The sequence below is a fragment of the Enoplosus armatus genome, chromosome 23 (genome assembly GCF_043641665.1).
Source record: "Enoplosus armatus isolate fEnoArm2 chromosome 23, fEnoArm2.hap1, whole genome shotgun sequence".
NCBI lineage: Eukaryota > Metazoa > Chordata > Actinopteri > Centrarchiformes > Enoplosidae > Enoplosus > Enoplosus armatus.
Window position 1 is genome coordinate 2,014,769 of NC_092202.1, and position 121,523 is coordinate 2,136,291.

Below are 121,523 nucleotides of genomic sequence, written 5' to 3' on the forward strand. Positions count from 1 at the left end.
TGTACCATGGCCACAGAGAATGCTAGATTGTGATTGGTTAGAGAGTGTGCATTATTTCTGGATAACTGCACCGTTATCAGGCTGCTACATTTGGCAAAGACGGCGTATAAACAACGTTTTCATTTAAAAACATATTGCTCAAAATATGAATAATAAGGCAGCTCTCTGAGGCTGTAATTAGGCGCAGTTCTGCTTTATGCTAAATGCTAACATCAGCATGCTAACATGCGTCTGAGGTTAGTGTGCTAGCATGTGAACATTTGCAAATATGCAATAAACACAAACTACATTATGTCATTAGTTTGGCAGATATTTGGACCAACTAAGATATTACAATTCATCCTGAGGGGAACATAAATGTATTTAATGTATTTATATACTGTAGCTGGCAGGTGATGTGAAAAATATTGCACAGATTTAAGTAGTTCAGTTATTTATTTAGTTTATGACCAAATATCTGCAAAGCTAATGACTTTGTGTTTGGTAGCATGCTAACACGCTGAGTTCAAATGGTGAACAAGGTAAACATTATACCTGCTAAACATCAGTGTGTTAGCATTGTCATCATGAGTGTGTGTGTGTGTGTCATGTTAGCATTTAGCTCAAAGTACAGCCTCATAGCGTTGTTGAAAAATGTATCATGACGTCTCAATAACTAATGACTGCGCTTCAAGTATTTTTGTGTGTGTGTTTGTGTCGTAGTGTTGATTTCGACAATATTCGCTCCATTAAAAAGATCTTCCCTCATATTAAGACTTTAATCAATATTTTCAAACACATGTGGATGATGTGCCTCCTTGTTTTCCAGCAGACTGTAGTTGTTGTTGTTGTTGTTTTTTTACAAATCATCTCCAAAGTTTCAAATCAGAAATAAACCTTGAGACAGAAACAGGACAGACATTTTATGCCATAAAAAATGTTCTTGGGCAATATCCAGTCTGGTAATAAAGACCGAGCTCATTCCCGTTCCCACTTCTTACTGTCCCCATCTCTCTCTCCCTACGTCCCCCTCTGTCCTCCACCTCTCCTTCCCTCTCTGCCCTTCATCCCCCCTTCTCTTTATCACTCCGCTCATAAAACCTGCTCATCCAGAAAGAACAGACTTTAGAGGAGGATGGGAGAGAGAGAGAGAGAGAGAGAGAGAGAGAGAGAGAGAGGGGGAGGAAGAGAGAAATGAATGAGGGATAAAGACAAGGAGAGAAGAGGCAAGATGGAGGGATGGAGAGAGGAGAGAATTAAAGGCACAGCAGTCTTTGTGACGGTGAAATTTCAGGCTTATATTAATTAATTTCAATGGAACGATTAGTGGATTCGCTCACAGAAGCAGAGTAAATTTGCTTTGAGTTTGGTGAAGAAATTCAACTTTGATGAACTTTGACGCGCAAATTAGCGATTTGCTCGTGCTGACCCATGAAGGAACTGAGAGCCAGAGAGTCCTAATTTGAGGAAGCTATCATTACATAGAGATATTACATTTGCTGGAGTATAAACTGATGGTACAATACATCTACATAGTACAAATACATCTCTTCATTAAAAGATTTAACCTTTTGGGAAATACCCTTATTCACTTTCTTTCCCAAATTGAGTTGAGAAGGTCGATATTAGCTGTTTGTTAGCCTATCTTAGCATAAAGACAGGAAGTTTGAAAACGTGCCTACCAACACCTCTTAAAGTTTATTCACAAGTCTTGTTTGTTTAACCGGCAAATAAATGGCAAAGTAAAAATGGCAATTTGTGGTTTTAATTTGTGGAATCATGTCTTCGCTAACAGCAGATTGCTTTGATTGTTCGCAGCTTTCCAGGGTCACAGTGAGGTTTCAGGTTTGGTTTGCAGAGACTAAACGGAAACATGTGCTCAGTGACGACATCGAGCAACTCGCACTGTAGCTTGAGACATGAGACTGTTCCTGTTCAAGTTAAGCAAGCAGGATACATGGTGTAAATAAGTTAGCTTTAAAGGTGTTGCCTATTTTTGGAACGTTAGCCCTGCTAGCTGTCCTCCCCTGTTTTGAGTCTTTATGCTAACAGAGGCTAAACATGTCAATCTTTTCATCTGACTCTTGAATAGAAAGCCAATTTGTGTATTTCTCAAAATGTAATGCTAGTTAAGTTAGCAAGCTAGTAAGCTTGGTGGGCTAGTGTGGCAGGCTAGCACTAGCACGTTATTGGTTAGTTAGCATGTTATCAGTTAGCTCAACAGTTATAGGTTGCCAGCTAGCCGTTCAAGTAGCCGCTATTTAAACCACAAATTTCACGACTTTGCACGAATGAATTTAGCTGTGCCACTTTCTGGTCTTTCTGGGAACTAAGAGAAAGAAAAGGGAGAGAAAAGGAGGGAGAGAGGGAGGCAGACATAAAAAGAGAGATTAAGTGAGAGAGAGAGCAGGTCTCAAGGTGACGAGTCGTTGTCCTAATTCCTCTTTTAAAGCAGCTAAAGAGGCCAAAAACACAACTCTCTCTCCCTGTTTCTCTCATTCTCTTCTTGTGTCTCTCGCTCATTATTTCTCTCCATCTTCACTAAAAGAGGCTGAAAACATCACCCCCCCCCCCCCTTTTTTTTTTTTATATTTAACTCGTTCTCTTTTAGCATTTACACCCCTTCATCCTGATGCTACCCTCTCCCTCTCTGTTCCTGTCGTCTTTGCCAGCAGCGATGTCTTCAAACTCTGATTGATGATGGTTGCCGTCGGTTACCGTTGTGTCCTGCTTTCTGTTTTTACCAAAATACTCTCTTTCTTTCTCCCTTCTCTCTCTTTTCCCACCCTCTGTCCCTCTCCTCCCAAAACTTTTTCAACTTTTTGTTTTTTAAACTGCTGATGTGAAAGTCAACCCCCCCCCCCCCCCCCCCCCCCCGGGTTGTGTGTGTGTGTGTGTTCAAAGAAGGCAAGGACGTTTCCGTTATCCATAAATAAATATACTTAAAATGACAATGAACACTGGTCGCGTGTACAGGTGTATTATATATTTCAATTTTTATCATTATGATTTCCATGGATACTAATAATTTTAATAACCAATAATACTGATAAATTGCTTTTTCATTGTTTCTAATCTGAATTTCATGTAAACACTAATATAAATACTCTAAGTAACTCTTTAATTTTTGAATCATATTATCAACTCTTGTGCCTTAATTATAATCTAAACCAAAAATACATAAATAATTATATGAATATAATCTAAATAATTTCTTAAATACATATTCCCATTAGCTTTTAAATATTTGAATACAATTACAAAACATCTCAAATCACACAAGCAGCATTACTCAGTTCTCGTGTATCCAGCTGTACAGTATAATAGTCGGCCAATGAACGAGCAGGAGGCGAGTTTTGTTTTTTGTTTTTCCTCAACGGACGCCTGAAACCTGGATAACGCAGCACAAACATTTACATTATTTTCTTTCTTTACTATTTTTTTACTATTTTTACTAAATTGTGTTTAAACAGTAGATTAATATTAATGTGTTTTGAAAATGAATGTCATGGCGTTTTTTCTACCTCCTATCTCTCTCTCTTTATCTTCCCATGTTTATATCTTTCCCTCCCTCCGTTCTTCCCAGATAGATAGATAGATAGATAGATAGATAGATAGATAGATAGTGTGGTTGGTTCATTAATGAGGAGCTTTATTAAATGTGTTTTTTTAATGTTTATTTCATTATTAACATATAATCAGTGCCATCAATCACTGTGACAGCCACCTATTGTCAGCCTGGCTGTCACACCACACCGCTGTGTGTGTGTGTGTGTGTGTCGCAATGAGAGAGAGAGATAAATAAAGACAGAGAGAGAGAGACGGTGAGTGTGTATTTGACGCAATTTCAACAAGGTGTGTAAAATCAATAGTCCTCGTCTTAAGGCGAAGGACAGAGGAGACGAGGGAAGGCGAGGTGAAAGGAAGGAAGGGAGAAAGGAAGGATTAAAAGAGGTGAAGAAGAGCAGACCTGGAGTAAAAAAAGAAAAGAAAGAAGACATAATGGAAGGCAAACTTAGAGAAGAATAAATCAATTTAATTAAAATTTTGCTTCACCACTTTGTGGTGCAAATGGAGAATTATTATTGTAAAGGTTAAAGGTCACAACTGGGGTTTAGCTTCCACGCTAACAGATAAGCAGAGAGCTGCAACAATTGCAATGAGGTGCATTTCTTTCAACATATTAACATTATTATATCACATACAGTTTCCCGCTACACCACCATGACGCTGCAGCTGCATTTGTTCAGCAAGTTTTACGGCGGTGTGTGAACAAAATGGAGAATAAAGACTCACCTTCTTTTGCCGTACTGCATTTGTTTTCTATACAGATATGGAACAAACAAGATATAACGCATCAATTGCTTATTTTAAAAGGATTTATTGTACTTCTGGACAGAAGCATGTTAGCTATTTTACCCTACTTCCAGTCTGTATGCTAAATGAAGCTAACCTTAAGCTAACCACCTGCTGGCCATATTTAGCTAAAAGACATGAGAGTGGTATTGAGCGTATTTTCCAAAATCCTAAACTATGCTAACATTAGCATCCAGGTAGCATGACTAGCATTTACCTTCCATATTAACAACTCATAACGGTCAAGTGCAGTTTTAGATGATGGGAGGGGTTAGCTGGTTGCCCCAAATTATATTTAAGTCATCAAAAATATGCTTTAGTGTTTATATGTTTAGTGCTAATTAGGGAATGTTAGCATGCTAGCACACTCAACTAAGATGGTGAACATGGTAAACATCATACCTGCTAAATATCAGTATTTTAGCATTATCATTGTGGAGAGTTAGCAGAGGATGTTAGCTTTTAGCTCAAAGCACCACTGTAAGTACAGCCTCATACTTTTCAACTGCTAGCATGGTCGTAGCCTCAGTCTTGTTGCATCAACATGATTCAATTCTTAATTAAGTTTCCTGAAAAATGTACTACATCATGATGAATATCACTAATGTGGTATAAAATACAAGAAGTGCGTTTTAGATGCAGTTTTCAACGGGCACTAGAAAATACTATAGGTCTCAATGTTATTATATTCAATTCTTTTTGTGTTTGTCTTAGTGTTGATTTTGACAATATTTGGCTGTGGACTCTTGTCTTGTTCCATCCCTGTAATAACTACAGAGTCAACTCAGGAGTGTACTTCATCTGTGACTCAGGTAAAAATTAACCTGGTCTGAGCTCACGGCTGCAGTGTTGCTGGTTCAAATTCCAGCTGGAAACCACTTCTAAAATGTCAAAAGCTGAGTATTTGATGGGAAAACTGTTTGAAGAAAACTACTATTGAAATGCTGTTGAGCAAAAGCGGCCGACCCGTTCGCTGCTGTAAAAGAGTGTGTTGGGAAAAGAGTCAATCAGGAAGTGGTTAAGAAGTGAACATTAAACAAAATAAATCAGAGTGAAAAATACCTTCAATCGAATGAATCAAAACCAAAGCCGGTTGTTGTTGGGGGGGGTGGGGGGGTTGCTCGGGGTCCCCAGGTGGTGCTGCAGTTTTCATTTCCTACAAAATAAATAAATAAAAAAATAAAAAATCAACAGGGACAGGGAAATGGCACAGGAAGAATGAAAGCATTTGGACGAGGGCTCAGTTTTTAAATTTGACTCGGAAAACTTTATTGATCCGAGTGCCAAACGGAATTACGGAAACGAACCCGGAGCTTTGAAGAGAAGTTTCACTGTCGTTATCGTAAGCCGCTATAATCCATCATATCTGGGAATCAAATTAACATATATTTACACGAACACACACACACACACACACTTAAATGCAAGCACTCACATAATTTCTCTGTCTCTTTCACACACACACACACACACACACACACACACACACAGAGGCCAAATCATTAGTTGTAGGTTAATTAGTGTTATAATTAATAACCCAGCAGACATGTGTATGTGTGTATGTGTGTGTGTGTGCGCGTGGGGTGGGTGTATATGTGTAACGAGGGGTCGGGAGTTAAATCATATTAATTTCAACATTGATTAAGCAATAAAAAAGACTTTTAACCAGCGGGGGTGTATATCACTTCACCACACAGGCATCGCAATTTAAATCTATGTATTAATTAAAATGCATGTGTGTGTGTGTGTGTGTGTGTGTGCTGCCGAGGTTTCTAGAGCGAGGAAGGGATCAACACTCTTTAACAGAGATAAAGAGAGAGAGAGGGAGAGATTTGAAGGGGGAGTGATAGCAAAACATGGATCTAATTCAGAGAAAAGGAGCAGAAACAGAGAAGAAGAAGAAGAAGAAGAGGGAAGTGGGATCGAGGGAACGTGTGAGAGGTATAGATAAAATGAAAAAAGGAAGAGAGGGAGGGAGGAGGAGGAGGAGGAGGGGAGGGAGAGAGACTGACTGCTGTGTGATTGGATAAGCGCCAGTGACTCTTTGAAATTGCGATCGCCTCAGATATGCATTTCAACGTATAGCTTAACTTTTCTCATATAGATAACAGCTTCGTTAGCCGAAAAAACTTTGCCTGGTTGCCAACTTGAAAGCCGTCGCGCGAGGCGTTTCCGCTTCAATTTCCCAGTCAAGCTTTCAGTGACTGATCTGCTTTGAAGCGGGGGGGGTTGTTTAAGCCGTTGAATGTAAAAGAGGCGAGAAGAAGTGGCGTTTTTTTTTTTTTTTATGGCTACGAAACTTGGACGGGTTCACGTGGCAACGACTCTGAGGCGCGCAGGTTTCTCAGAGTGCGGGTTGGGACGCAACAAAGGTGGAAAATAATTGAGTCCTAACTGCATTGTTGAAGTGCTGGAGTGAGTTACTGGCTGTGTTAGGCTGCCAAGGCTTTCCCCAAGACCCTGCAAGGCCTCACTGAAGGTAAGCTCAATAAAACACTGCAGGCTGGAAGGTTAATCCTGCAGCAGGTGAGATTTTTAAGGTAAAAATATGCCCCATCTTGTCAGCGGGAATCGCAAAGAAAGTCTGCAGCAGAAAAGAGAAGATGTCTCAGATTCTTTTAGCGAGATTTTAAATGGACTTCTGCTCATTTATTAAGCTATAAATGTCTCATTGAGATGCAAAATGACCTCTTCCAGGGAGTTCTGGTCAAGATGGCAGCAAAACAACAGAAACAAAGACGGACGGATGAAACGCCTGAAGGTGTGTAGGTCAGAAAAAAGGAAAAGAGAGAATCTATCCTTTTAAATACAGAGAGGCTCGGTCCACACAGGCAGTCAACAATGTAAGAAGTGGCGCTTCACCTTTACGTGAAAATGATTTCGGTCGGAGGCCTGAACGACGTCAACCACGTCAAACCACTTTGCAGTCTTTTGGTTTTTTTCCACTGCACCCGTTGTGATCCTTTATTTTTGTAAAATAAGTCACTCTTTTCCTACAACGAACATGAAATGAAATAAATAAAATAAAGTCACATACATAGACGCTGGGCTGCAAGTGTAAAACACCTGGAGGAGGGTTTTTTAATACAAGGGTAATGGTGACTTATATGATGCTAATGCTAACTGCAGTAAAATAAAACACACACACACCAAAAATAGACATGAAGTCGAGATTACACACACACACACACTCTCTCTCTCTCTCACACACACACACACACACACACACACAAACAGTCACCGCAGGGTGTTGGAGGGAGAAATGATGAGAAGATCAATCATCAGCTGTCAACAGTGGCTAATAGAGTATGAGAACAACATATTAACTATACTGGTTAGATTAACACTCACTCACACACACACACACACACACACACACACACACTAATACAATGTTAACTATTGATCAGTTTCACCATTGATTAGTTTAACAGTCAAAACTTTTTACTGCATAAACACACATAAAATCACTAAGATTGGAGGCAACATGCAAACTAACACACACACAAAACACGATGCAAATAAAACCTGCACATCAGATCTGATTCTCTCTCTCTCTCCGTTGTCCTGGCTGAGTGTCTTTGGTGGTAAACAGATTGATCTCCACGCAGAGGAACTGGCACAGCGGCTGTGTTTCCTCCTTAAAGCTGCCAGAAAGAAGAAGAAGAAGAAGAATCATTTGATTTTCGAGGGGGGTTCTCTCTCTCTTGTACGTTGCGGGTTGAAAGCTGGAACTTCACCTGGGCGTTAACGGAAGAATGTGAACTCTTATAACAAAGCTGAAACTGAACCAAAGGCAACAGAGGAGGAGGAGGATAAAGGAGTCGTCCTCCAAACAAATAAAACGTTTTTTGGAGGGTTATTTCAGCAAACAACCAACGCTGTTTCTGGGGTGGACGGTGTCCACAAGCTAAGCTAGGGGCACACATTAGACACATATTAGAATAAGTGGTGATAGCCATCAATAATGCAACAAAAAAAAACAACTATTTATTTTGTGTTTTGAATGTAAAGTTGACACGATTTAAAGGAGTCTGTGGCTCTCAGCTCATTACTTAATGTTTAACAACAGCTCACAAATGTATAGATTCATTCTTTTAAAAAGGTTCAGTCCAGCTGCTCACTGTAGTCGTTAGCAAACATCACTCAAACAGGAGGAAATAGAGCATTTGTTGGGGACTATTTTCCGCTGCGGATGAATCCACATCTGGTGCTTTAGTGAGTATTTGGGGCAGTATTTGGTCTTTCCATTGGGATTTGTTGACTATAAGGAAGATATAGAAGATACAGAATATCACCAGACTCACACAGTGGATCTGAGTGGAGATCAGATATTTTTGGGAGCAGCATCTAGTGGCCGTTAGTGGTACTGCATCCTCAGGCTCCTCCACTGAGGCTTCAGCTCGTTGTCGTACCTGCAGATATTTACTAAAACCAAGACTATAGTTGAAGTAATGTTGTTAATTATTTTGTTTTTATTCTGGCGTTTGTTTTCAGAACATTTACTGTATTTATAGCGCACGCACACACACACACACACACACACACACACACACACACACACACACACACACATCTTTCAGCATTAATGGAAAAATCACATTAAAAAGAGAAAAAATACTATTGACTCACTAACAGGAAACTACAGCAGCACTCCTTTCTTTGACCTCCTTAATGATCCATTACAGCAATGTGTGTGTGTGCGTGTGTGTGTGTGTGCGTGTGTGTGCGTGTGCGTGTGTGTGTGTGTGTGCTGACCTTTCCCAAGTGTTAGCCGGTCTGAGCCATCACAGGAGGTATTAATGGACTAATCACATTAAACAGAGAATCATTAATCATCTCCCCTCAGCGCTGTCACTGCCACGCAACGCCTAATCAACTCTATTGTTTACACACACACACACACACACACACACACAGGCTGGCATGAGTCTGGCACAAACACTGATGCACACACACATATACAGGAAATACAAAAAAACACACACACACACACACACGGCATGAAATGTGCAATTTTGCAGCAAAAACACATAAAAATGACTCAAAAACAAACATTTCACATCTATTTTTTTATTTTTCTCACATCTTTATTCTCTCCTTTTCCCTCCCTCTGCTCTTCTTTTCTTTCCTCCATGTTTTCCTTATTTATGTCCTCCTTTTCCTCTTCATATCTTCTGTTCATCTTTCCTCTCTCTCTCTCTCTCTCTGACTCTCCATCTTTCATCCTCTTCACTTTGTACACTGTTGTGCTGATTCAGCAGCGGCGTCATTAAGATGCCCGGTAAAAGGCAAGAGACACACACACACACACACACACACACTTTGCATTCTTAATAATCACACACACACAAAGCTGAAAGTGACACGATGCTGAACGAAGCTAAAAAGCTAAATACCTAAAAATTCATCTAAAATTCTTATTTTAATCAAATTTCCAACATTGCTGCTGATTGGCTGTCGTATCACTGCACGTTTCCCTGCTTTTGTCAATAAATGACCAAAGATGTTTTATGAAGACACTCAAATCTAATTATGTCTGAGCGGTCTAACCTGCTGTTTTTCTCTTGAATATTTATTATAGTAAATCCACCTTTTCTTTACGTTGTTCTGGTCACAAAGTAAGAAACAGGATTTCTGACTGGACAGCAAATATGATATATATATAATGTTTAATTTAAATGTTACTTAAATTGACCAGATTGTTGTGATGCTCTCCTCCTCTGGCCCCTCACTGTTGTTGTTGTTGTTGTTGTTAGCAAGGGAGCTAATTTTGCTGTTGTTTTTATCTTCACCTGTTTTCTTGAAGCGAGTTGTGAGCTTTGTCGTCTCCTTGATGCATTGTTTTGTATTCGCTCACTGTTGGTTTCTTTCAGCAATCAGTTCTGTGAGACTAAAAACTGATGCAAGATTTGTCAGATTTTATGATATAGTTTCATGATAAAATGCGCAAATAACAACAAAGTCATTATAACTTCATAGGTCTCACAGACGCCTCCTGCTGGTGAGGCTGCTGACTGTCATGTTTTGTTCTTTGTTTGTCAGTCAGTGTGTTTTTGAAGGAGCTGCAGAGTGAGCGCTCCACCAAACCCTGTTCAAAAATCTGGCAGTTTAATAAAGTTGATAGTCTATATGACAAAAAAAAAGGAATTAATAGTTGAATATTCGTATTGAACAGCCAGATCTGGTTGGACTGAGAAAATTCAGGTCGGGTACAGCCCTATTCACAACACAGATGCCACTGAAGACTCCTGCTGTTCACCTTAATTAACGTTACGTCGATGATTTATTCTCCGAGCAGTTTGAAAACGTGAAGCCGGGTGCAGAGGTTGAAGGATGACCCCCGATGTGACGGATGATGAATGTAAAACAGACAAACAGACACATTTAAAGCTGCTTTTTGTCCTGAAAGAAAGAGGAATGTTTTTCTTTAAAGAGCTGCCAGTTAACACGGCTCACATATTCCACCTCCTCACACTCCTGTTTTTTTCCTTCGCTCATCCGATCTAACTATCAAAGTCCTGGAAAGTGTGTGTGAGTGTGTGAATGATTAGACATGGATAGAGGGAGGAAAGGAAGGAAAGATCAGGGAGGAATTCCTTCACTGGAAATGCCAGTTGGTTGCACCTACTGACGCAAATAAAATCACATAAGAAAGGAGAGAAGTGAAATATATAGAAATAAGGAGGAAGTGAGGAAAGATGGAAGGGGAGAAATGACAGGAAGGAGATAAAGATGAAAAGAGCAAGAAAGCAAGTTTCAGATCTTTTGTGAGAAATAAAATGGCACCGAGATGTGAGCTTAGCATCAAATATGGAAGTTAATTCTTGAGTTAAACATATTTAAATACTTCGGAGGTCCATGTAATAAATGTTCAGAGAGAGAAAGAGAAAAGAAGAGAGAAGATATGTGGATATATATATATATATACTGTAAATATAATAATAAGAAAATGATTGAGGATTTGTTTTGATGAGTGTGAAGAAAAAGAAAGAAAGACATGATGGACAGACAGGAACAGAAAAAGGAAAATAAAGAGAATCTTTCAGAAAAAGAAAGAAAGAAATGGAAGAAAGAAAGAGCGGCAAAAAAAAAGGAAAGGAAGAAGAAGAAGAAGAAGAAGAAGAAGAAGAAGAAGAGAGGAAGAACAGCCGAGTGCATTAAGAGCCGCTGTGTCTTTTAGCGAACGTCTAATTTGTAAGATGAGAGCGACGGAGAGCTAACCGAGTGGAAAACACCATCTAGAAACTATGATTAAACCCTTCCACTGTAATAATGAGATCTCCTCCAATCCTTTTAACAGCAGCCTTCACACACACACACACACACACACACACACACACACACACACACACACACACACACACACACACACTTCTTTTAATCCAGGATTTCTTAATATCATTTTAAGGTCAGACATGTAATTTGTGTTTCTGTGTTTTAATCACTTTAAGGACTCTGTAATCCCTCCGTCTTTGTCTTTCTCACTTTGTCTCCTCCTTTTCTTTCTTTCATCATTCTCTTCATTTATTAATTGTTCTTCTATTATTTCATTTTAAGTCGAGCAAATACAGAAATTCAGTGAAATCAACTAATATTCGATCACTTAGTTAATGTACATATATGTTTTAATGATTTAAACTTATAATTTCAGGTGAACTGGACAAAACAAATGTGCGAAAAGTAACAGTACAAACAAAGTTCTGTCCACTCAGCATTTCCAGAACGTTTTCGAAAAGTTTGCAAAAGCCAAAATGGTAAAAGACGTGTAATCTGTCACATGTCGTCTTCCTTCGACCTCTCCTCACTCCGCTCTGAACCGTGTGGGCACAGAAACATTCACTTTAAACACGTTTCGCTGATAATTCTTATGTACTTCTGCTTCTTCCTGCGCAGGATAATTACACACTGAGATTACATTACAACACTTCACCCACTCTTGGAGGGTTTTCTGGGGAGGCCCTGCTGACAGCGGTGGAGACTCACCGCCGTTAAAATCTGCACCTTTTAATCTGTAATCGTCAAAGCGAAACCCTTCGACAGACGCTTCACACCGACTTCCATTTCCTCGGTGTGAAATGGGCTCTTCAGTCGTCTTAACTGGCTTACAGCCGTCCTCTTCTGTTTCAAAGACAAATCCTATTTTCAGCTCTCATCAGTCAAGAACAGACGCGAGGATGTCTCTGTTTCAATATCTCATTTAGCCACACACACACACACACACACACACACACACACACACACACACACACACACACAGCCTGTTGCCACAGCTGCATTTGGAGACAAATCCCTTTTTCTGCTTTGCCCTCTCAGACAAAAACCACTCGTCTCATTTCCAAACGCTGCCTGTTGCACAAGATAAAAGACGACTTTGTGTGTGTGTGTGTGTGTGTGTGTGTGTGTGTGTGTGATCAAGTGCCTTCATTTATGTTCTCTCTTGTCTTTTTCTTTTCACCTCCTTTCTGCAATCCTCTTATCCTTCTCTCTGCAGATGATGCTCTCTGTGTTCGGACAGGAACATGAAACTGAACGCAGAGATCCTGTAAACGCCTGTGAATTACTGTGAATCTCCGTCTTATATAAAGGATATAAATAAAACATTTACTGGGTATTTGTACCCGGACAATTTGTACCCGTAATTACAGGAGAAAAGAGTGACACCGTGCCTACTTAAACCTGCAATAACTGATTTTATGGCCTCTTGGGGGCAGTAGAAACAAGCTGTAAACACAACAGTGACATATTAAGACCTTATAAAGCTGATATTACTTAAATAAGTCGGATGTAAGTCCAATATTCACGCTCCAGCAGGCTTCAGGGGGTTTAGAGTGGATACTGGTTGTAACTTTGACACTGAGGACCAGGGTTTCTGTGTGTTTAGGTTTAAGCAACAAAAGCACTTTGGTTAAAGTTCGAGAAAGATCTTCATTATCAAGAAAGTGATTATGTTGTGTGATGCGCCAACACTGACCAGAGAACATGTCACAGAACATGTTAGCATGCACGTAGGCACTGCATTGCTTTGAGCTAAACATGCTCACAATGATGCGAACATGCCGATGCTAAGGTATAATGTTTAGCGTGTTAGCATGCTAACATTGGCTGGAATCCCATTAGTTTTGCAGGTATTTAGACATAAAGTGTTAGTTTGTTAGGAAGTATTGGACAAATTGAAACTCAGACCTGCTGGTGGCGCTACAGGAGAAGTCAGTAGGATTCATCCAGTGGGGAAGGAGGACTGACAGACTGACGTTGCCATCACTAGAACTGTTAGCACGGCTAACATATGAGCAGCATTACGTTTCTCACAACATGTAAACGTGTAAATAAAAGTCATTTATAGGAGACAGACGTGAAATGAAATAATCACATGACGATTCGGGAGCACATCGATGGACACCGATGGAAAGATCGGACGAGGCAAAGGTTTGTACTCGTCCGAGGAGTTATTGCTCAGCTGTGATTGGAGCATTGAGCAAAGGGGGGCGTGGCTAGATTGACTGCATGTTAAACTATATCAAGTTAATTTTATTGATAAAGGCCGACATCACAAATCAAAGTGTCACACAGCAGGTGGACATGAAGAGGAGTGTGTGTGTGTGAGTGTGTGTGTGTGAGTGTGTGTGTGTGTGTGTGAGTGTGTGAGTGTGTGTGTGTGTGTGTGTGTGTGTGTGGCTGACGGCGAGGTGTGAACCAGAGTCGCGCTGTAAGTGGATGTAATTGAAGCAGGTGATTAACCATCGAGGCTCCGCTGCCTCCTTCAGTACTGCAGAGACGGAGGGATGAAGAGGACGAGGAGGGAAGAGGAAGACAAGGCAAAGGGAGGACAGACGGAGGGAGAGGAGGGAGAGAGGCTGACAGAGGAAGAGGAGAAGGAAAGGACGATGATACCGCCGATCGAGAATGAAGAAGAAAAGAAAGAGAAGAAAAGGAGAAAAGCAACAGAGAAAGAGGAGGAGAAAAAGAGAAAGAAATGAAAAGTACGAGGGGAGAGAGTTCAGACAAGGACGGAAAGATCAGGAGGAGGGAGGAGAAAGAGAGGAAGAGGAGGTGGAATTAAAGTAATAGAGAAAGAGAAGGAGAAGAAGAAGAAGAAGAGAGAGAAAGGAGATAAAATTAAATAGTCAAATTAAAGACCAGACAAAATGAAAGTAAAGGTGCGAGAGGAGAGAGCAAAGAGGAGGGGGGAGGAAGATGAAGTGAGAACAGTGAAGAAAGAGAATGAAAGAAGAAGAAATAGAAATAGAAAGAAAGAGGAAGAAGAGCAGATGACATCACAATGAAATAAAACTATGAGAGAAACAAAAACAATGTAGAAAGAAGAAGAAAAGTGAGAAAGGAGCAAAAAATAAAGAAGGAGAAGAAGATAAATGACAGCAGAATAAAGACGACAAACACTGGAAAGAAAGGAAGAAAAATAGAAACTGAAAGAAAAAAGTAAAAAGTACAAGAGGAGAATGGATGAGGAGAAGGAAGAGAGGAAGACAAAGATGAAAGTGAGAGAAAGGAAAAGAACAGAAGTGACAAAAACAAGAAAACCAGAAAGAAAGTAAGAGAGAGCTCGGCGGGCTGCTTTCCCCCAGCAGATATGATCTCCGTCATCAGTTTTCCCACATCACATCTTTCCTGCTGCACATTACAATCAGACCTCCATTATCTCCCATTAACCAGCCAGGAAACACTGCGCTGCCTCCTGATTCATTTCTTTTTTTTTTTTTTACCTTTTCCAGGCCTTAAATGTTCAGTCTGACTGCTGCTGCGTGCCCGTGACACAATCAGAGATGTATTTTAAAAACGACTCTGGCTCGTTCGCTCCCGTTCAACAGCACAGGAAGCGGCTCAGACAGAAGGCCATCCATCACTGCGACGGGAAAAGATGTAATCGCCGTTTAAACTTCTTCATAAACGTTTTGAAAGAAGTTCATTGTTTCTGTTGCTGTGGTGGCAGGACAGCAGTCACACACTGTGCACTCACTGACGCTCTGATGGCGCCAAATAAGGGATGTTCTCATGGATTCATCTTCATATTCTCCATTAATCAATTCATCTTTTACTCTAAGATGTCAGAAATCACTCAGAAATGTCCGCCGCAACGTCCAACAGCCCAAATGAAAATAAAAAGATGTTAAAACACAGCGAATACTCCCACATTTGAGAGGATGTAAGAGAATTGGAACCGGTCGTGGTGTTTGTTTTGAGCTGCAGGGTGGAGCAGGTGGGTGGAGTTTATGTAAATAAGTGTCAGGTTATAAGGTGGGGGTGACTTTAAATGGTTTGTTGTGGTTGTCACCCTCTCTCTCTCCTACACACACACACACACACACAGTCATTTTTCCATCACATTACATTGACTTATATTACTCGAACCTTAAACCAGTCTTCACCCAAAAAAGTAATGATTTAAGTTCTGGGGATTTGCATTTAGTCCCCAAAGGGAAGATGAGTCCCCACAATGTAACTGTGTAAAAAGATTTACGTCCCCACAACATGAGTAATACACACACACACACACACACACACACACACACACACACACACACACACACACACACACACCGCCCTGCTATTTGACTTTCCATACAGTGGTTAATGGTTTGCACCTGTCCTGCTCTGATCTGTTCAGCTTTTTCCAGCATATCCTTCATCAGTACACACTCGCTGTGTTGTGTGTGTGTGTGTGTGTGTGTGTGTGTGTGTGTGTGTGTGTGTGTGTGTGTGTGTGTGTGTGTGTGTGAGATCAGACCTCTTTTCTTTTTCCACATCACGTCCACTTTCTCGTCACACTGCATCTCTCCTTTGCTTCATTTTGTACACATGCCAGCATTACACACTCTTACATATTGGATTTTCCCTCCGAGGCGGACAGATGTCAACATCAGGACTTCATCCAGAGTTCTCCACGTCTGGCGGGTCTGAGGCGGGCGATGTTTAGGATGCACCATGTCACATGCTGACTTTTAAACTTTGATATGTTTGAACTTCAGACGTTTGTGTACATTTGTGGTTTAATGTGTTCAGAACATGAAAAGTCTGCAGATGTGTAATTTGAAGTCGTAGCAGTACTATGTGGAAACTTACTGACATCTATAAAAACCTCGTCTGTCACTTGTCCGGGGCCGGGTCCTGGTGGCAGCAGGTAGTCCAGACGTCCCTCTCCAGCAACATCCTCCAGCTCCCGAGGTGTCCCCAGGCCAGATGAGACGTACCATCCCTCCAGCGTCCCACCGGTCCCGGCAGGAAACTCATTTTGGCCGCTTGGATCTTGGATCTCGCTCCTTTCGCTCATGACGACAGGTGAGGGTTGGAACGTAGATCGAGAGCTTCGTCTTCAAGACCAACGGGAGAATTTGGATGTTTTCTGCACTGGATGAAACAACAAAGAACACAAACTGATTTTTATTAATTTGTTAACATGAGCTGGACATTTTAAAATGCTTCTTATTGGCCCGGCATGATGCAGGTGTATCACTCACATTGAAACGCGGGACGACACACTGCTGCAGTGGAAAAATTATATGAGAGTGTGTCTGTGTGTGTGTGTGTGTGTGTGTGTGTGTGTGAGTGTGAGAGTGTGTGAGTGTGTGTGTCTCAAGAGGGAGGCAGCAGCATAAAGACGCCAGATGCTACTGTGTCAGGCAGGTTAGGTGTGTGTGAGAGAGACAGAAAGTGAGACGGGTGAGGAGAGAGACAGAAGGAGGGGTGGAAAAATAAAAAGTGTGTGTTTCTGTGTGTGTGTGTGTGTGTGTGTGTGTGTGTGTGGCAGATGGTGAGTAGAGACGGAGAGAGGCAGGTTCATATTACAGTATCAAAATATCTACTCGTGTTTACTGGACAAGTGTGTGTGTGTGTGTGTGTGTGTGTGTGTGTGTGTGTGGGTGTGTGTGTGTGTGTGTGTGGCTGAACCTCCTCCATCAGCTGCTCTGGATTCAGCTCAGGTCTTTATCTCCATCTAGTGGTCTGACTGCGACAAAAAGACACACATCTGATCAGAGACCAGCTCATTCACAATCCTCTCCATATTCGTAACAACGCAAAAGAACTAAAAGCTCAACCCGGGAACATCGACTGCGTAGGATCCAGAACTTGGTCCAGAGTGCGGAGGTGGAAAATATGAAAAGGGCACCAGCTGCAGGAAGCCGTGATGCATTTATGTTGAATTAGTTCCAAACCCCGGTTAAGATTCAAATTGTTTTATCGTGTGACTCAGAAGTATGACTACGACACCACAGGGAACTATTTAACCAGTTTAAGGCACATGTAGGCCAACTGGTTTTCTAGCATGTGGGCGATCCAAGAGGGCGTTTTTCTTTCAAATATGACTAAAGATCAACATGTGAAGAATAATAAATGATATTCAACTGAAATTATATACTAAAATAAGTTCAGATAACGATGGTAGCTTTTAGAGAAATGGAACAGGCTCCATTTTTTGCAGAACGACGGATGAAAGAAGCCAATAGAAGCCAGAGGAACGGAGGCGAGGAGGTCGTCTATTCTCATTGGCCATCCAGACTGTCAATCACAAGACACACTGCATTAGTTTTTATCAGTCGACAAGCAAAACATATCTTCTATCATTCAGTCTTTATTTAACTGGACTCTGGATGAAGTTTGGTCTCCAGCAGCGTTTTATTGTTGTCATGTTAGTGTAAGTGTGTGTGTGTGTGTGTGTGTGAGAGAGAGTGTTTGTGGATGTGTGTCAGTCATAGAAAGAGACAAAGGAAACAGAAAATGTGAGACAGTGTCTTGACCAACATTTTATATGTGTGTCATCCCATGTATGTGTGTCTGTCACACACACACACACACACACACACACACACACACACACACACACACACACACTAAGTGCTCAGTCCATGCTGGAGGCGAGTGGAGGCATTGCACTACTAGCCTACTTTAGGACAGGTCACTTCCCTAAAAGCGTCCAGCCACCGTGAAATTCATATTATTCCCATGGAGGACACACACACACACACACACACACACACACACACACACACACACACACACACACACGCATCACATATTGTGTGTATACAATTATCTCTGTGCTGCTAACATGCCTGTTCATAGAAAATACATGTGAAGAAAGAAAACAACAAATCACATCTCACCAGACTTAGTGCAAAAATCACCAAATTTAAAGTCCCCCTCCACTTAAAATCTTATTATTAGTCCACTTACACGTTTAACCTTCACAGTTTGACACTAAAGACTGTTTTCACATTTATCTGCTGAAGAAGAAACGTTTCTTTGTGCTCACAAGCAAATTCACTTCAAGGTATAACACGCAACTTTTCTGCATTAAAATGTCTAAAAACTATATGTTATATCTTTTGTTGAGTCGTGTACTAACATTATCCCAAATGTTTCCGAGAAATGTTCCGTTTCATTTGGTCGACTGTCAATGATCCACGCTACACAAACCTACAAATACCTGGATATCACAGCAGTAGTTTACAGATTAAAGACTCTTATTGTGTGAAGTGTATTTACTGTTAGACTTGTTGGACAAGATCACTGTAACTTCAGCAGTAAGTTTAATATATTATCATAATATTAACGCAATAAAGTTTGTTTTAGATAATGAGTACTTTTACTTTTGATATATGAAGTACATCTTTCTGTACTCTGACTGGAGTAGAACTGGAAGTACTTCCTGCAGTAGTACATGCTCGACGTATAGCGGAGACAACGTCAGCGTGCCATCACGCATCTGGAGAGCGCGCGCTCCAGCGGCAGCCACGGAGCCCCGGAGGAGCGGAGAGGAAGAGGATGATGATGATGGTGATGATGGTGATGAGGAGGAGGAGCGCGTGAAGCCGTCGTGCTCTCTACTCGTGGATTTCCTCCGGCTGCGGTGGATGTTATGGATGACCGCTGTTCTTCCTCCTGAGAGACCCGGAGAGACCCGGAGAGACCGAGAGATGGGGGACCGTCACCGGCGGACCCGGAGACTCGGGAGCCTCACGGCCAAGTCCCGGGTCTCCAAGGAGACGAAGCTCCGGCTGCGCGTGATCTTCCTGGATGACAGCGAGCGCACGTTCGAGGTGGAGGTGAGTTTGTCAACATAGTTTTAAACAGCCTTTCACTGCTCGCGTGCGTCTCCTCGTGCTGCAGAGTCATCTCGTGAAGCCACAGAGACCAGAGGCAGCTTCCTCCTCACTGTGCGCGAGAGTATTCAGCTCTGACTGGTATTTATATGAGAACACCACAGCTCACCTGTAACACCCTGCGGTACAGCACCGGCATGCAAGTACTGTTTTGAGGTACTTGTACTCCTCTACGTTTATTTGACTTTAGTTACTTTGCAGGTTCAGATTAATGATGGTGATGTTATGATGAACTCAGACATGATTATAATCCAGTAATACAGCACACATCCTCCACATCCTCCATCCATCAGTACTTTTACTTCTGTTACTTTAAGTATATTTTAGTGCTACTACTAAGATTTTGAAGGCAGTATTTTTACAGTAAAAGTAGAGTACAAGTAAAAGATCTGAGTACTTCTTCCACCACATGAATGAATGCAATAACCTGCAGTTGAACCTCCAGGCTGCTGCTCCATCAGGTGACGTAGTTCAGGGCTCATGGCAGTAAGATGGACCCGGGCCTTCCTGCTGCTGTTACCCTAAAAGAAGTTCTCACGGTGTCTTTACTGGCCAATCAGAGACGAGAGAGACTGGACACGGAGACCAGAGGCCAAAACGTTCCTCGTCCTCGATGATTTAACACTAAATATATTTGGGGTTTAGCTACTTTGTCAAACTGTGATATATATTTGACATTTAAAACACACTCTATAGACCAATAATTCATCAGGTAATCAAGAAAATAATCTGCAGATTAATTGATAATCAAAATACATGAACCCATGGACGGAGGGAAGACTGAATGTCGTCCAATAACAAAATCACTAGAAGACACGTAAACTTTTACGAATGATGAGCAGTTTTTCAACCTGCAAAGCTGTTGACATTAATAATTTATCTTCCAGTTTTATCTCCCCAACAAAACAAGAAACGCCACCTAAGAACAGGAGATTGATCAGTTTTTCGTTCATTCATTAATTCACATCAAACGCATTCCAACATGAGAAGAGGCTCAGAAGTGAGTCAGTTCCTCGTTACAGGCTTTATAGTATATATATATATATATATATATATATATATATATATATAGTGTATCATTATAATATTAGTTGAAGGCCATTGTACACCAACAGAGGAGCGAACAGGAAATGAAACTTTTTAAACTAAATATCTTAGAATAGATGGAATGAACCAGACAAACATTAAGAGCATCTTGTTGTAAATGCAGCTGCAGGAGTTCGGTCGGCTGTCGAACAGCTGTGCGACGTGCAAACAGCTGGATGCCAAACGTAAACACTCTGCTGTCTATGAACCGTCATGTGCTGCGACATCCAGCTCCAGAGAAGAAGAGCGACGGGCCGCGTTTTCAACATGCTGACGTCGCCTGCGAGGCAGCAACGCCATCTAAAAAGAGACTGTGTGTGTGTGTGTGTGTGTGTGTGTGTGTGTGTGTGTGTGTGTGTGCAATATTGTGTCCCATGCTTTCTCTGTTGGCTTCCCAGCGGCCTCCGGACATTAGTAGCATCTTTACAAGAGGAGGAGGAGGAGGAGGAGGAGAGACGAAGCGATAAAAGAAAGAAATGGGATGAATGGATGTAAAAATAAACTCTCCACCCACCCTGTGATAAATATAGTGTATCTGATAAACTGGGGAGGTAATAAGTGTGTGTGACGGAACAAACAGTAAAATCATAAAAATAGGTTTCGAGTGTGTGTGTGTGTGTGTGTGTGTGTGTGTGTGTGTGTGTGATCTTGTAGCCTTCAGGGCAAAACCCCAATTAATGATCGGACGAGATGGAGGAAAAGATGGATGGATACGGAGAAGATGAAGGGACGCAAGTAAAATGTCCTCTCGTGTTTATATTATTCAAATATGGCTAATATTTGTTATTGTTTCAGGAATAATAAACGGAAGTTGTGTCGAACTGAAACCACTTTAAGATGTAGAATAAGAAAGTTCTGACTTTGGCGCCACCCGCTGGTAAAGAAGACGCATTGCAGGCCGCTACTCACGATGGACAGTTTTTAATGTACATCGATGCGACAGGAGACGCGTCACGGATCAGTTTAGGGACGCAGGTAACAGGTATTATATACACTGCAGGGCTGAAGGAAAGTGGAGCAGGTGGATGAGGGAGTCCCCAGGTGGAGAGGTCTGAGGGCATCTGGTGGACAGGTAGAGAACTGCAGGGTTGTGGAAGTGGGACTGTGGCTGGAGAGAGTATTTTTTTGCTAGCTGTAGCCTTGAGCTGCTAACCTGCAGCAGAGATGAGGAGCTGCAGCTACAGACGTCTGATGAGCTTCACGTCTTTCTAACTCCGCACCAACAGAGTTTTTCCACGTTCAAACTCGTAGTTTCATTTCACAACTCGGTTTCCTGTGAGTGGACATTTCAAACCAACTGCATATGAATTTACAGCCAGCAGACTGGACAGTAAAGCTGCATTCCAGTTTGACTCTATTCTGCTCTGCTGAGACTAACTGTTGTTCTGGGGGCGGCCATTTGTTTCCAGTAATCATCGGTTAGGCCTGTGTTCTCTTTATAATCGGTTACAGCTGCTCAGTCCCTCCTCTTCCTCTCTCTTCCTCTCTCTCATGACAAGTTAATGAGGGACATCCAGTGACCCCCCCGCCGGGACGCTAAACACCGGCTAGCAGACAGCAAACACTAAAAAAACAAACTTGTGTTGCTGCAGAGAAGGCACGATGCACAAACACCATGTCAGTGATTAGAGAGATGGGAGAGGAAAGGAGGGAAGGATAGAAAGAGGAGGAGAGAGGAGGCAAGAAGAGGAGAGAGGAGAGGAGGCAAGAAGACGAGAGAGGAGAGGAGAGAGGAGGCAAGAAGAGGAGAGAGGAGGCAAGAAGAGGAGAGAGGAGAGGAGAGAGGAGGCAAGAAGAGGAGAGAGGAGAGGAGAGAGGAGGCAAGAAGAGGCGAGAGGAGAGAGGAGAGGAGAGAGGAGAGAGGAGAGGAGAGAGGAGGCAAGAAGAGGAGAGAGGAGGCAAGAAGAGGAGAGAGGAGGCAAGAAGAGGAGAGGGGAGGCAAGAAGAAGAGAGAGGAGGCAAGAAGAGGAGAGAGGAGGCAAGAAGAGGAGAGAGGAGAGGAGAGAGGAGGAAGAAGAGGAGAGAGGAGGCAAGAAGAGGAGAGAGGAGAGGAGTGAGGAGGAAGAAGAGGAGAGAGGAGGCAAGAAGAGGAGAGAGGAGAGGAGGCAAGAAGAGGAGAGAGGAGAGGAGAGAGGAGGCAAGAAGAGGAAAGAAGAGGAGAGAGGAGAGGAGAGAGGAGGAAGAAGAGGAGAGAGGAGGCAAGAAGAGGAGAGAGGAGAGGAGTGAGGAGGAAGAAGAGGAGAGAGGAGGCAAGAAGAGGAGAGAGGAGAGGAGGCAAGAAGAGGAGAGAGGAGAGGAGAGAGGAGGCAAGAAGAGGAGAGAGGAGAGGAGAGAGGAGGCAAGAAGAGGAGAGAAGAGGAGAGAGGAGGAAGAAGAGGAGAGAGGAGGCAAGAAGAGGAGAGAGGAGAGGAGTGAGGAGGAAGAAGAGGAGAGAGGAGGCAAGAAGAGGAGAGAGGAGAGGAGGCAAGAAGAGGAGAGAGGAGAGGAGAGAGGAGGCAAGAAGAGGAGAGAGGAGAGGAGAGAGGAGGCAAGAAGAGGAGAGAAGAGGAGAGAGGAGGAAGAAGAGGAGAGAGGAGGCAAGAAGAGGAGAGAGGAGAGGAGAGAGGAGGCAAGAAGGAGGAAGGTTACCGTCTCCTACGTTTTATTGTCTTCACAGACGGAGGACGAGGTTTCTACAGCCGATGACATCGTGCTAAACTGATTAGAGAAACATAAAACACGAGATATCAAAACATGAATAGTTCTCATTCTCACAACATTCTGTAATATTTATGAGGACTGTGGATTAATCATAGACTGTATGACAGAAGTCGACATACTCTATTATTATGACGACATTGTACAAGATTTAGTAAAGATCATCAGTGGTGGAAGAAGTATTCAGAGCCTAGACTAAGTACTAATACCACACTGAAAATACTCTCAAAAACTTACTTAAGTAAAAGTATTATTAAAAAAGTATTACAACATTTACTTAAAAGAAGTAAAAGTTAAAAAAAAATATTTGTTAATATAACAATGCCTTATAAATCACTCAGACTGATTCCAGATCAGCATTAACTTTTAAGCTATTTTTGTTTTATACCCGTTTGTCTTCTGTTCAAGTGCTTTTTCACAAATAAATCTAAATCTCGTATTTGTGGGCCGGCGTGTGTGTAATAAAGCATCGCTACTGTTTTGTGTGCAGGAGTTCAGTTCTCATTGAAAACAATGATTCCTGTAACAGTGAACACAGCGTGACACAAACTCTCATTATGCAAAGAAATTGAGCCGTGGTCTCCTGAGAGGCCCTGGACTCAATTCTCAATTAAAAAATCCAATTATCCCTCTTCTCTCTCTTTTTCTCAGCAAAAGGTTTTAGGAGGCGACTTCTTCAACAAAGTGTGTGGTCATCTGAAGCTGCTGGAGAAAGAGTACTTTGGACTGGAGTTCAGACACCACAGCGGCAACTACGTAAGAACATCAGACACACGCGAAGACTCGCAGCATGCATGCATTTCTTTGCCGTGTAACGTGTTTCTGTTGCAGGTGTGGTTAGAGCTGCTGAAGCCGCTGGCCAAACAGATTAAATGTAAGTCAGAGGAAGTTTCTCTTCACCGTTGTATGTGTTTGTACATCATACTCACGTTATAGCAGAACATGCAATAATATGACGATGGAGCAGCCGAATCCACCAGAATCTAGAGGAAACAAACTGATAATGAATAAAAAATCAAATCAAATCAAGTAAAAGTAGCAACACCACAGAAATAATAAGCAAAAGTCAATTCTACTTAAAAGTACAGAAAAATGTAGTTAAAGTATCAAAAGTAAACATACTCACTGTGCAAAATGGCTGCCTTCAGAGAATTAAATTATGGAGCCTTCATGTTTTTATTTTAATCACACAAGTTAGTTTTGTTGTGGGACAATGTACAACTTGTGTGTATAATAAAAAGTACAACAGTATATAAGTACGATATTTCCCTCTGAAATGTAGCTGGCGTTGAAGTATAAAGCAGCATAAATTGGATATGTGTACAAGTACCTCAGAATTGTTCAGTACTTCACTCCATCTTTTTTTCTCTCCTTTCTCTCTGCGTCTGTAGCTGCAATATTTACTTTCTTCTTCTTCTTCTTCTTCTTTTCTCTCTGTCAGACACCAACGATCTGTTCTTCAGGTTTATAGTAAAGTTCTTCCCACCGGACCCTGGACAGCTCAAGAGAGGCCTCACCAGGTAACGATGCTCCTTATATACACACACACATACATATATATATATATATATATATATATATATATATATATATGTATATGCCATAGATGTTCTTATTGTGTGTGTGTGTGTGTGTGTGTGTGTGTGTGTGTGTGTGTGTGTAGGTATCTCTTTGCCTTACAGATAAAGCAGGACTTGTCTAACGGCAGTCTGACCTGTCATGACAACAGCGCCGCCCTGCTGGTCTCTCACATACTGCAGTGTAAGCATTAAAATACAGCAAAAATCTACACGTCATTTCTAAAATACGAACACAGTTATTGTAAAAAGGTAAATACAAGTCAGCAGGCAAAATTCAATTCAAGTACTATACTTGAAGTACAAATTTGAGGTACTTTATGCAACTTTCTACTTCTACCCCACCACACCTCAGAGGCAAATATAGTACTTCATATAAGTATGAAGATAATTAATTATAGAAAAGGAAGACTTCTTACAGATGTACCCTGGGACTGTACAGCTGGTTTATGTACATGCAAACATTGTTTTACAAGGCATGTCTTTATGAGTGTGTGTTTGTGTTGCAGCAGAGCTCGGGGACTACGATGAGGAGCTGGACTGTCACCATTTAGAGATGAAGCATTACGTCCCCAACCAGGAGTATCTAGACCACAAGATCATCAAGTTTCACAAGAAACACAGGTACGTAAGAACACCTGAGGTTTAACTAAAGGTTCAAATGTGTTTGGTTAATACAGCCTGCGCTGTTCGTTCAGTCCTCCTCTCTCTCTTTCTGCAGAGGTGCGTCTCCAGCGGACTCCGATATCCACCTGCTGGAGGTGGCGAGGAAGCTGGACATGTACGGTATCAGGCCTCATCCGGCCCACGATGGGGAGGGGATGAGGATCAACCTGGCTGTCACACACTCTGGAGTACTGGTCTTTCAGGTTCATGTGCTTGATGGTCTCAAAAGAAACACTTTCACATACAAGAGGGTTAACCTTTCAGAAAGCGGTCATGCCTCTCCTCTGCCAGCAGGAGGTGCTGCCACATTAGCACCTCGGCTCGAGGGCTGGTTAGTTTGATGGTCCAGAGTGAAATATCTCAACAAATATTGGATGTATTGGCATGAAATTTGGCACAGACATCCATTGCATCCAGAGGATGCAGCTGAAAGACTTAGGTGACCCCTTGACTTTTTGTCTAGCGCCACCAACAGGTCATCTAAAACTGACAAAATTCAGTGTTACACGCTAAACATCAACATGTTTATAGCCAGTTGTCTTACACTGAAGGACATATTAACGAATCTTTTTCTTCTGTGCTTTCTAGGGAAACACCAAAATCAACACGTTCAGCTGGGCGAAGATCCGTAAGCTGAGCTTCAAGCGCAAACATTTCCTCATCAAACTACACGACAAAGTTGGGGTGAGGACCTGATCTGGCTTAGTCCTCAGTGTTTGTTTTAAGTTATGGGACTGCATTTGTTCACTAATGACATGTGCACATACGTATACGTGTTGTGTCCGTCCAGCCGTCGTGTAAGGACACACTAGAGTTCTCCATGACCAGTCGAGATGTGTGCAAGTCCTTCTGGAAGACATGTGTAGAGTACCATGCCTTCTTCAGACTGGCAGAGGAACCGAAGACAATACACAAAACACTGCTGTCCAGTAAGGGCTCCAGCTTCAGATACAGGTAAAGCACGCACACAAAAACACACTACTTTCCCACTAAGTTACTCTTCAGATAGGTCATCTGTGCAGGTCGCAGCATCTGCATCAGACTGCGTTTGGTAAAATGCTTCATGCAAACATTTATAACCTTTTTCAATTAAAGTTTTAATCCCGATTGTCATTGACAGTAGACTCTCTTATAGTTAACGCTATAATGTAAGCTTAAACCGGATGATGATGATGATGATGATGACTACTAACTATTTGATATGTTATTTCTTTGTGTGGCAGCGGACGGACACAGAAGCAGCTGTTGGAGTGTATGGGATCAGGGGAAAAGAAGCCTTCGCACTTTGAGAGGTACGAATACCTTTCACAAGCCAGACGTATCAGAACGCTCGGTCCAGGAAAACACTGATGCTTTAAATTTACCTCCAAAATACCAATAATAAGAGTGTTTACAGTCGGGAACCACCAGAGGAAGTTTAGGACTCCTTGGCATTGATTTTCAAATGTTTTAACTGTGGAGGGACGCCAAGCCCCAACAGGATGCTAAATATCCAATTTGATCAAGGTCCAAACCAGCGTTAAGCTAAAAAAAGGACTTATCTCCTTTTCTTTTTGTCTTCTCACTTGTCATCCAGGACTTACTGTCAGTCAGACTACGATGCCAGACAGTGTCGCTCTTCTCCTGATCTCCTCACGGACGTCTCCAAAGAAGTAATAAAGACCATTCTTACAAATTAGTTAGAGAAATGAGGTGAGTCCAGGCAGGTCTGATATGTGTTTATTGTGTCTTACCTCTTCAGTTGTACGAGCACTCCCATCCCTTCACTCGGTCGAGTCATGCCTTGGCGGTGCGCAGTCAGGATGAGATGGACCCGCATCACAGAGGCGTCGACAACGTCGAAATCTATGGAGGAAGGGCTAAACGCAGCCAATCATCCGTCGAGGTCACCCAGAGGACCCGCCCTCTCTCCCAAGTCACTCCCCTCTCTCCATCTCTACACCAATCAACCCCCTCGCCCAAAATAAGATCTGCCTCCACATCTGTGATGGAGGACGTGGGGGGGGGGCGGATCGGGACACAGCGCCAAGCCCAAAGGCTAGCCGGTGTCTATGGCAACCGGTCGCGTCGTCGGCCCAATCCCCAGCCACACCCGGATGCCGCTCAGCAGTTGGTTCTTCTCTACCCAAATAGTCCCGCCTACCAGTATCACCCCATACTCCCAACATTCCCATTAACTGGTTCCTCGCCTCTCAGCCGACACCCCTACTTGTCGGACTATGTTGCTGTTTCCTCCCTGGAGCGTTTCCCGCAGGCAAGGAGGCGGGATTATGTAACGATGGATGGCCTGTCGCGGCCATCTTTCTATCCGCTGAGTCATGATTCGCCGTCCCACTCGCCAATCAGGAGGAACCTCCGCCCCTCTGGCTATGGCGGGCTGGGATTGGCTAGGGTTTACCAGCCGGGAAGCAACGGGGCGAGGCTCTTGGGCGTTGGACATACGGAGGCGGGGCATTACAGCGATGACTCCAACTTCCTCCCGGGGCTGCCTCGCCGCGTGGCTAGCCAACCAGATGTCAAGTTTCACCTCTCGAGGAGTTCTAACCCCGCCTTTAACCCCGCCTCTGAGTTCCGTCCCCTTGGTTACTACCCTCACCTGACACGCCCCTCCAGACCCACCTACCTCCCACTAAACTCCTCCCCTCTGCCTGACCGACCCGCCTCGCTATGCATGATCGGGGGCGCCACGGGAAGCTACAGCGATTCAGACCCGGAGGTCTTCTATCCGTATTACTGCCCACCACCTCCGCTAGGGAAAGTGGTACGGTGTGCTGGACAGGCCAGGATGAGGTTTTCCTCTGGGAGCCTCCAACTGGATGAGGAGGAGGAGGGGGAGGAGGAAGAGGAGGAGGATGGAGCAGCAAGGGAGAGAGCAAAAAGGGAGTTGAAGAGTGAAGTCGAAAAGAAAGAAAAGACAGAAGGAGGAAAGGAGACTAAAGGTCCTGCGAAGGTTACTGAAGTCACGCTGTAGATAAAGACGAAATCATTTTACAAATGGAAACACTGCAAAGGTTCATGATATGATCACACTCAAAACTGCCAGGATGGTTTAAAAACCCCAAAACACATCCACCACAGACTGTACATAACACAAGACAATAAATGTGATGGCTTCACACTGTACGGATGAGAAGTGCATTGTTTTTGAGGTGTAGTGGCAGACGAAATGTACTGTTTTTGCCTTGTTTTAGCAAAAACCTCAACTTCTGAAAACTAACACTGGCTGCTGTTCAGTAGCCACATTATGGGTACAAGCTAGCAAATCTTGAGGTTTACCAATACCTGTAAAAATGTATGTATGTACCTCACCTACATACCTACTAGCCTCGGCTGTTGCTAAGCCAAGGATATGGCATTTTTAAGACACTAGCAGTCTGTATGTTGGAATCAGGTGTTAACATGTCTTCATTTTCTTCTTCTGGCTAAAGACGCCTGCTTTGTGAAGCAACAGCCAGGCGTCACGCAGTCTTCTGTAAGCCGAGTTAAAGAAAAAGTAGTTTATTACAACTTTGGTCTCATTTTGGTATCTGGCCATTGGTTCGATCGGTTGTCAGACGGGGAAAGAAAGAACGATTTTTGAACATTAATATGGAGTCTTGAGTGTTCTGTCCGTGTGATGTGTATGTAGGTTTGGGAAACATATTGGATAACTTTCTGGGGGATGTAGCTGGGTATGTATTTGTTATTTTATATGACTGGTTTTTGTGAACTGTAGAAAAATGTGAACGGTTTGTATAACGCAACTGCATTTGCCAATAAAGGATTATACAAGGAAGATAACTGTGGTCAAATGAATACAATGCAATGAGACTTACAGATTAAATGAATCCGGTATCATTATAATTGTACAGCATTATTTGGTCATTTCACCCAAGAAATCCAATTTCTGATTATATCCAATTATTTAAGACACATTGTGATAACAGAAATCAAAATAAAAGAAACTAGTCAAACATTTGACACTTCATAAATAAGATTAAAGTAAAGAAACGGTTGAAACATATGTTTCTCAATCAAACTTAAATATTTATTCATAAAACTCTAAGTCCCGCTACAAAAAAAAGGAGTACATTTCTGTAAAATCTTACATCTTTCATTGTACATTTCCCCCCTCAACAAGCATCGTATCCCTTATGATATATAAAAAGACAAAAATATACAATGACCAAGTTTTATAGTGTCTTTGGTACAAACTATCAGTAATACCTTTGATTACAGCTCCCTTCATGCTCTTGGAAAAGGACCTGTGCTTCTGTCCAATGGTAGATATAAAAAAACGAAGTCCTTCCACGTCGAGCATTAAGAATCAGCTTTCAGACACAAGTGGATGTTTCTCAACAACGTTTTTCCCCCAAACTTGATGCATATTGAAAAAGGACACGGTTTTCTCAGGAGTGACTGAAACACCTTTGTGCAGTTGTGCCTTGCTAGCAGACAATAATTTCCCCTCACTGAAATCACTAATTAACTGCACACATCCCAGAATGAAACCTTAACACTCAAGTTACTTCAAGACAAAAGGCAACGTGAAGATTTACCCATTTCCACCGTGAACTTAGACCGCTACTTTTGATGCTAAAGGTTGTGCAATGCCACAGGTTGCATTACCAAAACACAAGTAACAACACTGATCTTATTCAGATGGCAGCCATTTTGAACATTTAAGTTGTAACTTCATTAGCAACAGTTTAATAAACTTGAGGACTTACATCGTTAAATTCAACTAGTTACTTTGGAAACAGCAACAACAACAGTTAGCTGGCTAGCTAGCTTACTTGTTAGCAAGCTACTGGCTGCCTAGCTGGGCTGGAGTGTGCTAGCTGCCAAAAATGAGTCAAAAATGGGTCTGGATTGTTAAAATTGATCAGATTCCTCAAGTGTGTTCAAGTTTAGAGTAAAATAATGACAATATAAATCTGTCAGTAAAGCTGGGGCTTTTGATTTCCAGTGGGGGAGGACATATTTGATAGCATCTATAATATCTATTGTAAAATTAGAGCTAAAATTACAGCTGAATATTTTATGTGTTTGACTTTGAAGGGTAGACCTGACCTCCCGGGATCAGGGAACTGTAATTTAAAGCCTTACTGAAGACAACAAGAAATATGTAATATTGGCATATAATCCGTCTCAAGTGCTACTGAACAAACATATAGACATCTACAAAGTCAAGACGAGTCATGACACAAAACAAACCACTGCTGGTGGACGAGAACCCTCTTCTACATATTCGTCTGTGTGCGGTTTCAACAAACACGTCTCCATTAAAAAAAAGCGACGTCTACTTTTAGAAAAATGACTGATAGCATAAATAATTAAGGCACATGATGGTAATTTAGAAAGTTTAAATATAACTCAAGTAGACTCACTTGGAGAGGTTCATGTTTGAATTACGTCTGACCAAATGGTCTGCTTATTATTCATAGAAAATGAAGCTCAAGAAGCAAAAAAAAAAAAGAGGAGAAGTTCACGACCCTAAATTGGGGAAACGAAAACCACAAATCTAACGGACAACTCAGATTGCATTTTCAAAACTTCGGACTAGTTGATCAAAAATGCAGCTGTCTTTTGAATCCAACGTGGGGAGAAAAAAGGCCTTCAACCAGCAGCAGTGAACACGTATTTATATATATAATATATAGTGTATATATTACATTAGTAGTGTGTGTGTGTGTGTGTGTGATGTGATGTGTGTGTGTGATGTGTGTGTGTGTGTGTGTGTACAGCGAGGAGACATCGCACAGCAAATCTCCTCCGTTTCCAATCATCCAGCAGCGTCACCGTACAGAGAAAGTCTCTCTTCACACAACGTCCTTCCTTTTTCTTTTTCCATCCATCCGTCCTTCAGTTGGTTGTAAATCTGAGGGACGGAAATCAAGAAGGAGGGAGAGAAGAAGACATGTGGTAAACAAACGATCTGACGAAGGAAGACGGGGATGTCTTGTTTTGAGCAGCAGACGAAAGACGACGCAAAAATTAAAAGAAACGGCACGAGATGCTGCCAGAAATACAAGAAAGCAAACGAAGGGGAAAGAAAGAGGAGACACAATCAGACAGACGTACTTCTGGTACCTGGCAATGATGTGTGTGACCATCCTGTCTGTGATGCCTGGACAGACCTCTTCAGCCAATCGGATGTTGCGTTCCAGCTCCTCGATGGCCAATCGCTGCTCAGAGTGCTCCTTGTGCTGCTGCTTCAACTACCGAAGATATTGTGAGCTTTTCAAAGACATCTAAACATCTTCAAAGACAATCATGTATGGTGATAAAAAAATATATATTTTAATAGTTCAATTAATATAAAAAGTAAGTGATATGTCGCTTTTTTTTTTGCGGATTAAACAAACAAGCTGTAACATGTTAATTAGCGAGCTTTAGAGGTGCTGGTAGGCTAGCTGTTTCCCCTCGTTTCCATTCTTTATGCTAAGCTAAGCTAAGCTAAGCAGCTGAACAGACATGAGAGAGGTATCGACCTTCTCATCCACTCTGCCAAATGTAAATGATTGAGCTCCGGATGACGACCGCTAACTTTGTGTCATTTTCTATTTTCCATTTACTGTAATTTTAATATATTTCTACTTCATGGTGTCAGTTGGCCTTATTTCCTTTGTGATGTTCTGCTCTTGAAACTATGAGTTTCATGTGTTTTCTGTATTATTTTATTAAAAATTGTGTCACAAATGAGAAGAACTGAGTCTCACTTCACAATAAAAGTCTATTCATAACGGCAGGAAGACGACTCCAAAGTCAAAGATCGCAAACAATATTGAGCTGCCACAACTTTCATGCATCCAACTGAAATATATGTTTCATGATGACACACATGCACATATTTACAGGCATGAGCTGTTGTTGTTTCTGTCTTTTATTTGATCTTTGATAGTTTTTATGTACACGAACCTCAGTGAAGACAGGAGAGATGACCGTGGTCAGACTGGCAGATTTACTCAGCTGATCCTGACCCTGCAGAGGTGATGATGAGGAGGAGGAGGAGGAGGAGGAAGAGGGGGGTGTTGAACAGGAGAAAAAACAAGTTGAGCATTTAATTGTAGTAGTTCTACAAAGTTAAAGAGCAGAAAATAGGTCCAAAAATGTAAATGTAAAATAAAATCGACCATTTAGAAACTGACATGTTTGACAAGAACAAGTATTCTTAAGATCTTTGTTCATAAAACAGCTTTTTAATATCTGACTAATGTTTGGGAATCTGTGCTAAAGGTTTAAAGTCTTGTCCCTCTCACTTTATTTCAAATTATTATTAAATCAACTTATTAGTTCCTCGCGCAGACTACAAGACATGACTGCAAAGTTGTTGTTTTTTCTGTTAAACTTCTGTTCAAAGAAATCATCGAATGAGATGAGGAAGGCTGTTACTTCAACACACACACACACACACACACACACACACACACACATATATATATTTATATATAGGCTACTGACCGTTCCATTGAGGACCTTCCTGCCATCCGTCTTCTTCTTACGGACGGTGGTGAAGGACCACTCAGGAGACTCGCTGTTCTCCTTATTACTGGACTCGCTGTTACACACACATGAAAACACACACCTGTGTTACTCACTAAGCCCTGCACGTGTACATACAGACATAACACCCATACCGAGCTTCTCTGCTGCGTTTTCCGGTTTAAATTAAGAGTGAAAGGACGTCAGATGAAAATCACCTGTCGGATTCGTCCGAGCTGCTGCCGCTGTGCCCCTCCTCCTTCCACCTCCTGAACCTGTCGATCAGCTCGCTGAGGTAGGACGTCTTCTTACAGTGTTTGACGATGAACTTGTGTTTGAGGAGCTCCTTGGCTGTCGGACGCTGCGTGACGACAGAGAACGTTTCTTCACTCAGGGTTGTTATAGCGAGGGCTTCAGAGACAGAGGTGGTGAATTTAAAAAGGCAGAGGAGCTGTTTGCCCACCAGGGGGCAGCAAGATGCAACTACACTCCCACACATGTGGAGGGAAACTGGCTGAAGATGAATGACATGAAAACACTCAACTTATTTGACTCAAACCTCCTGACCTTAAAAACTATATACAAAGTTTACAAAGTACTTAACAGTGTCAAACTTTGACAAAAACAAAGTAAAAACTATTCAAACAAGCTTAAAAAATACTCAAAACAAGTAAATTATGTACAAAATCACCTTAGAGTTTCTAATTCTTCCTGTATGACTGCATTTATTTATTTATTTGTTTATCTTTTTACCTCAATGGCACTCATAAAAACTGTAACCCCCAAGACCACCCTGAGTAAATAATTGTGTTTAGTATAAAACCAGTGGTGGAAGAAGTATGTAGGTCCTTCACCTACATAAATGTACCAATACTACAATGAAAATACTCCATTACAAGTAAAAGTCCTGCATTCAAAATCTTCCTTACATAAAAGTACAAAAGTATTATCAGCAAAATGTACTTAAAAGTAAAATTAAAAAGTTGTTGGGCAATAAAACGTCTCCTGTGTCTGATATAAGTTATTTTAAAGGACTAAAAGCATCTAAACACCATAAAAGTCCTTGGTACAGGCCTCCCGTCCTGAAAAAGTGAGCAACAACGGTTGATTAGAGTGAATCTGGGCTGCATGCGTGTCAGTGTCTTGTCTTACAAAGGCTGGGTCCTTGTTGAGGCAGGCCTCCGTGAACTCTTTGAAGCTCTTGGAGAAATCCCCGCTCAGCGTCGGAGGAGGAGACTTGGGGATGTGGAACAGCACTCGCATCGGATGCATGTCCGAGTTCGGAGGTTCACCCTTGGCGAGCTCGATGGCCGTGATGCCCAGCGACCAAATGTCAGCCTGAAAATGAAGTCAGCGAGCTGCTTAGTGCCTGCGTTTACACCCGGCCAGCTTTTGACATGTTGTGTGCATCTTTATAGGTTGACAGTGATTAATGTAAAGGGTCTAAATGCTCCTGTGGGGAGTTTCCCACAGACGACCAGAACGTATCCAAACTGATCAAAGCTGCCGTTTGTGAAGAAGCAAACCAAAGTGTAGACTTCAGTGTAAACCTTTAAAACACTCAGCACAGCGTCCTCCGTCACCGTGGCTCTGTTGTGAGAGGAAAGTTTGAACACTTCTTGTACAAAATATCAAATTTCAAATGCAATTTTCAACCAGCAGCAGAGTTTCAGAGGCAAAACCATCAGAGCGACTTTAAACACAGTTAGAAAATGATTCTGTCCATTAGCAATTCATTCGGCTGCTGCTTTCAGTCTATAAAATGCATTGAGACATCTTCAAATTACTTGTTTTTGTTCCATCAACAGTCCAAAACCCGAAAGATATTCAGTTTACAACAATATAAAAACAGCAAATCCTCGTAAATAACTTAAAACGATGAATCAATTATCAAGATTGTTGATTACTTTTCTGTAAAACACACAGTCAGGAGGTTCGGATGAGAGTCGTGAGGCTGACGTTTTGTTTGCATGACCCACTAACCATATGTCAGCCTGGGCGCACACACACACACACACACACACACACACACACACACACACACACACACACACACACACACACACACACACACTAATGTAAACACACACACTCAGAAGTTACGCATGCACACAGGTTGAATGTCACACCGTTTCAACTTGCTGCAGCCACCATGTGGCAACCCAGGTAAGGATCAGACGTTCGCTGTCACACACACACACACACACACACACACACACACACACACACACAGTACAGTCGTAGCAGAGCTGCTCGGGGTCACATTACAACAGGATGCTCGGTCACCGTTTGACTGTTAACTCTGCCAGCTCCATTACTGTTACACACTGAACATATGGCAGCCTGTAGCAGGAGACAACACACACACACACACAGACACACAGACACACAGACACACACACACACAGACACACACAGACACACACACACACAGAGACACACACACACACACACGGCTTGTATGCATCCTAAAACACAAGTCGCAGTAACTACAAATGACGCATCAAGGTGAGAATGAGTTGTTTTAGTTGCGGTTGTCACGGTTACGGTCAAGGTGCGGTTTATTGACGACTGCGGTGCGTTTAAAACTGATTTCCTTTGGCCACTTGGGGGCAACAGAAACAAACGGTAACACAACAAGCTAACAAACAGGTGCTTATTTACAGATCGAGCTGCCTTGTAGCCACATTAGCAAACAGCTGCTGCATCTGGACACAACGCCGACGAGAGCGCCGACAGTGAACCAAAACAACGAGCTAACTGAAGCTAACTGAAGCTAAAAAGCTCCGTGGAGCCGGGTGATAATTCTCATTTGATCTATTATTAGAATAAAAATATTGATTATAGCAGCTTTAAAGTCCACATGGTCCCCATCTGAATGGCATCCAGATCAGGCATCACACACACACACACACACGCACACACACACACACACACACGCACGCACGCACGCGCACACACACACACACACACACACACAGTCATTTAAGCACAATGGCTGTCTTTTCTTGTAAGCTTGTTCCGACTGCTCAGGTTACGCCGGTTGTTTACGTAACTGTTAGCGGCGTCTGCTAACTGTCTGCGGTGTTTCAACAAGTCACACTTTGTCTTCCTTCCCTTTAAAGAAGAACTAAACTTAAAACACAAGATCAACCACCTGCCAACAACACGCTGCCTTTATTATTGTGAGTCAACTTAAACTACTACAAAATAAGAGTCTGCTGACAGTAAGACTTTCTGTTTCCAGAGAAGTTCTCTGTCTGTTGACTAATAAATCACAATGAGCTGCCGTTTCAGTGGAAATATTCACACACACGCATTTACCTGGAAGTCTTTGCTTCCGATTGAGGAGGAAAGTCTCATTTTTGACGTAATAATAACTCATATGTATGTAGACGCATGTCCTCTAAACACGCTGACAAATCTGTGCACACACACACACACACACACACACACACCGACATAAATCAAACCACATCAAGAGACCCAGAACACACGCCCTAATGGATTTAGCTTATTTCCAAAACACGCCAAACCACAAACACACACACACACACACACACACACTTCTCTCACAAGCAGGTCAGGAGACGTCACCTCATTATGTAACTTCATAAAAAGACGTTTGTTTACTTTGTTATTGGGTTTCCCGTCCAACTACTTAAAGCAGCCTTTTACGTTTTGTGTGCGTTTGATGGCAGCAGGTGCAGCGGTGAATACACAGACAGTTTATTATTGAAGTCAATCGTTGCGGCTTATTTGCATTTCTTTTGAGACGGTTGCTTGATGTCAAAGACGAGGGAATCCCCTGCAAAACAACTGGACACTGGACGCGTCACTATGAGGACAGGTGAGGCAGCTGAGATTTGAATTAGGAGAACTTAAACAACTAGATTTATATACAGTATGTACACATGTCAGTCACACTCAAGTCCAGACAACAAGGACGCGCGTGTGTGTGTGTGTGTGTGTGTTTCTATTACATGCAAATAAAGCCAAGAAGACGGTGGAAATAATGCAAACGACCTCAAAGCCAGACGCAACAACGAAAACCACGTGGGCTGGGGTTGCCACGGCAATACGCAAAACACGGGCGCGCAGAGGAATCCTGCAGCCATAAACTGTGAATTTAAGCCAGATGAGCTTTTAAACAACCACAACAGAGCGGCTTCACCACACTCAGCCCGACCGAATCACTTTAACAACCCCACGAATGAACTTCTGTCTGTCTGTCTGTCGGAAGTATGTGTTCATTTAAAAAGTTCAAGAAGTTGTTTGACACTACACGTCCACCCAAAAGCTGGAACTAGGGCTGGGTACCAATTATCAGCTCCATTTTGGATCAAGCCGTAACGCTAACGAGTCTCTTTTTTTGCTAGCAAAGAGAAATCTACAAACCATTCAGGTAATGTCAGCAGACGCCTGACGTTCCTCTTCCACCAGCAGCAGATTAGATCAGCCGTCAGCTGATCACTTCTGGCTGTTATCTGATTAATGCGTCTGCAGCAAACCAGTAAACTGTTTCTGTGATGGCCGAGCTGATCGCGTCACGTCAGTTACACTTTTACATCCTATCAATATGTGAAAAGGTGACTGCAGATATGAAATGAATCTTTGAATTTTAGTTATTATTTATAACTTGAATCACTTGTGAATGCTGAAAGTGGATTTGAGTGGATGAGGGTTTGATAAAATGTTCAAATCAAATTGTAAAAGTAAAATATACTTATTATATCTTAGTAATATATAGTTACATATGTACAATATATATATATATAAGTTACGTTCATATGTGTTTAATATTTTTAGAGAAAGGGATTTGAGGATGAGGACAAACTGATGAGTTTAACAAAGTTATCTCAAGTAAACTTTACCTAATCCAAAAATCAGTACGTCCGCCAACACAACTAAAAACCTGTTAAGTTGAGTTTCCTGCAGCTTTAAGTGGACGCAGGTCTGACAGGTTGCAGTGATATAAAGGAGTGTTACCTTGGAGTCGTAGGCGGACTGCTGGATGACCTCAGGAGCCATCCAGAACGGCGTTCCCACGAAGGTTTCCCTCTTGATCTGCGTGTCCGTCAGCTGACCGGCCACCCCGAAGTCCGCCAGCTTCACCTGGCCGTGCTCGGACAGCAGGACGTTGGCAGCTGCAGAGAATTTACATCATTATTATTATTATTATGAGCAAGTTTCTTGTTGGCACGTTTTACATTTAACAGCTGCTTTTGCACCAACACTGCATCAAATAAAGCAGATAAAATTGAACTTGAGAACGACTTTAAAGCCCCTACGTGTGGAATTCTTTTTAACGATTTTAACGACGATTAAAGCGTCTTTCAAATTATTCTGATTGCCAAAATGTCAGAAAGTGTTTGTTTGTAGTAAACAGATACAATCCCGGTGAAAACTGATGAAGTCTTTATTACTGTGTCGAGGGTCAGAGCTTCCACAGTACTTCTTCTCGTACCTCCAGGGGGCGCCAAAGTCAGACATTTTGCACAGTGGCTTTAAATGAGTCCACCAAGTCACAGGAAGTACAACGCAGCATGTTGCATAGCGTCTTCTGGAGCTCAAGTCTGAGTCTTGGAGGATGACAGATGCTTTATGGGAAGTGTAGTGTTTTTGGAGCTTGACCCACACTAGATACTAAAACTTGCGATCTTGCGTCTCTTGCAAGCCCCCCAAGTTTTAATTAAAGCACAATACTAAAATCACTGGAGCGCTATTTAAAAGGAGAAGATCCAGGCTCCCGTCTGTACCTTTGATGTCCCGGTGGATCTTCTTCTCGGAGTGCAGGTAGTCGAGACCCTTCAGGATCTCCTTCAGCATGGTGGCGATCTGAGACTCATCAAACGGACCCGCCCGGAGCTGCACACACACACACACACACACACACACACACACACACACACACACACACACACACACACACACACACACACATGTCAAGTGATGACACAGATATAAAACACTCTCTGACATGCTGGAGGCTGAACGTAGGAACTCAAACACACCCTGTTCAGTTTCATTCAAGACAAGACTCGACACAGAACATTATGCAACCAGAAGTACTGCAGTTTATTTTATATATAGCAGCTTCAGACACCACATGCAGCAGAATATCACAGTCGCATCCTAAAACTACTCTTATTTTCATGTTATTTTACTGAATTAGATCAATAAATATACTTTAACTTTACTCACCAAGTCGAGCGCTGAGCCTCCACCAAGATACTCCATGATGATCCATAGTTTACTGCCCTGAAACAGAAGTCAAAGATCATTCATTAATCGCTTTATCCTTTAGATTAAGTAATATTAACTTTAAATTAAAGGCCGCGAACAAATGAGAGGAGACAAACGAGACTTTTATTTCTCCAAATGACAGACTACATTTCCCATCAGCCCCATACTTTTATACCTTCCTCTGTCAGCAGAAATTGGAGGTTTTTAATCACACTTTTCCCCAAATGAACAATGTCCTCTTCCTGTTTTGTGCCATAAAGCGATCGGTTGATCAGTTTGACAGAAACATGAAGTCGGTGTTACCTTCAGATACGAGCCGAAGTACTTGGTGATGTACGGACTGTCGCACTGACTGAGGACCGTGATCTCCTGCTGGATGTCCTCGATCTCATCCTCGGCCTCCTCCAGGTCAATGGTCTTAATGGCAACAACGCTCTGAGTGCGATTATCGATGCCTTTAAACACCTGCAGGAGGAGGAAGAGGAGGAGGAGGAGGAGGAGGAAGAACGCGTTAGTGAAGAATGAAATGGAAGATCGGAAAAGAGAAACAAGAAAATGAGACGGCGAAGGAGGAAGAAGAGGAAGGCAGAAGGAGATGGTGAAAGAGGACAGATATTCAAGAAAAGATGAAGGACAAAAAGAAGAACTTCAGTAACAACACAAACTATCAACGAGGTTTCATAATAACATGAAATGTGAAGAACGACACGAACCTCTCCAAAAGATCCTTTTCCAATACGATCCAATTTAGTGAACAACTCCTCCGGATCGATCTGAGAGCTCTGAGAGGAGGAAGAGGAGAGGAGACAAGGGGGGGGGGGGGGGGGGGGGGGGAGAGAGGAGACAAGGAGGGGAGAGGAGAGGAGAGGAGAGAGGAGACAAGGAGGGGAGAGGAGAGGAGAGAGGAGACAAGGACGGGAGAGGAGAGAGGAGACAAGGAGGGGAGAGGAGAGGAGAGAGGAGACAAGGACGGGAGAGGAGAGAGGAGACAAGGAGGGGAGAGGAAAGGAGAGGAGAGAGGAGACAAGGAGGGGAGAGAGGAGACAAGGAGGGGAGAGAGGAGACGAGAGGAGAGGAGAAGAGAGGAGACAAGGAGAGGAGAGGAGAGAGGAGACAAGGAGGGGAGAGGAGAGGAGAGGAGAGAGGAGACAAGGAGGGGAGAGGAGAGGAGAGAGGAGACAAGGAGAGGAGAGGAGAGGAGAGGAGACAAGGGGGGGAGAGAGGAGACAAGGAGGGGAGAGGAAAGGAGAGGAGACAAGGGGGGGAGAGAGGAGACAAGGAGGGGAGAGGAAAGGAGAGGAGAGAGGAGACAAGGAGGGGAGAGAGGAGACAAGGAGGGGAGAGGAAAGGAGAGGAGAGAGGAGACGAGAGGAGAGGAGAGGAGAGAGGAGACAAGGAGGGGAGAGAGGAGACGAGAGGAGAGGAGAGGAGAGAGGAGACAAGGAGGGGAGAGGAGAGGAGAGGAGAGGAGAGGAGAGAGGAGACAAGGAGAGGAGAGGAGAGGAGAGGAGAGGAGAGGAGAGAGGAGACAAGGAGGGGAGAGGAGAGGAGAGAGGAGACAAGGAGGGGAGGAGACAGACAAACTGATTGATAGTTTATATTCACAGACTCATTAAACAAACGCAGTGACGATAACATTAATTAACAACAACGAACAGAGTTTCCATCACATTCCCAGAGACTCGGACTCTTATTTCCTCACTCACGAGGCTTTGCAACACGACGGCCATGTTGTCACCACAGAGCTACACACACACACACACACACACACACACACACACACACACACACACACACACACACACACACACGATGTGAACGACATAAAAAAGAACACAGAAGGAAGCCAGCATGACAGTTAAAGATAACAGGAACTGAACACACACAGCTGCCAGACCACACACACACACACACACACACACACACACACACACACACACACACACACACACACACACACACACACACACACACACACACACACACACACACACACACACACTTATCTCTGAGGACTTTCCACTGACTTCCTAAACACTCTTTGTTACTGCTGCGGTTGTAAAACTCAACAGGCAGCGAGTTTACAGGAAGAATTGTCACAGTTACCATTACACTGACATCTCAGATGTATTGGGGGGGGTCGGGGGGGGGGGTTCACATTTGATATTTTCTGATGTAGCTTCGTCCTGAAGGTGGCGCCAGAGGAAACGAGTCCTTCCTCTCAGGAGCATGAACGTACAGGTGGACACTTCGGTCTCAGGACTGAGTTACCCAGATATTCATCTTCTGGTGATCTTGAATATTCACAACAAGTTTCATGGAGATCTGAAGCATGTTGACGTGGACGCCTGCTGACGGAGCAGATCCACAAAGGCTTATATTTAACACGTTTAATAAGGCTTCATTCGACATGAACCAGCCAACGTGGTTAACAATCCTGTCTCAAGTTGTTCATATCAGCTGCAGCTCACTAACAAACTCTAAGTTGGTCAGAGTCTAAATTAAATTTGGCCGATTTGTTTCACTTCAGCCGTTCAGTCCGACATCGTGTTCGTATTGATTTCTGTTTCGTGGATTATTTTGTTTTGCCCGAACGAGAGAAGTGAAACTTTAGCTGGACAGCTGTGTGATGAAGGTGGAAATGCAGCGTAACAGTAGAGAAGACAAATCCACTAATTAAAAAAACATTATTTTTAAGAAGAATGTCATCTCTTCCTCTAAAAGTTCACTTTCCTGTCGTGAGTAATATTTTTTTAAAACATATTAAGCAATGCACATAATACTGCTAATGTAATATCTGACTGAATGTGAGGCGTCTTCTCTTCTATAAATAAAACGAGCTGGCTCTGAGGTGAACTCCTCTCAGGCTGGTTTGAAGAAGAGAAACCTGGCAGGAAGGGTGTCACCTTCAGCAACCAGCACGCGTTTCATTTCACCACCGTCTCTTTGTGCAGACGCACGTTTGTGATCGGGCTTCGTATGGATTGGTTATATACCGATTGACAGAAAAATAATCTACTATTTTGACAACATTTCCAGCTTCTTTTCTTTGTCTTACATGATAGAAAAACTGAATATATTTGGGGGTTTGGACATAAAGAGACATTTGAAGACATCGGGGAAACTGCAATGAACATTGCAGAATTGGCAGAATTGCAAATAATCTGTATATTGGTCAGAAAAAAACTTCTTTAGCCCAAATGTTAATATAGATATCAATGCCTCCTATATAAAACACTCACATGTCTAGTCTATAACTGCAGGAGACACAGATTGTCCACTCCCCGTCTCTGTATGAACTGTGGAGAGACGTTCAGTGGCTGTTGCCATCATGGCCTCAACAAGCACTTGTTATGCAAGTCAGAGCAACACACACACACACACACACACACACACACACAGACTATGACACACACACACACAGACTATGACACACTCACATTTTCTTCTTAAACTCGTCTTTAAAGAACATTTAATGAAAACACACCCACAGAAGTGTATGATATTCATATGATGCTGGTTGAGTTTCCTTTCTGAACTAAAAAAAGGAACACACACACACACACACACACACACACACACACACACACACACACACACACACACACACAGTGCCCACAATGTTGCCACACCCTGTCAGCAAATACAGTGGTTACTGTCTAATGATACTTTTAGCTCGGTGCAGAGAGACGGAGAGAAAAACAGATCCGAAGAAGCAAAGATCGCCATCTTAACTCGACAACACGATCATACGCTGGCGTCGCTGCACGCGCAATTTATTAAAAACAGCCACCTAGGATACGTCACGATATGCAACTGAGGACAAAAACATGAGGAAATTATGTATTTTTAATGCAAAGAGTGACATTAACACATTTTAACAGTTTGAATTAAACTCAAAATAGAAAATAACCACAAATATACCCACCTGTAACTTCTATTATCTATAACGTGTGAGGGCGACTGGTTCAGGTCCAAACCACACAACCACAACGTCCCCTGTGCGACCTTTGTTGCAGGTCGTACACGTTTCCTGTTTATCTCTCCACTAATAAAAAGGGGACAAATATATATATATATAATGAGTATGTTGAAGAATGTCTCCCAGTCAGGGCCGAGAGCTGTTAGCTGTTACAGTAGTAGTTTATTGTTAAGTTCCCAGCCCACATGGTCTCATAAAGAGGCACCAAAAAAATACAGCTGCAGTGAAACTTTTCTCAGCAAGGAACTTTCATATAACTGCAAACAAAAAGTCTCGTCTCCCATGAATAAAACACACACACAAAAAAAAACAAAGGTCGCAGACTAAGGTTTTTTTTATAATCATCCAAGCAGAGGACGTCATCAGAGGACGGATATTTTACTAAAAAGTATACAATGAGCAATAAAACAAAACTCAAGCCTTAAAACCTACATGTTTCAAGAGCGCCTGAACGCACAAATCAGTCTTTCTGGTTAAAGTCTCCTTCACATACGGTTCTGCTCTACACTTATTTTTAGCGTCTGTAGGGACGGCAACGGTCTGTCCACCCAGCACTTTGGTCCCACTGCTGCACAAATGTTGGGTGGACTGCCATGACATTTAATACAGACGTTCTTAAATAGATGATAAATCCTATGGAGTTTGGTGATCCCCTCACTTCTCCCCTAGCGCCACCAGTTTCTCATTTGTGGTTTTTCTTTTGTTTGTTTGTTTGTTTGTTTGTCTCAACAACTGTTGGATGGGTTGCCATTAAAGTTGCTACAAGCAGTTTATCACCTCAGGATTAACTGTAATATCCTTTGTAACCTGTACATTTTTCTAGCGCCACCATCAGGTCAAAATCTACATTAGTCCGACACTTTGCTCCATCGCCTGCAAACCTAACAGTCAGGCTCAGCTGTACTTTGTGTTTAGCGCCAATTACCAAATGTTAGCACGCTAACATGCTCGACTAAGATGCTGAACATCCTGCTTAGCAACAGCATGTTAGCATGTAAGCATGTTAGCACAGCCAAACACCAACAGACCATCTTTCCTTACAGTTAATAGCAACACCGGCAGCGATATGATATGATATATAAGTATAAACACATTCCACTAAAAACTTTTCTCCATCACAAAACATTCCAAACTTCCCAAATGCAGCTTTCCTCACTTTCCACCCGGGTGTTTCCACCTGTTCGGGCTTATCACACATCCTCCCAGAAGTGTGTCTTTGATTGGCATCTCCCGTCATCTCCTCATCCTTCTTTTACAACCGTTAATTACCGGACAACATACTTCTTTATCATTCCTGTAAGTTTAGTGACGGGTGATTCCCAGCAGAGTTCCTCCACCTTAAACCTGAGCCGAGGTTTAGTCAACTACCTCTGTTGGTATCATAATTAGTGCTGAGACGATTATTTGATTCATCATTTAGTCATTTATGAAACAGAAACGAGAATATTCTCTGGTTCCAGCCTCTTAAATGTTTTTGGGTTTTTGCTGCTTTTCTGTTTTAGATCTTTGTTTTTTCTGACCGACAAATGAAGATTAGGGCTGCAGCTAACAATTATCATCATTAGTGATTATTTTCACTATAAATGTATTCATCTTTTCGTCAATAAAACATCAGGAAACTATCATAACATCCCAAATCCCAAGCTGGAAACAGAAAATGTTAAAATGCCTTAAAAAGAAAAATAACATACGATCGATTATCAAAATAGTTGCTGAATAATTTTCTGTCGATCGCCGAATGATTGATTAATCACTTAATTGTTTCAGCTCTAGTGAAGATGGAACATGTCAATATTTTATGAACTTATTGATGAAAAAATAAACAACGACAGTCTGATCGATGAGGAAAGAATCGTTAGCTGCAGCTGTAATCAGGACTTTTAAGAGAAAAGGAGGAAAAAAAACAACAGTAAAAATGTTAAAAATAATCCAGATAATGAAAATAAAAACTGTAAAAATTATGAAAACTATGATTAAAGTAAAGCAGCGTGTTGCCACAGAACAAATCATTGTGAGCCACCGTTTGGACAGTTGAAATATGGGACAACATTTGTGTTTTCATAAAGTACAAACAACATTACAATGCGTCCTAAATACTCGGTCCTGCCCTGAAGAAGCACAACCAACTGCAAAAAATGTACCGAAAATATCCTTTAATGTGTTCATCGTGTTTGTGTGTAACCGCACGCTACACGATTCACCTCCAGCCAATAAGGAAGTGCAGAAACTGGCTGTTAAGAGATCAATTAAGATGCAATAATATGATAACCATCAGTGATAATATGATGACCAAGAGTGAGGCTTCCCCCGGAGGGCCTGAGTGAGAGATTACGGACTCTCTGCCCAGTAAATACTGAAAGACATGAACACAAAATAAGTGACAGACTGATTATATGGACCTGAGAGGTTAAACTCTGACCTTTCTGTCTCAGCGTGGTGAAAAAACAACAGTTGGACGAGAGAAGGAAGTTAAATATTCAACGCTGGCTCAATCATTACAGACCGTTTTGTTACTGTAGATCAAATTCTACTGAGAGACACAGAAACTGTAAAACTGCCATCTTCCACAGTCAAAAACCAGGTCCAGTTAATGTTTCACCGCGGGTCAAATAATCTTGAAACCACACGCAGTCTGGGAATTTTAATTTTAGCTTATCAGTTATGCAAACAAAACCTACTTTCCAGATTTAAAAAAAAAAAAATGTGTTTCACGTTAATGTTCAACTAAAGCCACAATGTCAAGAGAGGGTTTAGATTATGTTGCTCATTCAGATGAATCCTTTGCTTTTAAATGTCCCAGCTTTAATTCAAGGAAGTACACGGGAAAATGATTAAATAACGACCAATCAGGCGAGGAGCAGGAAGCTTGTGAGCCGACTGTTTGATAGCTAACCAGTCAGAGCAAAAAGAGCAAAAACACTCTCAGGAAGCAAAACAAACTGCTTTCTGAGAGCGAATAATTAAGTATAGAATTATACGGCATGAATCTGTACATGCTATGCAAGTAGCGCTGCAGCTAACGATTAATCCGCCGATTATTTTTTCTATTAATTCATTATCTAGTCTTGAAAAAGTGTTAACTAAATGTCTAAACCCAAAGTCATTCAACGTACAATGACATAAAATAGAGAAAAGGAGCAAATCCTCACATTTGAGAAGCTGGAACCAACAAATGTTTGACTTTTTTTGCTTTGTAAATGTTAGCTTTTAGCTCATAAGTACTCTTAAAGTACAGCCTCACAGGGCTGTTAGCATGGCTGTTAGCATGGCTGTGAACTCTTAGTCATGTCACATATATACCCTCATTTCCATTTATTCTAAATATAAAGAATTATGTTTCTTGTTCAGCATTTTAATTCATGTAAATGGTCCAATTTTCCTGATTTCTCTCAAAACGTCTTCTTTACTTCTCACAGGGTGGGTCAGCTTTTCCATTCACTAAGTTTTCCCAACTATTCCGAGCCATTGCCGTTTCCTTGGAGGATCAACTTTACACAAATTGAATGTTATTTAAAGTTTTTGCTCCGGCTAAAAGCTAAGTCTTAGTAATCAAGCATCTGTCTCTTCTTTATAAAGTCTCTTACAGAGACATTACGGAGACAGAGGATTTAAATATTACAGGAGAGCAGACTCTGTGTGGACACACCTGAGTTTTACAGCTGCAGGTTAAATGGCGACGTGGGAATTTCTGGTGATAAGAGGTCACAGCTACATGGATAGAAAGAGAGAGCGAGGCAGAGTTTTAGAGGTCAGTGAGGTCCAACATGCAAACATTCAGCTGCAGGAAAACTTGGACGAGTCGATGGAAACTCTGCGTGCGAGTGAGTAAGTGAGAGAGCGCGAGGGATCCGTGTTTTTACTAACAAGTGGTGTCCAAATATCCAAACAAGAAAGCTCCATGTGTGTGTGCCTTGCTTTTGCCTTGTGTGTGTGTGTGTGTGTTACAGGTCAAAGGTCACAGCTGCTGGAGGAGGAAGTACAAACACAGCATTCTCAAAAATGACCTTTGCAGATCTGCATCATGTGAAAATCTCGCCACTCTTTAACGTTTCCTGTTTCGTTTAAGCTCAACTCAAAACCGTGACGTGATGTGTTGAATCATCCGACATGAGAACTTTATCCAAACCTCATTACAGTCAAACCGGATGCTTTTCTTTTTTAACAGCAAGTCTGACGTTTGTTAAAACAGAGCAGCAATCTGGCCCAGGGCTGGCTGTCCGATACCAAAACCTTCTTTTATGTTTACTGTAATAAAAGAAGCCTCAAATGTTGAAGGAATAGTTTGGGAGATACGCTTATTTGCTGTCTTGCTGAGAGTTAGACGTGAAGATATGAAGCTACAAGCAGCAGCCGGTTAGCTTAGCTTAGCATAAAGACTGGAAACAGGGCTCCTTTGTAGTTAAACTGCGTATCTAGTACTGTAGTGGTCAGTAAAATGGGGCCGCAACTCGTGATTCTTTTCATTATCAATTAGTCTGCCAATTCTTTTATATAATTAATCGTCCGCTCAATAAGATAGTAAACAATACTCAGGTTAATGTCTTAAAATAGCTTGTTTTGTCTGATCAACAGTCCAAAACCTCCAAATTATTGATTTACAATCACAAAGGCAAAGAAAACAGCGAATTATCACAATAAAGAAGCTGGAACTAGAGAGCGTTTGGTGGCTATTAACTACTAATTAATGATGACTGAAACTGGGGACAACTCCATCTGAATACAGGAGCTAGTTGTGAGGCCATGTGACTTCTCTTTTTTTAGGAAATTGTGAATGTAAACAAACCAAATGGAAGAACACGGGAGAGTAAAAAACGTTCTACTATGATTCAGACCACAGAGAAACTGACTCACCCTCCGCAGCCAAAACTTACAAGCAGCTGGCTGCTGCCGATTTCTCACCCAGAAACCCGGTGGAGTCTGTGATTATGTCATGACGGGATGGCCTGACCGTGACAGCTCTGAAAAGGTGCAGCCGTACAAATTACAAAGAAGAAGAGGACACTCCCTGGCGTTTCATCAAGGCCAATCTCGGTCGACACGCCTGCAGATGGCTTCCCTGAAATGTCTGCCATGTCGGAAACAGCCTGCGCCTACTGTACCTGACTGATTTACGACCAGAGCGCGGGAAAGTTTAGCTGGAGCTAAAGAATTGATCCCCTGCAGGAGTTACAGTTTAGCAGGGAAGCAGGAAGTCTCATCTTTGCTGTTTTTATTCATCAAGAGGGGTCAGAGGTCGGCTAGACTTCATCTCTGAAGCCTGTAGGGATTCAGCAAGGTGAAGAAGTTAGTTTGAACTTTTGCCTCGATCTGCCTTTAGCCAACATCTAACATCTTATCTTTGACGGTCCTCTACGGATATCCGAGCAATTTCCAAATTCCCGTATTGGTTCAAATAAAGCCGAACCTTTTGTTTACTATGTTTTGGCTCTGAAACACTGCCGTACTGTTCTGGGTCCCAGAACTCCAGCAGAGTGAGACGTCTTCTCTCTAACAGATCACGTAGGAGTCACAAATTTTCATTCATATCAGATCAACAAGTTAAGCTTATCATCTTAATGGTTTTGAACCAGAACCTCCAGTATAGAGGTCCTTGGTTCGGACAGATACTCGATATCAGAAGGACTCGTATCGGGACTGGGGCCAAAACACTTGATCTGGACTTCCCTACTCTTTTCATTTCATAACCAGTCACAAAGGTGACTCCAAAGGTGTTTGCTTAATCGTCTTTCTGATAGAGAGGAGATAGCGAACCTGAAATAGCCTCAAACTATCACAGGACACTAAAACTCTCCACTGATACCCAAAATAGTAAAACCAAAAGCCAACAATAAGACGATAAGCGTCAATAAAAATGTCGCATTCTGTGTGCACGACCATGTGGAATCATTGTAAGAGTTTCCCACATATGACGAGCACATAGTCGGTCAATTAAGCAATAAAAGTTCAATCCCGCTACATCAGCTGTAGATGAGTCATCAAACAACTCCCAACATGGAGTCACACCATCCATCAGTAAAGTAAGTCACACTGGTTTCTATTTCTAAACCTTTCCTAAACCTACTCAAACCTTTTTTTGTATTCTATGGCGTCGTTGTAAACCGGAGAGGCATAAAATTGTAAAAACTGAAATATTCAGAGTGTCCTTGCAGTGACTTTTTATATGAAATAAAGGATTTGACAGGACAGAAGTCAGAAAAAAGACTAAGCATGCCCTACAGGCTCTGTGACGTTGTACATTCTCCCAATGACAAAAGCTAGTATGCTAATGTTTAGCAGGTGTAATGTTTACCACATTCACAACTTTTGAGTGTTAGCATGCTAATATTTGCTATTTAAACACAAAGCACATCCGAGGCTGCTGGAACTGTAAGTAGTTTTGCAGCTAGTTGGTCATAAACCATCGGATAAATTAAAAAATGATTTTACATGTACACCTGATGATGGCACTAGATGAAAAGTGGATAGCCAATAGATATTTCAGAGAGAGATACTTCACTCAAAACCACAAATGTGAAGCTCACGGTGAAGCTGGAGGAAAAGTCAGAGTGATTCGTCATCTGGGGACGATGAATGTTTGTACAACATTTCGTAGCAATACGTTTAATAGTTGTTGAGATGTTTAAGTCTGGACTAAAGTGGCGACCGACTGACAGACCGAGATTGCCATCCATTGAGCCATGACGCTAGCATGGCTAAAAATGTCCCAGAACAACTTCCCAGAGTTCGAGCTGATGTCTCGAAATGTGCTTGTTTTGTTTGAAATCCAAAATGCTCATATTTGAGAAGCTGGAAGACAAGGTTTCCTCTGGGAAAGTCTCTGTTATCGCCCGAGCTGAACAGTCTCAACAGCTGCAGCACATGTTGAATCTGTGATGTAGCACCTCTGCTGTTCTTCTCTCGGGGTTCATGACAGTGTATAACAGGCGGACCACCTCGCTGTGAGAAAGCCTGACAGAGTGGATACAAAGACGTGTGCCCGAGGCAGCGAGTGTTACAGTTCAACAATGAACATATTATTCGTGACAGACTGTAAAAGCATTGTAAATAACAGAGTCAGCTGGGCAGCTTGTGCGATAATGGCACGTTGTCAAAGTTACATCAAGCGTATCTTTCTGCATCATGTAAAACAGGAGGCGAAAACCAGTTTACAGCACGTGTGACGGGCCAAGAACCCACAAGAGCGTCAGCTGTCTGATATCAGACTTTATGAAACACTCTCTGAAGTGTTGGGATTTCACAACAGCACAATGTGTCATCCATTGATTAGAAAAGGGAAAAATTAAAAAATGGAGGCGTCCTGGTGGTTCAGGTCCAAAGAACATGTGTAACTGTGACGTCCCCCTTTGAGTCCACACAGGGACCTTTGAACGTCTCTCTGAACTTTTCTGTCTCTTTACTTCATCAAGTTATGGAGCCAAATGCCCAAAACAAACAAAGCCACAGAGATGAAGTAAGTGGACTGTAACACTAAAGGCTACGACATTAACGGCTGCCAGTCGGGATTATTTTCATTATTACAATCTAACATGTGTTTTGGATGAATGATTAATTACAGAATGTAAAAAACGCCTTTAATGCCTTTAAAGTTGACGTGGTGGACGTGTTGGCGTTCAGTTGCTTAATATTGAGACATCTAGCAGACAAGCAGCAATGCATTTGGAGTTTCTGTGCATCTAAAGAATGTTAAGTCCAATATTCGCTTTCCTTTCAGCTCTGTTTTGGTCTTCTGAGGAAAAATATCAGGCTCTTAAGCAGCTAAATGCTCCGCTATGTCCACCAGCTAGCTGCTAACTTTGTCCGTCTGAACACGATGCTGATGAGAGCAGCTAGATCAGGCTATTAGAACTACATATATCTGATATTCTTCTTCCTCGCAGGTACGACAGACATTCCTGTTAGCCTGCAGCTGCTGCCGGGTGTCAGGTGTGTTGATTTAAACAGACTGTGACGTCCCCCCCCCCCCCCCCGCCCCGCCCACCTGGGACGACCAGAGCAGGCAGAGCGAGTGTGCGCTGACAGCCAGGCAGCCAGTCCCACAGGTAGACACACCTGAGAGCCGGCCAAACAGGAGGCCGAGCGGCGGGTTTATAACTCACCACCTACACACCTTGTTAAGAGGCAGAGGCACAACCTGTCTGCTGATTCACCTTCAACAAACCACAACAGGTGTCACACTAGAATTCATTTCAGAAGTTAAACTGTGTAGGTGGCACAAAATATCCTACAGTGACCATTATTATTAGTCCATTAGTCCATTATTATTATCACAGGGGGACACAGGCACGCCCAGTACCTTGTGAGCCAAGCCCTATTATAACCCATATAAAAACAGATAAAGATGCTGAGCTCCAGAAAAGGCTAAAATTAGCTCTCAGACACAGTGAGTCACTGTGGGAATATGACATGAACATTACAATGATGCAATCACACAACAATATCCTTTTGATAAATGTAAAATATGGACCATTAAGTGCTAAAAGGACGCTAGAATGTAAATATGGGAATATATCAAGAGACATAAACTCCACCATCGCTGTCAAAAGTAACTGAAACGTCTCAACAGAAGTCACTATGGAAACATTATAGAGACATTTAAACACCATAATGTCATTATAAACTCAGTTTGGAGCAGCCGAGTCACATTATAAGTCTTTATGGAAGATATATAGAGTTATTTTGAGAGATTTAAACACCATACGATCACTATAAACTCAAAATAAGTAACTATAGCAATATTACTTGTGCATCTTAAGAGATGGAGTATCAAAGTCACACATTATGAGTCACTACAGGAATATTATAGGAATATCTTAACTTAAATAAACACCTACGGTTACTTTAAAGTCAGTGTAGAGTACAAACGTCTCAACAGAAGTCACTACACAAACATTATAGAGATTTAACTATAAACTCGGTCTGGAGTACTAAAGTCCAACTATGAGCCATTATATAAGATATATAGAGTTATCTTAAACTCCATAAGATCAATCCAGAGGATCAAAGTCACACTGTAAGTCATCATAAAAGACATGTAGAGTTATTCTAAAGAGCTTTAAACACCATAATGTCACTATAAACCCAGTTTTGGAGAATTAAAGTCACATTATAAGTCACTATAAGAACATTATAGGAATATCTGAGGGGATATCAACCTCATACGCTCACTACAAATTCAACAGGCAGTATGAAAGTCACTGTAAGAACATCATCAAGTGATGAAGAGCACCACAGAAACTGTTCCAAGCCACATGACGAGCTCCTGTGTGATCATGAAGAGTCCGCACATAAACTCCAGGTAAGTCCTCTAATAAATATAAAGGAAACGGCCTGTAGTTGCACAACGCGCCCTCCGCTGCTGATAAACTGCTTCAGTTTGCCCGAAACGACGTTTCAACACCCAGCAAACCTTCAAATCCGCCACCGCGTCCACCTTTCCACTTACCTGCATACCAGGAACTTCCATGGTTACTTCGAAGTATGAACGCCCTTTTCCTCCTCCAGGTTTGTGTGTTTTCTTCCTCTTCTTCTTTGAGTCTTGCTTTTCTCTTTTACCTCCTCTTCGAGGTTTCCCCACGCACTTAACAAAACACTCCCCCCCCCCAAAAAAGAGAAAAACACCAGCAGGTTTAACTTCGAAGCAGAAGTGGAGGAGTATATCCGAGAGAAGAGGCGGTTTGAGAGCAGAAGGACGAGAAATGAACAAACTACAAACACACACACACACACATACACACAAACACACACACGTCCTGTGAGAGTCAACAAAAAGTGTCGAGCTGACGAGGAGGATGACGAGCTGGTCACTGCCTCCTTCAAGGGAGGAGCGACAGAGTGCGTAAATGTCAGTTTCACACATGTCTACTGCCACCTTGTGTTTTTATGCTGCCAGTGTTTCCATCTGTCTATCTATTGTTCCCCCGATCAACTAACTGTAAGAACAATTTCTTAATAAAGTTTATTTAAATATATATATATCTATCCCCTAGAAATAATTGGCAAAATACAGTAAAAGGCAAATAATATAAAATAACAACTATGAGAGAATAAAATGGCAATTTTGAATAAGTACAAACAAAGTAAAATACAACATAATAAAACTTATTTCCAGAAGAAATCCAATGGCTACTATTTTGAGCTTTTCTTAAAATATTTGAGCAATTAACTATACTTATAAAGAAAAAACCCAAACAAAAATACTGATTAAATCCAACACCTGTCACAAAACAAAAGTTAAATTAAATAAAACATACAGCATGTAAGACTAACAAGTTCTGGACTTTCAGTAATATTGACATTTTCAAAACGTGTTTATATTCTTGTGTTGAGTCGCAACTTAACAGGTTAAAAATCTTATTTATAGCAGATGGAAGAGATAAAGATATCTGGACAATTAGAGGAGTCTTTGACTATTCTGGGAATGCAATTAAAACAGAGGTTAAGTGTTATTAAACGACCTTCTTGCTAGGGATGATAATACATGAGAGGCACACACTGAGGATAGATGATTGCAGAGTTAGATATTGGTGTTGAAAATGTAATTTTACAACGCAAAACTGCCGTTTTTATTTAGGTGAACTGGACCTTTAAAAACAGTTAGTATTTCCTACGCTCCTGAAGGTAGCATCAGGTTTCAGCGTGATGTCACCCGGAAGCGGGGGACAGGGGGGCGGAGCCCGGCAGAAGATGGCGTCCCTGCGCTGTAGGCGAGACCCCTGCGGCGTTATCTGTCTGATTTTAACTTATTTCAGCGTGTTTTACGCGGACTACGTGGTCATACAGTATGTCCTCCTCCCCGCCTACTCGGACAGGTCGGTACTTTATGTTTTTATGTCTTTTAAACCGTTAAAACACCGACATGGCGCCTGCTTCTCTGTGCGGTCTCCATTCATTTGACAGCAGGCAGGACTGACAGCATCCTCGCGCTTTTTCTTTTCTGCCGAATCGATGCAAAACTTGTTTTTTTCTGACAGTAACGCGTGTTTAGATGTGTTCCGGTGGGGGTTTGTCACGGGTTTGTATCGGGGTGACACCGGATAACACGCGGCGTACCGTTTGTTTACTAGCTCCGACACACTCAGCTGTTCGGTTGCTGTAACGTTACAGGAGCTTCCTGTTTGTGTCCGTACTCTGTTAGTTATGTTTCACTGCAGGTTTATTCATTATTATTATTATTATTATTATTATTATTAATTCAACTTTTGTTTGTTACACTGTTTGTTCAGCCTGTTTCTTTGGTTGACACAGTCCCAGTGGTGGAAAGTAACTAAGTAGATTTACTCAAGTACTGTATTTCCTTTGTGAGGTACTTGTACTTTACTTAAGTATATCCTATTCATGCTACTTAATACTTCCACTCCACTACATTTCAGAGGGAGATACCGTATTTTTTTACTGCACTGCATTCATTTAACTTACTAGTTATTTTTATTTTACATAAAAAAGGCATCTCATTAGATATGATGCATTGTTTTGGATTAAAGGCTCCACAGACTCTCACAGGTGCTCATAACTGTGGTATTGTTACTTTTACTCAAGTAAAGGATCGAAGTACTTCTTCCAAACTGTGTTTTTGTGCTACTCGACTTTTTCTGACACTCAAAATATCTTATTAGCTTAAAACATGGATGTATTTCACACAAGATAAGCAGATAACCATCTCGTTCTGTTGTACCAAGTGGACAAGGACTGCGTTAATAACTAGAGCTGAAACAATTAGTCAATTCATTGATGAGTTAGTTGTTAGACAGAAAAATAATTGGCTAGCTATTTTGATAATTGATTCATCGTTTTAACCTTTTTCTTAAGCAGAAATGACAGAAATAGACAAAACAACATATCAGAAGACGTCGTCAGTTGCATGTTGCAGCATTAGACATAACAGATGTATGAAATGATGTATTTCTAGGTAATAAACAAGCGGTTTTGCGTATTAAGTCTCCTTTTCTGACTCTTGACAGTGTGTGGTGTACTCTACATGGATCAGTGTTCAACCTGATCCTGCTGCTGCTGCTGGCCTGCCACTCCAAAGCTGTCTTCTCAGACCCTGGTCAGTCACAGAGAGTGTGTATTACTCTGAATTAAACCGGAGGAATGTTTGAGGAAAGAACCAAAACAATGATGCTCAATGTAATGTTTGTATTTAAGGTGTGTTTGTGTTGTTGTTGTTGTTGTTGTTGTTGTTGTCCAGGTATGGTGCCTCTTCCCGACACAGCCATAGACTTCTCAGACCTCCGCTCGCAGTCGTCTCGGATGAGCGAGCGGGTGAGTCACAAAGTTAAAAATCTCTTTTTCTGACTAATTACACAAAGTTTCATTTAGATTAAAAATACCTTTATAATAAGTAAATTTAAAATAACTTTAAAGTCTTGTTATGTTTGATGTTTGAAAGTTGATTTTTCCACCTTTTTGAAGTATTTTTGACATGACGTAGCTCTGAAGCTAAAGGCTAACAGGGAGCAGCTTCTCTCTGGTTATAACTGTATTATTAACAGCTCTGTATTTATCCCCTGGTCACTCTGTATTTACATCTCAGCAGCTGCACTTACGTCTGCCTTTGGGCTTGTCATCGTGTACTTATGAGCTTAATGACAGATGTCTGTAAAGTGTTGGGAATGACGTACGAGTCTGCTCGGAAGCTAAAAACGGGAGACTTTTTGTTTTGTTGGCTGTCCAGAAAAGCCAGTTTAGATCCTGGTCCCGTCTGTGGGTCTGAATAGTGTCGTAATGGTGAACATACTGCAGTGCCCTGATTGTTCCAACTGGGCCCAAAACGTCCTCTGAGCTGATAATGTTGGTCAGATGGTTGTCCTGCTGTTTCCAGGGCTGTGAGGGCTGGACGGTGTGCAGTCGCTGTGAAACCTACAGACCTCCCAGAGCGCATCACTGCCGCGTCTGTCAGAGGTGTATACGCCGCATGGACCATCACTGTCCCTGGTGAGAAAACACCATCCATCTTCTCCCCGTCTCCCCCTTTTTTTTCCCCTCCTACTTCTTCTCATCCACTTCTCTGATCTGTGAGTTCTAGGATCAACAACTGTGTCGGAGAGCTAAACCAGAAGTACTTCATCCAGTTTCTCTTCTACACCGGTGAGTACAAACAGCATACTGCATCATGTTTGCATCCGTAGTGCAGGAAAAAGCAGATCAGGCACTGGATTATTTCTGGATGGGGAACTAGTACAAGTACCTCAGACTCTACTTGTATTAGCTCCAACGGTATTCCAGCTCTGATTGTAAGCTACATGCTGTTTGGACAGTTTGAACGCAGCCAAAAGCTCCGTTCAGGATGTTTTGTCACTTTCCAACACTGATAATCTGAAGGTCACGCCTGCTTTACGCCCTGATCCTGCAGCCTTTATCTTTGCCACTACTGCTGCAGCCGATTGTGTGTTTGTGTGCGCAGGCGTGGCCAGCCTGTACTCCATGGTGTTGGTGGTGTCGGCCTGGGTGTGGCGGATAAGGAACGAGAGAGAAGGCGATGGAGAGAAAGACGGAGACGGGACGCCCAGCAAGCACCTGATAGTGTGAGTCCTCTGCGCAGGGCTTTCTTTAGGTGTTTCAGGGTCTGTAAATATTCAACTAGCTGGTTTGGTTTTTGTCAGTGATTCCGTCAGTCAGCTCGTTGTTTCTGTTATTGTCTCTCTCTTAGCGCTCACTACATCATCCTCCTGGTGGAGTCGGTGCTGTTTGGCGTGTTTGTCATGGTCATCTTCTACGATCAGGTACACCGAGGCTTACCTTAATCTAAAATGTGACTTAGTAAGTAGTCACATCTACAGGAAGGTGTGTGTGTGTGTGTGTGTGTGTGTGTTTTACTACATTTACTTACTAATTAATGGAGAAAATAATCAGCAGATTAATCCATAATGAAAATAATGATTAGTAGCTGTCTGATACAAACAAACTGAGCTCCACCAACTGCAACAGTAAACTCCTGCTCAAGTACTTTTACTGTTAATACTTTAAGTACATTTTCCTGATTATACTTACATACTTTTACTTAACATTTCCGATGCAGGACTTTTACATATAACAGTATTTTTACAGTGTGGTATTAGTACTTTTACTTAAGGTGCGAATGCTTCCTCCACCACTGCACACACAACACTCAACACTTAGAAACTACAACATTAAAATTCATCATTTAGTTTAGTTTTATCACCTCCAGATATTTGTAGCTCCTACAGTGAAGTCCAGAGCCGCCATTTTGATTCAACACTCAGTCATCGCACAGAAATCAACTTTAACGGCCACAAAAACATAATGGAGCTCATGTTTAGCATCAAGCCGCCGTTACTCTGACAACAGTCAGTGTGATAACAAGTTGGGGTTTGCCAAAAGGCCTTCTGGGAAATGTAGGAACTCAAACTGAGGTAGAAGTAGACGAGGCTGAGGAAGAGCAGCTGATCCATGAAAGTAAAAATACAATTTAAAAAAAAAAAGATTCTTAAATATAGATTTATGAACAACCTCCTTTCTTCTCCCTCCAGCTGGTCTCCATAATCACAGACGAGACTCCCATAGAGCAGATGAGGAACAGGCTGATGATCAAGGACAGAGGCTCTTCATCGTCGTCCTCTTCCTCCACCACCTCCTCCTCCTCTCAGCTGCCTCACCACCCCCCACACACCCGCAAGCCAAAGCTGGCTCTGCTGCGGGAGGTTTTCGGAAGAGGTGGGCTTGTGTTCCTCATCCACGAGTAGAAACGGACCACCGATGTCCTTAAAGCGGCGACTCTGTTTTAAGCTCTTATTTTCCTCCCCAGGCTCGGTCTTTTGCTGGCTTCTTCCTCTCCACTCCAGCCCTCCGTCAGTCGGCGGCGTCAGCTACTCCGCCCTGCCGGACTACGACGTCTGACCTTTGACCCGCGAGAGGGCGAGGAAAGGTTCCCGTTTGCGTGATTGTGTGAATTTTCTGCCTAACTACGGTGTCTTATCTTTGGACCTGAGAGGTGAAGATGAAGGTGAGGATGGCGGGCCGAGGCGGGGACGAATGAAGAGTGTGTTAGATGAATGAATGAATGTGTGTTCAGCCTCAGACGCATGAATATCAGTTTGTCTCCTGTCCGTTTTGTCCTGGTCGGTACTTTAATTATAATTATTTTGACTTGTGTGGAAGAGTTGGACTCTGGTGACGGTTTAACAAGGCTGATATGGATGTTTTTACACTAAAGCTGCAGATATCGGAGGTATTAACATACTTCAGATTTGACCATTTTCACACCCGGAGAATGCAAACATTCAGTGCCAGATTTAAGGAGCAGTATTTAGGCATGAATGTCGTGATTCAGTGGGGCAGCAGCTCGTCATGCAGCCCTAACTCTCCCGGACTGACCTCCAGATGCTCATAGACACAGTTCAGGGGTGGGATTATGTGAGTGGGATTTGTCTGAGAAGTAATGAGAACGTACATTAACTCCTCAGATTTGGAAAAAAAAAAAAGGGTCAAAATCAATGGAGCAGAACCAAAGATATCATCTTTTTTTTTTTATTCCACGTATTCGTCTTCCTCGTTAAAACCTGGCTCCTACTTTACCCACAATGCAACTCGACTGCCGACAGTTCAGTCGGAGACTCGGGTATATATAGGTAAAGACGTTTATTTGAGATTGGCTGGAGTGTCAGCTGCAAAAGCCTCAGTAAACCTGTAACTCCGAGATGCTAATAACGCAGCCTGATGCGCATTATGTGTCCGCATGAGAGTCATAATAATCAATTTTCCAGTGCAGTTTTTTATGGTGGTTGACTTCTGGCCAGTATTTATTTATGCTAACAGATGCTTCAGCACGCTAACTTTACTGCTAAAGGAGGAGAGGGGGCAGTGGCCTGGGGTCAGCTTCCTGTGTTTCTACACCTTCAGTGTGCCCTGAAACCAGTTTGTTACTGAATGATGTTTTTAAAGGTCCAGGTCAAGCTTTAAATAGGCACTCATACGGATCTTTAAAGCTTTTACCAATATCTGATATTCTCTCATCCGTTTTCGATAATTCACAATACTCCCGTGGGTTTGTGATATACACCACACGGCCAAAAGTATGTGGACACCTGAACATTTCACCCACATGTGCTTGTTGGGTCGGTGAAGGTGTTTGAACCGGCTGCAGGGACACAAGATCACTGAGGTCCAACGCTGACTTAAGCCCTAGACTAAATGTCCACATGCTTTTGGCCGCAGAGCGTGTTAACACATCTGTAGACTGTAGGTCCGTGGATCTTTCTATTGATTATTTATTTTTGCTCTCAAATCAACCACTTGAGCTTCAAGATATCAATGACAAGTTACATTTATACGTGTTTATTATTTTTCGAGCCACCTGTCGTGAATTAATGCCACCAAACTGGTGTAATAATAGAAATATCTGGAACGACTGGGACGCGTTGGCTCATAAGCAAAGAGATTCCTTTTTGTTGTGTTTTGTTTTTCATCATTCCTGTGTTTTATTTTGAAGTACAAAGAAGTTTGACGTGCTAACTAACTAAACTGTGTTACACTTACAGATTTACACTACTACTACACACACACACACACACACACAGGGTGTGATTTAAGATATAAAAAAAGGGGGACGCTGGAAAAAAGACACGTTTTGTTTATTTGTTGTTTGACCTTTAAATACTATTTTTAACCTCTGAGATTAAAGTAATATTTTGTGTCATTCGTTCCCCATCAAATCACCCCGACACACACACACACACACACACACACACACACACACACACACACACTCTCAGTATTCTGCTAAATCTCAGTGAAGGGACGATTCTTAACTTATTTATTGTTTCTAACTATTCCGTGGAGTTAATTCTACCAATAACTGTGTATTTTTGTGTGCGGGGTGAAGTTGCCTTTCTTCACTGATCTGGGTTCAGATTTGCTGCTGTTGTAGGAACAACAGTGAGTAGTGACGTCACTAACTCACCTTTTTTGCTCGCGTGCTAATTTACATATCCATGACTTCATGACGCAACTTTTTACATCCCGTCCAAGTTTAAAAGAAAAAGTCCAATTAAACGTAACCGACTCAAACTGCCTTCATCCTTAGTTGTTGTTATTCGAGCTGCTGTCACGTCATCATTTCTCATTTAAATCTGAAGTCAGTGAATCAGCGAGTCGAAGAGCAGAGCACAAAAAGATTTGATGCTTTTCTTTGTCGTATGTGATACTAAACTGAATATCTTCGGATTTTGGACTGTTTAATAATAATAATTTGAAATTATAACAAGCACTATTTTCTGACCTTTTATAGACAAAATGATTCATCTTTAGTTGCAGGCCTTTAGGAATGCAAAGACGGCACATGCATCCTTAAAAAAGGTGGGGATGCAACATGAAAATATCAGAGAGCTTAGCTGGCGACAGACACAAGAGCTCGACTTTAGTTGGCCAGTATTGTTTTGTCTTCACTCCTGAAACACACTCTCAGGTGGTGTTTATGGTTCACGTCTCACTATGAATTGAAAAAGTGTCAGAGAAACGGACACAAAGGCAACTTCACCCCTCTGAGTGTTTTTATGTGTATATAGTTATTCTTCTAATTCTGTGTTTTGACCTGGGCTGAATGAGTTTCACATTATTACAAGTGCTTCAGTGGATTTAATGAACTATCCATTTCAACAACTGCCAGCTGCGACATGATGTCACTTGTTTCCTCTGAAAAAGCCCCTTTTCTTGAATCATGTGACTTAAATCACGTGGAGTGATCTGCCTTTTTTTTTATTATACCTTCACATGTCTCAAGAAAATCAAGTGACTGATAATAACTCTATTTTAAAACATTAAAGTTTATCTGCAACAAAGTCAGTGACACTGTGGAGAGATGTCAGCAGCGGTCATGAGAGTTCGTAACGCTGCCTTCACACTGTGAGCGACTCGGCTGTCGTTAGTACATCAGGCTCTGCTGGTGCTGTGTTACAGAGTTCTTTGTACAGTATTTACCTTTGTTATTATATTATTAGCGACAAAATTCAAGATATTGACTTGGAGGCAATTGCTTTTTTAAAAGGCAGCAAATGTTTCCACCTGTGGCATCGAATCCAAAATGCTATTTCCTTTCTTGCCAAGAGTTGGATGAGCAGATCGACACCACTCTCATGTTTGTACGGTAAATATGAAGCTACAACCAGCAGCTGGTTAGCTTAGCTTAGCATTAAGATTGGAAACCCGGAGGACCAGTTGCCAGACAACCAGCAGAGACTCCGGGAAGTTATGGTGCGGATTAAACAAACAAGAATATAACATGTTAATTAGCGAGCTTTAGAGGTGCAGAGCCGAGCTAGCTGTTTCCCTTTGTTTCCAGTCTTTATGCTAAGCTACGCTAACCGTCTCGTGGCTCAAAATAACCAAGAAAACCTCTTAGAATATTCAGAGTTTATCATCAGGGACACCAGGACGTGCAGATACCTTATTTTTGATTTTGTTCAGCCGAAGTTACGCAATTTATCGTGTATTTATGGGCCCGTTTTGGTGATTATTTTCTAATTTCGCTCATGGTGTGAAGCAGCCGTCCTCCAGCCTAAAAGATGCCTTATTCCTGTTGGTTTGAATAGTGTTTGAATCGGAAGCTCGAGGGAAGAACTGGTGATAACTTTTCTCCCAATGTTTCTCGTAACCGCTGGCGACCGCTCTCCAAACACTTCTCCGCAGGCAGGTACACTTACAATACATCCTCGCCCAGGTTTGGTTTTCGTTAGCTGTACATAGGAAGGTTCATATTTTATATTGAAGATGTGCAATTCTCATGAAGGGAAAGTTGCTGAAACTCAGAGCATTTATTTAGTTTTTTCTAGCGCGATCTGGGTGAAACAAAACAAGGTTTGAAATGTTTTTGTGAGTATTTACAAAAACCATGAGGCGCTTGAGGTTTAGTCCTTTTGAAATCAAGTGCACCTCACCTTTGTCAAACACCTGAAACATTTCAAACTGTAGATGTTTGTTTGTCCAGCTGTGTGTTAACTATCAGGGTACTGGCTTGCTTGACTCTGTTGAAAGAAATGTAGTTGACCTCTTTTGTTTTTTTGTTTGTTTTTTCAGTGTAGATCAACAGGGTGCGCTTGTTTCGCTTCATCCACATTGATGCAGTCGCCTCCTTAACACTAGTTCCATCAGTTAAAATCCAACAAAACTGACTCTCGCCACCTGAAACAAAACAAGCGCACCCCTTTTGCTGTTTTACTTGACAGCGGGAAGGAATGTGTGTACAAACAAAGAGGGCCTGAAATTAACACTTAGCCACCAGCCAAACACTTCAGCATTTAACATTCAGTTCTGCTAGCCTGTTTGGGAATTCAAAAACCAGGAACTTTATTGACTTCTATGGACAAACAAAATAAAGTGCATCAACGTCCCCTCGGGCTACAGCGGCTTTTAATTGTCGCCAAGCCATCATCGTATAAAAACATCAACCAAAGAAGAAATATACCACTATTTAAATATTAAACCATTAGAAAGCTTCATCGAGCGTATTTAACCACTGAGGCCAGTAAAGGATCATTTCGGCAGGAGCTAGTCCTCACATTTTGCACTTTCTTCAGCTGGTAAAACTCTGTTTGTTGGCTGGTTGGCCCAAAATGAAGCTAGTTTCACGCCCTGCAAACAAAACCAACAAAGAGTTTAATATCATGTGGCTTCATGATGAACAAGTTTACAACCGACTGATGTTTTATTTATTGTTACTATCTTGAAACCGTGACCTGTGTATTTATTCCTAATGACATGCTGCTGCGGCTGCTTCAACTGGAAGTAAAACTGATGTCTTTTAAACATCACCGGCTCCTTTTTGTCCTTTCTTTCAAGGGTTTGTGAATCTTTCAGTTGAGTTCACTTTAAAAAGATTATTTATGTTTGGGGGTTAATGCAAACGAGTCCACAGCGTACATAAAATTTAAAAAGACGACGGCAGCAAAAACAGTTAAGACAGTTGTAGATTTTGTATTTATTCAGTCTCAAGTCTTTCTACATAGAAGCTGTCAATTACAACCTCAGGATTGAGGGTTAGTGTACCAGGACCAAAAAATGGAAATAAAACTGCAATCATGAAATCAATTTCGTGAATTATAAAGAACAGGAAAGCTGACCATCGTGTTGTAGCTCTGGCAGGGAACTGCAAACCGCCAGCAGGGGTCGCTGTGGTTGTAACTTCCTGTTACACTCTCCTCACGAACGTCAGACTGACGGACGATGGAAACCCTTGTCTCACCAGTTCATCTTTAAGCTGGAGGAGAAAACACATAGTGGTGCTGAGAAATAATGGTGGACCGAGTCAAACACGTGCAGATTATTAGCTTCAACACATTTTGTGCTCATGGACAACAAAAAACCACCTGTTTTTAAATAAATGTACGAGGACAGAAATATGTTGTGTACATATGGTAATTATTTCTTCGTATTCCCCAGTTTGGTCTTCTGCTATTGTTTTGTGTTTAATTTAAAACTGTGGTTCTAGCCCAAAGCCCTCGTTGTTGTTGATTTTTTCAAAATGTCGTCATGTCTGAATCAATTCTGCTTCAATATTTTAATTAAAACAATCAATAACAATTTGTATTTAAGTGGTTGTAGCTTTTAGGAAACAGATGTGTTGATGCTGCATTTCCCCTTAACTAGTATATAACTTTAAGTGGCAGGGCTAGTTGGTGAACTAGCTGGCAAGCTAACAGCTAACACGCTAGCAAACTGGGAACATGCTAGTGCTCGTCAGTCACAATAAATCTCCCTCTTCATATTGTGCCGGTATTTTCTTGTCGGGATTATACATCGTTCATTCAAAGAGTTATTTAAGAGGGGGGGGGGGGGGGGGGTTCTACAAGCTAGCTAGCTAGCAGCCAGTTAGCAACAATGGCGAAAGATCTTTTAACTAAATATCACAATGAAAAAAAGATTCCAATACAAGTAGATTACAACGTCCTGCGTTCAAAATCTTACTTGAATAAAAGTACAGAGGTATTGGCAGCAAAATGTATTTAAATTATCTAAAGTAAAAGTAAAATGGTTCCATTATTCCATTAATATATATACTTATTATATTTATTGATTTATTGATGAAGTAGTCAAGGTTATTTTAACAACTACTGTGGAGTAGAAGTATAAATTATCATAATGTAAAGCACAGTACAAGTGCCTCAAAATTGTACTTATTTACAGTACTTAGAGTAACTGTACTTATTTTGTGCTCAAGCCCTGATTAGCAAGCTTTTTAGCTGGGTCGCTAATGGGACAATAAGTTCATAGAGTATATTCAAAAGACATATTTGTACCATCGACTCCTGTCTCATGACTGTCTGCCAACTATTCCTCTTGTGGAGCAGTTTCTATATATATATATACTTATTATATACTGACAGAGGAGGTTAAAGTTAAACAAAGCTAATAAACTACGATAGCTTCCTCCATCTTGAACTCCCCCAAAGGTCAGCATGGTCGAAACAGTTGCTAGTTCAATCAATAAAGTTGAACTTGATGCACAAAATGAGTTCCATTGAAATGAATTTATTTGGCTGCCAACTGTCACCATTTTAAATGCTGCTTTACCGTCAGTCAAACCCTGCAGCAGGTCATTAACTGGAAATACTACATATTTAAAGTATTTCTGCGTTGGTTATCCGATGCTCTGAAGAAGCAGACCGACCTGCTGTACGGTGTTCCTGATGTCGCTGTCAGACAGCGGAGCCGAGGAGGAAATCCCCATCGTCAGCCCGATGACAACTAGAAACACAGTGACTCAACATTACAACGCTGGACAGAGGGTGTAAGTTGTGGATACAGTGCTGATTGTGATGTAGTTGCAGACGTGATGGTGGTCGTACGCTGATTGGATGCTCCTGTAGTTTGAGGCGTAGTTGATGGACTAGTGGTTGGAGTTTCCGTGGTAGTTACATTTGGTTCTGTTCAAGGAAGTCGAAATAAAAGAAAAGTTGGACACGACTTCTGTCTATCTATGAAATCAGCAGTGGAATTTGAAACATGAGAGAGTTCTGCTCACCGTTTCCAACGCTTACAATGACACAGCGTAGAGTTGAGTGATACTTAATTGAACTGAGGGAATAAATTAAGAGCTTAGTTATTTCATATATCATTTACCCAATTTAGCAAAGCTTTTACTGCCGAAACAGCTTTCGTACTGATACAGGTATGAAGAATTACAGTTGTAGTGTTTTGTATTTGTTAAATAGTACTTTCACATCGTTTCCATGTGAAGACTGACTTGGTAACCGCCTGGACGACGAAGCAGACGGGGTGGCTTTGTCCATCTTCGTCCTCAGATGGCGTCCATCTCAGGATGTACTGTCCTGCTAATGAACTCGTCTGGTTTATGTTGTGCGGCCCGCTGAACAGCAGGTCGGAGATCCTTCAACGAAACGGATGAACAGAATCTTATAACGTTAAATAACCTTTTTAAAGACCAGTCCCTGCCTACAAATGTCTGGATTTACACCGGATGCATGAATAAGTAACCGCCGTACAAGTGGCCAGAGGAATTAGTTATTGCAGGTTTAAGTTGCTAACGTTAGCATGTCTGGATAACTAGCTTAGTAACCTTCCTCCAAGGCCCAGGCGTAGCATAACATTAGCTAACTACATTATTTGAGGTAAGTTAGGACGAGCACGTCCACAACATTTGTCACAGGTGCTTACTATGTCAGAGTTTTGTTGGTTTTCGTTTGACTTACGTGGAATTTTTTGCCTCTGCATTGATGCTGATTTCCAGGGCCTGATTGACGGGGGTGTACAGGCGAGCTCCGTTGGCTGGGGTTGGGGACAGAAACTTGGGCAGATAGAGGCCCTCTGTGCAGGATGGCACCTCGGGATCCACTGGAACAATAAAGAAAGAAACCTTGCACGGTCAGCAGCTAACTTAATCAACACGCACTCCAAAAACTGACCAGACTTCAGTGTCGCTTGACAAAATGTGAACTCTGACCTTTTAAAACAAACTGGACAGGTAGCCTGCTGAGAGGAGTGTTGGTAGTTATTGTGGTCTGCGCCCCGTTAGTTTGAGTCACGGTGATGGTCTGCCTGGGAAAGTCCTCCATCTGCAGCTGTACGGCGTATAGACCTTGCTTACTGCTTTTGGTGGGGCTGAATGACAACGAACAGGACTGCAACAGGGTAAAAAAAAGAAAGACAAGGCCAACATTTTCCTTTGGTGCAATGAGTCCCCCGACTACTTCTTCTAACGTCACGGTGCATCCAGTGTACATTCATTTATGCAATGCTAAAGTAAACTAAGTTTGTTGCAATTAGCGTTGATTAAAAAGCGTTGTCTGTTGTCAAAATGCTGGCTACTCACCGATGAGAGGCTGAGAACAGACGCCGGCGTGCAGGGGTTACACTCCAACAGTGTGGCGTTTCCATATCTGCACTTAACCTCGTCTCCGTCGGGGTCAAACATCAACAGGTCGAAATCTCTCTGACAGTTTGAAGGAACCCTGAGGGAGAGAGAGAAACATGCCGTCGAAGTTGGCTCAGGCTTCCTGAAATACTCGTATTTCTTAATACGTGACGGCTAATTGTCGCTGTTGCTCTTGGGTGTTTGTACGAATTAAAGAAACGAGATATAAGGACGTGAACAGTGAGTAGGCTCACCTCACAGCGGGCAGGATGGTGGTCTGGGGGGATCTGTTGGCCTGGCCCGTGTCCGACCTTTTCCTCAGGTCCACCAGAGTCACAGCTCTCCATAACACAATGCCATTCACGATGTTATTTATCCAGTTACCGCTGTTTAACCTGTGGTGGGAAAGTCTGAAGTGTACTCATATACTGTATATGAATATACATAAAACCCCAACATACGTGTTTTAAATACACGTTTATTGTATGCTCTTTCGTCAACGCAAGCTTACAGATACACAGCCACCATATGAAGTGCAACATGAAACTAAAACAATGAGGTAAAAGAGGCTAAAAGGCCACGAGGAGCTGCCTTTAATGTGACTCTGGGTGGATTACAGGTAGCTGAACGGACCAAAAGTTTGGCGCACTTACCAAAGCTGAAACACAGCGTTGCTGGGAACCTGCCGAGTCATGATTCCCTCCTTCTGACACCACTCTTGACTGCTCTCCACGTAGACCTCTTTCAGCACTAGAGAAGTCTGAGTCCCACAGTTCCCAGAGAGGCACGTCCACGTGTCAGAAGAACTGCAGTGGTGGAAGTTCAGCTTATAGCGAATGACCACCTGCAGTGATAAAACGACAACATCCAAAGTGCGGACGTCTTTCAGAACTGTGTCCTGTCAAAGTTCTTTAACTTGGCTAAATAAGTTTGTCTGGAAGGAAACTGTACATACCGAGGTAGATCCGTTGGTGGCCGTCTCTTTCGGGTAGTAGGTCATCACTGTCCCATAGAAGTGAGACGCCTGGCAGCTGCATGCGAGCAGCGTCAACAGCAGCAGAGAGACGGACATAGTGAAGTCTCTACACACAGACAGCAACACACTGATTCTGACTCTTTTTCCCCCACACAGAAGAATTTATTTCAGATCAGACAATGAACCAGGAAGTGACACGGTATGAGGAAATGCCTGCTGACAACAGAAAACCTGTCCCACACACGAGGCTCTCAGCTGGGAAGAAAATCTAAACAGGCACTTTGGATTTTAGCCAAAGAAGATCTTTCAAACCACGTGCACAAGTACAGTAGGACCTCTTCTACAGCCTTCTGTAGGAGGCTCATACGGAGATCACCACGAGTATCTCTCTGGACATTACACCGGCTGGACCTCCCCGCATCTGAACCACTACTGACACAAGCCTCAGAGCTCCGTTACCAGACGCAGCACCACTACTTTAGACGTCGTCACCTGGGCTCTCGGATGAAAACCACAGATGACTCAAAGACGGACGGACCAGTTCTTTACAAAGAGCTTCAGTGAAGCGTCTAATGTATTGAGACTCAGCGAGGCTGCGCTGCTGTAATCAGACACCAGATGCTTTTGACTCAGCGGTGACGCGCGTGTTGGTGATCGACTCTCAACAGGTTTTGATCTTTTAATCACAGACAATGGGTTCAATAATTTACATGACAGTGAGGATTAGAGGTTCCAGTGCAAACCAATTTTCTACTAAAACTGCTTTGTTTATGCAGTTGGATTTGATATAAATAGACAAATAACAAGTACATACTTGGATAAAGGCAGCAAAAAACACAATGGATCAATAGGATGAATAATATCATATCCTCCTGAGACCCGGCCCATTCATTTATGTCCTTTATAATGGACATTTTGTTGACCTGTATCTTTCTTAAGTATTTGGAGTTACCCTTCCAAGCCCTATAGTATTCTGTAGGGGACATCCTGGGCTTTTCAGTGATGTGTCATGTGACGGGTTTGCAAGCTGGGAACTTTACTTTTTTCCTCTATCAAGATGGCTGCCATACCAACAACCACATTTTATGGAAAGAGGAGAGGCAAGTCAAATATTCTTTATCTATTGCTATTTTTACCATGATAATTATATATATTCTTGTTCATAAACATGTTAAGAACAATAGTTTTACATCTGAAAACAGTTTTATTATTTCTGTTTTGAAATAACAGGCATTTAATGAATGTCAACTGTAGTGGACACCAGGACCATTTTAATGTATTTAATGACTGCACATTGTTGTAGGAGAAAGAAGTGAAGCAGAGAGGATTCTATACCGGATAGTAGAGGGAGATTCAGATTTGGAGCTTTCAGATGAGGAAAAGGATGAGGAGGATGAGTATCAGCCTGTGATAGGTGAAGATGATGATGAAGAAGGAGAGGAAGAAGATGCAGGAGAATCTGATGGGAGTCAGAGGCAGAGAGGGAGCAGCAAAGTCGTCGTGCTCTGTGGGCCACGACTAACTTGTATGTTTTATTTAGTTTCAGGTTAATGTATTACATTTTATGATCATGTTAGATTATTATTAAAATAAAAAAAATATATTAAAAAAAAATAAAATTGTAAGGTGTTTTTTTAGGCCCAAATAGATAGGAAATCACACTAAAACAGAAATTGTAAGACACTTATTCACTTGGTTCTCAGGAGGATAAGAAGGCTTTTGAAGGTGACAAACAAAATGTCAATAAATGTCCTCGTTGAAACAGCAGGGCTCGCTGTGGTTTGCAGATTACAGTTGTCCACTACTCACGAGGCGCACAGCGACGTCTGGTGGCAGCCCTCGTCTCACCAGCTCCTCTCTAACCTGGAGAGTGGAAGGAAACAGCGGTGCTTAGATACCATCACCCCTTTCTCAGATATGGTGGTTCTGTGTAAACTGCATTTGAGGACGTAAACTAAACTGAGATGCATGAAGATGATCTGAATCACATCTTGTGCTCAAAACTACAAAGAGAAAACAGATGTTGATCCTTATCCACCCTGTATGCTTCAGAGCTTTCGCCTAGATTCACCTGCTCACTCTGTTTTAATGGAAGCAGTGGCTTCTTCCTGTTTGTCCAACAAAGTCAAACATCAGATTGCGTGTTACGTAAGGTTAAACACACGCGTGTCAGCTCTGGAAAGTCTTTGATGCCCTCTGGCTGCCTTCTATGACAAAACAAAAAAGATTAAAGTGCTGCAGATCCACGCTCATACTTCCCTGCTGTGAATTTAAACTGGTTGTGGCTGTTTAATCATCCGGCAGCGTGTGATACTTCTTTCCAGATTAACCACAGACATTCGGGTGGGGTTAGATGGGGCCAGAGCTCTGCCAAGAAACTGTCAGATGTTTGACGTTTCACGCTGCTGCTTCTGCCATTCTCCAGTCCAGTTGCCGCCTCAGCCTTGTCAGATGCGTTCACTTCAACAAATTCAGTTTGTCCGTTAGCAGCGTTAGCCAGAGGTAGCATCCTGATGCTAAAGAGCGTCTCTCAAGAGTTGGTACGAGTGGGACTCCTGGTTGGAATATTCTGTCACTAAAGATGAAACTTTTGGTGGACATTTCCTACATTTCCAGTCTGGATTGTCGAGACGTGAGCTGTGTAGTTTCCATCCAAACGAAGTAAAACACAACTGAGTCAAATAAAAGAGCATCAGTCACACCTCAAACGATGGAAAACCGTGTGGAAATTAAATGAACTGAGGAACGTTACGTCTCTTCATGAGTGTACACAAATCAGATTGAAGCTTCGGTGGTATTCTGTCACTCAGTTTCTGGCATTTCCAGTTTTTATAAAAACAGGTGGATGGAAATGCACCTATTGTTATTCTGACGATGGTTTTTCAGTCAGTTTTCTAATGTTTACTGTTGTCTACTTCTGCATCTGCCTGCCATCTGTCTACACCTCCCTCCTACAGTATCTACCTGTCCTATCAGAGTGCTGAATATCACCTACCTGAAAACACCTACACGTTCACACCTAGCCTTGTTTAGTCATGCATGCATTAAAAATTCCACAGCACCACCAACATGTGACTAAACCTACCACTAGCCCCAGCAGGGAGACCCACCTGTTGTATGACAGTATTCCTGGTGTGGTCGTCGGACAGTGAAGACGAAGAGGAAATCTTCATTCTCAGACCAATGACAACTGGAAACACAGTGGCTCAGCGTTATAATGCAGACCAGAAGGGTGCTCAGTTCAAGTCACTCAGCTGCCTCACGTGTCACTATATGTCCATTAAGAGATGACTACAGCGTGGTGTAAAACATCACCGGTGGTCATACTCACTTTGGTTCGAGACTTCAGTTACAGGTGGTGGGGTAGGTGTCGTGTCATCGGGTGTAGTTGTCGAAGTAACAGTGGTTGGACTTGGTGGTGTACTTGTTGTAGTGGTGGTTGAAGTAGTCGTAGACGGGATGGTAGTTGTACTTTGCATGGTTGTGGTTGGTGTAGTGGTGGTAATCGGTGGTGATGTAGTAATTTGTGTAGTAGTTTCATTGATTGTTGTTGTGGTGTTTGGTGTGGTTGTTGTTGGTGTAGTGGTGGTTGTAGTTGGTGGAGTAGTTGTTGGGGAAATGGTGGTTGTTGTTGTTGGTGTAGTGGTGGTTGTAGCTGGTGGAGTAGTTGTTGAGGAAATGGTGGTTGTAGCTGGTGGAGTAGTTGTTGAGGAAATGGTGGTTGTTGGTGTAGTGGTGGTTGTAGCTGGTGGAGTAGTTGTTGAGGAAATGGTGGTTGTTGTTGTTGGTGTAGTGGTGGTTGTAGCTGGTGGAGTAGTTGTTGAGGAAATGGTGGTTGTAGCTGGTGGAGTAGTTGTTGAGAAAATGGTGGTTGTTGTTGTTGGTGTAGTGGTGGTTGTAGTTGGTGGAGTAGTTGTTGAGGTAATGGTGGTTGTTGGTGTAGTGGTGGTTGTAGCTGGTGGAGTAGTTGTTGAGGAAATGGTGGTTGTGGTTGTTGGTGTAGTGGTGGTTGTAGCTGGTGGAGTAGTTGTTGAGGAAATGGTGGTTGTGGTTGTTGGTGTAGTGGTGGTTGTAGTTGGTGGAGTAGTTGTTGAGGAAATGGTGGTTGTGGTTGGTGGAGTAGTGGTGGTTGTAGCTGGTGGAGTAGTTGTTGAGGAAATGGTGGTTGTAGTTGGTGGAGTAGTTGTTGAGGAAATGGTGGTTGTTGGTGTAGTGGTGGTTGTAGCTGGTGGAGTAGTTGTTGAGGAAATGGTGGTTGTGGTTGTTGGTGTAGTGGTGGTTGTAGTTGGTGGAGTAGTTGTTGTGGTTGTTGGTGTAGTGGTGGTTGTAGTTGGTGGAGTAGTTGTTGTGGTTGTTGGTGTAGTGGTGGTTGTAGTTGTTGGAGTAGTTGTTGTGGTTGTTGGTGTAGTGGTGGTTGTAGCTGGTGGAGTAGTTGTTGTGGTTGTTGGTGTAGTTGTTGGGTTCAACTCACCAACACTCACGATGACACATCGTAGCTCCGAATGATACTTGATTGAACTGTGGGAATAAAATCAATACGGTAGTTTATTTATTAAAAATTATTTTTATATACTTCAAGATAGAAAGTCTTTCTTGCTCAGAGGGGACAGTTGTTTTTACAGCCTCCATCATTTTAAAGGACCAGTTTGACAAAATGCGAGGCTATTCCTTAAAGGTCCCGTATCCGAAACCACACAGATAACCGATAACGTCCCCCTTTCTCTTCCAGGACATTTAGCAAACCATTTCCTCCCCAAACTCCTTTGTTTCACCGTGTTTAAACTGACTGTATTATACCTGGATGTGCGTGTTAATGCCATAAGAACCACAGTTCATAGATTTTAATATCAGGTATTTCTACAGTTTGTCCATATATACGTTGCTACAGGCTAACGTTCATGGGACAAGGGACTGACTTGTAAACCGCCTGGACGACAAAGCAGATGGGGTGGCTTTCTCCAGCTTGGTTTTCAGACGGTATCCAGCCCAGGGTGTACGGTCCTGCTCCGGATGTAGCTTGCCTTGTGTTGTACGGCCCGCTGAACAGCAGCTCAGAAATCCTTTACCGAACAGAAGGAGGACAGGCGTGACAGACAAGAGTAGCTTTCCCAAAACCTCCCCACCCAATAAATGCAGCACGGCAGCGTGATTAAAATTCTGCCGCAGGTGGATTTTCCTCTCTCACCTGGCGTCTGACTCAGTTTTCTTTTTAATGTTGTTTCCTTCATGGCTCATTTTAAGCGAGTCACGCCTACTGTGACCCAGTTGGTTCTGTCACACTTGTCAAACCTGTTACACAACACAAGAGTCCTCGTGCACCCGAAAGCCTCGGCGAATGAAACCCATTTGTGTGACTCATGTCTTAATGTGGATAAGTATTTCTTATTTACTTCAGATTAGTTTCATTTTTGACTTACTTGGAGGATGTCGCCTCTGCACTGATCATGATAAACAGGGCCTGGTTGACAGGGGCGTACAGCCGAGCTCTGTTGGCGGGGGTTGGAGGCAGAAACTTGGGCAGGTAGAGTCCCGCTGTGCAGGATGGCACCTTCGGTTCCACTGGAACAATAAGAAACTCTTTCTGAGGTCGGTCCACCGCTTTGGTCCAGACTAGAATAACAACTGCTGCCATAACATTTTGTACAGACGCCACCAGCAAGTCAAGATTTTCACTTATTCAGTAAAATATCTCGACACCTTCGACATAGATTGGAACAAACTTTGGTGCAGACACTCGCGGTTCCCGGACGATGAATTTCAATCTCTGTAACTTTACCTCTGGCGTCATGATGAGGTCAGAAGTTTCTATCAGCCTTGTGTTTAGTGCATGTTAGCATGCAAAGCTAATATGTGTAACGCGGGTACCTTCTAAACATCAGCATGTTTCCACGTCGACTACATATTTATTTATCTGGTTTTGTTTATAATGACTGATAATATACACTGAAGATCAACTCAACTACTGAGATTATTATATCTAAAGTCAGTGCAGCTGAATATCTCCACGCTGCCAAAACAAGAGACCCTACCCTTTAAAATAAACTGGACAGGAAGTCTGCTGAGAGCGTTGTCGGGGGTTATCACCGCTTGCAGCCCATCAGTTTGAGTCAGGGTGATGGTCTTCCAGGGAATGTCCTCCATCACCATCTGAACAACGTACCGACCTTCATTACTGCTGCTGGTGGGGCTGAAGGACAGAGTGCAAGACTGCAAGAGGACAAGAGGTCAGTACAAATATATTGATTCAGATCATGTTTGGAGTATAACGGTGTCACCAACAGTGACTGTGGACTCACTGTTGAGAGGTTGAGAACAGACGGCGGTGTGCAGACCTGACACTCCGACAGTGTGGCGTTCCCATATCTGCACTTAACCTCGTCTCCGTCAGCGTCAAACGCCAACAGGTTGAAATCTCTCTGACAGTTTGAAGGAACTCTGAGGGAGAGAGAAGACGAACGTTGGTAGTTTGGGCGTTATGCAACAGCCTGAGCCGGTGAGCCAGTTAGTCTGCCACGCTGAGCCAAAGTACATGTTCCAGACAAAGGTTTCTGCTAGTGTCAGATGCAAATCTAGTGAACGGCATTCTGTTTGGATTGGAAACTGAAAGTAACACGACTTTCTGGTTCCTCAATGTTTTTACCAGGAAACTCACTGCATTTTCGAACTGAAGCTTGAACCTGAACTTGAACACAAGTCAACAGATTTCCTTTTAAAAGGTGTTTCCCCACGAAGCAGTCATCTTGGCGACAGCTGCAAAGAAAAACTTCCCTTTAAGAGGCAGAAACCTCGAGCAGAGCCGGACTCTGACTCCACAAATCCAGTAATGCCTTAAAACCGTCTCGTTGGGTTGGAACTATTATGGACCTGTGAGGCTCTGAAAGTGCTGATGATAAATGTTTAAATACATAAAGTGTATAATTAACACAGAGATAGGAACACAAACAGTGAGGAGGCTCACCTCACAGCGGGCAGGATGGTGGTCTGGGGCGATCTGTTGGCCTGGCCCGTGTCAGACCGGTTCCTCGGGTCCACCAGAGTTACGGCCCTCCCCTCGGAGATGCCATTTCTGTTCGTTATCCATTTAAAACCGGTCAACCTTCAGTGGGAAAGCCAGTCTTTACTGTGAACCGCTCGTCGTGTTTTAGCTGTGTAAGATATCAACTCCAACCCTTTACTCGCATCTTTTGTTTTCATGACACTTTCTACTTCTACTCCACCACACAGAAATACTGTCTGACAGCTTAGTTACTGGATACTTTACACATATATATAAACAAATACGATGTATTGCTATAACTTAAACTACCCAACAGTTTATACAAGTACAGCTGAAATCTGTCTCATTTAAGTACATTTTCTTATTTATACTTAAATATTACTTAAATTAACTTTTCAATACAGTAGTATTTTTACAGTGAGGTATTAGTACTTTTACTTAAGTAAAGGATCTGACTGCTATTATTAAATCATAGTTGTTTTTGAACATGACATCTTTGTGCTCACTGCAGCTGAAAGGGAGCGCTGCTGGGAGGGTGGCGAGTCACCAGTCCCTCCGTCTGGCACCACTCTCCGCCCCCCTCCTCGTAGACCACGTTTGACTCCTCACTGCGACTCTCAGTCCCGCAGTTCCCCCCGCGGCAGGTCCACGACTCGTTCCTGTCGGTGCAAGTGTCGAAGTTGAGCTTATAGCGAAGGACCACCTGCAGCGTCACAGAGAGGAGCTGTTATTAACACCCAGGGTACAGAGAGGGGGGGGGGGGGTCTGCCGGGCTGCTCACTCAGGGGGAGGGATGCTTCTCCAAGATATGTATTACATCCGGGATAGAATGATCGCTGTAGTCACACTTCAAAAGATGAATAAATGGGATTAGATCAGACCTGCACGTACCTCCACAGGTGCGTCTTTGTTGGTGCTTTTTGGGTAGTAAGTCATCACTGTCCCATAGAAACCAGTAGCCTGAGTGCTGCAGACCAGCAGCAGCAGCAGCGGGAGCGACATGTTGATGTGTTCGTGTCTCCACACAAAGACGATGACATTACACCAACACATCTGCCTCCAGAGACAGCCTCTCCTCCACCCGCTCTGCCGGTTTCTGTCCGGCTGTCCTCCACTCAGTGTTGCTCATGTTGACATCAACAAACCAGGACGTGGTCTGGCATGAGGAAAGGTTTCCTGTTGACAGTTAATCTGTCATTTGAAACAAATCGACTAGATTGTATTTAGATGTTTTTTTAATGTTCTGTCACACACGTTCAATAACTGGTAAAGAATATAATTAAAATAAATGGATAAAATATGTCATTCTAAAGCCAAACTCGGTGGTTTTGACTCAGTGGTTGTGTGTGTGTGCGTGTGTGTGTGTGTGTGTGTGTCACCGTTTCTCTTGGCAGCAGCTCCCCCTCCCTGTCCAATGAATCACTATCAATTTAAGTATAATTTTATACTTTGAATTCTTTGTATCATACATGTGAGAATTAAGTCGGTTTTAGATTTATTTTTATTTTTTCCTTATTTGTCTTTTTTCTGATGCTGCATGTCTGAAACAGAAAGACAATGGTACAGTGAATGCAGTGAATTATGGATAATACTTATGAATTGCTGTGATGTAACTGTTTTATTTATGCAGTTACAGGTCGTTTCACGTATTCATGTCTCTCATTTGGAAAAGAGTTCTTCTCATCATGAAGTGACCTCGTTTAATATCATAGATGGCGGTAATACCGTGTTTATTGTGGAAATGAAGAGAAAAGAAGATGTTTTTCAAACAAAACTTTATTTTCAGCCAACATTTGACATATAAAAACATTTTTTTGTTTAAATTTAGTAGAATCTAACAAGCAAATTTTGAAAAAGGTATTCAAACAAACAAATATTTCATTCATAAAGAACCGATAATTAATAAAATAGGAATTAATAATTAGAAATTAAAAAACAGTCCTTTACAGCAATGTCTTATTCATTAGTACAAACGTAAAATGATAATAATTAAAAAAATACAATAAAATATGTTTTTGAGCTTGCAATTGTTCATCCTCTCCAATGCTTTATGATGACAATTAATTTACAAATATAATCATACTTTGATCTGAGACATTTGCATTGACGAGTGAAATACCAGTAAAATTATTATTAACAGCAAATTTAATTTATTTGTCCTCCATATGAGCCCATACATGATAATTTTAAATGTAAAATGTCCATATTTACTGTAGAAACCTAAACCATGTATATTATATACATAATGTATTGTATTATTGAAAAATATACAGCAGTAAAATAAGACGGAGGAAGCTTTAAATTAGCCTAAACTTCGGTACCCTGCTTGAAAGGACGCTTTGTATAAGTATTTGAACGCGGCCCTGACTGTCAACGGTCCATCCGATCACACACCGCCTTTGAACTCGCCCATCCATCAAATCCAGCTTGTTCATTGGTCGAGCGCGCTGTCCATCACAGCGGTGACTCAGATCACGGTCATGTGACAGATGTTTTTGTTATTTCGCTTCCGCCTTCAGTGTTCTCGCCGTGTCATGTGGATGTCAAAGACCCGAACCGACAGGCTTTGGGGTTGAAATCTCCTCAGCGACTCTTCCAGAAATCTCTGTCGGGAGTCTGGGTGCTCTCCGCCGCAGCAAAGACTCGTTTCAAACGGTCCGGTGGGAGCGATGGCGGACGGGGAACGGTCGCCGCTGCTGTCCGAGCAGCACGACGGGACCAACGGCTTCTCTCCGGGGATCAGCTCGCATGGATATCCGTCAAAACCACAGAGTATGTCAGCTGTTTCGTTTGCCGAGCGCGACACAGACACATTTATAGTTTTTGGAACAGCAGAAATTACAACTTTACTTTGTATTTAGGCTGGAGAATGACTTCAGCGTGTTAACAAACGTTAGCTAGCGTCAGTGTAAGTTTGCAAGCTAGCTAGCTAGCAGCTTGGCTAACGTTAGATGTAAATAACAGATTTAACCGACGAACATTCACATCTTGTGTTTTGTTTAAGAAGTTTTAGGCTGCCGCAATGTAGTGACAGTTATCTAAACTATACACACCACCGGGGTAATATGAAACTGAAGTTTGGTAAATAAAATGAGCTGTTGTACGTAAAAAACAACAAACAAACAAACAAACAAACCGTCGTCTGGTAGGAACGATTTGGTGGGAGGTTTGCGTCGTGGACTAAAGGTCAAAGTTCAGCCAGGATCTCTGTTTGTGTAACAAAACAGTTTGAATCACATCTATCTATATCTATTATTTATCTCAGTTGGTTAGTTGATCAACAGAACATTAACTGACAGCATTTGTATTTATCTTCTAGTTGTTTACACTCAGTTTTTGCCCCCCCCCCCCCCCCCCCCCTTCCTGTATTCTGTATTTGCCCTTTGGATGTGCCACTAGCTGATAAAGCCATGTCATCTGATATAATTGTTATACAGTACGTATTGATCAATACACCGCTTGATAGTTAATGTTTGAATGTTGCACAGGATTCAACTGTAATGAGTCCTCCGGGGGGGGGGGGGGTTCAGTTTCAATCTCTGTATCAGCGTTATTGCTGCTCTGAAACAGCTTGTGTGTCTCGATGAGCAGAGAAACATGTTAAAACGGTGCTAGCGTAGCTTAAAAAGGTATTCTGGAGAAAAACATAATCATATTTCTCAAAGTTTAGTATTGAAAAAGTATTGTTTTGGTGTTGGTAACTGTACGGTAACTTTACCTTTTTCTCTCCTCCTGGTTGTCCCTCTCTCCAGGTTTGGCGCCGTTCCCCAGCTCGGTGGTGTCAGGTGATCCCCCGCCCCCCTACTCGCCACAGGGCAGCCCGGACAGCAGCAGCGCTCCGGTCATCAGCTGCCGGGTCTGTCAGAGCGCCATATCTGTGGAGGGCAAGACGCACCAGCACGTGGTGAAGTGCAGCATCTGCAACGAAGCGACGGTGAGTCGTCTCACAGGACGTCAGACCAGCGTCCTCTGACAGCAGCTGTTCTTGCTCACAGCGCTGACCGACTTTTGTCCTGCTTGTCCTCCTTTTTTGCTCTTGAACGAAACGAGATGCATCAACTTAGCTGTCCAAAATGAAAAATACTGCTTCTTCAAAATACTAAAGAAAAGATCCTCAACGATTGATATCACCTGAGCACCATTTGTTCCTTTTAGATCATTGAAACACTTTGTGTGCTTTGAGATTATTAGAGTTGTATGTTTATTCATTCGTTATATTCAGTTTTTATTTGTTCAGTTTATCTAATGTTAGAGCTGAATTATAGACATTAAGTCAACTTAACAAATAAAGAAAGACTGGAGATTTACAGCGTCTGCAGTCAGAAGAAGCCATAAAATATCAGACTGTTGTAGTGTCACGTTTCACCGGCCAGACAGCGGCAGTGTCTCGAGTTTCCTGCCTCAGGAAGTCCATCCATCGTCTCATCTGAGAAGATGTGCAGAATTTCTGCCGATGAGATCGAAACTGAACCACTGAGAACTATTTTAAAACCCCAAAATGAGGAAAACCTGCAACTGAAGAAGGGTTTGCAAGTTTCAGTCCTCTTATTCGTCTGTCCTCTGTGTCTTTGTCCCTCTCTCTGCAGCCCATAAAGAACGCTCCTGTTGGGAAGAAGTACGTCCGCTGTCCATGTAACTGCCTGCTGATCTGCAAAGTCACGTCGCAGAGGATCGCCTGTCCGCGGCCGTACTGGTGAGACGTGTTCCACTCGTCTCAGCTCTGGCTCGTAATCGCACCATCTGTGCAGAAGAAGCCACTCTGCAAAACACCGTCACGGTTGAGATGGTGTTAAGGAGCTGCTGCTGTTTAGAAATCATTCCACTCGTTCAGCTGGGATCCTTTTATTATTTAGTTTTATCACTTGAGCTCATCAGCCTAAATCTCATTGGAGCAACAACAACCAATGAGAGCTGATGTCCACGTTAGTCTCAGTTATGGAGGCAGCTGGTCTCCTCCTGGTCCCAGATCAGCTGGGTTGCTGCTGCTGCTGTTGTACATCTTGGGGCCGTCAGTGTCTCACCAAAAACACACATTTCTCAGAGACAAAAACAGGAACTGGGCTTGAAGCAGCAGCTTATAATTCATCTCCAGTCGTGTCTCTCCTTTTGTCTCCTGAGTTGAATATCTGTCTCCTCAGTGTTCACCAGCTAGTTGCTAACTGCGTCTGTCTGCCTCTTGGTGCTGGGCAGGAAGTGCACGGCGGGTTTATTAGAGCTTTTTAGAGTCGAGAATGATGCTGGAAATGGCACAAAACAATAACGTTCAAGCCAGAAAACCAAAACAGTGAGCTGTGATCATGTGCTCCACTGTTGATGCAAAAATATTGATTGTAGGCAGCTTAAACAAAAGAAGCCCAAACTCTCAAATGTGTGTTGTGTAAACACAAGCAGCCAGAAAGTCGTGTCTCGCACGTCTGTCATACGTGTGGAAGTCTGTTGTGATCTGAAGTTACGTGTACGCACCTCCAGCGTTTACTTGTTTGAAATTATCCCATTTTTTTTCCCCCTGTCAGTAAACGCATCATCAACCTGGGACCGGTCCACATCGGCAGGGACAGTCCTGAACCGCAGCATCAGCCCGTTGGCATCCGGATCATCTGTGGACACTGCTCCAATACATTCCTGGTAGGACACACACACACACACACACACACACACACACATTATAACTCACGGTGCAAGTTTCTCTTCTGTATTTTATTTTTAATCACACGTCTTCTGTTCGAGTTATTTGCTGACGTGCGATTCAGACTCACACACACTGACGTTTCACTTCCTGTCTCTGACAGTGGACAGAGTTTTCAGACCGGACCTTGGCTCGATGTCCACACTGCAGAAAAGTGTGAGTACCTCAGTAGTTCTGTGGGACAGACGAGTCCCACGAGCTGTTTTCTTTTTGACTGTTTTTAATATTTTTCCGGCTCTCATTTCCAGCTCTTCTATTGGTCGGCGGTACCCCAGGAGGAGGAGCCTACTGTGCTTCCTGCTGTTCATCGTCCTCGCCGCCTCCACTGCAGGACTTATGGTGACACACTTCACACATATAAAAATATATACTCTATGTATACTGTGTGTATATATATATATGTGTGTGTGTATAATATATATTTTTATATAGATGTGTGTGTATATTTATACGTTGATATATAAATCTATATGCATAGATGTGTGTATTTACAGAGATTATGATATCCATCGACACGTGTATATAGATCTCTCTCCATGTTTAAAACCCCGGTGCTGGTCTGTGTCTCTGTGTTCAGGTCGGTACGTGGAGGCCCGCCCAGGACTCCAAAGGGATCTACGTTTCGTGGGTCCTGCTGATCCTGCTGGCCCTGTTCACCATGATGAGAACCATCTACTGGAGGTGTCTGAAAATCAGCGACCCCATATCCAACGTCACGTAGAGGGACCGAGAGGGAGGGAAGGTGGATGAAGAGGAGGAGGAAGAGGAAGCAGAAGAGCCCCAGTTGTAAAATCACAGAGGAAACAGAGGGAGGGGAACAAAAGCTGCAGAGGAAGTGACGCGAGGGAACAAAGAGAGAAGAAGAGATGCGTTTCAGATCTTAGATACTTCACAGTCACGCCACATTGGATTCACCGTGAATGTGAGCTGCCAGTTGTTGATAACAAGTACAACGTGGAGGTTTGGTTCGTAGTCTGGTTGTTACACGTTTGCAAAGAGGCTGGAAAGATAAAGACGCTGGACGAAAAGTATTTCAGTTATTAGAGTAGTTTTCTTTTACGCTGGTCTAATAACGTTGTTTCAGAGCCTGATGGTGCTACTTTGTCCACAACTATATTATTTAAACAGGTACATTTAGTCATTTTTGTGCCCCAAAATTAGAAGGAATCAGTGTTTCCTCCAGAGAAATTAAAGCCTGATTGAGGGATGTTGTAGTTAGCCTTTAAGTTATATAATCACACCAAATGGGGGAATAACAATAATGAATCCTAATCAAGCAACATGTGCTTGTTTTTGTTTTTCTATTTTAATGAACATTTTGTGTCGTTATTCTCTACATAAATTCTCTGGAACACTGAATCCCACATTTTCAAACTGATAAGAACTAGAAAATAAGTTAGCTTAGCTTAGCATAAAGACTGGAAACTGCTCACTAATTAACACGTTATATCGTGTTTTAATCAAAACTGAAGTCGTGCTTTTACCGGGTGTTACGGTGTGTGTGGGTTTTGTTACCTTTGGACAGAGCTAGGCTAGCTGTTTCCCTCCGTTTCCAGTATTTATGCTAAGCTAAGCTAACCGGCTGTAGCTTCATCTTTAACATACGGGCACGAGAGTGGTGTCGATCTTCTCGTCGAACTCTCGGCAAGAAAGCAAAACATTTTTATTTCTGCTGAGGATCAAGAAGGTGAACGAGTGGCTAAATCCTCAGTTTACTCACAATATGATATTTAAATACAATTAATACAGAAACAACGTGCGTTTTATTTCGAGGGAATTGTTCATTGAAGTAAATTTACTGACAGATTATTAGGATGAAATTTTGCTGTAAATGTTTTGTAATTTTATTTTCTTTATACTTACTAAAAGAATTTTAAATAAGGGAACAAGCAGGTGGAGGCTGGTAAAAAACAAGACAAAGATAAACACAACAGGATGAGGAAAATGAAGTCAATAGAGGATGTACGAGGGGAAATACATAAATCAATAGACAGGCATTCATTCAGACTAAGGGGCATTTTTCTCTTTACATTTTTTCGAAGCATGTCAGCGTTCAGATCATCTCACAGGGATTTTGGGGCATTTGATTTATTTTACTCATATCAAAGAAAGTTAAAGCTCAAAGCGATAATTTGTCCAGAGTTAATGTTCCAAACTGGACTGGAAGTTAGTGAAAATATCACAACGTATAAGATTTTATTAAGTCTTCTGTTAAACGCTTTTTAACTAGAACTCAAAAGCTCAGTTTAACCGTTTGAGTGACAGATAGAAACCACACGCAGTGAACCACTTATTTATTGATCTTCTCTCTTTTTAACTCACATCCTTCTCATTTGGATCCAGCTGAGCTGCCGCGCCGGTAAAAACCTGTTGACCTGTAAATATATTCAGTGGATGTTGATTATTTTGCACAGAATTATCAGAGCTGTTGCTTCCCCCCTTGTGGCTGATTAATGTAAGTACCTGCTGACTGTGAAACACGTTGCACTACGTTGTACTGATGTACTGATGTACTACTACTGTATGTTTTTGTCAATATTATTCTGGTGGATGGATTGTTTTTTTTTTTGTATATTGTGAAACAATAATACTTTTAACAAGGTCCTCTGACTCAAATGTCTCCTTTTTTTTTGCAAAGTTTTTTGGGGATTTTTTGTTAATAAATTACTGGAATATTACAACATATTTAGTGTTTGGGGAAACACTAATTATCTATATAGGAATCATTATTCAATATTTTCTCTTTATTATTTAAAGCTGTACAACGTGAAATGCTTGATTTCACAACGTTAACATGATTTCTGTTTGTTGCTAAATGTGTAGAAGAAGTTGGTAAACTAGACTTTTCTTTTTATGCATTTACCACTGAGAACCACTAGAGGTCACCGTTCTGTCAGGACACCAACAATGATCAACTTTATTCCCAAAAAAACCTTTTACATCTTCTGGAACATCTTCTCACTCATATACTGATTTATAAATATACTGGAACTATTTAATAATGTTTATTGATATTGGTCATTAGGTCAGTCACTTTAATTCAGTGAAATACTTGCATGCTGGATTGCCATGACATTTTGTGCAGAGTATCCACCCGAAGGACTCTGGTGATCCTCTGACCTTCATCTAGTGCGACTGATCATCAACATTTCCACTAAGAAAACCCACTGGCCGGGGAACATGAATGTTTAAATCGAATCGAGGACTGTGATGGTTCTTGAACGGGAACCTGATAAATTCCTCCATCCATCTCAAATGAAATAATGAAGCTGTAAAAAACAAATTTACTGTTAATGATGATCAGAAACAGAGTTCACTCACATTTTAATTGACGTTTTATAGAAACAGAACAAAACAAACAGTAAAACAAACATAAGTCAACATATTGGACCCTTGTTTAAACCTCAGGAAACGGTGTCTGGTACCTTTTATGATTTTACCACAAAACTACAGGTTTCAATAACTGACTAATGTGACGTGTCAAAATGATATGATTTTCTCTAAATGGCACACAAATCATTTTACATAAAAACACACATTTGTCTGTCTGTTGTGCAGAAACATCCCGTAACATAATCTACATGATTCACATTGACTTCACATTGTCGAGTAACAACACGCTCGTCTGACAGTTCAAACCACGTGAGGGTGTTTTCTTGTTTACCACTTCAAGCTGAGACGTCTCATCTCACAGTTCAGGGGGTTTGCACTTGCGTGGATAATAAAGCTAAAGTGGTTGTTAACACTCACCTGTTTTTACATCATGTGCAGGATTAAATTCTCGGCGTCATTTATACACAACTTTTAAAAACAACATAGCTTCCTGTTCTGCCATCCTTCTCAGATTAGTAGAAACATGATCAAAGTGTTCGATCCAACAGTTTACAAATCTAAGCGGTTTCAGCAGTGAGCCAGCGGGACCAACATGGCGTTTCTCTGCAGTGGTTCGTAAAGCTGCAGACGTTTCACTCGTCCAGCTTTTTTCACAGTTTTAACAACAAAAAAAAAAAAAAAGAAATTAAGAAATCAGTAGTTGAAGTTGGGATCAATCAGAAACAGAGCCTTGAGAACTTTGTGTTGAACTTGTTGATGGTCTCTGTTGAAGCTTCTGGTAATGTTTCTGAAAGAAGCAGAAAATACACAACGTGAGGCCGAGTGTGTGTGAGAGTGTGTTTTCTGTGCGTCTGTGTCCGAGTGTACCTGCAGGTTGTCGTAGTGTCTCTGGCTGCTGCAGTGGAGGTCCTTGGCGGTGCCCTCGTTCAGGTAGAAAACAGAGCACAGGTTACAGAAGTACCCTGATTTGGGGACCACGAACTCCTGACCTGAAGAGGGAGACGGTGAAAGTGAAACACGAGCGTGACGAAATATTTGCATCTCGTGTCGTTTTCAAATAAAATGGGAGTGTGTGTGTGTGTGTGTCTCACCGAGCGGGTTGTTGGGTTTGAATGGTGGCAGTTTGTCGGCAGCGACACACGGAGACTGAGAACGAGATCGCTTTGCTTCAGGGCCGACAAGCTCCCTCCTCCGTTTACTCACAACTGGAGAAGAGAAGGACAGAAAGGAGTCATTTAAAGACCTGACAATCAGACATTTGTTTTTTCTATCCGCACTGCAAAAACAATTAGACGCTTCATTTGCAACAATTCTGATAATGAATTCATAGTTTTAAGTCATATTTCAAGCAAAAGTGCAAGAAATTCATCAGTTCACTAACTTTTCTTCGTTTTCTAGGATAGAAAAACACTTTGTGGCTTTAAGATGGTTCTTTTGGAAAAAAAACAAGCAATTTGAAGACATCTACTTGGATTAAGTTTTTATCATTTCTCGACTAAGTTAATTAATAATGGAAATAATCATTATTCGCAGCCCTAACTGTAAAACAAGAATCTGCAATTTCTTTCAATCTTCAGAAAGATGCCCCTTTGTTGGTCCAAAACAGCAGCTGAGGTTGGACGATAGGCTGAAACTGAAGAATCAAACGGCCTCCGTCCGTCCGTCTTTCAGCTCTCTGTACCTTTAATGTCCGCCCTGCTCCACCCTCCCTTCTCCTCCTCTCCTTCCTCCACACATTCCTCCAGTGTCTGGTTCTCAGAAGCAGCATCGACGTCGGCTTGGCCCGCTGCTTCCGCCTCTGTCTTCTGGATCTGCGGCTGGCCGTCAGTCGACGGCGTAGACGGATCTTTGTCCGATGACGAGGACGCGTCGAGTGAAGAGGGAGGGGGTGCGTCAGCGCCAGCTGGTTCCTTTTCTTCTTCTCTCTCGTCTTTGGCGCTCACTCTCTTCCCTCTGGTAGATTTTCTCACTGTGATGAAAGACAATGAATTGGTTGAGTGAACAAATTAAGTAAGTTTCATGTTATAGGTCAGTCAACAGTGATGCCAAAGATGACTGTTTCAGTCAAAATGATTCAGTTTTGAGGTTAGATATCAGGTAATGACATGATGGTATACAGATACAGATGTGTGCGTTACCGGGGGTCTGTCTGGTTCTCTTCTTGGGTCGGCCTCTTGTTCTGGGTGTTATCGCTTCCTTTCCCGCCTCCTCCTCTTCCTCTCCCACCTCGTCTACCGTCACAAAGTTTATTCTTTCCTCTAAAACAGGACACAAAAAAATAAATCAAGATCACCTGCAGAAACACTTTAGAGATATGGAAGGCAAAATGGAATTTAGACAGAATTTAGTTTGAAGAAGCAGCTCTTATTTTGAAGGGTATGAAGTGGACAGCACATTTCACTTGAACTTCCTTTACATTCATAGGACTCACCTAAATCTTTACTGCTGTGGCCAATAGATCCCTTTCACAGCAGATATTATGACTTGTAAAAGCAAGAAAAGCTCAGATGGAACTAATAATGCGGCTGCAGTCCATTTAGGTGAGCCAGTTCCAGGACTCTGGTATCACTCACTGACGAGGCTTACTGAGACACTTAATGGAATTGAGCCAAAATGTCTGCCGTGAAAATGGTCTCCTGGTTTGAACTCACAAATGGAGATAATCAGTTCTCTTGTGGGTGTAATGCAAATATACGCATACCTGACATACCCGTGTCATCGTCGTGTTTGCGTTTGGCAGATCTTGAGGTTTTCTCAGCTTGCTCTTTGTCCGGCTCCTCTTCCTCATCGTCACCAGCTTCATCTAAAGTCACCAAAGTCTAGAAACAGACGGAGAGATCTTCAGCATCAGTGTTTCTGTATTCCTGTATTATCACAGAAATTAAAACTTGCATGTGTTTCAATCTTTACCTCTGGGTTTAAGGAGTCCACCGATTCGTCCTCCTGGCTGAGTGGGCGGGTCTCCAGCCTGCTTTGCTCCACCTTTCCCTCCTCATCCTCCTCCTCCTCTTCTACGAACTCATCCAGAGTGACGAGTGCCTGGAGCTCCCCATCCCACTCTCGGCTCTCCGGCGCTCTGTCCTCTCCGATCTCATCTGCTCCCACCTCATCCAGAGTCACCAGATCCTGGGCGTCTACCTCCACCCTCTCTTCGTTTTCCCTCCCCTTGTCCTTCGCCCTCCTTGTCCCCCCTCCTCCTCCTCTGCTGCTGCTGCTGTTGCTCCGACTCCTTCGATCCCTCTCCTCTCTCTCCCTGGTCCTTCTCCCCTCCCTCTCCCTGGTCCTCCTTGCTTCCCGCTCCTTGGCGAACTGCTTCTCTTTTGTGGCGGCTTGCCTCTTCCTCAGTTCTTCCTCCTCCGCCGTGTCGTCAGGGTAATCCTCCTCCTCCTCGCTCACTTCGTCCAGGTTCACCAGAGTGCTCGTTGCAGCCATTGTGTCGTTTTCCTCAGGTGACTTTTGTTTACTTCCCTTCACCGGTGCTGGGGTATCCCTTCGGGTCTTAGTTGTTGATTTGTCCTCTTTCCTAATGTCTTTTTTCAGTGTCTTGTCCTTATTTGCCTTGTCAGACCCTTCTGCAGCAGATGATTCATCATTTACCTCCTCTAAATCATCAACTATCTGATACAGACTTCCCTCCTCTGCGACCTCTTTTTCAGACGCTTCCACAGTTGTGGAACCACATGTTGGTTTATCTTCTTTTTCAGCTGATGCCTCTTCTTTTGTAGGAGTTCCATCTTTTGTCTTACTTTTGTCCTCCCTCCCTCGATCGGACACCTCTGTGGCCGTCAGCTCTTCTGGAACTTGATCGTCTTCCAGAGAATCTACGATCTGATACATAGGCTCCTCCTCCTCCTCCTCCTCCTCCTCGGGTGATCCTGCGAGAGACGCGCTTTTCTTTGCCTCGTTTTTAGAAATGTTGTCCTTTCTTGCACACTCAGACTGTCCTGTGGGGAGCTGATCGCCCTCCACAGAATCAAGAATTTGATATGTCTCCTCTTCTTCATCAGCCACTTTTTTGGATGCGTCTTTGTCCCCCTTCTTTAATGTTACGGTGTCTTTTTTAGTTGTTTTAACCTCTTTCTTTGGTCTTCCCCTTTTTCCTTTTCCTCCTGTAGAGGGCCGATCATCCTTAACAACCTCGTCCTCCACAGAGTCCAGTATTTCATAGGTAGCGTCTTCCTCACTTACCTCTCTTGCGACAATGTCCCTCTCCTTTGTTGGTGGTGTGCTGTCTTTTGGAGGGGCTTTCTCCTCTTTCTTTGGTGTTTTTTCCCTGTTTCGTTCCTGTGACTCTCTGGAAGGAGTGTGCCTCCTTCTCGTTGGCGTGTCCTCTTTTTTTGTTTTCTCATTCGAAGCATCTTTCTTAGTTATCCTTTCCCGTTTTCCTCTGGTAGATCTTGTTGTGATTGTCAGTTCATCATCGGCAGTCTCGTCCTCCACAGAGTCTAGGATCTTGTATGTAGCCTCCTCTGGTTTTGCAGATGCTTCTGTGAGATTCAATGTAATTTTATCCTCTTTCTTTCCTCTTGCACTCCTTCTTCTATCAGACCTTTCTGTGGCGGCCGCATCTTGAACTGGTTCGTCTTCAACAGAATCTACTATCTCATACTCCATCTCCTCAGTGTCCTCTTTGTCTTCTTTAGAAACTGCAGTGGTGTCCATCTTCGTTTGTGTCTCATATTTTTTAATCGTCCTGTCCTGTTTCTTTGGCGATTTCTCCTTCTCTTCACTTTTAGAGGCGGAGGTTGTGGAGCCACTCCTCTTTGATGGTCCATCATCTTTTCTAGCAGTCGCCTCCTCTCTCTTGGTTCTTTTTTCCTTGTCATCAGTTTCTGACTTGGTCTCTGTGGTTGTTGGCTGATCTTCCACAGAATCAATTACCTGATAGGTGTCTTCCTCTTCCTCTATGGGCCTAATGTCTTCTTTGGATATCTGCTCACTGGGAGTTTCAAGTTTTTGGCTGTCGTTCTCCGTTGCAGTCTGGTCATTAATTGAATCCAGTACCTCAAAGGCTTCTTGTTCAGTAACATCACTGTCAGGGTTGTCTTCTTTGTCACGGTCTTGAACAGGCTGGTCTTCATTTGGGATTTGGCTATCAGGATTTTCCACATCTTTGGAGGCTTTGCAGGATTCTGCTGAAAGCATTTTGCCTTTGACCTCTTCCTCTTCTTTCTCCTTCCCATCTTGTTTGTTACCTGTTTCTAACACTTGGAAGTTGTCTCTGTTAATTGGCTCTCGATCTTTACCTACTGTTTCATCAGATTTGTCGACTACTGGATTCGCATCTTCCTCAGATAGTTTCTTCACTGTGGAACCGTCATCTTGGACCATGCGACTGTCCTCTTGACCTGTAGCTGCTTGGTCTTCAGTAACACTGTCTAGTACATGTAAAGAACCATCCAATTCCATTTCACTGTACTCCTCTGGGCGAGCCTTGCCTTCATCTTCGACACTGTCCAAGACCGTATAGCTTTCCTGCAAAGTCTGGCCTCCCCTGGGTCCCGTTAGCTGGGTTTCAGAGCTGGCGTCTTGGTCCCCATCATCCATCTGTTCATCCATTTGATCATCGAGTGAATCGAGGATTTGGTAATTTACACCGTCATCCTCCTCCACCTCTGTATGTTTGTCAACATCTTCTTTCCCTTTCTGTTGGCTTTTCTTCTGGTCTTTACATGTGTTGACATTGCAATCGATCTCCAGACTCTGGGCTTGGCTTAACTCTAAACCATGTCTCTGTGGATGTGGATTCATCTCTGATGAGGTTTCTATTTTTGTCTCTGACTCAACAGTTTTTGCAGCAAAGCCCTCTGCTGACACCTTGTGGTTAGACTTTGCCACTGCGTTCTCTGTGGCTTTTTCTTCTTTTCTAAGTGGCTCTGGATGAGTCTCCACTGATGCCTTGACAGTTGCTGTTGATGTTATATTTTCCCTTTCTTGTGCAGCGGTGGACGAGCAGGTACTACGACCAGAGGAGGCGGTAACTGATGCTTTGGCTGGAGATTTTGTCCTGCTCTGTTGTGTTTTCTGACCAGGGAATGAAGGGGTTTCAGCAGACACTGGAGACGAAGACAAGGAGGCCTTACTGACACTGGCAGAGGACGAGGGTTTGGAAGAGGATCTGGTGGGCTCAGATGAGTCCTTGAACTTTTTTGACACAGAGCTTGAGCCTTTAGTCGCCTTGGATAAAGAGGATGAGGAAGAGGCTGAGCTCTTAGTGTTTTTAGAAGACCTGGTTGAGGTCCGTTTGCCAGCAGATGACACACCTGAGCTTTTCCTTTCTCTTTTCGAGCGGGAGGACTGCTTGGATGAGGCAGAGCTATGAGGCTCAGGGCTTGTGTCTTCCACATCATCGCCGACTTCATCAACAGTGACAAAGTCATCCATGTTGAAATGTTGCTCATCAAAAAGATAGGCGTCTGAAGGAAGGGCGTCATCTGTAAAATCATCCGTTAAATCATCCTGACCCTGGATGGAGAACAAAGATGGAGTCAATCACTGAAACAATGAGTTTGCTTTTAGTTAGATTTTCTCACAATTTCCCTTGAGGGTCTCATTTCCTGTGTAGATGACAGGTTAAAGTAAGGCTCAAAGAAGAAGTAGTAGGGTGGTGGGAATAAAAACAACTGTTTACCATTCCTTGGGGTGTGTATTCAGCCGTTCTTGAGCTTGTGTCATTTTTGCTGGGTCTCTAAAGGAAACGAATATAAAGAGGGATTAGTGATATGTTACATAAATGGGAGAACATTTATTAGGCAGGTTTGAGGAGTAACGACATGGCCATGCAGAATTATAACCACCCTCTTCTAAAAATGGCACATTTCTGTGACTACTGCTCAGGTATAACGCCTTTCCAAACGCCACAACAACCATCTGCATTAAAGGCTTTTTGGTCACATTTTTCCAAACTAATTATGTTTACAGTAGTTTTACAAAAATAATCGTAAGTTTTACATTATTATTATAATAATTATTTTGTAGCATGAGCCATTGAAAGCTTGACTCTATATTTCAGCACTAAGTACACTATTGCCAAATATATATGTTGAGTAAGATTCAAAGCCAGGACTCACCTCCTTCTCCTCACTCTGGGACCTGCTCCCTCGGGCGAGTCTGTGCTGGCGAACTGCCGCCGTTAGGGCCATAAAAATGTTCGTGTCAATCCGAGGAAGTTCTGTAGCGTTTTCTTCAGGGATGAGCGCTGTGGCTGAGGGGGCAGGGCTGGAGGCAGCAGGGACTGCACAGGTAGAGGTCACATCAGCAGTAGAGACTGAAGTTGTCAGTGACCCCTCTTCCTCCTTTACTTTCTCTGCATCTTCACTTGCATCAGGACAAACAGTAGAGTTCATGGCGATCTCAGTTCCTGGTTTCTCACCGTCCTCCTTCGTTGCTACGTCACTTGCAGCAGTAGCATTTGGTCCTGCAGTGATGGGCTCAGAGATGGTGAGCTCAGAAATGGTGGATCCACCATGGCCACTGGTTTTCCGAGCAGGTTGTGACCCAGTATCCAAAAGCTCAGAAGGAGGCGGCTCAGTTTGACATTTCACAACTGGGGGCTTGGCCTCGAAGCTGATGGTGCCCGGTTCAAAGTTCATCTTGATCTCACTATAATCTTGTTGACGCTGTTTTAGGCTCTTCAAACTAAAATTAAAAACAAAAAACGATTGTCAACTGGAAATGACAGGAGGGTTGTTCTCATAAAAACACTGAACTTGGAAAATATTGTACACAAGGATATTCAGTTTACAGCAAATCCTGTGTAGTTCTCTTAACCTGACAAGAATCAACTACAAAGTGGTATACTCACGTCTCAAAACGCTGAACTTTACTCCTGAAGAGGCACAAAGGAGGAGTTGGTCAGTTTAGGTGCAACGATGGGGGACATTAACACATACAGGGGGTATTTAAAAAAACTAATTAAACCAAATTTCATATCCCTAACTTTTTTTAAGGACACATGCATACCAAGCTGCGCGCTTTTTAGCAGAGGCCGGGGAGAAAGTGCTGCATTTCTTCACCAGCTGCGTTACACCGCTGGAGTGAGCCATCTCAATGCAGATCTGAGGTAGAGCGACAGAAGCAACAGAGAGACAACAGCAACAAGCCATAAGAATCTTTGTATGTGAGGTACAGTATATTCAAGCAAAACGGTTGTACTCAAAAGGTGTGCAACAAACGTGCTTGACATATGGTTGAAAGAAATGTAGAATTACATCTAGTAAATTTTCCACCAGTCAACTAAATTTGCAGGATGTGATCGTGCGCGTTGATTTGTGTTCTTTGGTGTGAACAGGTCGACTACAGATACGGTTTAGAGCTGTAACAACTTGGGTTGGAAATTACTATAACTGGCATTTTTCCACATTTTCTGATATTGTTTATACAACAGAATTATGCAATTAACCCAAAAATATATAAATAAATAAAAAGAAGTTAGTGATGCTGAGTACTAAGTAAGATAGAGTGGGAACTCTTTGAAAGAAACCTACAGTCAACCCTTCTAATGTAAAGCATTACATATTACATATTACATAAGAAAACACGTTGACGACCTTTGTAAATAAGATACACCGACATGGCGCTTCTCTAAACACTTAAAAGTGAAAAGTGCAGGTGTTTGTGTTCTTGTACCCTGTTGGCGAGCGGCACGAAGCTGATAAAGGTCGCAATGGATGCCACCACTTCCATGACCACCCTGATGACTTCCAGAGACGCCTCTGAAATCTCCACATAGACCAACCGCTCCTCCAGAGACTTCGGCTCTGGAACTCTCTGAAGAGCAACACATAGTTGGTGTAAAGGACCAGAGATCCAAAGATAACGGCTTTCACTCGACAAAAGATTTACAAAACTGGTTAATGACTTACAGCGTTGCTCAACTTCATCAGACTTCTGTACATCATCTCCTGAAAAAAGATTGCAAGCATACATGTTAGTATTTCTGTGCTTGTCTGTGGAGTAGATATCTAACAACACCACCAGTAAACCTTTCCTTCTGACATGTCTAAATAACAAAAGGAATTATTTACAGTATAAACTGTGAATAAACAGGATCCTCGTCTATCCCATCCTGACCCTGGCACAGTGTTACAGTGTTTATTCCAGTGTCCATACCTCACTGGATTCAGGATTCATGTTTTGCAAGACGAAGTGGACACTGAGCGTGCAGCCTTCGACAGAAACCGGATTTGTGATGTGATCTCTGACAAAATCGCAGCACGAAGTCCAATCAGTGAAAAACACAAAGGCCTGGAGGTGAAGAGAGGAAAGATAGGAAAGGAAAGAAAAAACAAAATTAAAAACAACACGGCTCCATTTAACTAATAAAAACTGTAATTATGATGATGTTTGTGCCTGTAACAGTCTGCAGTTTCTACTCCTCACCCTCCTCTGCAGCATTAAGACCATCACTTTGTAGTATAGGGAGCTCTTCCTGGGGAAATACTGCCGGACCAGCCTGGCCACGTCCTCATGTTTGTAGTTTCCCTCTGGCAAACCGGTCAACATGATTGTGGAAAACATGGAACCGCGACCACTGGCCTTCTAGAAAACAACATTCAAAGCCCAAAGTTTAGTCCATGTGTTGACGCTGATTCAACTTTATGGCAGATTTTGATGTCAGAGTACATTTGAATTTCAGCTGAGCAGAAACACAGGAGATCATATGGACAATGTATGATGGAACATCTGTGTAAAAACACAGATCTGATCATATCTTAACAGTGTCAACAGCAGAGAGCTTCTTAAAGTCAGTCAAATTTATTAATCGTACCAAACGGCCTCCAGTATCTGAAACATGGATTTGTCTTGTAAAGCCAGCATCAGTTGATGTATTTTTAAAAAAATATTTAATTTGAATATAAAAAACAAAAATAAGAGCAAGTAAATTGAGTGTTATGGAGAGAAACAGGCTTACCTCAATGTCATCCTTTCCTCTGACTGTCAGGAAATCTTGGAGTTAAAAATGAACACAGGCAAACAGTCAGTACTGAAAAAGTTAACATGGTAAATTTGGAATCAAACTATTAAGTTTAATTTAGATCACAATAGTTTACTTGCCACAATGAAAATTAAAGATCAATAAACTGTCTCTCTCACCTGGGACGGTGAAACACGGAAACATGGTAGGGAACAGGAAGGGCACGGTTCTCATCGTGACCCAAAATGGTGCAATGCTGCCATGTGGAGCGGCAACTTGTTTTGGTGGGATAGGAAGTCTTGGTGCTGCACAAACAAAACACGAGCAACACGAGCAGGAATGAATGAACATAAACAGCGATTCTGCTGCAGTGGTTGCCCATTCAGTAATGAGACAAGGCGAAATAACATACACTATATGGCCAAAAGTCAGTGGACACCCCATACTGTGCATAAAGCTAACAGTAGAATGAAACTTGCTATCATTTCCAACCTGAAAAACAAAACATCCTTATGTGTACATTTGTTGTACCTCCTCAAACAGAGACTTACATGGTCTGGTGTTTGGTATTTTCAGCCTGTGGACTTCGTGGCCTGGGGCTTGTTTCAGGAGACTGAACCAAACTCCAAACTCATCAGCTTCGTGACAGGACTCAAATTCTATGAATAGCTGGAACACACACATACGGGGCAGGTAAGACTAATGGGAAGTCTTTAATGAAGCCACTTAAACACCCGTACCTCTGTGTGTGTGTTTACCTTGTTGAGGAGAGGCAGGAAGTTTCTGACAGGACTGATGTTTTTCAAAGCTTCCCGGAGGTCCCTGGTCTCACTCTGTGAGATGTTCTTGATGAAGATTATTCTCCCTCCATCATCTTGCACAAGCTGCATCAAGAACAGGAAACGAACATCCAAACCAAAACATTAAGAGGACAGAGACATACACCCAACTGTACAGCAGAGTTGCAATAGATTCATTTTGTAGTTTTTCAAGTGTAGCTTGGAAAAAGGAGACAGATTACTTTTACCAACAGAAACGTGAAGCAGTTTATGAATGAGGAGGAATTAAGAGTGTGTGTGTGTGTGTGTGTGTGTGTGTGTGTGTGTGTGTGTATTACTTACAGACTTTGCCAGCCTCATCAGTGATTTATAAATTCCGAGCTACAACAGAAACATCAGGCCCACAGTTGTAAAATTGCAACATCTGTTTGAAACTGTCTAGTAGTGCCTATTCCTGACTGAATGTAGAGAAACACTACATAAAATGTATGATAGCAACATTTTTGGTGGGAAATCCTAATACTGTAAGACGTACCACACCCACAGGCTCTCTCTTTTGGATCAATTTCAAATGATTTTCATCTATACAAACCTGTCAATAAAAACAGTGTTATGTGTGTACTTACCGGAGTCATTGTAATGCCGCTGTGTACTGGATAGAAACGGAGTTTAGACCTTTTGAAATCAATACGATTTTCCTTGCTGCCTTTCAATATATCGCACATAGCTTCCACTGACGGCATAATGGCAAAGGCCTGAGAGGAAAACCAGAAACAAAAAATGTATTACTACTTTTATTTACTTGTTCTAAAGCACTTTTTCAATAGCATTTTCCATCTTTCAGTGTGGTTAAAATCAGTCTCATGAGTAAGTAATAAGTATGCAGAAGTCTCATGATAAATGATCCAGAGGATCAAAGGAACTGCAGTTAGGTATGAATACGGCGTTAATAAGCCAAACCAATGCAGATTTATAATCCAGTGCCTACCATGCACGCCTGAGGAACAACATGGAGGTAGTTCTCGTGATGTTGAAACCCAAATGGAATGAGCACTTTGGCAAGGTCACCCTGTGTGTAGCAGCCATTGCGATACGCCGGCAGGTTGCTTATGTACAACAGCTTCTTACCAGCTGCATTAAACTGGAAAAATGAAGAAAACAAAGAAACATTTAGTCAAGTCACTTCAACAGGGTTTAGAGCCCTTGTAAGCATTGTATATTAGTATCAACAACACTGTCATAAACAACTGTCAAATTAAAGTTAAGACTTTCTGAGACCTTTTTAATACCACATAGAATGCAACTTAATCATACTGGTATGTAAGTATGATGGAAAACCAGCAGGGACAATATGACTTTTTTTTAGTAGCAGTATTTATATAACAATTTCTATGAGATTCACACGACTGCTGCCTGAAACTCCACAAAAAAGGATTCAACATCCTCCAGCAGAACAGAACTGTTGCAACAATCCTACTTTAAAATGATTACCATGCATTTTCAGACTGATTCAGGACATTATAGTTCATTATGGTTCAAACCAAAGGCAACTACATGTGTAAATACTGTAGTACTTCATTCAAGTGATTTGACTTACTTTTGGTGAGAAGTAGGTTTTCAGCTTGATGAGCGCTGAGAAAGAGAGACAAAGGAAAAAGTTAAAAAAAATGTAAAAAGAGAAAGATGTTAAAATTATGATCACATGCCAGAAAACAGTCTCTTTCGTGGATTTCTTACTTATTCTATTTTTACACAGTTGTGTTCCTAACATCTCCCCAACAGTCAGACGGGTAACTGCAGTCGAAGACGGCGTGGACGCTGCCGGTTGCTGCTTGCTTACTGCTGCAGCTGTTGGCTCCGTTCTGACAGATGTGGCGACCTCAGTCGAGTCAGCTGAGATATTGCAGACAGCTTTGGAGGCATCCTTGACTGATCCTGCACCCGTTTGTGTCTTCACTGCAGTCACAGGATATTCAAAAGACCAAAACCAACAATTAGTTGATCCTACTAACAAGTATTTTGTGTGTATCCGAAGCCTGATATATCTTCTCAAAAATATTGAATATTGCCAGCATTATCCTTTCAACGTTTTCTACCAACACACGTCACATTTTAACATACTTCATCATCCAACCATTAAAAACGGTCTCCAACAAACCTTTTTGCACCGTTTTTGTCTCCAACCCTCCACCTGGCAGCTTTGCCTCCACAGCAGCTTCAGTTGAGCTTCCTGCAGCTTGCTGTTGCATCTGTGACGCCTCCGTCTTGGTCTCTGGTCCTTGAGCAGTGGACTCTGGTTCTGTCAGGAACCTTTGCTGGATGTGCAGTAAAGCTTTGACAGAGGTTTCTGTTGGCAGGGTCTCAAATGTACTGCTTGGTGGTTGACTCTCACTGGATTTGTCTGTATTTACTGGTACAGCCTCAGCACAACCTCCAACTTCCATGGGCTCTGCCACTTCAACTCCCATTTCCCCAAGCTCCATTGGTCCAGCGTCTTTCGCCTCAACATCGGCTTTGTCAAGTTTTTCTTGATGCTTGGGTTCAAAAACTGTCACATTTGCTGTTTCAACAACCGTTTCCTCGGCTGTCTCTTTCAGCACCGCCACAGCTTGTTGAACACTGGTTTCAGATTTTTCAGGTATGGGTTTTTGTTTGGAGTGACCAGCGTTAGGCCGATTTCCTGGAGCCACGGATACTGAACGTTTTTGCTTTGCCACTGCTTTTTTCACAGCTCCCTTCGCAGGCAACTTTCCTGCTTTAACTGTTTTAACTGTTTTAACTATCTGCTTGGTTGAGACGTTTTTCGCTTTGGAAACCAAGACTTTTGCTTTAGTGACAGTCGTTAGGCCTTTAACTGAGCCTTTAACTGAGCCTTTAACTGCAGGTTTGCCTGCTGTCCCTTTTTTGGCTCCAGAGGACAAAGGCCCTTTAAGTGGAGTCATGTTCGGTGTAGAGACAAGAGCCTTTCCAGTGGACTTAGTGGTTTGAGGTGTGGAGACACGGGACATGGCAGGTTTTCTGTGAAAAAAATAGTTAAGAGTTACATGAGTCAATCAGGAAAAAATGGAGAAATGGAAAGTCAAGGTTTGAATGTTTTTATATGTTCTTCACAATAAGATAGTACTGTCCTTCAGAGGTTTAATTCCTGGGATGACTTTTATTCTTTGTATTAGCAGTTGTTTACAGACATAAAATCTATATTAAATTGCATCCCACGCACACACGCACGCAGTCATGAGGTCAATTACCAAAAAGTGAATACAGCAAGTTCAGTAAATTCGGAATATATGAACTGCATGTGGGAAAGATTCTTGTCTGAAAATGATTTTCAATGAGGACACAAATTTAGGCAGAAACTGAACATTTATAGTAACATTTTGACAAAAACTAGATAAAACCCTTCACCCTCCATCGCTGCTACAAAGAGGTCTGTGAGAAACATTTCTTACTTCTGAGGAGGCTTCTTTTGCTCCTTAGCATCAGTCTCCTGTAAACAAACACATTGAGATTTGTTACTTTACGTTAATCTGATAATTGACAGCGTGACCACACCATAGCAGACAAATGTTAATATGCACATTTCAGAGACACAAAAAGTGTAATACCTTTTCTCTGACAACAGTGACGGTCACTCCTTTCATGTCGAGGCTCTTCACGCTCTTCAGTTTCTTAGCGTCTTCCTCTTTCTCGAAACACACGATTGCCTACATGTGCGCACACGCACAAAAACATATCTTTGCATTACTACAAGCTTTAGGACCATCCATTCACTACATTCACACATGAAACATGAAAAGCTCACCACTACATGTCCAACTGACAGAATCTTTTGTCTTAAGAGAAGAAATGTTGCATTTATGCAATTGTTAAGTTAGATTTCTAAAGCCAAAAGCTTACAATAAACTATTAAAAGCCTCTGTTTTGGTAGACGAGCCAGCAACTTATGTCTTCAACGGTGAACCCATTAGTCAACGGCATTAATAAATGTTTTAATCATTTAAATTCAGTGGTTCCAGCTTCTACAAAAGTGAATATTTGCTGGTCTTCTATGATATTACATTGAATGTCTCTGGGTTTTGAGCCATTAATTGGGGAAAAAAAAAAAAAAAAAACCAAGCCATGTTTCACTAATTTCTGACATTTTACAGACCAACAATTACAAAAATGGTCAAATCAATAACAATTTTCATTATAAATCGATAATGAAAATAATTGTCAGCTGCAGCTGTAGATAATTTGGGGTCTGGGTCTAATTAAGACTAATCAAAATGTTTATTAGTGCACTGGTGAGAATTTGGTGAGTTTGGGTCCCTACAGTAGTTGGGAAAGAGTATCGATGCATGATGTTCTCAGTCAACCAAAATAATATTTGCACATACTCAATCTTCGCTCTGTCTATATACATACCTCCAGCGTGGACCGAAAGAGTACAACGGACTTGGTTTTTCCAAAGTTCTCCACAGCTGCAATCACATCATTGTGAGAGAGAGAACTCCAAATCCCTTGCAGTCTCACCATGGTTGGAGGTGAAGATTTACCAGACTGGGCAAAGACAGAAATACACAAACTTAGACCAAATATAGTGTTGGTCATCATGAACGGACTACTGAAACTGGTTGTCTTTTAAAAAATGGTTCAAAAGACAAAGATGCATCTGTGTTTAAAGTGTCCAATCAAACTTTAATATCAACTCAGTATAATTTCAGTTTAGTCGCTGTTATGTGGATAATGTTTTTAATTAAAAGAATGAGATAGCAACACAAGAAGGGAAGGAGAAGGAAAGTGTTTACCAGATGTTTGCACACACACACATACACACCAACCTTAGTCTTTGTGGAAGGACTTGCCTCACTCTTCTGCAGGCTGGGCTTTGCTTTAGATGCCTTTGTAGTCGACTCCTTCTTTTCTGTAGAGGATGAGGACTTCATCTTGGCTAGCTCGGCCAGTAAGGCAGGAGCCAGAGTTTTCACCACGGCCTCCAGGTCAGACTTTTTTGACAGGGACTGGACAGCTAGTGGGACGAAAAGAGTGTCAGACAGCCTTTTGGTGGTTGCAAAGTCTCATACAGAGTCTCCATTATAGGACGAAGAAAGCTGTTACCATCTTTTCTTTAGGAAATCTTTTCTACTTGGCTTACAAGTCAACATTTGCACCTGATCCACTGAAAAGTACAGTAAAAATTACACACAATACATATCTGTACATACGTAGGAAGCACTGCTTCTTCCTATAGGCAAGGAAATCTTAAATGCAATTTTAAAACATTAAAAAACTAGTTGGTCGTAAAAGAATTTAAACTCTCTCAAACCTGATGTTTCCAGTAGCCTCTTAGCCAGTCTCTCTGCACTGCTGGACTTCTTTCGTTGAGGGGATGAATCCTCTGTGGACGAACGCACCTCGCGGCTCCTCCTTGGTGGCGATCGTTTCTCACGACTCCTCCTGGGAGATGATCGTCTCTCATCGTTCCTCCTTGGTGAGGACCGTTTCTCGTCTCTCCTCCTCGGCGATGATCGCCTCTCAGGGGTTCTTGAACGTGACCGATAGCGGGAGGAGGTTGGGCGGTCGTACCATGGGGAGGGAGAACGAGACCTGGACCTGAAGTACAGGTGAAATTATTTTATAACTTAATGTATGCAATGATAATTAAAAAAAAAAAAACAATTCACAGCAAGTCTAGATTTCTGAAGGGGTGAAATCCAAAATGAATGTTGATGCAGATGTTTTAATGTTCTGCAGGAACATATTTGGGAATTTCACAATCTGATGGTGAGAGGAACCTCTTCTGTTCAACCATGTTATTGTTCAGAATTTATGTTTGACAGACCTGCGATTGTATCTGGAGCTGTGAGGTGATCGTGATCGACTACTGCGTTTCTCCCTTCTACCTTCCGAGCCATGGTGGCGACGGGGGCCGGGTGAGTGGGAACGGGAACGGGAATGGGAGCAGGAGTGGCTTTCATGCCGAGTTTTCTGGTGACGATGCTGGGAAGTCTGTGCAGAGGATGACGCAGAGGGCTTGGTATCTTTACCTGTAGCCCTGAAGAGAGCAATGAACGAGAGATGCATTGGTGAATGAAAGGAAGAGAAAATTTGCAAAAATCAGCAGGGTATTGGTTCACACGTGTTGCTACATGTCTGAACACTAAAGACGGGCACACACTGGACACATTTGGTTAACATACAAGATCAATACAATTGTAAGAAATGTACCTGGGCCCGAGTGCGATCTCACCATCCCACTCTGGGTATCTGTGGGAAAAGAACAAGGTTTCTGTGTGAGGTAAAGCATTTGAGTAATGCTTCTGAAGTCAAAGGGTATTATACACTTTCTGCAGACTTTAACTATAGAACAACCAAAGGGGGTACCTTGAAGAACCTTAAAGAATTTATGAACCCCGACACAAGTTCCACTAGCCTCACAACAATGTGGGTTCAAGAAAGACCCTTCAAGGTACATGTGTTTACTAGTGCAGGTCATTAAGGTGCTTTAGGGGCCCTTAGCAATGAGCTATGCCGGGCTGTGTCACCAAGCTGAAGAGGTAACACCAACAGGACAAGATCATCAGGGACAACCAATCCTGAGGAAAAGGTTATAGAATTACAACAAATGTTTCTGTCCTCTATGGCATTTTCTCACATCCCTGGTGGGCATTCGCCAAAAGTATTAACTAGTGGGTAAGAAAAAAGGCAACCATTATCAAAAAAAACAACTCAAACTAACAAGATCTCTATAGGAAAAAGCTCAAAGAGTAGACTGACTGTTTTCGGAGGAATTTGCAGTTCTCAAGGTGAAAGCTGGAGTTCTGGTGGGTGATCCAATCCTAGTAGTCAGAACAACAGACACACAGCATTTAGATAGACCTCATTATCATCAACACTGCCTCCTGCTTCAGTATCTTAACAGGCATTTTTGTGATTGTCTGACAACACATCTTTATTCAACATTACAGCGGCCTTAAAAAAAAAAAAGTTCATTAAATCTGCAAAGTTTGTGTCTTGCTGTTGAGTCTCTCAAGTCCAAGTGTCCAATTCCATGTCCAAGTTTACAAAAGCAAAACATGTTCATCTGGTTTCTTTAAAAGTTCAACAGCAGTCATCCAAAAAACAGGAACAAGCTGAGACATCAGCCAACAGTGAACAAAGAACTTTAGCACCTCTTTCCTTTATAATTACAGCTGACTCAGAGTCAACTTTAGTTCAAGGGCAACACATTACATCATGAAATATAACAAAAACACGAGTGCCAGCAACCATAATTAAAAGTTCTTCTTCTTCTTGGATTGTTGATATCACGATGCCTGGTTCTTCGGCCTCATGCCTCAGGGATCATGAGGTTTCCTGAGGTTTGGTCAAGGTCATGTCAGCAGAGGTCACAATCGGGTATGGACAAGACAAAAATCACACAAGCCGAGACATCTGGAGTACAGGAGAAAATGTGGGAACCAGAAAGGGGAGGAAGCCGATGGGTAGCTAAAATGTGAAATGCGGTGTCCCAAAAGGGCACAAAATACATGAAAAAAAAAGGGGGAGCTCTGCTTCGTAATAATAGCCTGTATTACAAAAAAGTGATACCTACTGTTAGATATGAAATGAATTAAAGTAGCAAAATTCATTACTGATAGTGGGGAAAAAGATAATTATACGTTCACTAACAACAATTTCAAAACATTCAAACTGAATATACACTGTGGCACAAAAGACCCCCCCCCCCCCCCCCAAAAAAAGAGACAAAAAGGAAACAGCCATCTTCCATCATCCTCTGATGCACTAGTTCTTCAGATTTGCGGATTCTTCCTCATCACGTCTTCTAAGCCCTTGGTTCCATCTTCGACAACCGTCTCAGACGTTGGCCACGTCTCATCATTTTATATCAAATTATACAACAGCCATTAGTTTGTAATGACTGTTGCATAATATGTAAATCAGGTGGGTACACACCAATGACTTTGATCTTCATCTCTCTAAACTACACAATGATGTTCTAACAACAATTTTATGTCAATCACTTCACATGTAAATTAGACAATGCAACCGTGAATTCCTATTAACAAGAAACAGTTGGCTGCACTGGCATCTTTGACACATTTTGGCTTCAAAGCATTTCCCTTAAGACTTTTTTAAAAAATTAAAACCTTTCAGTGCTTCCCCACAAAATAAAAAAAACAAAAACATTTTCAATTGGTATTTTACAAACAAAAAGAACATCAATTTAGAGATTGAAATAAACAAACCACAATTTCCTAAAGGGAGAGAGAGAACAGAGGGCAGTTTTCCACTCACCTTCATATGAGTACATTCTTTGTTACACAGACAACAGGTATGAGGAAAGATTCTCGGGGAGGCCGCTGCATAGTCATGCATCATGGCTGGTGTTGGCAGATTCTTGCCGACTGCCGCCTTTGCTGGGGGTTTCCTGTTGGGAGGCGGCAGCGTCATATGAATCAAGTTCAGCAGGCCCGGGATTGGCTGAGGCGGAGCTGGAGGAATAACGATGGGGCGAGGAACACCAGGGATAAATACCGGTGGCTGCAAGGCCATGAGAGGAGCAGGAGGAACAGATTTCGCAGCAGAAAAAACTGGAGGCCACATCGCTTGCCCCGTCTGCGATACTGACTGCTTCTGCTGCTTCTGTTGCTGCTTCATCGGCTGCTTCTGCGTCTGCTGCATTGGCTGCCTCTGCTGCTGCTTTTGCATCTGCTCAGCAACTGTTGACTCTTGACCTTGAGTTTTACTCTGATTCTTAGTGCCATTGGCATCATTATTGCCAATGACTACAAGGCCAGGTCGGCTGAGATGCACACCACGCAACAGAGAGGAGGGCGGTTGGGTTTTCAACGTTGACTGCCGATCTGCCTCTGGTTCTTTCAAAGGAACGGGTTTGGACGCTTCAGACTTGAGAACTCTGATGTCTGTATCTTTCTTTGGCAGAGAGAAAGAGCTGAAGATTGTTTGAGAAGTCTGGTTTGGTTGGGCCTGTAGTCGTTTGGTCGGATCATTGCTTGGGGGAGCAAGAGAGCTCAGTAGTGAACTGTACTTGGAGGTGAAACTGGCAACAGAACTCGCCTGGTCACGTGAAGAACCCAAGGCGCTGCTTTTCACCTCCATCGTATTTTTTTGCAGTGGTTCTCGACAGTGGCTGCTACTACTGTAAGTGTCCATCAGCAACATACTTCCACTCCCACCACTGTTAGCTCTACCGCCACTGGTCCTTCCAATCTCTTCCCCAACCCCTCCAGTATATTTGCCAGTATGTCCATAATCAATCACTTTACTCGGCTGGAGAACAGCAGATGACATTTCCTCCTGTCGCATCCCTGGCCCTCCAGCACTACTCAAACTGTGACTCACGCTTCTGGTGGGTTGGGGTTCAGGGTAGGGTTTTGACTGAACTTCAGGTGCAGTTCTCTTGGCCTTCTGAATGCGGATTTGGCGCAAGATGAACGGCAGGTTAGCAGGGGTTATCTGGTCTTCAGGGTAGGAGATGAGATTTTCCAAGTCCTCTTTTTCAAGTCCAAAGTGCAGAAGGATGTTAGCAGCCGATTCAGAGGTGTACTTGGGTCGACTGGAGTCTGTAGAGGCTTCAGGTTTGTCTGGCACTGGATAGTCATAATCACCTATCCCTGGAATGGACTGCATATCATGTTCTCTTTTACTGGAGACATTAAACCTACCGTCACCAGCGCTTGCAAAGTTAGATGAAGCAGATGGTGAATAAAATTTTGAGGAGTCATCAGCAGTGGGCCTTTTGTAGTTTGACGACCAGTCCAAGGAGCTACTGCCACTTTCAACGTCTGAGTGTCTATGTCCTAAAGAGGCAGAGGTTGAGGACATTGGGTAGGAGGCCATCCCCGTGCCTGAGGAGCAAAACTCGTCCCTTTGAGTGCTGGTAAAGCGAGTGTCCTGGTCTACGTGCTGATGCATCGGTTTGCCAAGAAGCCTCACCTCCTCTCTGGCTCTGCTAATGTGCATGTCTATAGACTTCTCCAAGTCCTCGTCCATTACGGGCCTACTCTGTTGAGGCCTGTAGTTCATTGACTGAGACATCAGCGATGTGAGCATTCCCCTAGAGTTGGCAGGACTCCCTGAAGTACTTCCAGGAGAGCTGAAGCTGGACCCAGGTCCAAGATGAGAAGATGCCCTCCGAGGGTCCCTCTCGGACGGTATACTGGAGAGTCCATACTGCCCCTGGGTGGAACTTTGGTTCCCAGAGGCATAGGGGTTATACAGGGGATGGGACATTGTGTTTACAATCTTCAGAAGGTTGAGAAGATTGATGGCCGCAGCAGTCGGGGAGGGAGGTGTTGTGGGTATGTAGGGAGCAGGTGTGTTGGAGTTGGTTGTAAAGGTTGCGGCTCGGCTGCCAACAGCGAGAGCAGTGTTTATCTGCGTCAGTGTTAGCTGGGCTTTCAGTTGAGCCAGCTGCAAGGAGGCAGCCTGCTGGCCAATCAGGAGCGAGCTCCCTGGGAGCCCTCCAAGTAGAGGGCTCGTTAGGGGCCCTGGAGCAGGAGAAGGGGCACAACGCTCCGATAACAATGCAAAGCTGAAAAGTTAAAAAACAAAAAGGAAGGGGTTATTGAATGGGATTGAACATCTTCTTCTTGGAAGGGTAAAATCCATCATCTGGAAGGTCGTGTCTTGAGTTGTCCACTCTGGTGCATTCTGTTAGATACACATTCAATCCGTCTATTTCACTTCCCGGTCTTCACTAGCGAGAAAAAACAGAGGAGGCAAAAGCAACAAAGCACAGATAAAGAGAGAAAACATGGTCACTGTTGTTAAAAGGAAACATCCAGAACAGACAAACTAATTTATTTCCATGCTCATCTCTGGTGGAAACAGTTGAGGTTTGGCACCAGCAGACAGACAAAGCACACAAAAAAGTACATCTCACAACTGCAATTTCCATTTCAGAACGTCACATTAGATCCTACTGGAAGATTCAGACGAGCCTGAAAAGATGGAGCTGTACGCTGGTCGTGAATGACTAAAAATGATCCAACAGCAATTTTGAAAGAATTAGCTTTGTGATATCATTCAACTGGAATAGCAGAAGAAAGTCCAAAACCTCACAAAAAGGTCAGGGAGTCTCAGAAAGAGCCTTTCCAGGGACTTCTACTCCTGCCCTTCCACCTATATCTGATTACACAGAGAAACCCATTTTATTCAAAGCTTTTCATTCAGACAAACAAACAAAAGACAATAATGCTTTTAAGGCGACACATCTGAGATAAGTGTCCAGCACAATTGGTACAAAGCAGAAAATCTCCTCAGACACTGGGCTTAGCGCCGAGCAAGAAGATTGTGATTGGTTAAAAAAAAAACACAAACAAGCGGTACCTGAAACAACATATCCCCACCAACACAACCCCTTGCGAGGTTATAACGCAGGGCTGTTTTCAGTCTTAACACCCACTGAGGCTTTATCCCAAATGTCTCACTCAACACTTCCCCTCATTTCAGAATTGTTTGCACTGGGCGGCTAAAAGTGTTAGCAGTCAAACAACTCTAGTTTGCCAGTTATAGCTTGTGCACATGATCAGAAGCTGATGAAAGAATTGAGTCAGCATCAAAAAACTGTTAAACGCCACCTTTCTTCTTCTTGTGTTAACAGGAGTTTGAATCCAGTTTAATGTTGTCATCTCTGCCCTATATTGTTCTTCGCCTTTCCTGAGATATTTGCGAGGTATTATGGAGTAGCCCTCAAGTGCCGTGCTAAAAATATATATGTCAAAAAGGATGAGAGGGGTTACACGTATGGTATGGTGCACACTGGCTCACAGTGACAGTTAAGTGGAATGAATAAGGTCACTGGTAATGTTATTAGTAACACCTGTGCTTCTACTATGACATGTCAAAATGTCTGCTTTAAACAAGGCCAATTAACAAGTCAGAAACTGTATATTATGGCAACTACAAGATGACATGAAAGCAAGATAAGGCCTCTAAACTTACCACAGTATTGAGCCATCACCTCTCTTACACATTCCATTACTTTATTCATGGCAACATAAACAAGTAAAATAAAAATACATACATATATATGTAATTTACATCACTTAAGGTCGCTTACTTTTAACGACGAAGAAAAAACTCCGCCTTTGAGGTCTTAAGGGAAACCATTTTCAGCTGCGTCACATCAACACAGCACTTACAACAAAAGCAGACGTTTGCTCCGACATACTTTGTAGGTAAAAGTTAGATCAATATTTATCAGGTATAAATCTAAATGGTGGCCTAGCTGTCTGATGCGAGCCACGGGCCTGAGCCCAGCCGTCACTGACGTTCAAGGCGGGCTGGATGCAAGTTTCACATTAAAACACAAGCGTAAAAAAACCCTCAAAATGTCTGAGTGTTTTAGTTTCTACCGTTAAACGCGAGCCAAAGACGGTTAGAATGGCTAAACTTGTCTCGCGTACTCCTGCTAGCAAGAGCTAACGGTTAGTCTTCAGGAGGGGACGGTTATAAACACGGTTTCCGGTGAACAAACACCGTGTTTCGCTCCGTGTTTATATAACATCGTTTTTGTTACATACCTTCCGTTAATTTAGTGTATCTTGCAGCGTTGACGTGCCCAAACGTATCTTCGGGCTGTTAGCAGGGAGGCACTCTCTGGTTTCCTAAAATTGTGTACTAAATCGGGAAGACTTCCGGTATTGGTGCCTGGCCTTCAAAATAAAAGCGCAAACGTTTGAACTAGAGGCAAGTTTGTGATGTCGCATCATTGTTGTGCATTTAGGCCCTTTTATTTTGAAGAAACGGACCTGAATTGTTTTTCCTTAATTAATGCGAGTCAGGTTTCTATTTATGAGAATATATTTGTGTTAACAGTCATGTTTTAACCCATAACCTCATCATTGTTATATATATCTTGTCCACAGACTTCAGGTAATATAAGGTAATATTTGGAATACAATACCACAAAACTGACAGTTTCCAACAGCGATGACTGAGTGTTGCTGTAGCTTATTTTATTTTTACTCATTAAATGTAAAAAAGGGAGAAAAGGTATAAGGATGTGTTGACATTAATCTGCCACACAGCGGCGCTATTATCACAGAAATTCAGTTAATGCATTTCATTTAGGCCCCTAATAATATTTAAAACTCCCGACAGGTGGTGATTAGCCGGTTTCTGTCACCTTTTTTCACCATCAACCCCAGGATATCTCACTGGACTTAACAGAGACAACGCTGTCTTCAGTGTCTATACTTTTTATAAAGCCAAATTTACTTAATCTTTAAAAGTACTGGCAAATTTCCTTACATCCCTAAAAATCATGAAATACCATCCTGCTAGAAAGCATTTAAACACATTTAAAGTTATATAGTTACATGATGCACTGATGTACTTTTCTACTTTGTGTATGTGTGTCTTAGGCTCTTTTGTATTGACTGTGTGTTGTATCATACACTGTTTAAATAACATTTCAGCTTTAACCCTCATTGCTGGTGACCTTTTATACCTGCAATAACAGTTTTCATGGCCACCTTGTTTGTTGATATATGTTTGCTAAAAGTTTCTTATTGTCACATCCAGCAGTTACAGAGAAACATTGTCATTGATGAATGTAAGTCTAATATTCACCCTCTTTTAACTCTGTGTCTCTACCAACTCCTGAGGGAAGTACCTGGCTGTGTAGCTGCTAAATGTTGGTTCATCACTACGAGTGACTCTTTCACATTGTCATGATGCATTATTATGATACGTTATGATACCTTAACATAAAGATATCAATTATAGAAAAAAAAATTATGTGTACTTTGTTTTTTCTTAAGGAATTTAACAGTTTATCTGCACGCAGCAAATAATAAATCATGCGATGGTATATTAGGAGTCATTACAGGTACATTATGTCCTCCAGTCACCAAAAGGCTCGTGACCTTAAATAGAAACCGATATTTTTAAATAAGCATTAACTTCCCATCAGTTCGACACTTTCAGTCTGATTTACACGTGAATTCATGTCAGATAGAGTTACGTAAGCCCTAAAAAGAAGAAAGGATTTCGTTGAGCTTAGAAGCCGTCGACGCCAGCCAATCACATTCCAAAACACTTCCGGATTCCCCAATCAGATTTAGCGACACACAACCAGACGCATCCTACGCTCAGAGCCAGCTCATGAGCTTTAAGTCTCTGATAATAAACCACTATTGACTTTACAGACTGTTGAATCAACAGTTTATCAAAAGGTGATGATGAATATTTTCATTAAAGGATCATTCTCTGTTGGGTATTGCAGCAAATTAATAATATATCCCCTTTATCCCCTCCCCCGGACCACAGGGCTTAACACCTGACCACGACACAACAGCTGACTGGCAGCGCTCCGGCCGTGTGCGTGTGTGTGTGTGTGTGTGTGTGTGTGTGTGTGTGAGTGTGTGTGTATGAAGGAGTGTGTGTCTGGAAGGGGTGGTCGAGCCAAAAGATGTTCGGTTTTATTTTCGGCTGTCATCGCTACCCTGACAGAGGCCTGGTCTCATGGTGGTGACCTCACCATGGAGCGCACACACACACACACACACACACACATAGGGACGTATAGGCATGTGTGGAGACGTGGGCAGATTTAGACATAAAAAGGACTTTGTCATGAATTAGATTTAATCCAACAGCATACACACACACACACACACACACACACACACACACACACTAGATGCACATCTCCGACGTCGTCCAGTTGTCTGACCTTTGAATAGTACACAAAAACAAGTATTATTATTGTCTTCCTTCCCTTAACTCTAACCTTCAAACTACAGTATAACTTATTTTTTTGAGTCTGGATGTTCGATAACTTGAAGCAGCTCTGGGGTTACAAGTCAAGTCCTCAAGTCTCCGTTCCCCAAGTCCAAGTTCAACTCATCTTACCTCATGTCAAAATAAAGCCCCAAGTCAAGCTATGAAGATGATTTATATTCATATTGGATAGATACGTACCTACGTATACGTTTATAGAATATGATTGATTTAATGTATCTGACTTGACCTCTTAACCTAATGTCTCTTATTGTAATGAGAACATTTAAAATGTTAGTAAAAATACTTTTGCATTTTCTTCACTGGAAGGACACCCTAGAGCAGTGATACTCAACTTGCGGCCCTGTCTATTAACTGGCCCCTGGCCTTGTGTCATCTTGCAAAACTGGCCCCCGGGCAAAGCAAGTTGCGTATCACTGCCCTAGAGGCCACCGCAGAGGGCACTTTGTATACCCATACCCAGGATGTTTAGCTGTAGCTGTGATGCTAATGATGAATAATGCTTATCCATGTCACACACGAATGCATTCATCTGCGTCCCCACATGAATGTGCAGCATCTACCTCCCCCGCCCAATAAACAGATCCCCGCTAATGATCTCAACAATTCTGGCTGGAGGTAACCTGACCCCAGATCAGGGACGATGGACAGCGCCAAGATCGACGAGGAATGTGAAATCTCAAATTAGTATCCGTCTCTAACCCCGCGATCTTTCTGGAAAAAAAACGGCTCCTATTTCCTCAACTTGGCAAAAGTGAAAATGTGGGCAGGTCAGATCCCTGAGGAATGTTTTACTCTCGCTGAGCAAGGCGCTAATCCTTCAGCCCACCAAAACACACCACACTGGTTGTACTGGGGAGTTCAAAGGGAATAAACAACGGGTTGTTTTCATGGGAAATTCACGCCGTTTCTCTCATTTGTTTTTGGGCGATCAAACTTGTTTCCCCTCTGGAGATGATTAAAGTTATCTATCCATGGACACTGTGCAGATTTTATCATCGTCATCATGTGCTGTGGGGCAGTTAAAACCTAAATTAAGGCCCCTGTTAGCTGCCCTCCCTCACCCAACATGCCCCCTAGCCACCTTTGACTGACAGCTTCCAGGTTATGTGGTTACCTCAGCGTCTCCTGGGAGTCCCTGCGACACTCCCAGCGACAGACAGGGAGGGCAGGGTAACCCACACCGGGCAAACCCTGCTGCTACACATGACAGGGTCATAAATCCCATCTCAATGTCGGCGGTTTAATATGCTTTGATATTAACGATGTTATTTATTTATGGATATAAGTGTGTGAACAGAGACTAAATAAAAACGGTTTAATTCAACATCTTTTTTTTGGAGAATTTCAGGTGTTTCAATACATTTGTGCACAATCCACAACCTGTGTTTCCTTCCCTATGTGTGTCTGTATTGCTTTGTATGTGTGTGTGTGTGTGTGTGTGTGTGTGTGTGTGTGTGTGTGTGGATACTGCGAGAGCTGCTGCTGTCCTCTGAGGAGCAGTTAGCAGAGGGTCTAATAAGCGTTGATGAAAATAAGTCACCGCTGGCTCAAACAGAGAGTCGCTCACTCAGCACCACAAGGTCTGGACATCTGTGTGTGTGTGTGTGTGTGTGTGTGTGTGTGTGTGTGTGTAAATGACACACAAGCATGTAAGTCCTGACACAGGGAAATAGTTTATTTGTCCTTGGACTGTGTGCGCAGAGATGTAATGAGATATTTATGGTGGCAGCATCGACATATCATCATTTTATGTGCATGTAATCTGTTGGTAATAAATACTGAACATTTACTGATTCATATAGAGCTGTTTTTAAACCTTTTGGGGCAAGTCCAAGTTATATTTCAAGGCGTTGTGAAAGCATGTCTCAAGTCAAGACTTAACTGTTTTTTGTTACTCCAGGAGTTTAACAAGTCAAAACCTGAAGGTCAAACCTCACAGTCGCAAGTCCAGGTGAAGTTTCAAGTCCTAATTTTTATGACCCAAATGCGGCTCGGAGCCCCGGTCTCCAGTCCCTTCAGTACTGCAGCTCAGGAGCCGGCTGCACCAGCTGTTAAAAAGTACAAACGTGGCCAAGTTATAACCCGAGTGTTTACTACCTGGAGAAAAAAACAGATCCCACACCACACAAACTGCTTCTAACTGCTGCTCCTGCCCGAACATCAGACATCACGCCAGGTTGTGAAAGACGGCACGCTGTGATTGGTGTCTTGGTCGAGTCTGCAATAATTTATGACTCTATAATCACCTAATTTGACACAGTTTTAACAGACAGAAATAAAAGCCTCCAGGGGGTGAATATTTGATACTCAAAAGGTAGATTTCTGCTGGGGTGTTCCTTTAAATGCCACTTAGGCAGTTGCTTGACACTGTACATCACACAAGCAGGGTTAGGGTCACATGACGACACGTCAATGCCACAAGTGTGACCGTCAGTCTGAGTCCTCTCATGTAAAATCTAAAATATTTTCCCTCTGACCTCACAGGGAGCTCGAATGAGACAGGCAGCTGAAAATGACAGCGATACGACTTCATGTCGCACAGTGTGAATGCGTGTGAGCGTCGACTTCATCGCACCTCGGCTTCATTTACAGCCGAGGACAGTTTTCATCACCGTTGAGGTACGTGTCTTTCTGTCTCAGACACTCTCACAATATACAGACACCATACCAACTGATATGGTGAGCTAGCTTCAAGACCTTTACTATCTTAGGAGACTAAAAATATACTGAAACCGAGTGAAAGAAGGCAGTGTAGAAGTCTCCCTGCTTACTATTCTCTTCTTTTTGATTTGAATAAAAAATAAACTCCTTCTCTCGTGTCTCATCTAAAGCCTTCCTACCTTCCCCTTCTTTTTCTCTCACACACGCAATTTAAAAATCATGTCACTGACTTGCAGCTTTGCACTATGACGTCCTGTCCACAGTCATCACACTCGATAACCTGATTCTGAGCTTGGACTGGATGGTTGACCCAGAAACTCTTTTCACAACTGGATGAGCTAATGGAGTCCAACACAAAGTGACCTGATCGCTCGGCTCAAACGCACTGAAACGTTTTCTGCTTTCGCACCCTACATGGAAATATGTGGTCATGAGATTACAGCACCTACATTTAAACAAAATCTCATTTTCTTCTGAGGCGGATTTTCCTTTTTAGCACCTCACAGCACACTACACAATGTACAGATCACCAAATCAGACCCATCATACTGATGCCTTTTGGATATGGAGGAGGGAAAGTAGCTGAATGAATGAACAATGACTAGTATGGATCCTCCAAAGAGATTTCAAGGTAATTTAACTTCTTTTCTGTATTTCCTCATATGTACATTGCAGCTTTAACAGGGCATTGTGCTGATTGGTTGGGAACTCATCAATTAAACAAGTCTTAGATGAGAAGATTGATACCACTCTTGTGTCTGAACAAATGTGAAGCTACAGCTAGCAGCTAAGTTAGCTTAGCACAAAGACTTGAATCGGAGGGAAACAGCTAGCTTAGCTCTGTCCAAAGGAAACTAAATCCACCTGTCAGCGCCTCTAAAGCTCCCTAATTAGCATGAACAAAAACAGTGTAAAATCTGAATTTCTTGGCTGGGGCCAGTAACTTCCTGGAGTCCTCGCTGGTTGCCTGGCAACCGGTCCTGGGCAAGACATAGTCCGGCACATATCCCACTGTAAAAAGAGGAACTGACACTTTTACACTTACATTTTTTGCACGGATTACAAAAGAATTGGAGTTGAGGATGCACAGGACAAGAACCTTCCTCTGGATCCGCTGTGATGCTAAACATGAAGCAGCGGAACCAGTAAAACCAGCGAGACCGGAGGAAGGACTGCGCGGAACGTCGTGTTAAGGCGTTAACGGTCGACAGGTGGGAGAGAACACGGTGAGAGGAGAACGGGACGCTGAAAAACAAGGGTGTGAGAGTGTGTACTTTAAAGAGAAATTTAAATGATAAGCAATAATAAAAAGAAGAGAAAAGGGAAATGAAACGGAGGAAAAGCAGCAGCTGCGCTTTTAAATCCACCACACACACACACACACACACAGTGACAATCACATCAGTCACATTCCAAAAACCAAAACCCTCTCAAACATTTACGAGGTGTCTGGTCATATGGTGAGTGTAGGCTAAATGTGTGCGTGACTGAGACGGCGTTATTGCAGAGGTCGCAGTTCAAGGTCAGTGTGTTGTTAGTTTCCTCACTGTGTTTTTTTGCCACTTTGGTTTCAAGTTCAGGTCGCAGCTGAGCTCAACTTTCCTGACTGAAACCGAGGAAATGTCAATCATTTCTGCCTAGAAACGTCTCATCCAATACTAGTTATGAAGACTTCTAATTTAAAGCTGCACTACTCAATTTCATAACAACAAAGGATCAAATTACTGTGTGTAACGTGTAAAATGGCCGCTTGTAGTGACAATCTCCCAGCTCTGCAGTTCCCCTCAGCTCTGCGGAGCATCTTAGCGTCTTTCAGCTTACTGTTTTGGTCGACGCTCTTTGCACTCATGGGCCCCGTGTGTGTGTGTGTGTGTGTGTGTGGCTGTAAATCACACTCTATATTAAATGTGATACAAGCATCAGATGACAGAGCTGTGATAAAACCTGAAAATAGAGACCAGGAGGACGTGGAGGTAAATCCGATTCACTCACATATAAACACTCCTAAATCCAGCCGTCTAAATCCGCAGCAACATGGAGCTCAGAGTAAAGCCTTGCTTCAGACGGAAGCTATTTCACACCGTGCATAAAAAAAAAACATCCCTCTCTCTCCCACATTTACTCTTTTCTTCTATCCACCTTCACCTTCTCGCTCCTCTATTGCTTAAATCTTGACCCCGTCCATCTCCCGCTATCACTTTTTCCCCTCTCCTCCGCTTTAGCTCTCACAGCCGGGAGTCTTCTTGTGTTTACTTCCCTTTATACTATCATCCCATCAACACCCAGCTAAGGCCCATAATGGCCTCAAGGCATGGCATGGTAACACACACACAAACACACACACAAACAGCAATAAACGCCTCACAAGTGTCTTGGCCGTCTGAGGAAAACTATCAAAAGCTTTTTTGGAATCAACGGACAAGACTTTGCACTACCGAAGAAATAATTGGTGTTAGTATTTTTTTTGTATGAAAGAGATAAATATGTTAACCCCTTGTCCTTAAAAGTAAAGGGACAGGAGAGACTACAGTAGCCTGTGAATGAATGGCTGTATGCAAGAATGAATGAATGAGTTTCCTTATTTATTCAACAGAAAAAGATAAATGAACGAAGAGGCTGTGAATGAGTGACTGGACGGTTGAATGGACGAATGAATTAATGAATGATGAGAGAAAAATGATCTGAAGCGAATCAAGCAAACTAAAGTCAAATGAATGACAACAGAAGATGGTGAGAAACAGACTGAAGCTGAAGGTAAAAGGAAAGTTGTTCGACTCTCTGTGTTTTTGTTAGTGACGATGATTAATGAACAATGAGCACATGTTATGATTTGTATCCGAACACCTTGAGTCCCATCCAGACTCTCAGGAACTGACCAAAACAACAGGGCAGAGAAGTAAAGTCTTCATCCAAATAGACTTTTTGGATACGAAAAAGCCTCCAAAGTAAAAGACTGTTGTGTCCAAGTATGGTTGAGAGGACTAACTTTGCTCCCAGATTACAAAATAATCCAAAATCCTTCACTCAGGCCAAACCCTGTCCTCACCTTAACCATCTTTAACCAATTAATTCATTCAAACTAAATCACATGAACAAGCCCATCGTGTACTGCCATCAGCGGGAACTGAGCAGCATGTTTTTGGTGGTGCCGGGACAGTATGTATGATATGCATAGCTGAAGAAAACTTTTAAAGCCATGGATTTAGACAGATGAGACACCCACACATACGTACATAACACTCATACACACAGTTGTCTTCTTGTTTTAGCTATAGGGTCAGCAGGGCTAGCCAGGGTTAATGCCAGAGGACTATTTCACACATGCTAATTGCACCGTATGCACACATGAACACACAAGAGTGTAGTCACTTCAGACTCACTGTGGACAGAAGACAACATTACCAACATTTATCAGTTTTACACGACATGTTTTCAGCCTGTTCTAACTTTAACTTAGACATATTAGTACAAGAAAATGTACTTTTTGACAACAGATGCAACAACACAAGAGACAAAAAAGACCATATTAAGATTTCATTATGCTTATTTCCTGAAACAGGTCCACCGGCTTTTGTTACCAAATCAGGCAAATAAAATGCTCTTTTAAACCCATTACATTGCTTTTGTGATGTCTTAGCAAGCAGAGGCTAATATTTGCAAACCAGCTAGTTAAGTGACCACACTTTTGTGAGAAATAAATAAATGAAGTTCTCCCAAGTTGTTTCTAGTGTTTTCCTAGATGGAAAAGGCATTTCAATAATCATGTCATAATATATTTAGGAAAACTAGGTGGGCAGGGACAGGAGAAAGATTGTAACATTAGCTAAATATGTTAGCTTATGTAGGTAGCTAGCTAGCATAACCTGGCTGCCTTCAGAAGCCTCTGTCTGCTAACACTGTATGACAAACTAGCTTTTGTGTTAGCAAACAAATGCAAGCTAGCTAGCTAAGTTACCAAGCCTTTTTCCCTTTTAGTTTCTAAAAGAAATACAATTCTTCTCTCACCCTAAGTTATATAATATTTCTTGTGTTTCGTTATAGGGAACAGACATTTAACCATACATGTCACGATAAAGTGAGGAGAAATAGGTGGGCAGTGACAGAAAGACTGTTACGTTAGCTTAATATGTTAGCTTACGTAGGTAGCTAGCAAATGTTAGTGCCTGTGTCTGCTAATATTGTGTGATAAACTAAATTAAAGTGGTCAACATGTTTATTATGCTATTATTCTATAAGATAACATCAAGTTTCTTATATTATGAGCAGTGATTTTGAAAACTGAATCATTTGTTGATGACACCAACTTTGTGTCCCACTCACAAAGGTCCTGATCGGCCCACCACCACCTTGTGATCGCAAACAGTTTAGTCTTTTAATTTTGGTCACCACAAATGACTGGCTTGGTTATCTTACGTCTTCGTACACCTCCTGCTGTAAAGACACGAATAAATGAATAAAGTCACAGTGAGCTGCATGCTTTGTTCTTGCACACAGAAGAAAAAGACACAGATTTCTGTCCTCACCGGCGTGCAGGGTCGATGGCGCTGCCGCTGTTTGAGGTGTGGTTGGTTTTACCTGCGACCAAGTTACTGGCGCTGCTGTTGTTCTTAGATGTTTTTGGGTGATCTGCGTCCACTGAGCCCTGTGGCCGAGAACCCCGGGCCTTCTTTTCCTCCAGCATGGCCAAAAGTACGCATACAAATACATGCACACAGACTTATACACACTTTCTAAATCACAAACATACACACTTCTACTTTTGAGTCTTTGACTGGTTGATTGTTGGGCGGGAATCAGCCTGCACTTCCAAATGCAAAGATAAATCCCAAGATTAAGAGGTAAAAAGTGAAGAAGAGGACTTTTCTCTTGCTATTTTGTTTGAATTATTTCCATGTTTACAAAAAGTAATTCCAGAAGAAAGAATTCCTCCCTCCGTTTTGGAAAATTGAACCAAAAGATCCGCTTTCACAGAGTAATAGATCATTACCAACCAATTTTAATACTGGATGGAAAAAAGTAAAAAACAAATAAACAACGTGAAACTAAGTCAGTAAATCTTCTCAGCGTCCTCCGGTATTCTCGTAGTCCGGAATTTCAGGCGTCCCAGAACCCAGGTGTCCCGGCGTTTCGGATTTCTGAGGGCTTAAGCCATTATAGTGGCTCAGCGGGATTTGAGCCGCGAGAGACTGAGAGGCGAATCAGGAGGAACTCTGCATGGCTACACCCGTCCCTCTGAGCCAGCAGCTGGAGAGACAGAGACAGGGGTAGAGAGACAGAGACAGGGGTAGAGAGAGAGAGAGAGAGCAGAGAAGATAGAGACGCAAGCTGTGTGTCGAGTGTCTTGAGGGCAAGAGAGGGAGGGGAAATAAGATGGACGTTTCTATAAAGGAGGGTGACAAACTATCACTGAGGCCTACAAGTAAGTTAGATTTACTTTTTCAGCGCCCAAGATATTAGAGGCTTTTTGATGGGAACAAAATGTTTGCAATAAATAACATTTTCAGTAAATATGTGACCACGGCCTTCAACTTCAACAGATTTGAGCCTGATTGAAGCACGACCTTCGCACCATGTGGCCTTCTGTCATTTGATGCCTGGAGCACATGTCAGACACGCCGCACAGACCAGGAGGCAAATGTGATCAAACTGCTGCTTTTATGGAGTTAATGTGTGTCGAAGATGGGAAATTAAGTGCAACCGAGTCAAACGAAACCCTTTCACCGTTCAGTTCACAGGATTTGAGTTCAGTACACGAAACTGCATCAAGTACCACTAAATTTGCATGTTTAAATAACTAATAAATGTGTAATAATAAGTATACATTTGAATTACTGTGTAAAAATGGCGTTTTACACCTGCGTGTGCAGAACATTTCTTACATTTGTTGAAAGGAAATAAAAAACAAAAACATCCCACAACATGATCTCTATGATTTGAATTGACTTTGACAGTTAAGTGAATTATTATTATTATTAAGAAAACACCCTCACACGGTTTGGTTCTTCACTGATTCAAGCTGAGACATCGGATCTCACAGTTTTCTAATAATAATAAGCTAATAAAACTTATGCAACACTTTCACATCATGTACAAGATTAAATTCGCAGCTTTATTCGTTCAATTTAAAAAAATTAAAACTGTTATTAAGACCACATCATGTTCCGTCAGCCCCATAGCTTCCTGTTCTGCCATTCTTCTCACAACAGTACAAACATGATGAAAGTATTTTACTTTCTTCCATTAACAGCAACTTTGAAAGCTTAATCTGGGTCAACGGCGCCCTCTTCCTGTTTTGTGCTGTAAAGCAATGGAGCTGATTTCTTTCCAAATCTGAGCTGTAGATCACAAGTTTCCATCCAGATGTGGCGCAAATTATAAACTAATTTCCAGCAAAAGATGACGCTAATTAAAATAATTTTGGCTTCAAGCTGGGTCCAATCAAACAATGAAGCATGACAGGAGGAGCGGAAACATAGATATTAAATGTTCACGCCAAATGACACAGTGCAACATTATGATATCTCTAATATATATATAATATATTAGGTTATATTACATGATATGATGTCAGGTATTTAGTGGGATGACTGCGAAGACTGTGACTCAGATTTAAAGTGTAATTACGACACCTCTGTCATAAAAACACACAGGGAACTATTAACTATTCAACCATTCAGAGGCATGTAGAGGCCAACTGATTTTATAGCATGTAGGACAGACAATATAGCACTGCATCGCATTTTCTTCACTGGAGGGGCATCCCAGAAGGCACTGCATCGCATTTTCTTCATTTTCAGGGCACCCTGTCACGTTCTTGCACATTGGGCCACAGTAGAGGGCACTTTATCATGTCTTATCTACCATCGGGGCATCCAAGAGAGCACTTCTGTGAGCCCACCAGTGGTCATGGTCCATCCAGAAGGAATAGGCTAAGTAGCCTAGCAGTAGTTTACTCAGTGAGCAGTAAATTCAGATTTCATACAACTGGGGAAACGTGCAAACTAAAACTCTCTACATACCACTGAGCTACGTGAGAAAACGTGTTTTTTTGTAATGTGGGTGGACTGACCTTTTAGTGGAGCTGCTGCCAGGTACAGTTCATATTATCTGGATTAATGTGAATCAGGGTGTTGCTGAAGACCTTTCATACTCCTTTCATAGGTTGAAGATTGCCGTGGCTGTTATCTTTATGATTTACACTCACAGTTCCTTGTCTGTAAATCCAAAACAAACAAACAAAAAAGCCACATATCAGAAATGTTGAAAACACACACTCACCTTTACTGGTTGGGTAAAAACCAACCAATTCCCAGGAATTCTAGCAGTAACAATAGTTCCTAGTAACTAGTAGAAACATTTTGATGAAAAAGGGGGGAAAGAGAGGACTAATAATTGTATTACACTGCTGTTAAAACCAGGTTGTCACAATAATCATGGAGTATTAGCAGTATTATACTTTAACAATCACAAGGAAATTCCAGGAAAACACAAGTTATTGCCAGTAAATAATGCTGAAATTATTTCTTAGGTATTAATTACCATTGCTAGTCTTTACCAAGAAATTATTGCATTAATTACACATTTTATTCATTGTTAAATTATAACCTGGTATTATTTTTGTGTTTGACCTACAATGTTGTTTAATATTTGCGATGTGGGAAATTAAACTGTAGATGTAACACAAACTCATAGACCAGCTTGTTTCAACGCTTGAGACTTGTGATGAAATGCATTCGAGCTCCTGTTCATGTCACTTGTTGCTTCATTCCACAAGCAGCATTGAGGCATATCTATTTTAGAAAAATAAATAGACATGAAATGAGATGTAGAGTCTTCAGGTTATATATGAGACTGATGACACAAAAACCGATGAGTGTTTGTGCTCTTGGCAGATACTTGATGCCTCTGATCCTCTTGGCACAGACAAATGGGCAAAGAATAAGACGCCCAGCATCATCCCAGCACTTTCCCTCTGTAAATACCAAAAACACAGGAGCGTTTCTTCTAGTTCTGCAGAACAACATCACTATACACTGTGTAAACACTGTGAAACATTCAGGAGAAATCAAGATTAAATTATTATTGACTTGCTTCTTTGACCCACTTCTTAATTAAACAACCTGAGTTTGTTTGGCTGCGCTGTAAACGGACAACAGTTACTCTTCTGATGTACTTCTGACAGAGAAGCTGCTGAATGAGCTGCCTCCAGTCAGAAACCTGTAGTATTAAAGTATTACAAGTTTATCCTCTCAGTAGAAATATTGTGAACACTACTGATGGCCATGGAAGTTGTCAGGTTGTTTTAGATCTTGAGTAATAATCAATAAAAGAGGACAAAAAGTCAGCATTCATGTAAAAGAAGATGAAGCAATATTCTGTCAATCAATTTAGGAGTGACAGCAGCTTCTAGTCTTTTGATTTGTTTTGTTTTGGTGGCTATTATACAAAAAAAACCCCGGAATCTGTAATATTTTGAATACAAATCATACAAACTGGTGCATTAGCTGGGTTTGTCGAGGTTCTCTGAAGTGAAGGCCTTCAGTGATGTTTTGGATATGATCTTTGTCTTCACAGTAAAAATGACATTTCAAAATGATGCAGCAGAGACACGATGACATATCGGGACTGTTTCTTAAATGTGTACTCGTGATTTTAACTGCAGAAAGTCCGCTGCTGGGCAGGACACTGGAGGAATGTGTGGAGGAAGGGTCTTCAGGTCAGGAGTTCGTGGTCCCCAAACCAGGGTACTTCTGTAACCTGTGCTCTGTTTTCTACCTGAACGCGAGCACCGCCAAGGACCTCCACTGCAGCAGCCAGAGACACTACAACAACCTGCAGGTACACTCGGACACAGACGCACAGAAAACACACTCTCACACACACACTCGGCCTCACGTTGTGTATTTTCTGCTTCTTTCAGAAACATTACCAGAAGCTTCAACAGAGACCATCAACAAGTTCAACACAAAGTTCTCAAGGCTCTGTTTCTGATTGATCCCAACTTCAACTACTGATTTCTTTCTTTTTTTTGCTAAAAATGGACGAGTGAAACGTCTGCAGAGACGCGCCATGTTGGCTAAAAGGCCTGGCACATTTTTTCATGCAAACTATATAAATTTTATCTACCAAAATACCTAATACACTGCTTTTATCATGGACTGCCCCATTGGGATCCAAACTCCCTCCAACTCTACAGTTTTGGCGTCTTGCTCTGCCCTCAGTTACGTTGCATCAGAAAAAAAAAAATTTTTGTTCCCCAGTTCTATAGAATTTACAGACAAGGAACTGTGAATGTAAATCATAAAGATAACAGCAATCTTCAACCTATGAAAGGAGTATGAAAGGTCTTCAGCAACACCCTGATTCACATTAATCCAGATAATATGAACTGTACCTGGCAGCAGCTCCACTAAAAGGTCAGTCCACCCACATTACAAAAAAACACGTTTTCTCACGTACCTCAGTGGTATGTAGAGAGTTTTAGTTTGCACGTTTCCCCAGTTGTATGAAATCTGAATTTACTGCTCACTGAGTAAACTACTGCTAGGCTACTTAGCCTATTCCTTCTGGATGGACCATGACCACTGGTGGGCTCACAGAAGTGCTCTCTTGGATGCCCCGATGGTAGATAAGACATGATAAAGTGCCCTCTACTGTGGCCCAATGTGCAAGAACGTGACAGGGTGCCCTGAAAATGAAGAAAATGCGATGCAGTGCATTCTGGGATGCCCCTCCAGTGAAGAAAATGCGATGCAGTGCCTTCTGGGATGCCCCTCCAGTGAAGAAAATGCGATGCAGTGCTATATTGTCTGTCCTACATGCTATAAAATCAGTTGGCCTCTACATGCCTCTGAATGGTTAAATAGTTAATAGTTCCCTGTGTGTTTTTATGACAGAGGTGTCGTAATTACACTTTAAAT

The 121,523-nt window shown here is 42.3% G+C and overlaps 6 protein-coding genes across 8 annotated transcripts; 3 read left to right on the forward strand and 3 right to left on the reverse strand.

Moving 5' to 3' along the window:
• The first annotated feature begins 19,268 nt into the window (after positions 1-19,268).
• On the forward strand, positions 19,269-28,451 carry LOC139305668 (FERM domain-containing protein 7). The gene is made up of 12 exons (XM_070929590.1): positions 19,269-19,397; positions 23,889-23,993; positions 24,069-24,111; positions 24,679-24,757; positions 24,901-24,998; positions 25,324-25,438; positions 25,536-25,683; positions 26,069-26,164; positions 26,271-26,434; positions 26,704-26,772; positions 27,057-27,132; positions 27,222-28,451. Exons 1-12 carry the CDS (start codon positions 19,269-19,271, stop codon positions 28,449-28,451), a joined length of 2,352 nt encoding a protein of 783 aa, XP_070785691.1.
• A 1,034-nt stretch (positions 28,452-29,485) lies between these two features.
• Positions 29,486-52,889, reverse strand: stk26 (serine/threonine protein kinase 26). 3 transcript variants are annotated; one of them, XM_070929592.1, is made up of 12 exons: positions 52,615-52,889; positions 39,904-39,972; positions 39,494-39,655; positions 39,149-39,205; positions 38,704-38,812; positions 37,934-38,091; positions 34,097-34,282; positions 33,163-33,305; positions 32,924-33,020; positions 32,381-32,443; positions 31,553-31,680; positions 29,486-31,340 (listed from the first exon to the last, which is right to left on the reverse strand). In XM_070929592.1, the coding sequence occupies exons 1-12, from the start codon at positions 52,633-52,635 to the stop codon at positions 31,325-31,327; spliced, it is 1,209 nt and encodes a 402-aa protein (XP_070785693.1). In that variant the 5' UTR covers positions 52,636-52,889; the 3' UTR covers positions 29,486-31,324. The 3 variants fall into 3 exon arrangements, with proteins under 3 accessions (XP_070785693.1, XP_070785692.1, XP_070785694.1); XM_070929591.1 differs by having other exon boundaries at positions 31,544-31,680; XM_070929593.1 differs by lacking the exon at positions 34,097-34,282 and having other exon boundaries at positions 31,544-31,680.
• A 951-nt stretch (positions 52,890-53,840) lies between these two features.
• On the forward strand, positions 53,841-58,028 carry LOC139306221 (palmitoyltransferase ZDHHC3). The gene is made up of 9 exons (XM_070930173.1): positions 53,841-53,980; positions 55,130-55,218; positions 55,360-55,433; positions 55,993-56,105; positions 56,197-56,258; positions 56,575-56,695; positions 56,821-56,893; positions 57,662-57,845; positions 57,937-58,028. Exons 1-9 carry the CDS (start codon positions 53,856-53,858, stop codon positions 58,026-58,028), a joined length of 933 nt encoding a protein of 310 aa, XP_070786274.1. The 5' UTR covers positions 53,841-53,855.
• Positions 58,029-63,082: 5,054 nt separating this feature from the next.
• LOC139305880 (uncharacterized) lies at positions 63,083-67,582 on the reverse strand. Its single transcript, XM_070929832.1, has 11 exons — positions 67,451-67,582; positions 67,149-67,339; positions 66,750-66,890; positions 66,454-66,592; positions 66,085-66,262; positions 65,834-65,975; positions 65,368-65,511; positions 65,146-65,198; positions 64,970-65,047; positions 64,792-64,868; positions 63,083-63,381 (listed from the first exon to the last, which is right to left on the reverse strand). Exons 1-11 carry the CDS (start codon positions 67,565-67,567, stop codon positions 63,313-63,315), a joined length of 1,329 nt encoding a protein of 442 aa, XP_070785933.1. The 5' UTR covers positions 67,568-67,582; the 3' UTR covers positions 63,083-63,312.
• A 9,429-nt stretch (positions 67,583-77,011) lies between these two features.
• Positions 77,012-82,758, forward strand: LOC139305740 (type I phosphatidylinositol 4,5-bisphosphate 4-phosphatase-A-like). Its single transcript, XM_070929681.1, has 7 exons — positions 77,012-77,240; positions 78,221-78,402; positions 79,055-79,161; positions 79,982-80,093; positions 80,258-80,310; positions 80,403-80,493; positions 80,732-82,758. Exons 1-7 carry the CDS (start codon positions 77,138-77,140, stop codon positions 80,873-80,875), a joined length of 792 nt encoding a protein of 263 aa, XP_070785782.1. The 5' UTR covers positions 77,012-77,137; the 3' UTR covers positions 80,876-82,758.
• Positions 82,759-83,437: 679 nt separating this feature from the next.
• Positions 83,438-116,284, reverse strand: znf638 (zinc finger protein 638). Its single transcript, XM_070930177.1, has 35 exons — positions 116,127-116,284; positions 112,703-112,848; positions 102,463-104,678; positions 100,942-101,003; positions 100,393-100,431; positions 100,007-100,219; positions 99,491-99,771; positions 99,006-99,193; positions 98,590-98,724; positions 97,788-97,886; positions 97,632-97,669; positions 96,341-97,200; positions 95,780-95,814; positions 95,171-95,323; positions 94,809-94,937; positions 94,525-94,563; positions 94,162-94,287; positions 93,955-94,072; positions 93,583-93,708; positions 93,401-93,435; positions 92,869-93,027; positions 92,599-92,733; positions 92,352-92,390; positions 92,116-92,256; positions 91,450-91,544; positions 91,292-91,315; positions 90,558-91,125; positions 90,119-90,175; positions 89,257-89,952; positions 87,538-89,151; positions 86,398-87,342; positions 86,198-86,306; positions 84,579-84,692; positions 84,355-84,476; positions 83,438-84,274 (listed from the first exon to the last, which is right to left on the reverse strand). The coding sequence occupies exons 1-35, from the start codon at positions 116,282-116,284 to the stop codon at positions 84,200-84,202; spliced, it is 10,089 nt and encodes a 3,362-aa protein (XP_070786278.1). The 3' UTR covers positions 83,438-84,199.
• Positions 116,285-121,523: the final 5,239 nt, after the last annotated feature.

Excerpts from the sequence above, each read along its gene's own strand:
- LOC139305668 (XM_070929590.1), top strand. The coding sequence starts at position 19,269 with ATGGGGGACCGTCACCGGCGGACCCGGAGACTCGGGAGCCTCACGGCC. Across the intron at positions 19,398-23,888 it reads AGCGCACGTTCGAGGTGGAG|CAAAAGGTTTTAGGAGGCGA; the intron begins GTGAGTTTGTCA and ends TCTTTTTCTCAG. Across the intron at positions 23,994-24,068 it reads GACACCACAGCGGCAACTAC|GTGTGGTTAGAGCTGCTGAA; the intron begins GTAAGAACATCA and ends TTTCTGTTGCAG.
- stk26 (XM_070929591.1), bottom strand. The coding sequence starts at position 52,635 with ATGGAAGTTCCTGGTATGCAG. Across the intron at positions 39,656-39,903 it reads GAAAAGGATCTTTTGGAGAG|GTGTTTAAAGGCATCGATAA; the intron begins GTTCGTGTCGTT and ends CTCCTCCTGCAG. Across the intron at positions 38,813-39,148 it reads GAGGCTCAGCGCTCGACTTG|CTCCGGGCGGGTCCGTTTGA; the intron begins GTGAGTAAAGTT and ends GTGTGTGTGCAG.
- LOC139306221 (XM_070930173.1), top strand. The coding sequence starts at position 53,856 with ATGGCGTCCCTGCGCTGTAGGCGAGACCCCTGCGGCGTTATCTGTCTG. Across the intron at positions 56,259-56,574 it reads CCAGTTTCTCTTCTACACCG|GCGTGGCCAGCCTGTACTCC; the intron begins GTGAGTACAAAC and ends TTGTGTGCGCAG. Across the intron at positions 56,696-56,820 it reads CCCAGCAAGCACCTGATAGT|CGCTCACTACATCATCCTCC; the intron begins GTGAGTCCTCTG and ends TCTCTCTCTTAG.
- LOC139305880 (XM_070929832.1), bottom strand. The coding sequence starts at position 67,567 with ATGTCCGTCTCTCTGCTGCTGTTGACGCTGCTCGCATGCAGCTGCCAG. Across the intron at positions 67,340-67,450 it reads CCACCAACGGATCTACCTCG|GTGGTCATTCGCTATAAGCT; the intron begins GTATGTACAGTT and ends TTATCACTGCAG. Across the intron at positions 66,891-67,148 it reads AACGCTGTGTTTCAGCTTTG|GTTAAACAGCGGTAACTGGA; the intron begins GTAAGTGCGCCA and ends TTCCCACCACAG.
- LOC139305740 (XM_070929681.1), top strand. The coding sequence starts at position 77,138 with ATGGCGGACGGGGAACGGTCGCCGCTGCTGTCCGAGCAGCACGACGGG. Across the intron at positions 80,094-80,257 it reads ACTGCTCCAATACATTCCTG|TGGACAGAGTTTTCAGACCG; the intron begins GTAGGACACACA and ends TGTCTCTGACAG. Across the intron at positions 80,494-80,731 it reads CCTCCACTGCAGGACTTATG|GTCGGTACGTGGAGGCCCGC; the intron begins GTGACACACTTC and ends CTCTGTGTTCAG.
- znf638 (XM_070930177.1), bottom strand. The coding sequence starts at position 116,284 with ATGCTGGAGGAAAAGAAGGCCCGGGGTTCTCGGCCACAGGGCTCAGTG. Across the intron at positions 112,849-116,126 it reads GCCATCGACCCTGCACGCCG|CGTCCCGTTCTCCTCTCACC; the intron begins GTGAGGACAGAA and ends CTTGTTTTTCAG. Across the intron at positions 91,316-91,449 it reads GCTAAAAAGCGCGCAGCTTG|GAGTAAAGTTCAGCGTTTTG; the intron begins GTATGCATGTGT and ends GTGCCTCTTCAG.